The sequence below is a fragment of the Rhopalosiphum maidis genome, chromosome 1, assembly GCF_003676215.2.
Source record: "Rhopalosiphum maidis isolate BTI-1 chromosome 1, ASM367621v3, whole genome shotgun sequence".
NCBI classification, from domain to species: Eukaryota; Metazoa; Arthropoda; class Insecta; order Hemiptera; family Aphididae; genus Rhopalosiphum; species Rhopalosiphum maidis.
The window spans coordinates 86,100,096-86,244,274 of NC_040877.1; the positions used below are offsets into that span (position 1 = coordinate 86,100,096).

At 28.9% G+C, this 144,179-nt stretch overlaps 4 protein-coding genes and 1 long non-coding RNA gene across 12 annotated transcripts; 2 read left to right on the plus strand and 3 right to left on the minus strand.

Moving 5' to 3' along the window:
* The first annotated feature begins 4,366 nt into the window (after window positions 1-4,366).
* On the plus strand, window positions 4,367-4,821 carry LOC113559245. Its single transcript, XR_003405904.1, has 3 exons — window positions 4,367-4,434; window positions 4,500-4,575; window positions 4,709-4,821. It is a non-coding gene; the product is annotated as an uncharacterized LOC113559245 (long non-coding RNA).
* Window positions 4,822-7,319: 2,498 nt separating this feature from the next.
* Window positions 7,320-14,199, minus strand: LOC113558676 (myotubularin-related protein 6-like). 3 transcript variants are annotated; one of them, XM_026964170.1, is made up of 11 exons: window positions 13,927-14,199; window positions 13,428-13,644; window positions 10,322-10,601; window positions 10,081-10,238; window positions 9,873-9,998; window positions 9,685-9,819; window positions 9,486-9,618; window positions 9,164-9,396; window positions 8,839-9,089; window positions 8,256-8,760; window positions 7,320-7,733 (listed from the first exon to the last, which is right to left on the minus strand). In XM_026964170.1, the coding sequence occupies exons 2-11, from the start codon at window positions 13,596-13,598 to the stop codon at window positions 7,587-7,589; spliced, it is 2,139 nt and encodes a 712-aa protein (XP_026819971.1). In that variant the 5' UTR covers window positions 13,599-13,644; window positions 13,927-14,199; the 3' UTR covers window positions 7,320-7,586. The 3 variants fall into 3 exon arrangements, with proteins under 3 accessions (XP_026819971.1, XP_028044385.1, XP_026819972.1); XM_028188584.1 differs by lacking the exon at window positions 13,927-14,199 and having other exon boundaries at window positions 13,428-13,906; XM_026964171.1 differs by lacking the exon at window positions 13,428-13,644 and having other exon boundaries at window positions 7,321-7,733; window positions 13,927-14,198.
* Window positions 14,200-17,036: 2,837 nt separating this feature from the next.
* Window positions 17,037-19,677, minus strand: LOC113556699 (protein phosphatase 1D-like). The gene is made up of 6 exons (XM_026961800.2): window positions 19,360-19,677; window positions 18,902-19,284; window positions 18,705-18,839; window positions 18,203-18,621; window positions 17,815-18,143; window positions 17,037-17,740 (listed from the first exon to the last, which is right to left on the minus strand). The coding sequence occupies exons 2-6, from the start codon at window positions 19,200-19,202 to the stop codon at window positions 17,185-17,187; spliced, it is 1,740 nt and encodes a 579-aa protein (XP_026817601.1). The 5' UTR covers window positions 19,203-19,284; window positions 19,360-19,677; the 3' UTR covers window positions 17,037-17,184.
* Window positions 19,678-20,128: 451 nt separating this feature from the next.
* LOC113559119 (unconventional myosin-XVIIIa-like) lies at window positions 20,129-67,480 on the plus strand. Of its 6 annotated transcripts, none has more exons than XR_003405877.2 (24): window positions 20,129-20,309; window positions 28,579-28,682; window positions 28,888-29,120; window positions 29,181-29,861; window positions 29,923-29,991; window positions 43,160-43,360; window positions 45,276-45,452; window positions 45,527-45,733; window positions 45,815-46,114; window positions 46,219-46,366; window positions 46,441-46,660; window positions 46,783-47,198; window positions 47,283-47,442; window positions 47,526-47,709; window positions 47,776-47,982; window positions 48,056-48,277; window positions 62,563-62,835; window positions 62,910-62,999; window positions 63,486-63,887; window positions 63,996-64,150; window positions 64,455-64,578; window positions 64,643-66,109; window positions 66,537-66,654; window positions 67,240-67,480. XR_003405877.2 is itself a non-coding variant. In XM_026964727.2 (23 exons), the coding sequence occupies exons 3-23, from the start codon at window positions 28,914-28,916 to the stop codon at window positions 66,555-66,557; spliced, it is 5,931 nt and encodes a 1,976-aa protein (XP_026820528.1). In that variant the 5' UTR covers window positions 20,129-20,309; window positions 28,579-28,682; window positions 28,888-28,913; the 3' UTR covers window positions 66,558-66,966. The 6 variants fall into 6 exon arrangements, 4 of the variants coding, with proteins under 4 accessions (XP_026820528.1, XP_026820529.1, XP_026820530.1 ...); XR_003405876.2 differs by having other exon boundaries at window positions 66,537-66,624; XM_026964727.2 differs by lacking the exon at window positions 67,240-67,480 and having other exon boundaries at window positions 66,537-66,966.
* A 2,384-nt stretch (window positions 67,481-69,864) lies between these two features.
* On the minus strand, window positions 69,865-111,990 carry LOC113556345 (Fanconi anemia group J protein homolog). Its single transcript, XM_026961220.1, has 15 exons — window positions 111,969-111,990; window positions 111,647-111,779; window positions 111,475-111,586; window positions 89,070-89,201; window positions 80,029-80,165; window positions 79,813-79,952; window positions 77,837-77,932; window positions 77,653-77,770; window positions 74,639-74,893; window positions 74,234-74,407; window positions 73,888-74,049; window positions 73,517-73,816; window positions 72,099-72,752; window positions 70,907-71,158; window positions 69,865-70,110 (listed from the first exon to the last, which is right to left on the minus strand). Exons 2-15 carry the CDS (start codon window positions 111,758-111,760, stop codon window positions 70,012-70,014), a joined length of 2,745 nt encoding a protein of 914 aa, XP_026817021.1. The 5' UTR covers window positions 111,761-111,779; window positions 111,969-111,990; the 3' UTR covers window positions 69,865-70,011.
* Window positions 111,991-144,179: the final 32,189 nt, after the last annotated feature.

The window sequence follows — 144,179 nt, forward strand, 5'->3', positions numbered from 1 at the left end:
CCGACGGGTCCGTGGCGCCGGGGCGGAGCTTATATATACGCAGACGTACATCACGTTGTGGTAAGTTGTAGTCGCGTTTAGTGTGTGTACTCTATGTAGTACGTTTTTAATGATGGATAATAATAAAATGTGTAGGTACAATATATGTTATCAGTGCCGCGCATTTATAATATAAACATACATTTTGCACCCAGGGGAAAAGTAATTTCCCTCCCCCCACCAAAATTTAAACTTTGCTGTCAATGTGAGAAAAATTAAAACTGAAAGTTCTTGATTTCATTTTTTTAATTTCACATTATTTTAAATATAATACATGTTATTAAGTGCCTACTCATAATTTTTGAAATACTACAACGTAACTATGTCACTCGGGATGGCAGTTCCCACAAGTCCCATTCCTCTAAATGCGATCCTCATCATGACTATTTATACTGTACCAGCGCACAGTACTCGTAATAGAAGGAATAATGAACATACACGACTTGTAGGAATAAGAGAGAAGGTAAGAGTTATAATTGTTAAAATGATGGTAACAGACAAAAAGTCACATTATATATATAATGTCATTGCAATTTATATGTAATCGTAAATCGTAGTTTAAAACACTTATCTTATAATTTATAAGTAAGGTGATCAGCGTAATTATAGGGGGGGATCCTTTTTGCTTAACAGTTTTTAAGACAGGAAAAACTAGTAAAAGTTACGGAAAAATATATTCCTTGCCTACAATTTTTTCGGGCCCTTTTCTTAATTTGGGCCCTCTCTTATAACAAGACATGTACATATTTTAATGAATTATATAATGCACGAATAAACATTACTTACATTTGATCACATATTAATCAGTGGTATTACTAGTACCAAGTTGTATTTTTTTAGTTGTATTTCATTAGATAGTTGGATCTAAAATCTATTTTTAAGATAATTGCAATATTTATTTATTATTTTTACTTTTGTAGTCAATAACACCTACTGTTATAAATTATAATCATAATAAGTTTTACCACGCAAATTTAAAATATTTTACGTTGTATTATTTTTTTTTATCCCGAAACATAATTTTTTTTTATCACATATCTACCATTTTTATTCTAGTAACATTAGTTAAAACTTAAAATACGGACCCATATTTAGGACTTAAATTTTAGGGCCACAACTACAAGTCGGGGGCGCCCAGGAACATCCGGAACTACCCGTGCGCACGCCTATGATTTAGTTATCTATACTGGGATCGACTATACAATAAGTATAAAGTAGGTAAGCATGGCGTATATTTATATTCACAATAATACAATAAAGAGTTAATTTTTGAAAAAATAATAGATATCTGTTTGGTGTAATACTAATTGTATGGACCATGGATTATTATTCCAATAATAAATATATACATAATAATTTAATTATGCCGTTTATATTTTATTATTTTATGATATTGATAGAAAAAAAGTAGATACGTGATTCACCCCTATTTTAAATTCTGAGCAGAGCAATGAATGTATTGATTTTACAATGTGTTTTTTTTTATACAAGTATACCTATACTGTATAGGAACAGGCTATACAATAAGTTGTCAATAAAATGCTTTGATTTTCAACTTTGAGGGTGGTTTTAGATATTAAATTAGATGAAATTAGAACAAAATTAAAAATGTTCAGTAATTTTTTTATGATTGGGAAAAATAAACAAAAATTAATGTAAAATGGAAATATTTACGCTGTAAACAAAATTTTAAATAAATTAGTTTACTTTTCCTTATTTATATTATAATTCGAAAACGAACAACTACAGAAACTTGAAACTTTTTCAAGTATCAATTTATCATTTTCTATTATACATCGTATAATTTTCAAAGTATTTTGAGTTATTTTTAGATAATTGAAATTTTTGATTTTTTTTTTTTTAATGTTATTTAAAATATTTAAAATAGGTAAAAATACTAGAAAATTTCATTCAAGGTTCCTAATATAATATATTCTAAAATATCGAAGATTTGTAATTATAATGTTTTCTATAAGAAATTTCAATTTAGAATTTTGACCAAATTCGTAAAAATCTTGATAAATGCATGTTTGAAATAGAAAATAAAAAATCGCCTCAAGTCAAAACATTCCTTAAATAGGATATAGAGTTACTTTTTTTAATGACAACATTAACCTATTTTTAATTTCATATTTCAAAGCAGATAATTTTTTTTAAGATTTTTCTATACCTAAAAATCGATTGGTTAATTAGTTATAATTTATAACTTATATATACTTGTATCTTTATTTTAAATTGAAGTTTATATATAATTAGATTCATAATCAGATTATTGAAGCTATATTTCACTGAGTATCTATCTATATCACTGTATTTGGCTTATAGAAATTTGGTTTTTATGTTTTTGTCGAAGTACTCCAAAAAATATTTTTCTTCGAAATTTAAAATTAAAAATGTAGGTATGTCATGTTTAAATAAATATAAAACAAAAAATGATATCAACGAAAAATCGTATAAATATATGTTGATTTTTGCAATCAGGTATTAAATTATATAGTATAATATAGGTAAACTGTATGTATTTCTTATGAAAAGAAGAATAATCGATAAATAAAATTATTGAATTATACAAAATTTTATAATTATATAGGTAAATTGTATAACAATTAATTTAAGCATACATGTTGCCTGCTAGTTATGTGTAAGCTATAAATTTATAATGAAAAAATATTAAAAATTATGTACTTTTTAATGCTTCTTATATGCGGAGATTATCGTCATCGGCAATTGACAGAACTTTGCTGGCAGACGTTTTTATAGAAATTAACGCCGTACCTGGTGGAGGATTCACCCCCCTCCCCCCGAAATTTTTTCGTGTACCTATAAAATATTATAATAAAATTAGAACCCAATTTTTTTAGCTTAACCCCCCTCCCCGAAAATAATTTCCAGTTACGGCCTTGATAGAAATTATCGATTTTAGAGAAATTGATAAAATTTTTTTAAGAAAAAAGGGGTTATAGATAAAATGTAAGAACATTTCATCTTCCCCTACAACATGACAAAATTATACCATTGAAAATCCGCCGTAGAGTAAGAAATAGAGACCTAACATTTTAAAAATAGGCTATGCACGTAAATCTGAGTATAAAAATATATAGATAACAGTATCGACAGTTAGTATTTATACTATTACTATATTAAAATACCTATTTAATATCTTGTTTTTTTTTTTTTAATAATAAATTTGGCTGACATTGAATTGAGTCCCGTAAATAATTTTGAGTTATCGGAGTTGAGTCTGACCAATATTGTATAGGTTGTTCGAGTTGAGTCCCTTCAGCCTATTATTGATATATATATATATATATATATTGATTGATTACATTGTTTTTAATAATAATAATAATTATTATGTGTAATATAATAATGTTAATAATTAAATAATGGTTGGTAAATATTGAAATGATACAGATTTAAAAAAGTTAAATATCCAAATTTGTTTATTTATATATTAGTTTGTCTGCTTCCGTAAAAAATTTTCTTTTTCTTGTGTTTCTTTACATGGTCTTTTTACTTTGCTTTTTAATTTTATATACCTATGTATTAGACTGTATCTCCAGAGGAGTGTCTACAAGAATAAAAATATTTGAATTTCCCGAATGAAAAAAAGCATTTAATTTTTAGTGAATTTTACTGAGTATAGGTATAGTTATGACCAGTGCCGGTGCTAGGGGAGGACAAATGGGACAAATGTCCAGGGCCCCGTTCTTGTTAAAGAGCCCCACGATTTTAAATTATCATCTTAATACCGTGAGACACATTGACATTTTACATAATTACAATTTAAATTACCAATTTATAAGTTTATAAATTTATTATTCTATACTACACATCATACATGTATAATATTAGAATGGGGTACTCTGGGGTACCTAATGGCTAATACCTTGTCCAGAAGCTCGCAATACCTAGCGCCGGCACTGGTTATGACATTTTATCTATAAGGACTCAATTCAAACACATAAAAGTAGCATGGACTCAATTCAATATCACCGATAAATTAATTTGTAGGTTTAAATAGAATGGGAGATAGGCCTCCGAATGTTTTTCGTGTTATACGTGATTATTTTTTTGTATGATGATTTCCATTTGATATATAGATATACTTTGTTATAAGTTATATGTAATTAGGTATATTAAATGTATAATACATAAACATAACTAATGACTAATGAGATGTATTGTAATGATAGCTATACTACTCTTTATAATTAATGACTAACAAGAGTGACTATCATCATAAATTCATAACCTTTATTATGTACTATTATAAACTGTATATTATGTCTTTATCTACATACAATATTATATTAACTCTAGTCAGAGGACATCCATCTGTGATCTGTCCAATTTTGACATCAGCACCCGGCAGTTTTCTTGCGTTTATCTGTGGTAAAACACTGTTAGTTATTCTATTGTGATATTTTTTTTAAATAATATAAATATGTTTTATTTAGTATGACTATTATATACAAGGGCTAATTGGAGACCTATTTCTTCTTCATTTGTCCAGGTCTGCAGTTGAATTACATGGTAAGATAAATAGTTACTTATACATTTTTAATATTAATATTCTTATATGTTTGTAATTATAACTTCTCCAAAATTTGAAATATGACAATTTTTAAATTCTACTTATTTAACATGAGTTTTTTTTGAATTTAAGACAATAAAATAAAAAATGTGGAAAAGTCAATGTCAAGTAGATTTCATGATAAATTTAAATCTGTTGTCAGATTTATCATCACTTCACTCGATCAATCAGTACATTTGGCAAAGAATTTAGAATACGACTAGTTTTCTATGTTTTGGGTGTATTAGATAGAGACAGAAAAAATTAGTATCGAATCCCCCCTTAAAGCTAATTATCCTGATCATATTAGTACCTACTCATAATAATAATTTAAGGATAAATAGTTAATAGGATTTATAGTTGATGTTATTGATTATAGAAATATAGAATTATATAATTATATTATAAGAATATAAGATAATATGTATATTATTATTGAAATCAAATACAATAAAATATCATTATTGAACTATTTAGACTACTACAACTATGAACTAGGGTTTAGGATTAAAAAATAAGAATGCAACATAATATAATATATTAATATCTATTATCTAGGTATCGGGTAGCAACAATTTGTCAAAATAAAATTTTTTTAAGAGAATTGCAGGTTTTGCAGGTAATATAGAATGGTTAGAATTCGTCAGATACAGATGAGTTTCTGGGCGGTAACGACAACGCTATCTGTCGCCATTGTTTTCAACTATTATTTGCGAAACACGAAGAACAAAGAATGCGAAAGTGAGTTCTCTACATAGATTTATATTAATCTATGGTTCTCCTTCTCTACTCACTACTACCGTGGTTAGGGGTGCAATTTTAATGAAAAAACTGAGGGTGCTGAAGCTCCTCTATCTTTTTTTATAATGATAACACGAAACAATTTGCTGGTGCTTATTTCAAAATTGGGGACGCTAAGCACACCTAAGCCCCTCTCAAATTGTTACTCTTACCGTGGTCAGGCCGGATTATAGACATATTTATGTGTTATATGTCTATGGACCGGATCCAGAATATATTTACGGGGGGGGGGGGGGAGCGAATATCATGACGTGTGTACCGTATTTTATCGGCTGTCGAAAACAGACATCGTAGAATTTAATTGTGTAGTCTACGGGGAGGTATAGCTCCTTAGGGGCCTTGGATCTGTGACTGTAGCCAATTCACTTATCTTTCATCCCTGCCGTGTATGAGTATGATTAATAAATTGTTAGATACTGATTTCTGACCGAAGTTGTGTTTTATTATAATTTATGTTAGGAACTACGCAGGTAATTCGACAAAGTCTTGTATTCTTGTGGTTTGGGAATTAAGGCGCTGATTAGAGCCTTTCTCGCCTAATACAAAGAAATCGTGAATTCCTGAAAATTCCCACGTTATATGTGTACAATTTTATAAGTCTATAGGAGCATAAAATGTATTGTAAACGAGTAATTTTTAAGTAGGTACCTACAGGCTACAGCAACACAATATATTTGAGAGTAGGTGAGTTTTTTAGGTAGACGGATTAGAATAGATGTCTTAAGTATTACACAAAAAATGTATCAAATGAATACTATTAAGTACAAATTATCTGCTACAAATACTATAAAAATGTGAACATGTAGTAGGTGGTGGGTGGTTAAATTAATTAGGTTTAATATTCTAGTTGGCAACATAAAGTTGTTGATACATGGCGTCACTGAGTATCTACATAAATTACTAATTAGTCATATTTATTAAATCAAGGAAATTTTGCATAGCTTTAGATAATATGTTCAATATAGTTTTCAATAATATATTTCATGATATTAAAGAAATGTTGCTATATTTTACATTTTAATACTGAAACAACATATTATGTAATGTTGCATTCCTTATGCGGTTGTGCCCAAAAATAAATGAAGTCATTGCTTAGCATAAACAAAAAAAAAACTTTTATAATTGTTTTGGAATCAATATCAAAGATTATTATAATATTATTATTTAATATAAATATAGTTATATGGTATAGGAATTGAGAATACATTATCAAAACTTAAATTAAAATTTAATCTAAGAACTAGAGCTTCATTATTAGTTGTTTCATACCTATATAATAATATATCACTTGTATGGATATGATCTAATTTTTAACACAAAAATGTTAAAAGGCACTTTCTTTTTATGTATCAATATTCATTTATGTATGTAAATTTGTAATTTCAGTATTTATTTTAACTACACCATGGTTAGCATAAATATAAAACAAAGTTAATTAAAAATATGTAATATCAATGAACCCGGGTATAAACAATTATATTTTCAAACAAATTTGAACAAGTAGTTTTAATAAATTGTATATAAATAAATTCTACTTATTTTAATTTTAAATTTAATATAGTTTATAGTTTTAATTTATGAAATATTTAAAATTAAAACTATGAGTTATAAATAAAATTAAAATATTATTATTATTCAATATTGTTTTATATTTATGTACGAATGTAGTAAATTAATAAACACTAAATACAATTTATTATTTTTAAATTAAAAAATAATCGATTTTGCTCTATATAAATGTAATTTTAATACATAATTCAACTATTTAAAGTTTGATAAATAGTATGATTAATATAAAATAACTATTAACACATAACATAAACTATTAATCATTTGTGCCATTATTTTTCTCAATTTACTCAGAATATAATAAAAAATTAACATAACATTTTAGCTTGTTTAAATTATATATTATTTGGTCATAATATAAAGTGTTGTGCGATCATTTTTATTTTTCATGAAGAAAACAAATTAGGTACTATTAAAAAAATGGAGATCTATGAGATAATTTAGGCTATTATGCTGGTAATATAATTAATTTAATTAATTTATAACTGGAATAAGTAATACCATTTAGTATTTATATTTACAGATTTAAGTATAAATATTGTAACTGGTTTTTAATTTAGTGAAATTAACTAATAATTAGTTTAATTATAACACGATGAACTTAAGAAGATTCCGTTGATGATCTTGAAACAATTTTACGACATCCGTGACACACTGGCACAGGATCTTGACTAAGGTGACCAGGTAATGGAACATTCATATCTATACAACGAGTGCAAAACACATTTCCACATTTCCAACAGTGATACTAAATATAAAATATAAACATAAATATTATAATTCTGTGATTTATAGTAAAATAAATATATCTATTGTGAAATTATGTAGATTAATAATTTCACATAAATAAAAAATGTCTTAATTATTGTAACTGGGAATAAAGTTTAATTTCATTGAGTACCACTATGCTATAACTAAAATATAATAATAATTATTAATTACCAGTAACGTTTTACCTGACTAATAAATAAAACAAAATATTAATGCTTATAAATATTATTGTAGTAGTAACATAACACAAAAGACAGCCTTTTCTTGGAACTTTATTATTTGTTAAGTATTGAGTTCCAAGAGAGGTGTCTTAAATGTTTATAACACATTCATGAATAGTATATCGATTTTACTATTATATAGATCCATTTATGTTTAAAATATTAATTCACTATTTACGTGCTAGTGGTTATGTTCACATTTTGATAATTATTTATTATTATAATAAAATAAATTTAAATATAATTAAATCATTGATATTACAACAATAATATATTACTTTTTTTGTAGAAGAATCAGTGGAACATTCACAAGAAACTGCTTCTCGTAAGCTCTTCCATTCAATAGCCACCTTATGGGCTTCATCTAGTTTTGGTTCCATAACAGTTAAGTTATCAAATGCATCATTCATTGATTGTTTAATGTTATCTTCTCTGTTATAGCTCATAGGTTCTATACATATTTCTTTTGAAAACAGACTGTTTTTGACCATGTCTGCACCATCAGATATTTTACGTTTAAAATATGATAATCTTTTTTGTAGGAATTTTACGTGATCATCAATAGATTTTGTTTGTTCACTAGTTGCTAGTAAAATGTCATATACATGCTCACGTGGATGAACTCCATTTTCAAAACGACAATACATTCCCCGCCAAAATCTTATATTTTGTGGAGATAAATCAGGGCTCATAGTTTCTGTTTGAGCACTATACAGAGGGTTTAAAAATTCTTTTTTGTGTTCTTCAACATAACCCCAAAAAGAAAACGTACGATCTTTGAGTCTAAACAATTATTTATAATATAAATGTTATAAGAATAAATTATTTAATTAATTGTATGAAATACAGTAAAATAATTACTTGAGATCAACGCGTTCTTTTTCACAATTTCCAATAAAAGTTCCATACTGACAAGATGTTACATGATCATGTAAAATTAATAAAAATCTTTCATTGAATTCAAATGAAGTAGGTTGAATCATTGTGAGTTGCCATGTTGCTTCTATAAATTGAGTAAATACTGGGGAAACTTCTTTTGAGTCACCAGCTATATGGCCACATCGATCACTAAATTTATGTCCAAATGCTAACCAATCTTTTTCAATAAGCGCCTATTATTTAAAACAAATTAAAAATTAGAACATAATTATTAATTTCAATTTTTCAGTAAAATATTAAATTTTACTTGAAATCCTTGGAGTGTCCGATAATATGGATCTAACATTAGTGAAGCCAGTGAACAGACTTGAGCTGTTCGATCCCACCCATCTGAACAATGGACCACAACTGACTTTCCATTATTAACTGCTTGGCATATAAAAGCAGATGTATCAAGAATAGTTTTGATATGCCGTAACCAACCACTACTGTCTAATCCTCCAATAAATTGTGACATAGATAGATTTCGCTGTTCACATACTAAAAATGATATTAATATCAAAATAAATAAATATATTAACAAGTATTACTCATCAATTTTAAGTTATAATTTTTATAATGGTACTCACAATCTACAACTTTGGACAAACTATTTCTCATTACATGAATATTTTCTATACCTAAGAAATTAAATTTAATATTATCGTAGAAGTTTTCATTTTCATAACCTTTCCCTGTTGCTCGATTTGCCATAGCATTAATCTAAAAATTGACATAACATAATAATGAATAATAAGTTTTGTTTAATTATTTTTCTAATAAAATTACCTTTGGTCTAGTATCAACAACATACATGTACTCACTACCAGGGTTTGTGTATAGTATACATGTAAGAAGTTGTTCATCTTCCATACATCTGGCATTAAATCCAGATAATGGTTGTGCACAACGGCAAATAGATGCCTATAAATAAAAAAACGTAAAATCCAATAAACAACATACTTTTTGTAAAATACCTTGTTTTTGTGTAAGTATGTAAGTACTGGTAATCGTTCTTTGCTACGAAACTTTGAACTGCCCACTAAAATGGATATACTCACAGACGATGGTACAAAGAGGAACTTTGGGTAAGTATCACACAACTGTCAATAATTAATTAATTGTATAGGCTGATCATTATCATACATTAGGATTATAAAAATAAAATTAATTAAAAATATCAACCTGATAGTCTTGATTTAATGTAGTTAGACTCCAAGATTCATTTGGTACATTCATTCTTTTATATTCTTTTTCCAAATTAAAACTATCCCAACCAGCACTTTTCGAAATCTTATCAGAATTTGATTTGTATAAAAAACAGTAAACATCTTCGATTTTTGCTAGAAATTGATATTAATAATTCATTATCTTTAAATTAATATTAATGCATATTTTTGATTTAAGGAACAATTCAAATACAAACCAGGTTGGCAGAGAACAAGCAGTGACGTAAATATATTGTGAGAATCTCTTTCTTTTGGTATAACAAATGTGACTGATAAGAATGTTTTACATCGTATTAGTATTGGACAACCAGTTGTTGTAATAGGTAATTTTTCGACACTGCCTATATGCATTAATAGCACCCAAGATTCTTTATTGTTTTCAGTATCGAAAAATATTAAATGAGTAGCTGTTAAGTATAATGTACCAGCTGATGTTTTTTTGGAATTATATCGATCTAACATTCGTACATTTTCTATCTGAAATTAAAAAAAATTACAGTTTAACGCAAATTAACTCAAATTGTATAGATAATAATATAAGCAAGTAAGTTAATAGCATTTTAACTTGTGAGCTACTTAAGCTTTTTTTATGAAGGATTAAGGGCAGCTATGACCTATGTGTAACATGGTTAAAAGTTAAGTTTAATTTATATATACAATAGTATCAAGAAAATATCAATACCTAAAGCTAAAAATAATTACACTATTAGTGACAAAGCAAAATACAATCTTGAAAATTTCAAAGTAAACCACATTACATTTTTATAATTACACAAAGTTTTGAAAACACTTGATTTTTTTTTTAATCTCAAATTTTACACCATGCATTTCATATTCTTAAATAGTAGGTAATATTACAGTTATTATTGAAAGCAATTTTGTTAAGAGTTACAAAATTAATTTTTAGCATGTGAATTTCTAATTTGAAATAAGCATATTAATTGGAACATAATAATTATAATATTTGTAGTAGATTGTATTAGAATTAAACAAACAATACAAAAATGTTGTGAGTTAAGCTTTAAGAGATAATATGAAATAATGGTGTACAAGTCATGAGCGAATCGAGGGGGTATAATATATTAATTTCTAGTTGAAAAATCATATAATGGATTCTTGATTCTTAAGTACAATGAAACTTAACTTAACAAACACCACTCTCAACAGACAAATTGATATAATCCCAGCAAAAAATGTGATTATGATAATTATGTCAAGGATCGAATTACGATTGTTAATATACTCCTATATTGCCTAGGACGACAATGTTAATTGCCTATATAATATAATAACTACTGATATGTACATGAATAACTATATTTAATATGTATTAATATTTACTATCAGCTTTTATTTTTTATAAAAGTACAATATTTTTATTAAAAATGAGTAAATAATACGTACATGAGTTCATATTTTATTGGAGCAATGGTACCCGTATATTATAGGATTAAAATATTTTACAAACCATCCAGTTAATAATAATCTTTAAACATTTTAGTAATTATTAAATGTTATTAGTGTCATTAAACATTTTAATAAATATATTCTATCAATTATTATCATATAATAAGAATATAAGAATATTATACTTTAAAAAAGCAGGACAAAATATAAGGACACTAGATTCAGTTAACTCACCTCAAAATAAAACTTATAATGGTTTTTTCTAGTAACATTTGAATTAAAATTTTGATATAAAATATTTTTTGGATTACTCATATTATCCAAAAACACATTCAGGAAAATAAACAAATCATTCTAAAATCTATATATTTCTCACTTCACTTGGTATTTAAGATTATATTAAATCATTTTAGTTATTACAGAATTATTTCTGATATATATTCAAAATATTGTTGTAATAAAATAACTAATTATTAAATAATATATAAAACTTCTATTTTACTGAAATAAATTTTGTATATTTAGTTAGGTATGTATATTTTTTCTGATAATTGTATTGATTAATAATATTTCTTAAGAATTAGGTTTATCAACATAAATAATTAAAATATGGCACCTAAATTTCGTATTGTTAAAAATATAACTTGATACATTTGACAGATAGTTTTTAAAATATATATGTGAAATATGAATATACAATAAATGGATAAGGGATTATAACTTCATGCATATATAACATATGCAAAACCATGCAGTTATAGGGTAAACTTCTAAATAATGGGTTTTAAAATTATTTACTAAAAAACAATATTTATTTATATTATATTGCTAATTTTTGATAATTCACAAACTAATCTAATGGATGTTGTTTTTTTTTTTTTAGAAATTTAGTATAAAAGTTATCACAATGTATATGAAGTACAATGGTAAAATTCAGTGGTGCTGAAGTTCATTCCAAGATCATACATTTAATTTACAGACACCTACCACTAAATATAATTTTACAGGCCTACATGGATCCCTCTACTCTTTAATTAATATATTCAAATATTTATTAATTATTCTAATTAATTTGAGTTCCTACATGAATAAACTAAAAATATAGCTTTGCATGAGTAAAATGTATTAATATATTATAACTAAACCTAAATGGATCTATCAATACTTTTTTGTAACTATAAAAATCAGTAAATAATGTAATAATAAAAACATAAGTATTAATAAATAATTATTTTTTAATCAAAATGAAAGTATTATTTTAAAACTTTAGATAATAATGCACTTTTCATACTTATAATATAATTCTTTTTGTATTAGCTTTGCAAGTAATTCTCATTAAACTATTTGTTTTAATATTATAATTGGTTCTTGTTTTAACTAATAGGTATCCATAATTATTATTATAAGAAAAACTAGAAAATAAGGCATTATTACTAGCTGATATATACCACCACCACCACCATCATCCACATAATATATATGTTTAGGTCGCATACTAGAAGATAAGTTCAGTGCCACTGGTGAAATCATAGTAACTTAAAACTCAAAAGTTTATTTACAAGTTTAAAATAAAAAATCTTTGAAAAATTCTATAGGATAATAATTTATAAATATATTTCCCTATAGTTTAAATTTAATATTATTTTTGTAATACTAATAGAATTATACCTACTAATTTAGTTGACTCCAATTAAGAGCATTTTAATAGAATATTATTAGTTAATAACTAAGAAATTATGAGAAATATCTTTTGATAGATATTAAAAGTCAATAGCTGAATAAATTATTGTAAATTGTATTTAATGTAAATTTTTTTTTAAATGTTTTTATAATTATTATAATGATTTTAACTATTAGGTAATCAGCATTCTTTTTTACTGAATAACCACGTTGTACCTTTTTAATGACCGAACCGTCCTGTTGCTGTTGCCTGGCCACTTTGGCCATGGCAGCTTCACGCTGTAGCCACGACCTCAAGCGGCAGAACAAAGAATACGATCCGGGTGCCGATGACAAACGATACAGACGGAAGCCGGCCGGTGACACGAACCTGTCTTTTTCAGCCATACAACTGCATGTGATACAGATTTATACACACAACTCACTGCGTGTCCTACAAAAGCATGCACAACAACCTGGGTTAGATCTACTTTAATAACTACAGAATACAAACCACCATAACCTCTCCGGGTAGAATAATTAAACACTACAGGTAGGTAGGTTAGGGATTGTGTAGATTAGGATAATTTAAGAAGGAATCTAGTTTTCTAGCACACATGCATAATATGTGTTAACCTTAGCCACAAGCACCCAACAAAATATCCAACACTTATTTATCAAGTATATTTTCAATATTTATAATTAAAAGGACGCGACTAGGAATCATGTAAATTACTTTTGGAGTTTTTATATGTTCCATCTTGGCAATTCAAGGCACATTAATAAAAAAATAAGTGACTAGAGTATTAAAAATAGGTTAACATAAATATGAATAAATAACTGAAGAAATTAAGAATATAAAGTTGTCAATCATAAAGTTAATTAGGCATTCGGCCTATAGTAAATTTTTAAACCAATAAATATTAAGTAATAACTATTAAAGCATAGCAATTAAAAAACATAAGTAAGTACATAACACTGAGACTGATATTCACTGTATAAGTGTTAGGTGGTAGTACTCATAGACCATAGTAGCATTGATTATCAGTATTTTGTGGTAGTAACATTGATTATAAATAGTACATAAGTCAATCATGTATGATAGTGGCAAATTTTTATCAAAATACGATAAGGTATCACGGCAATAGATAATAGTATAATACTATTTTTAACGTAGATATTAATATGTAATAGTCTTTTGAATCACAATTTAGTAATTCACAGATTAGTGATTTACTAAACTACTCCAGCAGGAAAAAAAATCAATGACAATAGCCCACAACCTCCCCAAGGTTTTTAAAAATTAAATATAATCAATACTACACATTACACATAGCCACTATAGGTACTATAATAATATAATCACCTCTTGTATAATATTTGTTGGTGATTGGTATCTCTATGACCTATAATGCTTTATAGTCTAAATTATACATACATTTTTGAATTGAATTATTAACTATAATTATGAAATATTTCTCTGCTTTAAATGAAGTAGTGTACAAATTATAAAAAATAAATATTTTATTACTTTTACTTGAAATATATTTAAATACCCAAGTAAATAAAATACTGAACAAATGTATTATAAGAATTAGGTCATAAGTCATAATTTCTTGATAGAACTTAATTATTTAAGTATAAATTCCACTTTTGTGATAAATCTGTGTTAAATTTATTTAAAGCCTCATCAATGTGAATATCATAGTTTTGGTAATTTTATATATTAGGTAGAGGTAATTCAGTATTGTCTCACATAGTCACATTGTTCTTATTCGATGCTATATTATGCCTATATGTCTATATGTATAAAAAAATATTATAAATATTTATGATACTATGATACCTACCAGATTGTTGTAATGTTGTAATTATAAGTGTGATCGGGTATATAATGCCGCACCGGACGTCATTATCTTGAATATGTTCAATGTTCACTTGTGTCTTGTTCAGTTTGTAGTTCGTAATATGCACATAGTTCCTGTTAAATTAGAGTTAGGTAGGTTTGTTATAAAATCGTTAAAAATGAAACAAAATTTAAACATCAAAAGCCAAAATATCGTTCAAATATTATATTAAACTTATGGCCAAAGAAGTCGATGTTTTATGCTAAGATTAATAAAAAAAAAAATTTAAATTGTAATATTCCCACTAGTAGCCGTACCTATTTTCATATTTATATTTTGAGCATCAGCATTAAAGTCAAGAATGATCGTTTAGTTATGACAGTTATATAATAATTAATAAGTTTAAGTATAACAGTCAAAAGGTATTTATAACATAATAATAAATAATATATGTATACAATTTACAACTTTCGGAGGTTGAACATTGACGGGCTTGTCGTATCTACAACTAAACATATATTTAGTATTTTTTCTATTGTTTACTTTCCTTAAATATACCAATAAAAAGTAAAATATGCTCATAAAATCGACGAATTTTATGTAGTTATTATAAGAAAGAATCATCCATTTTTATGACAAATGTGAGTAGGTTCCTATACTGGAGTGTAATCGTTATGATATTGTTGGCTATTGACCTGTTGTTATACAAGTGAATTTCATAAGTTATAATCTTTGTAAAAAAAATTTTTAACCGATTATCTGTTATGTAGATAGATGGATAGATTATTTAACCGAATCTATAGGCTAAAGAGTTAATAAAAACCATTCGAGAGAGTACATTAGCTAAACTGAATAAAATTCTAAATACGAGTTGAGCGTTTTCCGTTTTCTCATTTCCATATAAGAACCCACTCGAGTTAATATTGGCACAAGTAAAAGAAAAAGTTTCGTTAAAAAATTCTATTTAAAATTTTGAATGTCAAAATTTGTGAACGTAGATAATTGAAATAAATGTGTTGTTCATTACGAAAAATTGCAAGTTTATGATTTCATAAAAGATTTACCGTTTACGTGATGACATTTTAAAACAAATTATTATGATCATTAATCTAGAGTCTAGACGAAGATGATGGCGTATATGTATTTTCAAAAACAATTTTATTTGTTCAATATTTTATTTTCATTATTATTTTATAATTTAAGATTTTGTTAATACAAATTTAAGTTTTAAAGATTTTTTTAAGAGGTAGTAAATAATCATAATAATTGTTGATAATGCGTGATGGAAAATATTGCAATTAAAATATGGTTTTCATAAATTTAAATTTACCGCGCTTCGATTCAATTGTTTTACTACGTAAAAACGTCCAATGAGCGCGCTATCGTCGTGCCACAATCAGTATTCGGTACAGTCGTAAACAGAATATACACTTATATTTATTTTTAATCGTGGTCGTAGTTAAGTGGTTTTTGGTTGTATCGGACGAATAAAGCCTTAGCTGTTATCAATTAAATAAATCCTATTATCAATATTATTTGTATGAGAAACAAGACCACATTTTAATATTACTTAGATCTCCAAAAAAACATAAACTTTATATAAATAGGTATGATTTAATCTTAATAGTTTCAACAAACATTTACATTTCATATCATGTAAACAATTATAAAGTTAATATATTTATAATACAATGTTCACAATTAAAAAAATATAATTGTTTTATAAATAACTATTAATTAAATTTTATAATATTATCAATTAACAATTTTTCTAAAAGAAAAAGAAATAATATAATAAAATTGGATTTTATAAAATGTACAATTAATCAATAGTATAACTAATCAATTAAACAAATAATTATCAATTTTGTAATTAGTTAAAAAGCTTTAAATTAGTAGAAAACAAAATACTTAATTGATTATATTTATTTTAATTTTAAAAAATTAAAATATTTTTTGTTTTAACAAACAAAAAATAACAAAAACACAATAATAATCTAATAACATTTTGTGTAATAAGCAAAAATATGTCATACAACATAAAATAAAAACAATCCTACAAAATATAAACATATCGAATGGTTTTGGTAGTTGACAAAATGTGGTAAAATTAATTAAAACAGGGAAATCAATTATACATTATATAATTAACATTTAACACTTCTCCTATGGCTACGAGTTACCATGCCCGCTGACCAGGATGCTCTAGATGCAACTTTTTTGAATCTTCTACTATCTTTCTTTTTGTGTGACCTTAATATTCTAGTCATTGGTTCTGTTAAAGGTGTTTTAATTTTTGATATTGTTGTAATTTTAGTTGGAGTAGAATCTTCTTTGGTATCATTACATTTCCATACCTTTTGAATTTTTCCAGAACTTCTTAATACTACACCTACTTTAGTTTCTTCAGGTTTGATTGATTTAGTTGGAGGCAACAGCCAACTTTCACGTGGCAATTGCTCATTTTCAGAATCACTATTTCCAAATTTTGAAGTCTCATCATTAGTTGTTGACTTTTCGTTTAATTTTTGTTTTTTGACAATTCTTCCACTGCTTGTCCGTGTACATCTTTTTTCTGCTGGTTGACCATCTTTTTTACTAGAGCTATTATTGTTGTTATTATTGTTATTATTAATTTTTGCCGATGTTCTGAGTACTTTATTTGTTTTTATTGGTGGTGTTTCTATAGGAGTATTAGGATATCTATATATATATAAAAAAAAAAGTAGAAACATTAAATTAGAACAAATATTATAGTTAAATACTAAGTAACTTACGGTTTTGAAGTGCTAGCATGAGCACTTGATGCTGCTCTTAAATGATGATCTGTAGGATATCTAGTGAATATGGCATAACCTCCACTTGTACCTCTACCAAATCTTTGAACTTGTGGATCTCCGTCAACACATTTGCAACTATTTTTATCTTCACATTTCATATTACCAGTCTGCATTTTATGTTTTAGTAGCACTTGTGGAGCAGGTGGTCCAGGTGGATCTAACATTAGTGTTATGACTGTGGTATTGTCAGCCCTCAATCTTACTTTATTCCATTGTAATATTGCCTTATCAACAAGATTTTTTGATGGATTTAACCAATCTACTTTCTAAAGAAAAAAAAAATGAATTAAAAAAATGAAATCTATTATCAAAGGTGATCTCTTACTTCTAACGATTTCATTTCAATATTGTGCTTCTCTGTTGCATATACATTTGAAATTGCAACATCTGCTGAAAGAACATTCCATAAGCCATCGGTACCAAATATCAAACAACGATGTTTAGAAGGATCAACATTGAATACTTCAACGTCCGGTTCAGGAGATACAACAAATTTATTATGTTCAGAATTGAAACTCCAAAAATCACCAAGAGCACGAGCTACCGCTAAGAATGGTATTTCATCAATTGTAGTTGAACGGCGTACAGGACCTTTGTGACCAATGCGAGGCCTATTCCATACTACTCGAGGAACACCAGATTTATTAATTACTTTGCCTCCACACTCTTCTATTCTTATTTTTTCTTCAAATGACTCTGGCTTATGATCTCGTGTTAATGGCTTGGCTTTCCACTCTCCGTTTTCTAAAATAGAAAAGCAATAAAAAAAAAAAAAAAAAATTGAAAACACTAGAAAAACAATTAGTAAAATAAATAAAAATTATTACCTTCATCTTGATAACCAAGTACTATACAACTATCACCGACGTGACCAGTATAAATTTTTCCTCTCATTATAAAGGCTATGCTTGCAGTGGTTCCCGATGTGTTAGGTAAACCAGATGGAGTTCTCGGCCAATTTTCTAAAAAAAAAAAGGTATTATTCATGGGTTAACTTATAAGCAAATGTATACTATATAAATACCTAAGTTTTTCCACATTTCAATATGAGTATTTACATAACCATTACGAATAGCTCTTAAAACGTCATCATCGTTTTTTGACCAGAATGCATCGTCTTTGATGATGGTGTCAAGTAAATGATCTTTGGCATATGCGGCTGCTTCTGAACCACCGTGTCCATCAAATATTCCAAAGAAGGCGTACTCCAGATCTTTCATGTCCGGTGTCTGCTGGTAGGCCACCGAAAACATATCTTCCATATACTTCCTACCGCCCTGGTTGCAGTAACCAGTCACACGAAGGTTGACACCGATGCTCGGCATTGTGACGGTCAAGTGTAGGCCAACAATACAGAGCTGAACAAAAGTTTGCGTACAACCGTTTTATGTCGACATCACCATGTACCTACGGCAAAGTCAATCCAGATTATTCAATTTGACACCGGAATTCACGCTAAATGTAATTTTTCGATGAAATTACCTGTATAACACAAGTATCGCGGGGATTTGAAGGAAACTACTTTCTACGACGTCCACATACAGCGCGAGACAAATGGCGCGCAGTATGCCGTAATGACAACGACGGATCGGGTGGTACGGGCCGGACGTTCACTTCGATACACTGGACGAATACGCGGGCGACACAATGGCGACGGGAAATAGAAAAAAAGTATAATCTATAATTATTTGTCGTTAAAATACAGCCGAAGCAGTAAAACGTAGTCGCGACGACCGTAACACATTAACATTAAACTGCGTTTACAAGTGTTGGAGCGCTAGAATCTAGATCGCGTTTAATAACGAATTTGTGTTTTGAAGTGCATTAATGCATTACCATTTACCATTCGTCCGTCCGTACGTCTGGCAAACGGCGCGACCGTGAATGTCCCTCCGCTCGGCGGGTTGGCTGCACCGGTGCCCCGTGTGGCGCGAACGAGTGGTGGCTTGGGAGAATGGATTTTCGTCGTCGTCCGGCGGTGCCGAGTACCCCCGCCGGGTGGCGGCCTCCTTCCAAGGCGGTCGAGTGTCGACCCGCGTACGTACGTGTGCAAACGCGCGCGTACACACACCACCGTCCGCCGCAATCACGGCACGAATTTTATTCGGATCATAATTACAAATACGTGATAACACTTCACGGTCCGGGGCGGTCCGAGTGTCCGACTGTTTTGTTTTTGTTTTCGTACTAGTGCAATTTTTGTTTTTTTTTTGTTTTTTTTTGTTTTTTTTTTTAAATTATTTGTCTGTTTACGTTACGCTAATCAATTTAAATATCTACACCTACTCTCGTTTTGTTTATATTAATATTATACATCGCACGTACACTGTTTACGCTGTATAATAATACATTTTTACAATAATGTGCATAAGGGCTCGTTTAGTATACGGTCCCCGAAAGGATTTCACCACAACGCCTGCAGTAATATCCAAGTAAGTGTGTATTCGCTGGTATATTATTATCGTACATGAATGCTGTGATACACACTATACCGGGTACATTTGACTATAATGTATATGACGTGTATTAGTTATAAATGTATAGGTAGCACATATTATAAATATATATTGTTATGTGATCTCGTCTTTTTCTAAGAACTGTTACGTATAACTGTGGAGTAGGTACTCGACTTTTTTTTTTTTTTTTTTTTTGTGTCGTTTTGCACTTATATTACGAGTAATGACTCAAGTATCAACAATTTTATTTTTTATTACTGACAATGTATATATTTTTGTCATACACCAATCTAAGTTTGTTTACATCCCTACTAAAATATATTGGATGTTATTTTACCATTAGTATTTTCATATAATATTTTGTTCTTCTTTATAAAACTATATTGGTAAACATTGATTACCCCTACATTGTTTTAAAGTGTTTAATTTTCTGTGACTACTTAGTCAGTTACATTTGTTCAAAAATTGTCACAGCTTTTAAACAGATTAAGAAAATTAAAATACCTACCTATTGTTTATAATAAGTAATTAATAAATATAATAAAAGTTAATAATATGGCAATTGTCTATTTCTGAATAATTTTATAATTAAATTAAACAATAAACATGCCATTATAAATAATGAACATGGGTAATGGTAATCAATTTGTTTAATTTAATTATTGTTAATGATATGTGTTATCAATACCTCTAAAATGAATAATTAATATAGGTATAATAATATATATTTATTTTTTGTGATTAATTAAATATAAATTATTAGCTATCAGGTTTACATATTATCTAAATGTATATTTTAAACAAACATTCATACTATTACTTTTACATTTATTAAATAATTTAAAGATAGTATTATATTTGATACATAAATTTTAATTAGTATTATATTATTCAGACTAATTTCAAAAAAAATTCAGTTAACCAATCTTATGTGGTTCTGATTAATACAAATTGATATTTTCACACTGTTTTAATTCTGCAAAATCTAAAGTATAATTTTTTATTTCCAACTTTCTCTATCTATATAGTTTTTAATAGTCTTCTTCCAGAGGATGTTTTAAAATCTCAAAGTTTTAAGTATTGCATTAGTTTCAATTTCTTATGACAATACACTCACATTATTATTTTGGTATTAAGTTGACTGTTTTTGCATTGAATACATTTTTGCTTATTTTAATGTATGTCCTTGATTTTTCCATTATACATTACTGTGCTTCATAAATACATAAAACATTTAACATTGAACTGTTTACAATTCTTGTTTTTGACTATTATGTCAAGAGTTCAGAAGCTTTTTGCTATTTATAATATAGTAAATTTTAATTATTTTGTTTTTATTCTTGTTAATATTATTATAATCTTTACAATTATCTTCATTTTTTTAACGTTCCTTAATTCTTTTTTGCCTTTGTAATTTATTTTAAAATTGTTACTTTTATTATTTATAATCTACCAACTTACTTTTAAAAGTAAAATATTATTTTTTTTGTATTTTGTAATAAACAATAAATTGTAATAATATGTAATTGAGAGATATATTTAAATTATATATAATTCAATATAAGCAACTGCTAAAAAAACTTATCATATATTTTATGTAATAATGTTTATTGTTAGGTATAACAAAATATGTATACATAACAAGTCATAAGTACGTAGATATTAATAATAGGTTTAATGAAAAAACATGTACATAAATAATTTAAGACATTTGTGCAAATTAAAAATAATTTAACAGAATTGTTTTCTAATGTTATGGCTTACTGTCATTATAAATCTATTATATTAATTCAATTATTTGTAATTTGTAGTTTGTACACATATATTTGTATTTTAAGCAGCTTTAAATTTAATGTCTCTGATCAAATTTGAACTTTTATAGTCTCCTATGGCTATATTAATCATTATCAATTTTGATTAGTCTGCGGAACTTAAATTAAAAGTTTTTAAATTCTAAGTTTTAAGACATCTATGGCTACAAAGCTTTGAAAAGTGGCTATTTCAACACTCAGTTATAATGTTGGTTTGATTTCCATCTCTCAGTGTTAGTTTGTAGACATTCCACGAGGAAGGTTGAAATATAGGAGATATTCTTTGCAAATGCAAAAACCAGACGGTTTCTACTCGCCTGTTTTTTCTATTTACATAATAAAATAAATAAATAAAAAAAAAAACGAGAAAAAAAAGGTGTTATAGATGAAGCGGGGTATTTTTTTACGTAATTTCATCTAACGCTTTATTCAGGAGCAGACAAGCTAAGCTATCGATCATGCAACAATATACTTTCGAAACTCGTTATTTTGTTTATAAGCAGATGGCACATTTTTGAATTTTTCACCAGTGGTCAGAGACCCTATTATTTTATAATTTACGTTATTTTGCTCAATATAAATTAATTTGAACAAAAGATTATCGATATTCAAATCGATTTAATGCAGGTACATTTTATTGAATTCTATTTTAAACATTTCCGATGAACCATATTTTTTATGCAAATTTCCACAGTATTATTGTAAGAAATTTAAGGTTTTCATTATTATTTTGAATCTCTTCCATTATTTACTCGCACTTTTAATACAAAATAATCAAAACGTTATACAAGATATACCCATAAACGAAAAAATCGTTGAGAAAAGAATATAATATCTACTATAGGTACACACTTTTAAATTTTAATTCAAAATAATCAACATAATGAACTAGTGAATTACGTAAACAAAAATAATCCACATGGCATGTAACAATTACAATCATGTAGGTATACGATTTTCGAAAAATCAACGATAAAATATAGCATCTAAATTATTTGCAAATGATAATGTCAAATGTTGATATTTTTTTGGTAATTTTTTATTAATATGTATTACTATACACACAGTCACACGACTGTGTATTCAAAAACTATGGAAAATTGGTAAATCCTAATCATTTTAAATTTATGTTTATATAGCTCGTTAAATAATTTATATAATATAGGTATATACATAGCGATTTTAATATAAATTTAATTAAAGTTCGTTCGAGGCTTTTTATATCTTTTTTTTTTTAATTTCCAAAAATAAATACTAATATATTTTTTATAATGCGATTATATTTATATATTTAAAAAATAGTTACATTAAAATACTTAAATAAATTATCAACAAATCTTAAAAGATCGCCATATAATTGTTATTAATTTTCTAAATAAAAAATAATGTATAAGGGAATGTGTGATCCTAGGCCTTTTCACTGTTATGATTAGTATAAGATATTTGTTAAGTTTTAAATTATAGGTAGATTCAGTTTTAATTATCATATTATGCCTACATATTACATAGTGAACTGACTGATGAACTAAGGTATTTTTTATTTTTTCTTAGGTTAGAATCTATTTATTTAAAACTATGAAATAGGTAGTTGTAATAAAATTATATTTTATTTGAAAACGATATTTTGTGTCGCGTGTACCCTATTATACAACGCTTCTGTTTTTTTTTTCGTATTGTGTGTCCTACAAATTATGACAGTGTCTTCGTTGTTAATTCTACGAACATATTTCAGTTGAGCGTTGGTTAGTTCTTTCCGGTGGTCTTTTGTAATTAGTACCGTTACCTACCTGTTTGGTACTAATATTTGTTCCTAGTTAAAAAAAATTCTGTAGATCATAATATTGAATGGTTGTGAAACTCTAATGGACAAACATTTTCCTTTGTTTGAGCTTCTTAGCTTTGTCTTCTTTATCATTTTATATTGAAATATAATAACTGTAACTATTGGTCGTTAACCATTATCAAAGATCAAAACATTTTTATTCATATCAGAGAAGTTGTGTAAAATTGAATTCAACACATTGTCTTTAACAATTCATAAGAGTAGGAGATCATAATAATAATTATTTTAAGTTAAATAAATATAGTATATTATTAATTATACTTGATTTTATTTTAAAACTTTTAGAATTACAATTTAAAAAGCCGATGCCGACTATAATAAAAACTATATACGTTATTTTGATTACTTATAATAAATTATTTGTTTTCTCTTTGACCCCGGGTATCACTAATAAATGTAACATAGCAAATATACGTTCTGTGGAAATAATCGTGTGTAATTAGTTTTAATATTATAGCGTATTGACCTATTTAAAACTTAAAAGTTAAAAATATCTGTGTTTGTATGGTACAAGTTAAGTCAGTTAAGGTTGTATCTATCTTAATTCGTATTTTGCATGTTAGTTTTTCTACGATATTTCAATTTTTATGCAAATTAAAAGTATATACTATATGAAAATTTAAAAATACTCATGTATAACATTAAAATGTAAATATCGTAAATTTTTATACGTAAGATATTGACATTAAGTACGAGATAATATGATATTATCTGTATACAGATAATGCTCTTAACTTAAAACTTGATAGTAGATCAATCTATTTTTTTATTAAAGTTAATAACAACATAAGAGGGGGTTTGCTGAACACAATTTTGGTATGGGGTCTCTGTATACAAAGAAAACTAATAGTTTGCAGACATTCTCTTAAGAAAGTAGAGTTGAGGTAATTTTTTTGGTTGTAAGTAACATGAGATCGAACCTAAAAATATTCATCTATATAAAAGTAAGATCGTCCTGAACAGATTATGTAAATCTTTTTATCCTCAGAATAAGTAGGGGTCATTTATAGATTTATCGGATTGATGTTAGTTAGAAGACCTGAATTGATTGCTGGCTTGTTAGAGTTATTTTTTTGAACATTCATATCTGCCTAGACTCTTGAATAATGCTTGGATTACAAACTATGAACTAAGATGATATACTTTGAATAATATCTTTGCTCATATTTTTAAGAAACAGATAAAGGTGCTAGTTTAAAAAAAGTCAAAGATTGAAATATCAACACGTTAAATTTACTTCATTATTATATTTTAGTTTTATAGTTACTTATTAAATAAATTATGTTTATGATTTTTATTATTATTGAAAATTAAAATATTTTAAGATAAAATCTTTGATTATGTATTATGGTATCGATAAAAGTAAAAAAAAAAAAAATATAATCTTGATGATACGTGTTTGAAATAATAACAATGTGCACTGAAAATTATACTCTAGAAAACTAAAATTTGATTGAAAATTGAAATTGTAAAAGCATTTTATAGCATATTTTGTAAAGTTTATTTCTTCCGGTCTGATAATCTTGATGTCTCAAATTGTTTTGTATCTGTGCTATAGACGATCGTTACGTTCACCATGAATATAATGTCGACTTCTTTAGTTCTTTAAACTCAAATCTAATGGTGCTAAAAATGTTATCTTGTACGTAAATATGAAATATTGTATAATATTAATGATGTAATAATTAAAATGTGTAATATTTACGCCTATGGTGACGAATTTTGAATTCTTATGTATAACATATTTTGTTTTAACTATAGCATATAATCAAATAAATCAGAAAAAATATGCAAATATATGAAAGACCTTGCTTAAATTATCAAAACTCATTGGAATTATTTTTTATTTAGTATGATATCATTTCAATATTAATGTGATTATTAATGTGAGTTAAGACAATGTATAATTATTAAAATCAATTCTTCATAAATATTCACCAAAATATCATCATGCTATTATTATTAGTTTGCTTATGTTTTTAATTGATGATACTTCTTGGGATATAAATAATTATATTAAAAATTAACATTGATACTAATGTAGTTATAAACTCATGTGCAGGCACGTATACAGGGGGTTTGGGGTTCAACCCCCCATCCCCCGGAATAATTTCGAGTAACGAGAAAAAAATTGTTTTATTATGTTATGGCACAATTTGTATTGCTAAATTTTGTACCCCTTCCCCCGATTTTTTTTTATATACGTGCCTACTCATATGGTTATTGTTCTTTAAATCTAATCTATTGAATACCTACTATAATTTTTTTAAATAGCTTAGTGATGTATTGAAATGCGATCACTAGGAAAGAGGTTAAACAAATTTATTTTGTGAAGATCAGGGAATAGTTTTCTTCGTTCTCTAAAAATGATTGAAACACAATTTTATGTATACTAAACGATTCTCTTATCAAACAACATTCATTATTTCAAAATCTATTTATATTTTTGAAAATATTTTTTTAACATAATTTCCAGTAAAATTAAAACAACATTTAAAATAAAAAATATATATTTTTTATCGTTATAGATAATTGTTAAGGTTTTTTAGATTTTTGGATGACAAGATACATTTTTAAAATCATATTATAAAGTATAATATTTTTCGGGGTATTTCGATGTATAAAAATCTAAATTCGGATGATTAGTTTATGTGTTATAACTTATAGCTATTTAAAGTTTCGGTGAGTGGAGTGGAGAGGTACAAGAGGATACTTTGCAAAAAGTTGTTCTACTACTCCGCTTACCTATACTTTAAATACTTATAATTTATAAACTACTCGTCCTAATTTCGATTTTTATGTATCAAAATATTCCAAAACATATTCTGCTTCTGAGTATAAAATTGAAAATGTATGTTGTTCAATTTTTTATTAAAAATGTTTATAAATTTTGAACTGATGAGTGTTGTTTGAAAGATTCATCCAGTAAATATATTTATAAGTTTATGTAAATTAAAATTTAAGTACTTGATAATTGTACACTTATACGTCTCAAAGCTCTGTAAAATGTCAATTGTGTACAACTAATTTATTAATGAGTAAACAATAAATAGATTTACGGTAATTTATCGACGATAAGATATTACTTCAGCATATTAGTGCTATAGATTAAATAAAAATCGTATAGTTAAGGTAAAATTAATATTCTACTGCGACGATGTCAATAAATACCTACCTAAAATAATATTGAGTAATTATTCAATATTTAAAATAAATAGGTAGACTAAGAAAAAAAAACCAATTTTTTTAGAATATTTTAAATATGTTAAAAATGATTATGTGAATCAATGAAATATGCACTTTTCTCGACAAAAATATAAAAATACGCATTTTAAATTTTCGATTTTTAAACTTACCATCGTATAATTTAATTTCTAGCTCGATCTATAGTGCTTTGATTTTAGTATGACATGTGTTTTTTCTCTTTTTGTGTAAACTTTTTATAATGTTTAGGTCTACCTTTGAGTGAGATTTCTAATAAAAAATATTGAGTGTTAGTATTTTTGTGATGTTAAAATTGATAACTCACAGTACTTTTCAAAATTATCGAAGGGAGGGAGAATATATGAAGAAAAAACTGCAATTTTTGCGAAAAACTAGTTTTTGACAAAGTTGATTTACTCTAAAAAAGTTAATTGAAAATTGTTTATATAGTTATTATTACTGGAATTACAAAAAAACGTAATTCTACAAATATTTTTTATAACGTTTGAAGTTTAAATTTTGACGAAATTGAATATTCATGCATAAAATAACCTCATTAAAAAAATTTATATAATATTTTTTTAAAAGTTTTTTTTGTTATAATATAAAATTTATAAATCATAAAAATGGGAAATATACTATTATTCTAAGTACCTAGATTAATTCAATTTACTGACGGAAAACAATAAATTACCTATGTTAATATAAATAAACTATAAAATATCCTAAGAAATGCTGAAAGATAGTTTTATGATAAAATAATTTTTATATGCATTGATTTATCATTGAATTCAAATTTAACACATCTATTATTGTAATCTATTCAATGGTTTATTATTCAAAACCTAGAATAAAGCAGTGACATTTAAAAAAATTGATTTAATTCTTTTATAATGAAATATAATGTTTAATTTCATTTTTATGTAGGTACTAGAATAATTTATTTTTTCCTTATTTAAATATTATACAATATTTGCATTACGGTTTTGATGACATATTTATGAGCTTTATGTTTACTAATGAAGTATAAAATTGTATGAAATTTATTACTAATGTTGGTAAATTTCAATTCCCATAAACATAAATTGAAATAATGTATAGTCCATATTGTATGTTAATTAAAAAACAATAACTAAAAAAAATAAAATACTAATATTATGAAAATAAATAATAATATACTTATTACATATTTGTTCTAAATCCATGACTATTTATCGAATTTTATAATCACATTAAGTATTTAATAATTAACTAGTTAATTTTAAGTTATTATAAATTAATTAATTGACTTTAGTGTTGATGCAAAATATATATAACATGATATGTACATAATACACAAAATAATAATAAATTTACTAGTTATAAATAAAACTATTTTTTTTTTCAGAACAAAAATTCATGATTATTAAGCATAGTTGTATTACAAATGCACTTCATCTTACCAGAATTTCAGTTCAACAATGACTTTCTTGAATAACAGAGTAGCTTAAGGTAAAAATCGTACTGTATAAAAAATAATAATGATATGCATGTTTTATAATATTTTATAAGAACCTATAATTGTTCTTTGTTTTTTCAACCTCAAAAGATGTATTTGTTATGTGGTGCTCAATGTTTAATAGTTTTATATATGATAAATGATTTATATTATAATGTCAGAAACTAAATTTTAGTGTTTTTATTATAACATTTTTAGTTTATGATAAACCAGTATCAATCACGATGTTTAATTTTATGAAAAAAAGTTCTGGTTCCCACAATGTGGTGAATAATGGGAGCAGTTCTGGATATGGGTCACAGGGTTCAGCCAATAATCAAACTGAAGAAAAAGAGCAAAGAAAAAAAATGAAGAAAATGCGTAAAGAAAAGGAAAAAAAAGAAAAAGGCAGTTTTAGTATGTCTTCTGATGATTTATTAAGATTGGATGAGGTGAGAAAAACATAATATTGTTTTAAAATAAGTATATATTATACGATATCATTTTTTTAGGTGAGAAAATCATTAAAACTACGAACAAGGCGTAAAGAGAAACAAAAGTTGCCTAGTGGAATTACTGCAGATTACAGTGCAAACTTTTTTGCTCCATTGAATCGTGATGAGACTGATGAAGCAGTTCAAACCCCTCCTCTTCCACCTCGCAGAGGTATTCTTAAACCTCCACCAATCTTAGAACATGGACCATTACAGGATCTTGATTCAGATTCTCTTCTACAAACTAATACATTAAAAAATGAATTAATTGTGTATGAAAATGTTCCAAGAGTATCAAGTATTGATAGCCTCACAGACTCAACAACAAATAGCAGTTTTGCTACACCATTTAACCTTAGTCCTTCTGGAAATGATTATTTAACTGATGAGTTTGACGAAAACTTAAAACTTCCATATGTTCCAATTGTGAAGGTAGAGCCTCGTATATTGACCATTAATAGAAGAGCAGGACCTGGCAGTGATTTTGGGTTTTCATTAAGACGTGGTCTTGTATCAGAAAATACAGCAAAAAGTTTGAAACCAGTGATTTTTGCTGAGCCGGGACAAGATAAAACACATTATACGGGACTTCTTCCTGGGGATAAATTAATAGAAGTAAATGGTAGTCCTGTTTCTGATAAAAATAGAGATGAAATTATTGATATGATTAAGTCATCAGAAACAAGCGTAACTGTTAAGGTAAATTAAATAAGAATTAACATTTGTTATTGTTATTATAAACTGTTTATATTACTTGTAGGTAGAGCCAGCTTTGGAGCTTTATGAATTAAGTCAAACATATTTAAACAGTCAAAATGGAAATACTTTAGTAAGTAAACAGTTATTATTTATTATTATTTGTAATCATTTAAAATAAACAATATACAATAGCTTCTTGGTAATCTGGAAATTTTTTCTTTGACATAATACTTTTAAGATTTTTTATTGTAGTTGTTAAAGCAAAAATTTTGAAAATAAAATATAGCCAGATTACTTTATGTACTGAAATTCCGTACAGCCAGATTATCGAAAGTCTACTGTATTATATTGTATCACTAGAGTATAAGAAGTAATCTACTATATTAGTTTGAATTTTGCGTTATGAGTTTTGAAACTAAAATAAATCAAATAATACAAACTATAAATGTTTTTTGTACATTGGTTTTGAGCCATATCTAATATAATAAGGTAATGGACACTAAAGGTAGTATTATGTCATATTTTTAATGTTATATACGGATAGACATTAATACATTATACAGTATATACATTATAATTGAGAATATATTTTATCATAAATTATTTGGTAACCAGGAAAAAAAAATCTGGGCACCACAATCCCTCTTTACAGCAATACTTTCCAAGTAAAAATTATATTTAAACAAATTTGTTATAATCTATATTTCAGTTTGTTATAATTTTCTTAATTCTTTTGTTTTGTTTCTTGATTAAGTGAACAAAAATTTGTTTGTTAAAAATTGTTTATGTGAAAAAGAACTTATTAGGCTAAATGAAAAACGATATTGCACAGACAAAATTATTTTTTTTTAACAATGAAAATTTGATTTCTTAAGTGCACCTGTAGCTTTTTTCAGGTTCTTGCCCCTAATATGAATATTTTTTCCATAAGATTTTGTAATTAAAATACAACCATTAATGCTACTAAGATAGTATGTTACTCATAGTACTACTTGTCAGTTACTTCAAATTAGTATTTAATATGACATTGTACATTTATGATTAAAACTTGCCTATATCAAACCCCTTAAAAATATTTAAGTACGGCGCTCGGTGCTAATGTAATTTTGTCCCAAAAATACACTATGTGAATAATGATCCTGTCCTATGGAAACAACCAATTTCTTTTTTAAAACTAATTTAGGTAAATATTCTACAGTCCACATTGAACCGTGTTTTTCAATATTTAAATCTCAAATTTCATGTTATATTTAAGACAGTCAAAGCTTTATTTTACAAATTATTTTTTGTTAGTGTTTGAAAAAAAAATATTAGTTCATTCATATCTGTAAAAAGTCTTCCTCATTCAGATAAAAAAGGCACAGTAATATATTCCAAAAATTCTACAAAGTCTGCAAGTTTTTCTCGTAAAGTCATTTTTGTTAATATAATTTAAAGTATCCCCTTCCCTCCTAAATATGTATCGTGCATTAAGGCTGTTGAAAGCTGGTTGTTTTTTCCTTCGTTTTTCGTACAATTAGACCAATAAGCGGAAGAAAAATTTACCCAGTAATAAAAGTCCGATATTAATTTTGAAAACATATTTGAATTCCTTATTCTCTTTTCTAGGTTATGTAGGAAATGGATTTAAATTTTTTTTTTTTTAGGAACACTAAAGTTGAAAATTGAAAAAAAAATTATATAAAAATATAATTAATTTGTTACAATACTAATTAAACTATAAAAAAAATTTTAAATCTATTTCCTACATAACCTAAAAAAGAGAATAAAGAATTTAAATATGTTTTTAAAATGTATATCGAACTTTTGGTACTGGGTGAATTTTTTTTTCTCTTTTTGGGATTTTCATGTAAAAACATTTTTTATCGCAAAATTTAGTGACGTGTGACTGCGCGTGTGTACGTTACTGATTTCCAAGAATCTTAGCCGTAGTTTATCATTAATTACATAAAACGTTCGGGGAACTCACGCACACTAATGATCAGTTACAACTCACGATGGCTATCGAATATTGCCTAAATACAACTCCTTAAAAATGGTTTACTTTCAACAGCCTTAAATAAATGAAAAAGTATTATAATTAAGATGGAAAATATACCATAAAATATAATTTCTACATTTTGTAGAATTAAGGACAATATGGAAAACTGGTATTTATAAAATAGATATAAAATTGAATCTATTTAATTCACAATTTAGTTAATGTTGAATGATTAATATTATTTACTTAAGTCTATAATTACTAGTATTTCAACATTATTTAAGAATCTGATAGGTATTTAGGATACATTTTTATAGTATTCTTTACAAAATTAAAATAATTTTTAAATAATACGTTTGTGTAAAAAACCGTTGATTTTTCTCTTAGTATTGTAGAATGCTCCTTAAATAGTATAGAAATCTTAGCATTTTAAAATATGGTCTTTAGAATTGATTAAAATATCTCTGTAAAAATAGCCTACGGGTGTTCAAAAATTTAAATTTAAATTTTTATTATATTATTAGTTTTAGACCAAAAAATTTATGAAATTCAAAAATATATTTGTAACTAACTAAAATTAATGATGATATAAGGCAATTTTAAAATGTTTTTATATGAACAGAAGAAATTTGTATTTCATGTTATCAAAATTGCCTATACTAACTCCTTTTAAAACTGTTACTACAAATTTCTCACCTTGTTTATTTATTATATTTTGAAGTTGTAAATTGACTCACACACACCCATTGCTTGTATGTGAAAACAGTCGAAATATTTTGTTGGAACCCCTTTAATATTGATTAAAATACATTGGGCATAGTCCTCCAATTATAAGTTATCTACATATTAATACAATTCATTAATTGCAAAATATATAATTCAATAGAGCCATTGACATATAAATAAATAATTATAAATTAGTCAATTGATTTAATCTTAACATTTTAAAATTATAATTGTGTATAGGAAATAATAATGTAAATAATTGTAAAAAGTTTCAAGTCAAGAATTTTAACTTCAAATGCTTATAAAATAATGTTACCAGTGTATTTTTAATCTGTTGTATGAACAATTTAAGATTTAAATAAAAACATTTTTATCAACATTTAAAAAAAAAAAACAAAAAAGGCTTGAAAATTGTAAATGTTTAAAACTAGTTTTAACAACTTAAAGATTACATTACATTTAGAAAACAATAATGTAAAAACTATGTGCTTTCAAGTAGGTACTAACTAGATTAAATTGTTTAGTAGGACAACATTAGAGTTATAATTTAAAAAAAATTACTGTTTGAATAGTATTGACAACAAATAAAATATTATAAAAAACTTATCATTGAATAATCAACACACATTCATTGCTTACTCAGAAACTAGAAATTAGAAAAAACCAAGGAAGAAACTAAAAATTTTATTTAAAAAAAGATTCCTATTAAAACGGTTTTGTTTTATTATTGTAATTAAACTATAATTAGTCTCAAGAGACCTGTTTCTTTTACCAACAATTTATATAAGCGATTTTTAGACCTGATATAAATTCAGAATAGTTTTGTGCTACTTATAGTCAATAGATATTTTAAATTTTAATCTATTGCTAATAAATTTACTCTATTAAATTTAGTTTGAATTTTTCTGATAAAAAATTTAAAATTTAAATAATAGTGTGTATAATAGTAAATGAAAAAATGTTCAATTTAAATTTTAAACCATTTATCAAATGCTAATATTATAATAATACCTTATGAATTATAATACACACAATATATACTATAAATATAACTATAATAATATTTATCCACACAAAGAAATAAATATTTAACAATGTTTGTTTTGGTGGACACGTGACATTATGGTAGGCATTGAAAAATATTTCAAGGCTGTAGAATTTGCTATAGTATGCATTCTTTGAATAGTTTTTAGTTTTCTATTGATCATTATGTTATAAATAATATGTATTAAGATGAATAATATAGATTATTAACGGTTACTAAAATTTAAATGTAAATTATTTTGATTCAATAAAGATTGAAAATGTCAATATAATATAATAGTTCTTTATTCAAGTTAATACAATAATAACTTCTCTTTACTTCATTTTTGATGAAACAATTTTAGATAATAATATATTTTGAACCGAGATTAGAGAACTTCTTGTTGATTTTTATTCTATAGTAAAAAATATAAAACGCATTATATTTTTTAAATAATATTTTAAGCAAAGATGGCATTTAAAAAATGTTGCAAAGCTAATTAACTATTTTATTATTTTTTGCACTAATTACGGAAAGTATGACTTTAAACACTATGTATTGAGACTTAAATTTTTCACCAAATATTTAAATTAACGTCGTACGATACATCGTATAGTTTCAGATTTTTTTGTACTATTCACACTTTGAATTTTTAGATTTATGCTAAGCGATGAATATATTGATTTTACGATGATGTGTATTTTTTAATTTTTAATTTTTAATTTTTGTGTTTGTCGTCATTGTTCGAGGCAGTAAAAATATTTTAATAATCATCTTTGTAGTTGATTTATGATAGTAAATTGGACCGGGTTGATACTTTGGAGTTAAAATTCCCAATATGGTTTTCAAAATAATCAGTAAAAATTAATTAAAGAATAACAGGAACTTTTACGTTTTTCTATATATATAATAATATAGATTTTTGATTTCGTAGTTTTTTTGAATATTATAATTTATAACGTCTAATGTCTATAGAGGCAATTTATTTATAGTTAGATAAAGTTGAGTATATAAGCTATTAATTTTTTTTAAATTTTTCAATAAATAATTCGAGATAAATTATAATTAATAAAAACATGAATAAGAAATAAGATAAAAAAGGTGTAATGTAATGTATGTATTTAAAAGCGTCATCTATATATATATCTTTACTATTTAAGATAATCAGTTTAACACTTCAATTGTTTATTTAACTATCTAGTATTTACAAATATATAATAATATAATATACCGATAAGTGTTAAAGATATCGATAAGTAATCTGAATAATTAATATAATATCCTCAAATTATTATCTATTGGATTGCGTTAGTCATCATAATAAATTATATTATACAATAGTGGTGTATTTGTTGACTGTTAACTCTAAAGTAAATCGTAATGTGTTACTATGGTAAAAATTTATATTAAAATCTTATAAAATATGTAATAAAGTTTTTAAATGTTTTGTCTGAAAAGATCATGTTCATAACATAATCAGACTATAAGAGCTAATATTCCCCCCCTATTTTTTCAAATAAAATTTTATAAACATAAATATTCGATAATAAAAATAATTAAAAATAAATTGTATGTGTCTTGTTATAATTAAATAGAAAAAATAAATTCAATAAATAACTTAACCTCGGTCTTTAGGACTTTTAACTACGTATTGCTATATGTTTGGTGCACAATAATATGATTAATTAAAAAAAGTTTTCCTATAAGAAACTATAATATTTGTTACAAACTATTTATTGTGATCACACCACTATTATTAAATTTTTGATAAAGATTTTATTTGTACATTATAAACTCAAATAAGTAAAAAAAATTAACATTATTTAGAATTATAATTAATTCTAAATAATGGTCAGACGTTAGAGGTGTCTTTTGTTTGGGTAACCTGTGATTAATGGAGGTAACATAGGTGATTGATTTCTTACCTTGACAAGCCGCCCTCGAATCATATAATTTTTGGAAAATAGACAATACATTTTTTCAAACTACGTGTAATGAATAAGATAACAAATAAACAGTATACAAGATTCGTTTTATTTTATAATACTCGTTTCATCGCAGAAAATTACAAACTTGCGAAAGAGATTTGGTCGAAACTCATCTAAAATTGTTGAGAATGGTTTGAATGGTTTAACACTGTTTTCCATTAAAACGATCAGTATACTTCAGTCTATAGTGACCAACTGAAATTATCGTGTTTACCCATTTGCCAGTCATGTTAAGTCGGAATTCAACTACACCATATCGTGTACAGTTTTGTATATGTAATGATATTATGTATAGGTTTGAAATGTCGTTATTTATACAAATTGAATGCATTCATATTATAGTATATTTAATTCTACTTCCACGGTATAGTGGAAATCCGGCTTAAACCATTTATGTAGGTATGACAATTGTCTCAACAATGGATTTATATACCATGGTTTTATGTCAGCCGCTTTGACCGTGGTCTACATTACATACGGTGTTCACAAGCTAGCAGATACCCACGGAGTATTTTCCATCGGCTTGTCTCACTTACCACACTTTTTCTCCGCGCCCTATTGTCGTTTAACTCTCAGACAAACTGTTTTCGTAATCGTCATTCGTTCATTAAGATTATTGTGAAGTAGGACGAAATTTTAATTTATTATTTTCAAAAAATCGTATAAAAATAATGAATAATAAATAAATTAATTGTTCAATAGGTATAGTAAGTTATACTCGTACTATAGTAGGCCTATGGCTAATAAAAAATAATTTATAATTTGAAGAAAAGCTAGGAAAGTAGGACATCATTAAATATTATTTATAATAATTATAAATGTAAATATATAAAAACCTGTATAAAAAGGTGTCATCTACCCCCTCCCTCCGGCCATCTAAACGGCCTTAAATACGTTCCAGGACACAATAAAATGATAATAGTTATTAAATAATTCTAGTAAATGTTTGTTTTGTTTTAGGAATTTTTATAATATAAATTATAATAGATGATACGGATGATAGGTTATGTATAAAAATATAAGAAAATGATGATTTTTTTTATTAATCCGTTATTTTAATCAATTTGTATATATATACATATTGGTATATAATCAGCTTTAATCATGTAATATAACTAATAACTATACATTTTGTTCGGGTCATGTGCATAGGCGTAATATGTATATAGTATAATAGTAAATAGTTCTATATTCTTTAAAACTAACTATTACAGATTCCCCATCAATAATATAGTAATCGGAAAACCTTGGTATTTGCAATTAGCATAATATTATATAAAGTGTTGAGCGCAATCATTATTAAAATAGTCGCCAGTGTAGTAGTGTAATGATATCTAATCGCTATACCGAGTATTCGGATCGGTATAAACGTATTTAAGAGTGGTTACAGAGTGCGTGTAGAATGCCATTGTATCTACATATCACCGGGCCAGAACGTAAAACGAAAACAAAGGCAATTGGCAATAATTATTGGCGTGTGTACGCGTCTTCTGAACTCTGAAGCGCACGCAACGTAAAGTCGTATTATAGAAAACGTGTTGACGGTCGCCGGACGGAATGAATAACGATTTGGTCGGAGCGTATAACAATAATAATAATATTATTATTATTATGCCGTTCATTAGATACCTGTGTAGGTATATATATACGAGTGCAACAATACGCGACGACCACTCTGTGAAATATGTTTAAAGAGACCACGGCGGTGGTCGGCGGCCGGTGACGCGCTTTCGGATGTGGTTCTCAACAGAGACGGGTGCAGTTAACATTTTATCAATTAGGCTGCCGTTTATCGTTTCATTAGGATTCTAGTGCTGTCGTCGTCACCGGGAGTGGAATATCACGCCCTCCCCCCAACCGCCGTCCCGCTGCCAACGTGCGTTTCATTGACGGCGGCGGCGTATATACACATCGTTGCGCGGCGCACACTGCCGGCCGCGCCAATCTAAAAAAATCAAACGGCAGCAACACACACATACACTTATGTGTATATATATATATATATATATAATATATACGACGACGACGACGCCGACAGTACGTACTCGCGGCGTGCCGTCGTCGTTCCGTCCGCGCGCCAGTCGCTCTGGTGACCGTTGTCGAGCCGGCAGCGTGCGCGTGGTGTCGTGGTCGAGCGTGTATATAGTGTGTCTCGCGCGTGATTATCGAAATATAAGAATATATTAATACTATATGGTCGTTCGCGTCTGTTGACCTGACTACGGCAGTATAATAAAGTCGCGGGTTAAATAAGATGTCTAAAACGATCTGTTTACATAGACCTGCGGGCCGATCGATTTAATATTATAATACACATTACACGCGTCGTAGTGTTTTTGCGCGTTGTCGTCGATTTGCGGATGGTCCGTCCGCGTTTCCGTCGTCCTTCCGCGGCCGTACGCGAAACATGTTAACCATGCCGCCGGGCGCATTGCAAGGTCAGCGGTCGGTGGGCCCGCCCAAAGTGGTCGGCGAGATATTAAAACGCGGGGCCGGCACGGGGGCGCCGTCGCCGGCCGTCGTCGAAGGGACTGCGGCGGGCCCCGGTCGGAGGCGCCAACAGCCGTCCGGGGCGCCGGCCGCCGCGGCCATGGTGTTGGCCAAGGACATGGCCACCGGTCGTGGCAAGTCGTCCGCCACCGCTGCCGCCGCCGGCTCGCATAGCCCCAGAGCCGCCCGGCCGTCGGCTGCTACTTCGATGCGGCCGAAACCGGTCCCGCCCTCGGTGTCCAGGAAAACGGCGGCGGCTGTCGTCGGCGGCTCCAGCAGGAAGCCGCAGCCGGCCAACAAGTGTCGTCGGCCCACGTCCGCCGAACGCGTCAAGGTATATACATCACTATATGTACAAGCGCTTACATATATACGGTATCTACAGGGTGATATAGACATCATCTGAATATTGTTATCACTCTTCTTTTACCAGAACTTAAAAACACCGATCTATTCATGTATAGATATGTATGTATCTGCATGTACTCGGAAACTATAATGTATTTGTTCATTGTTCGGTACTATTAGCTATATATTTTTTTTTTTTTAAAAAAGCTTCAACAAATTGAAAAAAAAAATTGTGCTTAATATTTTTCGAATTCAATTAGATCACGTTTTATGTGACGTGCGACATAAATTGTCACAAAACGGGAAAAACGTTAGAAAATGCACCCTATATATTATATTATACTTTATATAATTTACACCTTTGTCGTGCCGTAAACGAGGGTGACGTACACGGCGTAGTATTATAATATATTATATGTGTATAAGTGTGTACGACTGGTTTTCGAAAACTACAAACCGTATATTCGACACGTCTCCGCAGCGGCGTACACAGGGTATTTATATACTAGAATACCTATGCGGACTGATAATATATTATTATAATATTTATAATATATTATGCCTATATTGCCTACACATATGGTTGGGCGTTATTTCGATCCGTTTCTGTCGTGTTCGCGACAATTGCGTCGTAGGTACATATTATATATTGTTTTATTATGCAGGTTCCCTGGTTCTGGACCGATTTCCGGCCGTTCCAGGATTAAATAAAAACGACTCTTTACGATATGAATACACGTTTTCAGACGTTTCGACCATCGTACGCACCATAAATGCATAATTATAGATGTATATTTTACTTAAATACATTTATATTATAATATAGTATTATTTATTACGATATAAAATTATGCTCGCACGTTTTTATTGTTCGTTTTGTTTTTTCTTTATACGCGTTTAACGATTCAAAATTCGAAAACGGCTTTCCGGAAGTTATCGCTTCATTAGTTTATATTATGTAGTTGTTTAATTTTGTTCGGTCAAACCGCGTCGACTTTTAAAAACTATACACCTACTTACATTTGTACGATTTAATATAACGGGAGTTATCGATACTAATGAAAAGCCTCATGCATTGTTTTGGACGGGACTGCATTATTATTGTACTGCCGTCATAAGAATTTATTGACCTCATTGACCATTTGGCAAGATTATATTATATAATATAATAATATATTCTCGTTTCTCATACACGTTTGAATATATATGTATATGTCGGGTGTGTTCCTATATACTGTGTATAATTTTGTAATACGCGAATTTACCAGTTTTTTCTTCGGTTATTTACTGTATTATGTTGTGTTCGGTTTTCTGTTTTATCGCGATATAAGGATCAAACCTAATAAACATTCAAATATTTCAAATACCTTATCGTTAATATTTACTTGTATAAGATTGACAACTTTTACCAACACAACTATATCGCCCGTATATATATCTAATTTTATTTCATTAAATTATTACCCAATTAATAGTAGTTATTCGTACTCCACAGGTCTTTGGACACGTGGAATATGTTCCTCATCTCGTTATTTGATATAATATAAACACTATTAACCGCTATTATTCTTACATTTTTAAATATTATTTTAAAATTCTTAAATACAATTCTTGTACATATTTTTTTAAAACCCGTTTTTAATTTAAAAATATATTGTAGATATTTTATAATTTCATAGTATTTAAAATGTGGTGAACGTATTGATATTTTTTTAATTTGTCTTCGATTGTGTGAAAACATTTGCAGTTTAAATGATTATATTTTTAAATGTTGATTTTTATGTGCGTGTTTATCCTTTATTATATTTTCCATATTATAAATGTATAGTTATAAATACCTACGTAGATATTGTTTTCCTTTACAGTAAGTTCAGTCTAAACATTAAATTGTACGTCGTGCTCCATAGAAGTTTGTCGTTCGTCAAGTATGTTCATCATATTTGGGTTTTCCGTGAAAAATCTCACAATACATGCTGTTTATTTTTTTAGCTATAAAAAAAGTTATGGATTTAAATATTTGATATATTGATGAAATCTGTAAGATATTGGATACGGTTCAATTGAACCGTTAAAAAACTAAACTATATATGACTACGCGTCAATGCTCTTATTGAATGCGATCGTTGGCCGATGTATCATTATACATTTAAAATTGATTATTTTATAACATACTGTAATAACCAATAACCAACATCCTAGTCAATTAGTTGGGTTGGTACATTTTTATTTATTATTATTGAAACAGTGTTAAATATCCTTATAGTTTTTTTAATCGCCACTAAAACAAATTCATTTGTTAATTTTCAACTCGTATAACATCAATAGTCAATACATCATATTATATTATAATTAAAATAAACGAGTAAAAACAAGTTATTATTAATGTGGTATATAACTCTTTTTTTTTAATTTCCTTTACTATAGGTGTGTATATACTTTAAGATATTGTCTTTTTAACGAGTTATTTGTTTAGTGAATGCTCCATTGATTTAAATATACAACTACTTTTTGGAAGATGTATATTTATCGGAATAAAATATAAAATCACTGAACCGATAAAAAAAACAACAAACAACGTATTTACACTGTACTCTCTTAAACCATGTATATAATATATTAATACGGTATATACTTGTAAAATAAATCTAAGGCGTTTTTATATTTTCATTAATACAATTATAACTAACCTATATATATATGTATAATTGATATATTATAAAATAATTAAAAATAAATTTAATGGAGATTTTCTGATGGATGGTTATTTTTTACATATCTAATTAATTAAAATAATGTATACATAATTAATATTTAAAAATATTATACAGCACATTTTCTGTTTTTAATTAATTGTTATCAAAACATTTAAGGATAGATAAAATATTTTAATTGTATAACATTAAAATTAAAACAAAGTTCATAATAAATTGCTTAATCTTTTGTGTAATATATATAAATATAATATATATTATGTATACAAAATTGATTAATTTATTATTCATGTCTTATTCTGTGATAATGTATTTCTAATAAAATTATTATTTGATATTTATGAAAGGGGATTACAAGAAAATACGGAAAAATTTATTTAAATTTATAAATCTCAAAAAAAATTAATGTACTTTCAATCTTGTAATGATAATAATTTAATAAATGTTTTTCCGCTTAATTTTTGTTTATGTTTTATTGTTTTGGCATATAGTCTTTTGTAATATGTGTATGTATGTTAGTTTAAACGATAACATAAACAAGCTTGTAAATACATTCTAACATGGTAATCTAATCTGTAGTTTCTTGTTTATTCACGATTTTATTATACTTTACCCAGGGTCAAAAATGTCTGAATATATAGTTGCATCTGCATTAGAGAACTGACGTTAGTTTTAACAACCATTAAAAAATAACAATTTCGAAATAATTTTTTTCTTTGCCTTTTAATGGTTAGGCGCTATTGTTTATCTATCTTATTATAGTTTCTTTACATATGATATTATATTTATATTCATTGATGTATGATATATTGCTGACAAAAATATTATAACAACAAAATATGTGGATTTAATTCAATACAATTTTTAATTTTTCACTAGAAATGATATATAAGTATCTCGTCTAATTAAAAAAAGTTTTAAGGATGTCGTATCATTAAAGTTTTTTTCACCTACTTACACACGTATAATATCGTAAAAATTTCTCTTCGTAATTCACTAATTGTGATTAAATTATTCAAATTAAGTAACATTATTCATATATTTTAACAATTACAATTAAACAATAATTTCTTTGTTTTTCCCGAAGATTTTTTTTATACTACTTTGATTTCTAAGGAAGTTATTAGGTAATTATTGATTTTTTTTTTTTAAATGTTTAGTTATTTATAATAATCGATTATTTTTTTAAAATTCAAAGTATTATAAAAGCTAAAAAAAACATTGATAATGTTATTCATTTTAATTGTTATAAAAAGTTATAATACTTTAATTTCAAAAATGAGTGAAGTTCAGAGTGTGGTTTAACTATATTATACGTGTGTAAGGAGTAGACAAAAATTATACTAGTGTGCTTTCTTAACAATACTACCTTTCCCAGAATATTTTTATTCGCTTTGTTATTTTTGTGTTAAGAAATTTTATAGGAAAAATGTTTTTCTTATCTCTCTAACAGATGCAGTTGCGGTCATTGACCATTAAGGCCAGACATACTGACACTGTTTTTTCTATTCATTATTATCTCACGTGTTTCTTTCATTATTAAAGTAATATAATTTTTGTTCATTAATAATTGTTTGAATGAAATCACAATTATTATTCTACAGACATTTCTCGTTGCATTTTGGTTTAAATACATTTTGGATGATAATAATAGTATAATTTATGTGTATTATTTATTTCTAATTGAATTGTTCATTGGTTGTTTAAGTAAACTAAGACTATTGACAATAAAAATTTAATTACATAATGTTATACCTTGATATATATGCAACTTTTGCATACATGTGAAATGTGTGTTTAGTTTTTAACTGCAAATATAGTTAAGTACCCTATTATAATCCCAAATGGCTCAAAATACTTTCAATACTTTCCTTCACTTTCTCTTAATTATCGGAGAATGTTACCACCCGAAGTAGTTGTTTATGTTTTATTTTACTCCAAATATTTTATTATAATTCATCGACATAATTTTTAAACATTTGCATGGTAATGATTAATAACATGTATTTATTCATATATTTAAATTATAGGTTTCAAAGTCGGAACCAGAATCAAACGATTCGCCAACCGAATTAAATTCACCCGATACTGATGCATATTGGTTAGTTCATAATGAAGGATTTTCGCCTGTAGAATATACAAGGAAAAAAAGTTCGGATGGTTCATCAAAAGTATTGGTCAAGGTTTTCGGTGGTAAAGAATATAGTGTGGACGAAGAAAGTCTGGAAAAGGTAAGTTAAAGTATTACGTTGGTTGATATATTGATATTATTGTATTATTATTGAGAATTTGTTAGAGAATGGACATTAAAGCTTTATAAAGAATGTAGTTAAAAACATTTAAAAATATCTAAAAATTACTTAAATAATTGCTAAAAAAACGATTTATTTCTTTAAAAAGTTTTTATTTTTAAAGGGATTTGAGGCCTACTGTTTTTGTCTTTGTCTACACACACGGAACATAGACAATTAGACATGTTCTTTGCCAAACGTACTGCTAGAGTTAGTGAAATGATAAAAAATAATAAAACAGATTTGAATAGGTATATTATGTAGTATTTAAATCTACTTGAAATTAACTTTTCTACATTTTTTTTTTGTTATAACTTCTTCAAAAATTGAAATACATTTTTTTAATTTTTACTTTTTTAATATAACATTTTTTGGATTATGGTGATAAAATCAAATATTTTGCGAAAGTCAATAAAGTGGACTTAACAAAAAATTCAAATGTCTTTTAGATTTCTTATCGCTTCACTAGATCAATTAGCACTTTTGGCAAAAAATACGTTTAAATTTCTGTACCGCGTGTGTTAGACAAAAACAGAAACGGCGTGTATCGAATTCCTAAAAAGTGTTGTAGAAAATTGTTTCTAAGTTAATTTTATTATTTTGGTGAATAAAAGATGTAATATAATAAAATTATTTGTGTTGAGTTTAAAATGTACATATTTCTTAAGAGAATGTCGCATCCGCATGTGTTGTCTCCGTCTTACACACGCACGACATAAGCAAAACGCGTTTACACAGTCTTAGTAGAACTCGTTCAATTTTGGTTTTAATACAGTAAATACCTATACCTATTATAAAATTTAAAGACGACAATATTTCGGAGGGAAAGACGCTGCGGTTTTTCCATTATTCGCAATATAATGTTAGTTCTATAAATAATAGCTTAGAATTAGCAAAAATTTAAAAAAAAAAATTTATAATCTTTAACTTTTCAAAATTTTAATTTTTTTTTAAAAAAACTTAGTTTCTTGCCCTCCAAAATATTGTCATCTTTTAATCTTATAATAGGTATATTTATTCTAGAACTAAAATTAAGCGAGTTCTACTAAGACTACGTAAACGCGTTTTTTCCATGTTGTACGTGTGTACGACGAAGATAACATATGCGGGTACGACGTCCTCTTAAAGCGATTTGGGGATTTATAGGGCTACGACAATTTTTTTTTCATGCTTAATATGGAAGGGAATATAAAAACTTATATGAGTTTTTAAAAGTCATAAAAAATGACAAAAAGGTATTAACTTAAGAGAATTAAAAATAACATTTTGTTTATTTATCATAATAGTTTGTATCTTATGAATCATGCAGACTTTATCTTAAATTAATGTAAATAAAAGGTTCCAAATATTTTTTTTTTAACTATAACTTATAAGAACTTTATTTTTTTTAAATAGACATTTAGTGTATTTTATCATGTTTGTTGTTATCAATAACTTTTATTATATAAATTATATATTTTACCTGTTACCTCCCGAATTAAAAAAAAGCATTAATATTTTTAGTTAATTTTAAAAATGTGAGATAACATTTTATGCTTTTTCTACTATAATATATATAATTTAAGTACAATTAATAGAGTTAAATGTTTAGTTTCAATTAAGCATTAAAAATAGGTATGTAGTCTATAAAAAATAGAAATGTGGCAGGTAGAAGACTATATACCTAATATTTATAGTAAGTGAGCTACTATATATGAAGACAAATATTTAACAATTTTGTGTAAATAATTTTTTTTTTAACTAAGATAACTATTTGTAGTTAGTATATATTATACACTATTTATTAGTTAATAATTATTCCAAACTTATTGATTTGTTATAGCGCATTTATTAATTTTTTTTTTTTAAATTGTAGATGAATTCAGTAAAAATGCAGCTAACTGAAGATTTATCACAGTTAAATTATTTAAACGAATCTAGTATTTTAAACGTAGTACGTAGCAGATATACTTCAAATCTTATTCACTCATATGCTGGACCTACAATGTTAATAGTTAATCCTGGATCTCCATTAAATTTATACACTGATAAGGTAAACACATTACTCGAGACTTTAAATATAATGTAATTAACTACTATACTTAAAATATTTTTTGTCATGTTAAGGTTATGCATATGGTTAAAAATCTTTATAAGATCAATAAACAACCACCACCTCATGTTTATGCTATGGCACAGTCTGTATACATGGCAGCAGTAACTACACGCCGTGATCAATCTTTAATTCCTATGGGATGTCAAGCAAGTGGAAAATCAACTTCATGTAAACACCTATTACAATACCTTGTTCAAACTGCAGTATCTCCAAATAAGGTAAATTAAAACAATTTATATATTTTAAAATATTTAAAGTTAGTTGATTTTATATAACTAATTTTCTAATTATATTTTTAGGTAGTTACTCTTGAAAAAATTGAAGCCATGTGGACAGTTTTAGAAGCTTTTGGAAATGCGGCGACTACTAATAACCCAAATGCTACTAGATCTGTACATTTATATAGCATTGACTTAGATCAAGGGGGACAAATTGCATCAATGTCCATTCAAATGCATTTTTATGACAAATGGAGGCTTATTGATCACCCTCCTAATGAATTTTCTTTTCATGTATTTTATTACTTATTAGCTGGTATAGAAAATATTCCTGTTCTTCGAAAAGAATTATATTTAGATCAAATTAATGATGACTTAAAGGTGTGTAATAATTAATAAATTTATAAATATCAAAAAAATAAAAAATACTTTTAAATATGAGTTGCTATATTATAAATTGCTGTAAAACAAACATTTTTGTTTAGGGAGTTGATAAAAGTCAAGCAGCTGTGGAGTTTACTAACCTTCAATCTGCCTTGATGATTCTTGGATTCTCAAACACTGAACTCAAGGCAATTTATGCAGTATTAGCTGCTATTATACACCTTAGTCACACAAAAATAGTTAAAAAAGGTGAACAATTTAGTAAATCTAAAATGTTTAATTTGTATTTATTACATTTGCATTCTATGTTTTTTTTTATTTAGATAGTATATTCAAAGATAAAGTACAATGGACTTGGAGTAATTCTGATGCAGCAAAACGGGCTGCCAAATGTCTTGGAGCTGGAAATACTGATGATTTGTTTAGCTTAGTATTTCCAGATACTGAGATATTTAAGGAATGTGATATTGGTGACCAACTAAATGCTTTGATTGTTGGACTGTATACAGAGACATTCAATCTTGTAGCTTCAATTATTAATCGGTATAATTGCTTTATAATTTTTTATATACATTTTATATGTGACATGTGTATTTTGTATTTTAATATATATCCCCTTTTGTTTACTATATCCACTGAACGTTAATTATTATTTTTTTTTTCAGTAAACTAGCTCCATCCATCCATTCTCTTTGTTCTATTATAATTCCAGATTATCCAGGATATGTTGTTAAGTCAAAGTCTGCATTAAGCATGTTTGATTTTTGGACAAATTATCTTCACGAGCGACTGTTATCAAGTTATCATAATTATGCTGTGGTTGCTCCATTAGAAAAGTATAAGATAGAAAAAGTAGAAACAGCTGCAAGTTATGAAGCTGAGTTTTGTGCTGAAGACCACATGTTAAAATTATTTGTTGGAACTAAAGCAGCTGTTGGTTTTGGTCGCAGTCCATCAATGGTAGATTTAAAACCTGAACCATGTCCTGGTTTATTAAGAATTCTTGATGATACAGCTGGTGATACTAATTTAAATGATCAAGATCTCATTGCAAAAATCCAAAATTTATCCAATGATAAATGTTAGTTATGATTTATAATAGATCACCTTTACAGTTTTGTCCAAAAAATATCAATTAATATATATTTTTTTTTCACAATTGCAGCATTTTCAAATATTTTAAAAAACGCTAACAAACCAAATGAATTTACTTTGGTTCATTTTCGTGAAACCATTCCAATTACATATAATATAAATGGATGGATAAATATGTGTCGTGATGGTATGGCAAAGACGGCATTAGCACTACTCCACGATTCATCTAAGTTAGCAAAATAATAGTTTAAATAGTTTAAATCACAGTTTTTTTTTGATTTTATGATGTAAATTTACTTTTTAATTTTTGCAGTATTGATATTTCAACTGTATTCTCCAAAAATCGAGGTGCTGGTCTTACAAGTACACTAGCCATTGTAGATGGAACTCAGTCATTGAGACGCATGTCTAGTATTCGACGAGCTACATTTGGTAGTCTCAGCACAGCAGCCACAATAAAAAGAAAATTAACGTGTGTTCAAATACGATTTGCGGTGGTTAGTATTATAATTGAATGAGTATAAATCTTGTTTTGTGTTACACATTGTATTTTAATTTGCTAGGATGGTCTTGTTGAAACCTTGCGGAGGACTGGGCAGCATTTTATTCATTGTTTTATTGCACAACATGAAGCTGGTTTTACTAACCGTACTGATGTTGCAGCTACTAGAGTTTTTAATTCTGTATATAAACTGCAATCAATCACATTGAGCCCTAACTCCAATAAGACAAATCCAGAACCTGTTGACATACCACTTTTAAGACAACAAGTACATTTTACTAATTATTTTTAGAAAATTGTTTAAAAATATGTAAATATTACAATATATTGTTTTTTTTTAGATGCGTGGTGCTGATATTTTACCCACTATCCGATTTTATAAACAAGGATTTCCAATTTCTATGTTTATTGCTGAATTTATTCGCAAGTTTGCTGCATTTCTACCTACTAATTTAAAAACTGATGATTCAAATAACACAATTAAAGATCACCGACAATGTGTTTCTGAAATTATGAGTAAAGCAGATTTAGACGAATCATTGTACAAAATTGGAATTAATCAAGTAAGTTAAACATTAGTAATCAATATATTGAATAATTTTAGATATTTAAGTAAAATCTATTAGTGAATAGACTAATACAAATACAATAATTGAAGTTATATTTTTGTTTACAAGTTGTTAGATAGATGTAAAATATTTTGAAAATAACATGTTTAAAATTATTATAAATAATAAATTAATAACTTATAATTATGTTTTGTACAAACATGAAATATTATTGTATAAATGTATAAATAATATAATTTGATAAATCAACCAAATTCATGATCAAACTGATATACAATTTTATTTATATTGATTTTGGTTTTTTTTTTTTTTTTAGTCATAACGTAAATAATATGAGTCTTTTTAGTGTTCTCAGTAAACAACTTTATACATACGCAATGTATATTTTTACTAATTATCATTCTACAAAATGTTTCTAAAAGCATGAAATTTAAATTTGTATATTGATATGTATTATATTTTTTTCAAAGTCAATTTTTACACCATAAAAAATAATAATTACTTGACAGGTGTAGAATATTAATAGGGTCTAATTATGTTGTTTTACCAGCTTTTATATACGAGACTGAGTTTTGTGTATAAATTATATATTTAGAAAAGAATAATTAAGATAATAGATAATGACATATTTTATTGTATCTATATAATATATTATTCATACCTTTTTTCTTCTAATAAATATGGTATATTATTAACAAAACACAGTTTAGAAGTTTAATAAAATATACAAAAATAATAAAAACTATGAATAGGCCAAAATACCTTATAAATTGCATTCCAGGTTTGGTTCTAAAAAGCATAACAATATATTATTTATTTTTCTTTAGTAGGTATTTTTTTTTAATGAATTAATTTTTTTGATAAAGATTGACTCAAAACATTTTAGACTAGTAATATATTAAATTTTTGACAAGTTTAGTAAATAATATTAATAAGTATAAAATATGTTTTTTTTTATAAATAAATGGCATTGGATAACTCACTTTTTATTGCTTCACTCTAAAAATCATTCTAAAATTATAACATAGGTACATTAAATAATATTTTTATAAAAATCAACGATGGTATATTGCAGGGACGTACGCAAAAAAAAGTTTTGGGGGGTGCTTTTGAAAATCAATCATTGAAAAGTAGAACTTTTTTAAATAAATATACAAAAAGAATTTATGAAGGGTAAATTTATAATAGGTATACTTAAAAAACACTTATTTAAAATACAAACATTGATATAACAAAATTAACCTTACAATTGAATAAGTAAATAACCATGCAAAAATCTAACTATTTCGGATGGTGTTTGAATACCCAAAACACTCCCCTGTGTACGTCCCTTGTATATTGACATACTATACAAATTACTTATGACATTTTAAGTATACAAAATTACAAACTTGAATTTGAAATGGTTAGTAAAGTTACAAGTTAGGTTAGGTTAGGTATTATTTGAATGAATTTTAAAGTGATATAATTATAGAAAACTACTAAAGTAGTCTTATATGTATATGTTAATTATTATTAAAAATACTAAATTATAATTACTTAAGTAACAAAATCCCGAGATACTTGGTGATTTATGGTTTTATTAGGTTTTATGATAATTTGTATAATATGTATGCCAAATGCATAATAATAAAACGAATGTATTTGTCATTTGTATACAAATAAATATAATTTAATACATTAATCTGCTTAGAAAAATGTGCACGTCTTTGTATTTGGCACTTTATTATTGTTAATACTGTAGGATAACTGTTAAAAGTTTATGGCAAATATTTTAGAATAAATTCACAATGTACAGTTATAATAACAGTGTATATATATTATATATATTATACAATAGTAATGAAAATAATGCACACATTAGTTGAACTAAACATTCTATTACACAAGTCTATTTTATCATGTTGCTTTGTGTGTAATTTATTTTATTGTATCTGTTAATCATTGTATTTTTTAATAATATTCATGAAATCTAAATGGATTGTCGTTTATATTTAATGTATCTATAGTTTAATTATATTCATACATACAAGCAAAAACTGAATAATTAGATATGAATTATTTAGAACTCCAACAATTTTTTAATGAACATATATATATATATATATATAAATATTTTAGTCAACCTCTAGATGAAGAAATTACATTATGGGTAATTTTTATAATAGAAAGTTGCATTACCTGTAATCTGTTGATGATTTTGTTATAAGTCAATGATCAAAAAATGAAACTATCCCATAAATGAAAATAATCAAATTGAACTTAAATTTTAACCATTTAACTATCTAATACTTCACATTTTTATTTAAAAATGTATGTAATACATACCCTGTTAGTTATTATCTAGTAATATGAGTACAAAATATGTATTGTCGGTTTGGACTTGCTATACTGAAATAATATTTGTTTAGTTGATTTCTAGATAAATCATTAATAATTATAATGCAGATTGACAATGATTTATGTAGTATTTGTGTTGATAAAATTAAATATGCAGTTAACCGATATGTTTGTATTCACTGTTGTGAATTCAATACATATTATGTTATGTATACGAGTATTTAAACTGTACTCGCTACACAAAATGCATACATTAAAGTGACCATTATGTACGAAGTACGATATTACATAAGATATACAAATATATAGGATTTCCGTTATTTAGCGATTGTAGGTGACTCTCTTATAATATATCCAAGCCGGATAGTTTTTCATGCTGAGCTTAAAAAAAATGTATAATATTAGAAACTTTATTCAAGAATATGAGAAAAAAATTATTCTAGTTCAATCTAACCTATTAAACTTTTAAGTTTAGAAAATTGACAGTACTAACACATAGGTAATTTCGAGTTGTCCGTCCTTGTTTTAGACGACCCTGTTATCAGTAACAACTCCAGTTGATTTGCGACGCATTTGGCTCTTGGCCCATTTAATTCTATGTGTATCGTGTATGCATTCTATTTTACTAATACAATTATAATTTCATAAATTCCGTAATAACTATCTGTGTCGCATTGAAAATCTATTTAATATTATAATGTTGCATTTTTTTTTACTCTAGTACTCTATTCGACAACCGTTTTAAATGTCTAATATAAATTGATAAAACCATTATATGCCGCATTGATTCTGCCAGAGAATGATGTTCTATTAACACATAATAATTTGTACACATTGTTAGATGTACAATAATAATATTAGTGTTCCCACGTTTTATTACGCGTGAGGCTGTGTTAAAATATAATAAAAGAAAATAGAGAACATTACACTTTTAAATTTAATATGAATACACATGTTTGTACTAGTATAGATTAGTGTTTAAACACCTAAAGCAATCTTTGTAAGTACTCAAACTTTTTTTTTTTTTTATTAAGATACTGTGAACTATCGTCTTTGGAAATTAAACATTTTAGAATATAACAAGTGGGTACCTAAATGTTTTCAAGCTCAAGTAAAAAAATTTAAATTCGAAGAATTATTAGAGTTCAGTTTTAGGTTGTGTATTAGACGTTTTAATTCAATTTATTACAAGTGTATGAGTGTAACAAAATAAAGAATACATGTATAATTTTTAATCGTAAAAAGCAATGGAAATACTTTGAGTGAAAATTGATAACATTTTATGTATCTATAAAAAAAAGAAGAAGAGACGATGACCTTGTCTCTATTATATGAATAAGTGACATAACCACAGAGTCATGCACGTCTGAGCAATGTGATGAAAAAAGTAAAAATAATTGTACAGATAGAGACAGTAAAGAATTGTATATATAAATTATATTTTTTATAAAAGATTCTTACTTTTTTTTTTAGAGCGAGAGAGAATACGTTGAAAATTGGATAATATATTTTACTTTAGTAGTTAGGTGTTCTAATTTATATTTATTTATTTTATCGTTTACAAATCGTTAACTATTAAAAATGTTTAGACGTGTACTAGTATGTGCAATTATAATATCTTAATAAAATTTATCCATTTAATATTTTATTTATAATACGAAATAATAAATGTGAATAGATATAAAAATAATATGGTTTTTATTAAAAAATAAAATTTCCTGTACAATCGACTAATAATAAATAATAATATAATCATACATTTGTTTTAGACAAGCTTATTTTATTGTCTAAAATTTTTTGAAAAGCTCATAATATGAAACAATTTAAATTTGACTATACTAATTTCGTTATTAATAGGTACATAGTTTTTATAAAATTGTTTTCATCTGTTCCATCACTTAATTAGCTTCACTGTATTGGTAATTTGTTATGTTGTAGTAATTTGTTATCATATTGTTTTATATCCGTTCTAAAAACATTGCTATTTGCTATGCTACACACCTTTAAGTTTATATAAAAGGTTATAAAATCCAAACAGCCAAGGTAACAAATTTAACAAGCTATAATTTCCGTGTATAGTTTAGCATCAATGATTTTATTATTCATGATTAAATTCAGAAAGTATCAAAAGATATATATATATAAATTGATTTTTTGTCGTATTTAGTTGGCTAAATTATTTGACTTTTTTCTTTAAATTTCTGTTATGGTTGCAGCATTAATTTAATAGTTTTAAGGTAGAATAAATAAAATGATTGAATCCCGCTCTAACTTTAATTATTATCTAATATTTGTTAATTTTCTCGATAATTATTTATACACACTCGTAATTGACGTAATATACTTTATTGGTACAGTTTGACAATTTTGAATGTTTGTTAATTATTATAATTTGTTTTTCAAATGTTTGTGTAAACAGCTGGCATATTTTTTTTCTCAGATAGAAATTTACATCATAAAAATGGTTTTCTAAAATAGTTACTTATTTCAATACAATTTTGAAGTTTTTTTTTTAAGATTATTTCGTGTTTCGTGAATTATACTACTCTAAATATAGTACTAATTTTGACAATTTAAAAATATTCTTATAATATATAAATTAAAAAAATCTATTTAATATAAACACAGTCGATTAATATATATACAGCCACTGTCTTTTTATAATATATTGTACGCCTGTATGTTCCAAATAACTGTGATAATGAATCATATTCAATTTTTTTTTTACTAAAGTATCTATACTTTACTTAACATAAGCGTGCGCAGGCTCTCTTAACAAGAGAGGCAATACTATAGTAGTTTGATGTTCGAGGTTTACGGGTCTCCTTCTGAATTCTTTTTCTAACTTATGGTCTTGGGATAAGACTACGATTTTTGAAATTAATCCTCACACGAAATCATTGATATAGTTTTATTAAACCATATTAGGTATAGTGCCGGTCTGAAATAATATGACATCCTGGGTAAATTTTTAAAAGGTGTCCTTAAAAATATAACTTATATAACATTTTTATTGTTTAAATCTCAGAGTTAGTAAATTTTGCAGTTATGGCCGGCCATAATATATACTTCTACAAATATTGCGCTTATGAAAAAACGCGTTCTAATAAATTGTTTTTCCGCCTCTTCTTCATTAAAATGTACTTAATAGGAAAATACAAATTGTATCTTCGAACCAGTAGCTATACTATATTGTTTATATCTTACTATTTGTCATCTTAGGCATGTTTGTTCAATGTTCATATTATTTTCCCATTTATTATACTCGAAATATAATACTATTATAATAGTTTACAATGTTTACATCTACTAATCACATGCAGGTTCAGATAAGTGAGATATAGTTAGTTAGGTATTATTAGAGTGTAATTTATAATATATATTATCAAGAACTGGTTGGTTTTAGCCTTTTAAGTTTCTAAACAAAAGTTTAGAACATTTTATGTACCCGATATGCTCGTCCGTTAGTTAGTTATAAGTATACCTAGTTACCATTGATAAATATAATTTTTCAAATTTTATATATAGTTATACTAGTTATAGTTTTTTATACTTTATTAAACAGTATACGTTTAGAAACTGGGAATTTAGTACACACGCACAGTGAGTAGACGAGTAGTGTGAGCTTTCCTAATTTGTTTGAGTAACATGATATCGCTTCTATAGCGTATTTCGTTTATAAAAAGGAGCTATTGTTAAAAAAAAAATATATATATATATATAAAAATATCATTAAAATTAACGTTTAGGTTAAACGTTATACGGCAATAAGGTTCTGCATGCAGTTTACAGGCCATCACGAAATATAATGCCTATATACTGCCAACTACGTACCTATACTCTCGGGTCGCGTACTAGATTTACGAAAAACAAAACGTGCATTCCTCAACAATATTCGACTTTCCAACTGTATTTACACACCTCTATATAATGTGTTTGCGTGCACGTGTATACTTTAGGTCGTCGAAATAACTTGTTTCGCGGCTTAAGGCGTGTATATTTCCCCTTCCCTATTCTTAAGTTTGTATATAACATCGTGGGGATGTTCCGCCGACAAATAAACGTGTAATAGCACTTTTTAGCTTACACACACTCACATATATATATATTATCATGTTTCTATATAGCTGCTTCAGGAATGTCACGATTTATAAACCAAGTGTTATTATTTTTATTTGGCACGACGATTGTTGTGTATAATACGATCGTCTCGGTACCTGCAATTATACTACACACACACACACACACACAGGGTGATTCACCAAACCATTATTTTTTTAAATTAATTTATTTAAATTCTGATTCTAGGATCTTTTGAATATACTTTAAGTCCGTATTTTTAAATTATTGCGTTATTTAAGAAGTGTTATATATTTTGAAACGAGAACAACTTCTTTTTTTTAATTTACCTTTTTAGTGGATAATTGTTTTGAAAATTTTGATTTACTTTTTCAAAATTTAAACGAAAAGTTTTCGCAGTTATTAAAAGTTAGGTTAGATCTTATTTGAAAAATAAGAGTCTGCATTTCTACAGGACACCCATTATGTTGAGAATATGGATCCAAAACTTAGATTTTGAATAATTGAATTATTGAAGAAAAAAGGGGATGAGCATAATCGGCGAATCACCCTGTATAAAAACGTATACATGAATTATATGTCTTCAGTTATTATTATTATTATTATTATTATACGCACTCGTTGGTCATTATCTCGCACGACGCGTATGAAGGCCGTCGTTCGGGCGCGAAACCAGTTTTCGACGTGTGTACGTACGACGAGCGCCCGTGAATGGACCGAAACGACATCGGCGGCGGCGGGCGGCGGACGTCCAGCTAGAGACATTGGCCGCGGCCGCCGGACACACGGACAGTTATGTCGATTGGTCCGGACGCGCCGGATGTGTGATTGTCGACGCTCGTGTCGAATTCGCGCGATATGTCACGCATATGACAGTATAATACCTCTGTTGTTGTTGTTATCATTTTTGTCGTTGCATGTTGTGATGTGTCGCGGTCGTCGGCCAGTGTTCTTCACATGCCGGTAGTGTCGACACAGCGTCAGTTTCAGCGGTGGTGGTGGTTGTTGTGTTGCTGTTCGTCGGTGTTCGTGGTGCCGGTACTGTTGACGCAGTGGCCGTCGTTGCTTGTTCGCGTCGTCCCGTTGCTGCTAGCGTACGCGCTCATGCCGCCCGACCGCGTGGCCGTCGGCGGCCGGGGCGGTTCGCGGGTGCGCGAGACGAAAAAAGCGTTGCTCGGCCGTTCGCGGTCGACGTCCGCGCCGTCGCGTTCGCCGTTCGCCGCAGCCTCCGCAGGCCCTTCCAATTGCGCGGCCGTCCCGATCGTCACTAAAGGGACGGTGTCGAAGATCACCGAAAAGTTTCAGGCGCAACCGCCGCCCGCGCCGCCGCCGCGCACCACGCGCATACCCAAACCGCTGCAGCGCGCGCCCGACCGCGGTCCGGCGGTCAAGCTGCAACCGCCGCCGTTGCCTCCGATGCCGCCGCCCGTCGTCAAGTACGAGATCAAGAGGCGACAGGAGAAGCTGTTGAGCGAGTTGCACCGCCGCCGCGACGGCCATCATCACCTGCCGGCAGATCGGACGGTCGTCGCGTCGTCGTTCTCGGACCGACTACTTCCGGTCGGTGCCGGAGACAGCGCCGCGTCTTCCGATTGCGGTAGCAGTTCCGACTCGGAGAAGTCGGTCTGTTCCGGCGGACGGTCGATGATCGACAAACCGGACGACAAACCCGGCTCGCCGCACAGTTCGGGATACGAGTCGGTCGAGGAGACGATATCGGTCGCCGCCGCGGCAGTGCCCTACTCGTGGGTGTTCGGCGCCCCCGAACAGCCGCCGAACGATCGCGGTTTCGACGGGACAGTGCAACCGTTGTCCACGTCGTCGTCGGCTTCGTCGGACGGCTGTTGCGAAGGCGATGACGACGACGACGACGACGAAGACGACGTCCGGTCGGCACCGGAAGACCGTCTCGAACGGTTGGTGACGTTCGCTTCGGCGACGACTTGTCCCGCTTTGACGCGCGCAAAGCTGGACCAAGACGACGACGAAGACGTGCCCGAGGCCGCGGTCATTCGCCGTCATTTCGGAGGAGGAAATGACGGACAGAAGACGGTCGCCGCCATGGCGGGATACCTGTCACCGATACCCGAGTGTTCGTCCACTGAACCGAACAGCGTGGAGACCGTCGAGGACTGTTTCGGTTACGCCGACGACGGCGAAAAGGTTGGAGCTCTGCGCCCATTTTGTGACGCTGTATATTATAATATATGTAAATAAGAATAGTGTCTTTTACACGGCATTTCCACGTGACCGGTGACATGAACGCGGGACGAAAAGACCTGCACGTTTGTTTAATAAATGCTTAATTGTATGCCGCAAATCCTCCCTATGTGTACTATATAAATTGCTTTTGCGACGTAAACCGCGTTTCGCCCGGAAAATCGATGAGTGATATACACACAGTGACTGTTGATAAACCAAATTTTTACATTATGATACATAAGACGATAATGTTTTCCGTGTCGTAATTTTGAAGAACGTATATAATTAGTGAAAAAAAATATGAATTTTTTGCAACATACCGTAACATATTTTGTATTGTCTTCCTTGTCATGTATAAAAATATGACAGTATAACTTAAATGGATCTTTATTGCGCAAAACTATTTTTCTATATGGAATCGCGTTATTCCGCTACAACCAACAATCATATTGATATACGAGACCACTATTAAAATATTTTGAATTAGTATTTATAGTAGTTATTTAAACATAATTATGGTACCAAGTACATTTTCTACATAAAACTCAGAACAAAAGTGAACGAATTCGAATATTTTTTAAAATTAAAATTTGACTTCTGGATGTGTTTTTTTTTCATTTATAAGTTGAAATGCATAAAACAGCTACCGACTATGAAATTTAGAATTTTAATGGCACTTATAATTGCATTAAAATTGCCTATATTAAACTCCTTGAATAGAGGGTGTGTGGCATCGTCTTAATGTCTATTCTATTCACGCGTGTACAGTACAAAAATGTTTACAAAAAAAGATTTCGTTAGTTGGCGTGTTGCCTACAATCAATACATTTATAATGTGGATAGAATTTTTTACTTGAACTGTATAGTGTCTGAATTCGGTGAACATTCGCTTTCTGCTAATAATATATACACACCATTATAATTACACGTAAAATACTGTAGACTTTTAAAAAGCAATTTTATGCGCGATGCGTATGAAGTACCTCTACGTACTTACGTCTGGACGTATAATGTAATATTATACTGTGTCTTGAGTCTAGAAAACGTATCACTATACATTTTTGACAGCGGCTTTTCAACATTATCGACACGTCATATAGGTATTTATTCCGAAAACTAGTTTCGAGTGCGTTTTTTTGTTGTTGTAAAATACGAGTACATAACTCTATTTTTATAACAAACATTTGATTAAATTGCGGCGCTTGTAACGTAATATGCCTAGACAAAAGAATATTACAATAGTATATGACGCCAGATGCACATTGCACTTTGCAACACCACGTCACCACCCCCGCGGCGTCAATGCACAAATACCTAAACGCGATTTTTAAACGACGCTTTATTTTTTTGGGTCATTGAAATGATAATATTTGCTCTCTTTATATCATGCTGCCTCGTTACAATAAAATACGCACAAAATGTTGACGGAAACGTAAACATATATTATTCTGTACGCGCGCGTGTAGTTTGTTATTGGTGTCCGTTGTTTTTTTATCGATTCGCGTGCCAGAACAAATATGCAATTTCCCGTTATGCCGCATCGACGGGATTAATCTGGACAAAATAAAAAATACAAACTGGTTTATTACCGGTCTGGTTAAAAGACGTTCCCCATAATATAGAAGAGACGGCCGACGTTAATAATTTATTCACAGCTCGTACCGTAAAAAACACATATTTTACAATATATAGGATAAATTCAATAATCGTATATCGTATATATATATGGTGCACATAACGGGGCTCACGTGTATGTTATAAGGCAGAATGTAAATAATTGTGCTAGACGGTTCGCGGTTGTCTGACTGCAACGCAAATTTCGTATGAACGTTTAGGTTGAGAGCATTCGGTAATGCGGGAAAAAAAGGCATCGCTACAATAAAAACTCTCATGGTCGATCGATTCTTGATTGGATAGATTTACCCAGGGCATCTTTCATAACAATTCGAATTGCCGATATAATGTTATGTAATTTACGATCGTCGAATAAACGTGTATTAAAACTAATAGCGGTTTTCAACGATTTCTTATAAAAATAAATAATAATAATATTTTCATATTTCTCTTATATACTGTGTTGGATACGTGCCCCATTAGATTATATATTTATTTATTAATTAGTTCAAAATTGCAATGTTAACTTAGATTTTCACTATTATGTAAAATACGTATTTGCATATTCAAACGAACGAATTAAAAAAATATAAAATATCTGTTTGTGAGTGTTTTGTTTTAAGTCTCACTTACTCCTTTGATAGGTATTTATTTATTCATGACACAATTAAAGTCAAGTCAAGTTTACATATTATTATTATTATCGCTTATTCCGTATCGTAGTCGGTCTAATCGTTTTGTATTACCGCATTAAAAATTTATGTTTTATCATAAATAACATTGAAACACTTATTATTACATTCTACAAAATAGTCCTTTATAACCGTCGAAGTCGTATAATTAATGTAGGTTGGTACACTCGGTGTACACAATACGCATCCGTCACACATTCATTACATCGATTACCTTTCGAGCAAACTAAATGATTATCGATGTAAATGTATTAGTGCAGTATGGTTATTAAAATAACAATATATATAATATGTTTAAAATTGTGTCTATAGAAATATTTAGTAGGAAATATTATCAATATACCTATACCTAAGTATTTGTAATCAATATTTTAACTCGAGTATTACAATTTCCGTTGAAAAGAGCTCTTGAAGAATAAAATAATTATGTTATTTACTTAGTAACAAAGATATTGTGTACCTAATACCTACGCAATATACTTAATTCAACTATTATTAATTATTTAGCAATGATTAAATATAAATAAATATTAATATTATTACTACAAATATTATACTTATGTTTATATATATTATGCTACATGCATGTATTATTTATTAGTTATTTAATAATTTGAATTACAATATGAACATAATATATAAATTATTAATTTTATATTTTTATTTTAAAATCTATACATGTTTCGATGTTTACGGCGCCAAGTCAAAAAAAAAATAAGATGATGCTCTTGTTATTAAAATTGATTGTATTGTGTAATATATTATCCGGTTTAAGTACACGGCTATGAGCCAATGATAATCTATGGGTAAAAAAAATATAACCATACGTGTTAGGTCATAAATTAAGTTAAAAATTTAAGATCTCTCATCAGTTTTACCAAATATCACATAGATCTATAGAAGCTAAAATATCTAATGCTATTATAAACATGTAATGTGTAAATGCATGATGGTGTTTAATGGATGCACTTAATTACTTACCATTGATCAATGAAGTATGATAGGTTTACTGTTTAAAATGCATGGCAAGGCAAATATAACATATGCCGAATTATGCCGTCGACACTGTATATACAGAATACAGTAAATTTGTTATGAGTTTATGACCAACGATAGGTTCAGACATTTTAGTAACTAATAAGACACATTCAAAGATATAATAAAAATGTATTCCTGGCTTATTGTTTTAGAAGTTCTTTTACATTAATTAATGATTATTTTTTTCGTGTATAATTAATATTAAAAATCCCATTATGGCGTTAACAATTTTTTCACTGTTTCATAAGATTACTGCATCAGTTTTTCTTGTACGCACTACGTATAGTTATACTTGTATACATTTATGTTTTTATACTTTGTTATTGCCTTATTGGTATGATTAATTAATATTATTAACATATTATTTATTACATCTTAGCTATGTGCCTAATGATAATAATGATATACATACTAAAAAAGTCGGACAGGATATTCAGAGACCTGATTTTGAATAGGTACACGGCCCACTTCGGGTCAAGATTGTGGTGTGTTAATGTGTTATTAAATATTAATTATTACATTTGAATGCAATGAAAAATCATCGTAGTAGAATAACTGAGCTCAGTTTATTATTGCATTTATAAGTTTATATGAGTATACCTATGGGACTACCTATTTAAAGTGTTTAAGTTACTCATAAAAATTGTTAATAAATCATAATAGCGATAAAACATCTTTAAGTATTTGTTGATTATTGTATGGTATAATGTAATCTATATTATAATGTCAAGTTATAATACCTAAAGCTATTATGAAAATACAACTAGAAGAAATTTCAAAATATAGGACAACTAAAAATGTCTTAGCCAATCAAATGTGAATGTAAATAATGTTTAATTACCATTATATAATATACAATTATAAAGTCTATAAATTATAATATAAATTACTTTAAATTATTAATTTTGAATTTTTATGGTTAAAATAACTATTTTTAAAAATATTAAATTTAACCAAAATGTACATAAATAAAATAATAATTTATTTATATTAACCTATCAAAACGTAAATTTTAGTTTGAATAACGTATTAAACCTTCAATTTAAATTTTAGGTTTTTGAAATAATACTTTGATTGATTGATATATTGATATAAAGCAAAAAAAATTAGAAAATTTCTAAGTGTTTAAAAGTTTAGTTAAAAAATGATTTTTATAGGCTATCTTAAATAAATAATTGGTGAAAATTTCAAGTCTAGAAACAATTTTTAAAATTGATCACCTCAAAATTATATTTACTTTTTAATAAATTAGTAATTATTTATTACACTTAACGAACCTTTATAATTTTAAGTGATAACAAGATCTTATTTTTGTACATAACAAATGTATGAAGATCAAGTATCGGAAAATAAAAAAAATACATATTTAAAAAACAATACATTTTCCACTTTTTTTTCTAGAGTCATTACACAAAAATATTAAGTATCTATTTAATTTGTGTCGGATCTAGATAAAACTATATACATGTACAAATCATTTGTTTTATTTCTCTGAATTTTTTTGATTGATTGATAGGTTTATTTATTCAAAACTAACATTTTAATAATTATAAATTATAATAACAAAATAAATAAAACGATATAGTACCTTATTACCTATAAGTATTAAGTTCTATGCATTGATTATTTATGAAAATTGAATTTTAGTTTTTTATTTTTTATTTTATAGTAGCGGTACGATTTGATTATATTGTTATATACATAACGATAACATAATCATTTTTTTAAAACTTATTTGTTTAAATATACATTTTTTACTGGTTAAATATTAAAAATGAAATGAACAATTTTATCTTGCATCACCTTAAGTGTACTGCAATGTATAATCGTATAAAAAAGTAGTTTTATAGATTAAAAATAGTTTTTTTTTATCTTACATCAATATATAAATATAAATTCACGATACATTAATTATAACTTATTATACTAAGAATTTTGTAACCTGATTAATTTTTTTTTGTTATTCTCGTGTTTTTAATGATTTACATTTTGTAGAGTTATTTATTTGTATAAATGTGCTGAATGTACAATGTGTCATATCATTATTTATTACTGGTCTAACGTCGTCGGTTTAGAAGATTAAAGAACTATTGTTTTACAAAAATATCACGAATACTTCTTAATATAGGTTTAAAATAATGAATACAAAACAAATTATCACGTAGTTGACTACAAAATAGCTAATATAAATTTTTACATAGGCATACATAGGCATACATTATATATATATATATATTTATTATTATTATATATATGTGTGTGTTTGAACAATATGTGTAACAATCGTTAACTTTGTTTATTTATTTTTATCAGATATTTTTCCGTGCCAATGTCTTACAAACTCTTGAATCACAACGAGACGAAAAGTTATCGGGTATCTTTACTCAATTACAAGCTCGCTGTCGTGGATATCTTGCTCGAAAAGACTACGCTAAACGAAAAGTAAACGATATCGCTGTACGTTGCATACAGCGAAATGTTAAAAAGTTCATGGTCGTAAGAGATTGGCCATGGTGGCGGCTGTTGGTTAGAATCACGCCTTTGCTCAACGTCCACCGAACTGAATATGAACTCAAACAGAAATCTGTGAGTATTCTACACGGGAAATTTTTTGTCGTTAAGTAATTATATTTTATTCAGAATCGTCGTATATATTCTAGGACGAACTGGAGCAACTAAGGAATAAAGTGGACAAGTTGGAACAAGAACGGTCGCAGTTGAAAATGGATAACGATAGACTCGAACAGAGAGTAAGTAGTAAATTCTTCAAACTTTTCGGTCGTGTATTTTTTGCATTAGAGTTTTGCCGTTTGTTAATTTTATTGGTCTCTGGCCAAACGCATTTAATTTCCTCTCCCGGGGCCGGTCTATTTTTATGCGACCGATATTTTAAGACGAGACCGTGTATAACAACAATAGACAAACTCTTGTTTCATTCAACTGACCGACACTTCCCCAAACATTGCTCATTTAACGTTCCCATACATTCCCGTAACAACAATGTTCACACCGGCTTTAATGAGAAGACGATACGGCGTAACGCCGTCGCGATCGGTTTCGCGTTCTGTATCACCGTTATCATACCGGTCTTGTCACTCTACTACTGAACATAGGTCAGAATTTAACGCTAAACTTCTCGAACTCCTCCACGAAAATAAGGTTTACTCGTATGGCTATCATTTCAATTTTCAGTAAGTAACTTACAATTATAATTTATTTTTGTGTTTTGTTTCTAGTTAGCGGAAACAACTGCTGATTTAGCCGAGGAGCATTCCACAGTAACTATGGTGTCTGAGCGGTTACAGTTTGAATCGGCCGAAAGACAACGCTTAGAAAAAGAGTTATTGGAGACACAGACCGTTAAGACTCGATTGGCTGAAACTAATGAACAATTAGAAATGCAGCTGCTATGCATGAGGTCCACTGATCCTTCGTTGATGTCATCGTCGTCATCCGTAGCCGGAACCATGAGTGATGACGATAGTGCTGTAGCGAATAGCGATAAGGGTGACCAATATTATAGACGACGATATGAACGCGTTTGTCGAGAATTGGAATACGCTAAGAAGCGATTACAACAGCAGCATAATGACGACATGGAGCAACTATTGGCCATGAAAAAACAACTTGAAAAAAAAGTGAGTATTATTATATCATTTGATTTATTTTTCGTCAAAGTTAATATATAAATATATTTATATGTGTACATTGTACTAACATTAATAATAATAATGATAATTTTTAAGTTGGCTGGTGTTTATGAAGACGTAGAAGAACAACGTCAAATTGTTGCCCAATGGAAACGAAAAGTTAATAAGCTAAATTCCGAATCAAACGACCTTAAACTCATGTTAGAAGAAAGTAACTCAAGAAATAATTTACTCGAAAAGAAACAAAAGAAGTAAGCTAAAAAATATTTCCTTATAAATTAATATTTAAAGCAATACAATTTTACATTTTATGTCATGTATGGTGTAATGATATATTATATAATAATGTAATTCTGTCGCGTTCAATTAACAATACTAATTTATGATTAACTTGTATGGTATAAGAATTATTTATTCATAAAAAAAGTATGTAGATTAATATTAATTCGTTTAATTCTTATCGGATTAACGGTACAAACAACTTCGCGTGATTCAATTTAGTTGGATAACATTTATTTAGTAATATTGCAAAATTAACATGAATAACTGTTTTAGATTCGATACAGAGTTGCATTCATTACAAGAGGAGTTAAAGAAAGAAAAAGCTCAAAGAGAAAAAATAACCAGAGAAAAAGACATGGCTATGTCGGATAAATTTTCAATGGAGCAAACTTTGAGTGTAAGTTTTTCCTGGGATTCATTTGAAAAATCAAATCAATAAAATATTTTTTTTTCGGTTTTAGAGTGTCAAATTAGAGTTGGAGCTCAAAGAACAGAAAGTCGTCGGTTTGAATCGCGAGCTGCAAGAGTTGACGTTTAGCGGTAACACCGAGGAAGAAGTCGCAGCACTCAAGCGATCCAAACACCAGCTGGAGAGTAAGCTCAAAGACCAAGAAGAAGAACTGGACGATCTAGCTGGCCAGGTACAGTTGCTGGAACAGGTGAAAACTCGCCTGGAGATGGGACTCGAACAGGAACGGAAGGAACATCGACGAGAGTTGGCTCAACGCGAACAAGAGAACGAGGAGACTCGGTGTTCGGCGGCGAAGAAGATCAAGGCGCTGGAATGCGAGATCGAAAACGAGCACGAAGAGAGGACGGCGCTGATCCGAGAACGTCATGACCTAGAGAGGCGCCTAGTCGACTCCGAGGACAGGGAACGATGTCGGAGCATGAACGACCAGGAAGCGATTGCTCGACTGCGGCGGGATATGAAGAAGCTCAAGGCGTTGCTCAGGGACGCACAGACGGTGCAAGAACAACGAAGTGACAGTCAGGCGAACCGCATAGCCATGCGCCAGCTGAGGAACCAACTGGAGGACGCGGAGAGCGCTAGGGACTCGGCACTCAAGGCCCGGACCCTAGCCGAAACCGATTTGGCAGAGGTGACAGCTTCGTTGGACGAAGCGCTGTCGGCCAAACGCACGGCCGAGGAGCGCGCGGCCGGCCTGGCGCGAGACAAGAATCACCTGCAGGGCCAGTTGGACGAGAACGAGGAGGAGCTGGCCGAGGTGCTGAAGAAGTACCGGGGCACGGTGCAACAGCTGAGCGCCGAGCAGACGGTGCAACAAGAGCAGGCGAGTCGCATCGCCGAGCTGGACACGGACCGGGCCAACTTGCAGGAGAGACTGGCCGAGCTGACGTTCCGATTGGACAACATGGAGACGCACGGCGACCCGGCCGGCTCGCTGAACCTGAAGCGGCTGCAGCTCCGGGTCACCGAACTCGAGTCCAAGCTGCAGCTGGAGCTGACCACCCGGACCCGGCTAGAGGTGCAGATAGCCCGACTGAAGGAGACCGTGGACCGGCTGGAGTCCGAACGCGAGACGGCCCAGTGCAAGGAGAACGCTGCGCAGGAGGCGGTGCGCAAAATGCAGCGGTCGTTGCGGGAGGCCCGAGAGTCGATGGCCGAACGGGATTCACGGGAATCGGCGGACGTGAACCGCAAACGGGCGTTGGAAAAGCGAGCCGAACAGGCAGAGTCTGAAGTGAGCACCGTCAAGTCCGATCTGGCTCTGGCGCTGCAGCGCATCGACGACCTGCAGGCCGCCATGACCGGCGATCTGGACGACGACGACGACGACGAGTTCCGGTCGAGTAGCGACGACGACGACGACGACGATGGCGGGGACGGCGACAGCGACGATTCGGTAACCACGTTCTTGGCCAACCAGGGCACGAGAAACACCACGATCCTACAGCAACAGAAAGTGAGTTGCTGCGATTTTATTTCGACCGAATTCGGGGCACTCGGAAAACATACTTGCCCACGTGTTCAATACGATGTCCCCGATTTATAGTGACAATAATAACTATTTTTTTTCACAAAAATTGAATTGTTACTATCGTTTTCATAATTTTAACACTGTTTTAATTTTTATGGGGATTTTCTCGCATATGTGCGCGAGATAACTCATGTCAAACAGTAAAACAGTAAGCTTATTCCATTGCGCTTTTAAAAATTGTTGAATTTTTAAATATAAGTTGATAGTATTAGCGAGACAGTGCCCTCGATGTCTTTCCAAATCATTATTGTCGAATATAACTTATGTACTACAGAGTGTCGATTTACAAAATTAAATTTCAAACATATGTATTTATATTTTATTTACATGCCGAAATCATTTTTTGTTGCAGAATGTGGATCCAAGTAATTGATGACCAGTAAATTTCCTGAAGAGTTTGCACCAAAGTATTATTTAAATACAATTTTATTATAAATCATGTATGTAAAACAGTTACTTAATAGTTAATTGTGAGTTATATTATTATTATTATTTATATTTATATATTATCTAAGTGCCCTATACAAAAAATATTATTGTGATTTACTGACTTTTATTACCCTCTGTAGCTCTCTATTACTTAATTATTCCCTTTCCCAGTGTCTTCCATCAATCATATGGGTGAACGCACTCACGGACAGAAACTTATTCGTTAATAACCGTCCACTGACGCAATAAAAGATTTTTTTATGTTCACTGACCTATTTGTAATCTTTTGTACTGATTTTACAAAATTTTTATTGTATTATGTAATAAAATGTTATCATTTTTTTTTCTTATTATCTTGTATAGTACTGTATTTATTAGACCTCTCCAAATCTTACACTAGTAGTTAAAATTGTCCCAAATAGTGGATACCCGCTCAAAGAAAAATTGATACACACTAGTGTAGTGCACTTATGATTTGATAATGGTTTAGTGTTGATGACAATGTGATTTATGTATCTCGAACTAGTCGACTAGATCAAATACAAATCACATTCCTATTTACAGATAATTACAAATTCTTAGTGACTTTGGCATTTTATTGTACTATATGTTTCTTTTCAATGTAGGGCACCGGCATCCAGACTCCGGGTAACCTCATTTAAGAAAACAACACAAGTTGTGAAGTATTAAAAATGAAGAATTTAAATAAGTTGTAAGCCATCAAAATGTTGCAATGATTTATTAAGTACTTACAGATGTTTACCAAATTAAATAGAGAATTGTGTACATATTCTAATTACATATTACATTTCATTTTTAAAATTTAAAGTTTACGTTAAAATATATACATGTTATATTTTTGTTCAATTTTATTTTCATGTGTTCTTACGATTAACCTAACCTTTGGTTTTTAGAAAAAATGTATTATTAAAATAAAACTATCAATACAATTAAAGAAAATATATATTATTAGGCAATAATTAATTTTATTGATTTTAAATTTGATTTTGCAGTGATTCTGTAATTTTTTAGACCTTATAACCAAGACAAAAATGAAAATAAAAACGAAATAGAAATCTTTTCAAGTTACTAAGTTAATTCAGTCAAATTTAAATTATCATTTATAGTAAAAGTATACTTATGCTTCTAACGATTAGGTATCAAATATTATTTTTAATTACTGTCATAGTAATTAGTAGGTATAGAGTAGAAATTGTATCAGTCAGAGTTGTCAGACTTTTAGTAACCAAAATCAATTGAATACATTTTGATGAATCTTATGTAATTCAACAATATTATTATTGTAACAACCCCCATTGTAGTTTGATCGCTTAGGAGTATTTATAAATTCTTACATGGACCATATCAGGTAAGGTATAAATCACAGTCGTTGCATAAAATATTAGGTTTACTTTACAAAAAAAAAAAAATTAAATACTTACCTTCATTATAGCTTTATTAGAATATAACTAGAATATCATTTCTTTCATAAAGTTGGTCAAATTTTCATCCCACTTTATATTTTAGATATTTAGGGCTGGCAGTGGCAACTTAAGGTATAGTTGTCATTATTCATAAAAAATGTCAGTTATTTTTCTATGGTTTTCTATTTCATTTTCGTAAGTCTATTACTATTATTTTGGCATATAATTAAATTATTTTTGAGCATTTATATTTTCATAAAAATATTTAAAAACATTCGTTTTGATTAGATATGCTTAGAATTTTTTTAAACGATATAACTAGTCATACAAAACCAACATATTTACCACACCAACTACATACCATAAGTAGTCAGGTATTGAATCCGAATAAAGCGGGAAGAATGTTTCTAATTTTGTGTAGAAATTTTGAATTTTAATGCTACCTAAGCGGTAACTAATATAGTACAGACACTACAGTGTATTTAACTACAGACAGTCCATAGTCTATAGTTACCTGGACAGGTTTTTAATTTTTACTCCTATAGGAACTTAAACATAGGTGGATAATTATATTTTTTCTCGTTATGACCTGTGAAAGAACTTGCGATTCGAGTAATCTACAACTGCGTTATACATAATATAAATTATGATATTACAGAGAAGAGAACTAAAGAAAGTAGATACAGAGATTATGCATTATGCTCTGTTGATCAGATGTGATCTTAAATGCGATCGATCTTACACTGGTCACCGAGTGGCGAGTTTAATCACAAAACCTAAATACTATGAAAAATACGTTTAAAAATAACGCAGTCAATGACGTAAATTTTAAATTAAACGTTTGCGTGGATTACTCACAAATGAAATTCGTTTTGTCGCTAGATGGCGCTCGTATATACGATTTAAATATTTTTTATTCAGTTTTTACAACAGTTATTCGACAATTTTCTCACTTCATTTGTACGCACCTACCACCAACTAACTTAACATTTAACAAATGAGTGAACGGCCAAGCTTGAATTCATAACACGTTGAGTCAAGACCAACGGTAAATATATGATTATGCTTAGGCAACCATTGTTTAGTAGTTCATTAGTTTATAATCAAAGATCAATAGAAACTAGAATATTGTGGTTTTGTTTCATGATCTACTTTAATATATCTACCGCAATACCGCGCGTGTATAGTGAATACTGATGTATTATGATCGAGGCAGATATTTATTCGGATGTATCCTTCGTATTATAATTTGATATTCTAAGATTGTTGTAAGAAAAATGTATGAGCGCAGGACACTAACTAATCACAGTTTTTTTTTTTACCGAGACGTTTTTTATATCAACATATTACAATAGAAAAAAAATAATTAAAAATTGTAATTAGTTTTTACTTATTGCCCTATAAATATATCAAAATTAGTCTATTTATATATATATATATTATATGTTTCTAAATTTGTATTATTTATAAGTTGAAAGAAGTATAATATATTATTAACAACTATACCTATCGAAGACGATTAATATAATTATTTTGGCTAATACAATAAAAGTACTGTTAGTGTCCCATAGTTTATTCATTTATCACGTATACACTGTTTTTAAATACAATTATTTATTCAATTTCAAAAAATCGTAATTTATAAAATACCAACGCTTAGGTAAATATACAACGATGACTTTAAGGATTATTCAAGTTTTGTTTTGCAATTTAAACAAAATAAATGACTTGTAGAATACGCAAAATAAATTTACTGGGCACTGACAAAATAAATAAATAAAAAACCCATATAACACATGTGATAATTAAAGAACTAAAACAATTAAATAATAGTAGGTAATAGAAAAATAAATTGTATTTATGTATTTTACTTACTGATGATAACCAACAATAAGAAAACTATTATTAAGTATAGGAATAATATAAGTTGGGTGTGGCGTTGTAGTCCAATAAGAATATGTACAAAAATAACAATCATGTTAGAGCTGCTGCAGTAGAATCGTGTAGCTGTCTCGTCTCTACAAAGTTCTTGAGTTTGGCTACGATCGTTGACCACGAACTGTTATTTTCGACCTGAAAAACATTAATAGTTAATGTGATTGATAGGTACAATTATGGACTGGCGTAACAATTGGGCAAATGACAACGAGCTCGCGAGTAAAAACTCTGTATCACATTGAAAATTTAGGAATCAATTTTAATAATTCTATTGAAAAATAATCAAAATTTTTTACTTGTTGTAATTTAATAGAACTACAGTGAAAATGTTACTGTTTTACGACCGTGTTTCTTAATAACTTGAACGGATTCAGAACTCAAAAGAATCTAAAAAGTTCATATTCAAATATTAAAAAAAGTGAAAAAGTAGGCAAGCACCGAAAATGCCATACTATACGGTAATCGGTATTCTCGGTAAACGTATAAATGTATTATTGTTTATTAGAAATATATCTTAACTCTTAATTGAAAAATAGGGAATTTCCACCTACCGCCGGTTTTAAAAATATAATTTTAAAAATTTTAACCTTTATTATTGATTAAATAAACATTGCAATGATACTTTGAGTATATACTTTTTGTATCTTTTGGTGTTTAATTTTAATATGTCCCTTCCTGATAAATTATCCACGACGCCCAGGCTTAATATATAGTATAGATTGAATTAAAATACTAATTAATAATAAGTTTTTTTTTTTACATAAATATTTGGTGACAATTTCAAATATCTATGATGATTATTTGTTTTTTAATTATAACAAAATAAAAAATCGATTTTGTCAAAAACTAGTTTTGTGTAAAAATTTCAATTTTAAAAAAAAATTTAAATATTAATTGAGTATAAATTGAGTAAATAAACAAGCATTGTTACCCTTCCTCTTATCCACTTGGACAGTCCGGACTGGTTCTTGGGCTGTTCATACCTGCTGTCCACCAACAGGATAGCACCCCAATCGTTCTTGTGTCTAATGCAACGTCCTAATGCCTGGTTCAACGCTCTGTAGGCCTGTATCTGATACCATTCCCAGCCAGGCAACAGCCCTTTGTTTTTGTGATGTTTGTTATTGTAATCTTTTTTATGCTTCACAGACTCTTCTTTATAATTAGGAAACGGAATACCGACCTAAAATGAAAATAAAAATATCGTATGAAACTGATAAAACAAAGACTACATGTCTAATGAACTCGATATGTCAACAGCATACGAATACCGGTAAAGAAAAATACTTCAGTAGAATGAGTTAGAGAGAGAGTAGAGTTGTTAAACGCCTTCTAAACCTACCAAAAATAAAATTTAAGCACCGATATGTGTTTTAAATATGATATTAAACTAATATTTTAAATGCATGAAATATTTTATACTTTAATAATAAATTCAATTCAGATTATACTTTACATTTTCAAATATAATTTAAACACTTGGTTAAGGCCAAATATAATAGAAAGACAGTGAGTTGGCTTATATGAATTGCTATTCATAGGCACAGAAGCATTCAAGTTGATGAAATAATTGATGTTTGATAGAAGAAAAAAAATTATGGACTTTGTATTATGATTAATTATTATTCAATATATTCAACATGTAAATTCAATAATATTATAATTGTGTAAAAAAAATGATTTTAATATACAATAGTCAACAAGTATATTAGTACTTTATATTTTTTCCTAGTTAGATATTATTATGTTTTTTAGCTTTTTAGGACTACAATTGTTTATTTTTTTATAACTTAATAGCAGGTAAGACATTAAATATCTAATCTCTTCAATAATTTCTCGAGGTACGCCACTGGCCTACAGGTAATTAACTATTAAGTATCAAAAAGTTTATGGTAATTGATCCACTCAAAATCAAATATGCGCAAAAAACGGGAATACAAAATTTTAGCATATAAATAATGTCTTTAATTTCCCTAAAACGATATTAGCTTTTGAAATATGAACGAGCCTGTTTGTTGTGAAAAGAAACCATTACTATCCATCACAGATGTATATATAAAACCACGCATAAAAAACAATCCCCAACTGCGCGAGATCGTGTTAATTTTACGTTGAAAACTTACGGCCACCACCGCTCGGGCGTTGTTGTCTGAGAAATCGAGCCCCTCGCTGATTTTTCCGCGGTACACGGCCAGGAAAAGCGCGCCGCGCGGGCCGCCCTCGTCCCCCCGGACGGCAGCGTAATATTTGGCCATCAACTCCTCGAGCTGGTCGCCCCGGCGGGGCTCGCACATGACCACCTTGATCTGGTTGAGGCGGTTCAGGAGTCCGGTGAGCTGCCACCGGTTGTACAGCTTGTCCATGAGCGTGTACGACGGCATGAAGCACAGCACACCGTGCGGCACGACGGTGCACACGTCCAACAGCACTTTGCCCATCTCGTCCTGGTAATTGTACGTGTTGATGTTCTGGAACTGACCGTTTAGGTCCGTCCCGCTCGGCCCGACGCCCACCGACGTCACCCAACACTGGTCTTGTTTGATGACGTGTGCGGCTTCCAGGGCGATCGGGAACTGCGTGCCGAGCTCGGACTGGAACGATTGCATCGGCGACAGGGTGCCCGACGTCAGAATGATGTTGCGTACCGTCGATTTAAGTTCGTCGAATACGGCCGCCGGATTCAGGCACAGGAAGCTGACCACGTTGTTCCACACCGGTCGCGTGTCTTTGGGCTCCTCCGGGCCACTGTTGAGCCATCCGCCTATGCCCGTCATGATCTGCGCAGTGATGATGACACGAGAATAATCATAGACCATATTTCTTTAATATTCATTATTATGCGTACATTTGCACACACTTTATATTATATTATTAAGCTCTATTTTTTTTGTATAAAATGTAGCCCCCCCCCTCAAATAAATATAGTTTATCATGTAAACATATTATATCGAAAATATAACTTAAAAATGTGTAACGATAAAAAAATATATATTTTTTTAAATGATATTATGAAATAATAAGTGTTGTTCCATAAAAGAATCATTCTGTATATTAATTACCTATACATTATCAAATTGAAGAAATTAAATATGTGATATGTGATGCTGCTATTATTGTACGACATGTTCTACTTGATTCTGTAATAATCAGTAGTTATTAATTCTGCCTGTCTTTTGCAAAAATAATACCACAGTGAATCTTTTAAGCTAAAAATTATACTCTTACTACCTAGTTATTTTCATTTTCACTATTATTATACACATTTTTTTTTAATGTTCTAACGTAATGATTAATTATAGATCCTTTTTCAAGAGATTGACAAATTATAATTTATTATAGTATCTACCCAAGGAATTTATATATTATACTTTTGTAGGATTATTCAACAAAAATAATTTATAAACAGACATTTTTATGTGGGTGGACATTGAACACCTTCCTTTACACTTGTCAATAAGCTACCAGCAAAACTTATAATTGTATAATAATTATACTAAAGTTGTTTTCAATATATTTCAATAAAAAGCTATGTGTAACTTACTCCTCGTTCTTTGTGTTCAAATTTTTTTAATTGCATGACCTTTACCAAGGAAACGTGGTAATCATATTTGTATTTCTCGTCATAAAACAAACTAAACACTGAACAGATCGACGACAGTAAAGTTTTAGTTGCATTCGTAATAGCCGAATCGGGGTCTTGATCTTTGGACGAATTGTTTTCTATCGTTTCATTTTCATCTTTATTCCCCAATTCATTTTCTACATTTTCCTTTTTACTATTTTTCGTTTCTTCGGATTCATTTTCTTCGGCTAAATCAGCCAACGCGGTATCACAATCTTTCTAGAAAAAAAAAATAATAATTTGAGGTAAATTTGAAGGATATTTTAGTTTTAGATTATATAGGTACACACTTTAAAAATTTCGAAGGCCTTCAACCCGACACCAAAATCATCGAAACTGGCTATGGTGTAGGTGCCAGACCACGATAAAACACCACGATTATATTCGTCGTAAGTTTTAATATCATTAGACTTTTCATCAATCCACTTCGACAAATCGGACAAATATCGAGCCTATAACAACCAGTATTAATTAATTTTTTTTAGAAGTATTATGCATTATATTGTATTCACTTTTATGCTAACTTCTATTGCAATTGCACACGCGTTTACTGCATAACGATTTTAAAAATTGTATATTATAATTATTGATAATATACAATAAATTATATACTTGATAGAAAATTTATACACTTACCAGTCTTCCGTAAGTCACCGAGTTGCCAGAAGATTTATATATTTTTTCGCAGTCCGCTTTGGCCAAATTCATATTAGTCTGATCTAATTGCAAACTTGCAGCATCACGGCATTGGTCTTCGATATTATGTGCTTCATCTACAATTATCACGTGGCCTTTAAGTTTCAAGTTCATCTTAAAACAAATATTAGTCAATAATTTAATTATACACACAACAACGTTTAACGAAAATAATTTAGAGCGATGTAAAGTATATAATTGATATATAAAGACAAAATTGATATGTATAAATATAAATATACATAATATATATGATATAAATCATACACAGAATAACGATTTACATCACATAATACGAACACATTGAATTATTGAAGTATAATATATTATACACATTACACTTACGGTCCTTCTGATCACCGGATCGATGATATAATTGTAAGGGCAAAAAACTATTTCGGCAGTTTTAAGCAACAATCGTGTACCGTAGTATGGACAAGAATGTTTAGTAATGCCCAAACGCACTATGTCTTCGATATCCCAAACAGATGATACTCCAAACTTGGCTAGTTGGCCATAAGTGCTTATTTTCACACCACCGTTATCGTAATAATTACATCTATCAATTGGCTTCCTTAATTTTATCGAATTTCTCCGTCTCTATAATTGAATAAAATCAATTGAATAAATGTATCCTGTTATCATAATAAAATGAAATTTCATATTATCATACTAAAGATGGGATTCAAAAATATACTTGGTAGGTACACGCAATAATTGAAAATAATAGTAATTATAAAGTTTATTAATATAACTACTTAATTATTAATTGTAATTTATAGGTTTTATAGGTATTATAGGTATTGCTGGCCTATTTATTTACATATAGAATTTATGTTTAACAGGTCTTAAATTGAGCGTTTTTAAATACTATTATTATAACTAAACTTAAAATAAAAATATTGAAAAAACCTCTCGAATATCACGAATATTGTTACTATTAAATTTAATAATTAAATATTTATTCTAATATTAAAACCTACAATATTAAATGTAAATAACTAAACATGATTTCGCTATGAAATGTCATTAACTTTTCGATTTGTAAAGAATGTAAAGAATATTAAGAAAATTTACGGATTTAATTTTAAAGAGATTATTAATTTGCTTTAGTTAGAACCATCGAAAAAATCTTAAAAATTGGTATAAAATTCACTATAAAACTCGAAAAATAAACTAAAAAATCTTATAAATACATTAAAATTGAGTCAGTTAGTACTATGAACTGCAAGTATACATAAAATGTATGAAAACATTTTTAACAGATGTAAATTATAAAAAATATCAAAAAAGTATTAAAAAACGAATCATATCCAATAAATCAAAATTGAATTTATTAGTAATTAGTTCAAACTTTGTGTTAAGTAAACTAAATAATGTTACAGTAACCTATAAATAATTCATTTTTTTTTAACAAACTCGCATCCATTTAGTTAAAGTATTTGTAATTCTACTGTCAAACCCTTAATTTAAATGGTCTATTTAATTAGTTTTATGACAATTACATTCAAAATGTAATGATAAAAATTTAATTTTTATAAATAACCTACATCCGGTTATATAATAGGTTTCGAGTGTACTTATCGTCAATGAAAGCACAGTATGTCACTGTAAAGTATAATATATTAAATTATTAAATTCGTTCATAAATCATTGCAAACAAAAAACGACTCTGAGCGAAGTTTTGTTAATCTTTATGACTAAAGATATTTTATGATAGGTATATATTAATATATTTATAATATTAATTTATTTTATTAGCTGTAGTAGTAAATAAGCTATGTATTTTATAATATTAGTTTAACTTTACTAAATATAGTAACAAGGTTAGGGGAACCTAATTACTATATAATAATTATCCAGGGACGAATTTATTTTAATTTCTTATGAATACGTTTTCCGTAGCTGAGGATTTTTGCTATAGTACAAAAGATTTTTTGTTAATAAAAAGACACTTTGGATTATAAATCTAGAATAATTATTAATATATTTTAAATAGTACTTTATTGTATTGTATTTTGCTATATTAAAAGATGGCTGTTAATAATTGTATATTTGAGTTCGTTTGTGTTAATGGTGACTATTGGAATGACTGCCGTTAGTAATTTTAATAATAAATAATAATTTTGACGGAGTTAAAGTTTTAATTGTGTGATTTCATATAATTTTAAAATGTGTATTAGTGTATATTAATAAAAGACAAATCTATCACACATCGAGTAAAAAAAAAAAAAATAGTTCACAGTTAACCCAAGAGATGTGTACCTTGAATCCAATTTTTCAATTTTTTTAATTTTAAGAGACTTACATAGGCATTTTTGGTATCACGAAGAATAAATATTTTCTTGTTTGTATGTGGTTGCAATTGAATTACTGAATTTTTTTAATTTGTTACGGGTGATACAGTGTAGTATTTGATAGAATTAATAAATATATTTACCATATATAATCAAATGACTAAACGGACGCCTTATGCAAATCAATAGTTTTCGATCATTTTTGTCAATAGATTAGCAAGAACCATAGTCTCATTGACTACTTTTTACTTTTTAACACATAATAATGTTGAACATACGAGTAGTTGACTCACGAAAATTATTATTTTCGTAAAAATGTCTGCAGTTTACCAGTTTACGTTTAACGGATTTTAAGAAGCGATAAATCCGTGGACATTTAATTTGTTACGGCGAAGCCGTGCGAAATTAGCTAGTAATTTATAAATAAAATGTAACAAATGTTACAAAATCATAAATAATGTTTCTAATACTTTTTCAATAAAATCAATCATACCTATACTTATTATTTGATAAGTAGCAATTTTTAACTTATATCACCATCAAACCCGTTTGAAAATTATATCTAGTTTAAAAATATAGGTACCATGCTGTACAAAACTATTTAATTTTGATATAATATATAATATATATATAACTACTTAACTGTGATACAATTCGATCACTTTATATAAATTATATATTATATAAGACTTGAAATTAATACCAAAACTCAAAATATCCCATGTTCCCCATTGCATAATAACTCTGACAAAATCTGTCAATAGCACCTAATATTTGCACCATTTATGTACCTACCGATGAAATGTGATACAAGGTACAGTTTATTGTGCATTCAATTGTCAATGTGTGCCCACCGGCATTTATTAACAATGGCCAATAAGGATTCAAAGTGTATGGGTACACAAATGTTTTGCTAAACCAGTTACAATTATATTGGTTGGGGTCTTATTTCAATGTTAAGAATAATGCATTTGTTTTGTATTTTACAATACACATTAAATCGTATGTATAAACATTCGATGGGATAAAATAAATTCTGAAACATCTGAATCGTACACTCACCGCTCTTGGATCTAATAAATCCCTACATAGTTCAGTTTTTGATTTGTATGATATCTGGGGGTAGAATATATTAGAATCTTGAATACACGTGTGTTCACGACTCGCTAACACGCAACTCCTAAATTAAGGGTAAACAAATAAATTAAATAATATCATAAATAATCACGTTTTCATCTCGGCTTACCTGGCGTTATTAAAACTAGTTCTTTGTAATTCTTTGATAACTTGTTCAATTTGTTTATGGGTTCTCGTACAGAAGTATATCACAGGGATAATTGGTCTAAAGGAAATAAAAATTATTTAATCCACAGTTAAAACCGGGTACTTGGATTTGAATTGATTTTATATAGTAGTAATTATTACTTTTATAAATACAATTTTTACTTTTTATTTAAATATTGCAATACAACTTATTAATACAGTGAAACAAAAATGTGTGTGATTTAGTTTGGAATTAATTAAAAATTCTGATGATTTAATTGTATAATTATCTGATTATCGAAATGTTAGAAAAGTTTGAGTAAAAAATAAATTTAAATTCATGAATGTAGAAGCTTAACTCATCCCTGATATTTACCGTGTTCATTAATTATCTAAATAGCAATTAAATAATAAAAATGATAATATAAGTAGTCAATGGCAGAAGATATAAAGTAATTATTATTAGGTTATATGTTCTTTGAATTACAACAAATTAACTAAAGCCAATAATACACAAATAACTATAATAAAATGTAATGTACATATATCATGTAATTTACAAATAGGCATACAGCATATATATATTATATTTCTGCAGAAGAAACGTAAATGAGAAGCATTCTATTAATTGTATAGGTATTAAATTAAAATTTTTCATGATTTTCGTTTTTCATACGTAAAACTTTGAAAAAACGAAACATATAATAGGTAAAAAAAATGTGTATCTATGTAAGTACCTATATAGCAATATATTTTTTTTATTATTAAAAATAATTCAACTAAATTATTTATACGTATGTATAGTGACGTAATTGATCTAAAGAGATGGGTTGATTAAAAAAGTTCTTCAATGTCAACTGCAGTAAGAGAATTTTCCACCAGAGAGTTAAGTTAAAATAGCAAATATATTTTTCACATATTTCGTTATTAGAACTTTTTTTAAAGAAATCGTTATTAAATTCGTTTTATGTCAATGGATTTGTATATCGATTTTAATCAACAGATATTGAAATGTCCGCTATTCGTTCCTTAGCTAATAGTCCGATTATTGCACCATTTAAAAAAAGTATTTATTGATTTTACAGATATACCAGAATAATATATAAGATATATACATACTAATTAGTCAATATTTACTTATTATACAGTTTTTTTAATAAAAATATTAATTAAATTACCAAGATGTTTCAATAATAATTAAACCAGTATTGATGTACCATACATTTGTACATGGCCATTATATTATGGATAGGTAGATTTTAGAAGTTTCTGATAGTTGTCCAGAAAGATTGAACGAGTAATTAATTAATTATAAATATTTGAAGTTTGATGGACGAAATGCGAAGTGAAGTGGTACGAATATACCACTCAAAATATTGGTCCACTACTCTGCTCACCTATACTTTATAGATGTTTAAAAAGTTTATTATTATAAACTAATTACTCGTTAAAATAACTACGTCAATGTCTATGTCAATATCGTTTTACACAATGTTATATTAAATCGCTAGGTTGGTCATATTATATTATATTTATATTATATTTAAACGAAGAATAATGAATATACTTAATATAATACTAAATACTATAATATGTTAAGTAGTATTTAGTAAATAATTTGTAGAAATATGTTTTGTAATTTTTCATAGCCTATTTAAAATCAGTTATTGGCTTACTTCGACATTTAGATGTGAGTGTTAGTTATTTATAAAAACCGATATAAAAATGTCCACGCGGTAAAATGTATTTTTTTATAGGTATACTTATATTATAATAGAGTAAATTAAAAATATAATGTAAATAATTTCCTACATAACTGTAAATGAGTACATAAGCGAAAAAAGTTATTATATACATTCTCCGATGCAAAGTATTTAACATTTCTTTTAAAACAAAAACTATGATGAATTGATAATATTGGCGGATGGTAAAATTATAATATTGTTTAAATTATCTTACTTAGTCTTTTTCGGTAAGTTATTTTCTATTTTTGGTTCATTATTTTCGTTTTCGTCTTCTGTCATCAAACTGTTGTTAGCACTGGAATCATCGGTCATTATTGAATCATCATTTGACTTACTTTTGTCATTGGATACGTCCTGTAAGCAGAACAAAAATAATAAATAAAATGTTTTCTCCGTTCATTATTATACCAGGTCACGAAAATCCACTCACCAAATCTCTGCTGTTATTTATTTTTCTCTTTTTAACGGGCTGTTTAAATATGGCCATTTCCTCTTCCGAATCATCGCTGATAGTGACGTCCGTTGACAAACATAATCCTTTATTTTTAGCGGGTGAAATGTTCGTTTCTGTAAAAAAAAGAAATAAAATATTCATAAGGCGAAGACGTCCGGTATTATAATTGAATGCGGTACAGCATTAGTGATGGGCGAGGATGAAGAGGAGGGAAAAAATCATCCGACGATAGCCAACTTTTCGTTTGTATGTAAACGGATTCAAGCTTATCCGGAACGGATATTATACGCCATATACTGCTTGCGCCCTGTGGGGATATTATTAATCGCGTTTTCCTTCCCCATTTATTTTTAATAATGACAAAACGGAGGGTTTCACAAAAATCCTTTTGTAAAAAGCCCCCCAGGGAGGATATTTGCTTGATATAGGAGTTATTATAAGAATTTTCTCTCGGTTTATTTTTTTAATTTTTTTTTTATTCGCCTCGGTGAAAGTATGGAAGAACAAAGAGAGATGACGTCGAGTATAACAAGCAAAAACAGTGCACGTACTCTTCCTTCGTCACAGCGACACAGCAGCCAATAAATATACGAGCATGTATATATATTTTAATTAACTTAAAACTGACTCTATATGTATATAGATACACTTTTGAAAATATAAAATATAAACCAAGTATTTAATGTATAGGGTGCGACGCATTGCTGCATGCATTAAACTATATAATGAAGTTAAATCGGAAGTCACGTGTTCGGATCAACATCGACCGTTCAGAATAGAACCTTTCAAAGACAATACATACATGTTAACATATACCTATGCATAATTAAATAATATAAATAAAATTATTTTCTACTTTGTGTATTAATATTAAATTATATGTCGATAATAATAAAATATAATAAATATGTGTATACAAGGTACATCGAAATAGTATACTCGTATTTTCATAATGATATACCTATATCATAGAATATTAAATGCATATAAATAATATGTATACACCTTAAACGACCACTATATGTACTAGCTAGATAGTAGGTACAATCGTTTCTCATACATAAGTTACATACTTTCGTTGTGCAACTATTTTAACAGTCTCTCATTATTTCATATGTTTGTAGATGTAATATAACCAATATGTACATGTTAAATGTATTTATCGTTGGAAATATTACAACCAGTTTCATGGTTGGAAAAAAACAGTTTTTTTGTAGTGTTAAATATTGTTTTCGTAATGTTTTATACTATTTATAAATTATTTTTTAAATTTTAAACAATGTTTTGTTTTAAATGTAATATATAGGTGCCTTATAAAGTAACTTAATTTTTATATTATCTAAATCATGGTTGTATATACCATGATCTACAAACAAAATGTATTTCATAGAAAAAAATAAAAATTACTCGATAAAATTTTATGATTTTTTTTAAGGTTTTATTAAATGTTAACGTATAAAATGATTTAAACAAAACCACATATGTAAAGCACATTCCAACTCTGGACTCAGCTGGTTAACGCAACTTATTATGTAGTCACGTATATATATAATATATATATCACGTATATTACATACATGTATAGAAATACATTAATATAATATAAGGGTTATTCAATTGAGTAAAATTATTAAATACTTACATAATAGACTAGTAGACTACATATAACGATAGTATACAATGACGTATTGATTAAAAAGAATATTGTCAATTTATAATAATATAATTGAGTTTTTTTATAGGACAACAAATTAAAAATAAAATAATGTCCTACAGGATTATATAAACACTAGCTTATTAAATTAACTATAGAGAATACTCTATACAATTTATACTTAAATGTAAAATAATTTAACCAGAAGATACTATAATTAACAAGCAACACAAGTGTTTTAGAAGTTAATTTCCTTCTCTAAAAGAGAAACTAATGTTTAGTTTTTAATGACTTTTTGATATTTATCTTCAGGTTACACACTTATACGTCTTTGAATTAAAATTTGTTTGCAGACTCTTAAGCATTAATAGAGGGACAAGGGTTAAATTATATACCTAACATAAGTACTTGTTTTACTTTAACAAAATATATTTCATTCTTTTGTGTTATGTCACACATTTACATAATAAATGAATTAAAGTCTCAATCTTTTAAACAACGTTTCGTATAAATATTTATTTATTATTTTTATACAGGGTGTTTTTGAAATGGATGAGATCACTGGTATAGGTACTCAATAATAGGTACCTACTGAGAAGGCCTAATGCATATTGTTTTGACATTTCTTAAAATGTTTATTTATTTTATCTTCAAAATCTGGGCTCATTCAAATTATTTTTAGAATATTATCTTAAATGTAAAATAAACATTAGTTGTATTTTTTGCAAAATCCTAATACGAATCGTATAGTGTCACATAAATTTGTATAAGAACAGCATACGCAAGATAAACAATGTTAATTATTTGTTGCAATTTAACATACATATTTAATTAACACATTGTTTTACATTTTAAAATAATCATAATATTAAATACACTTTATTTTAAAAATCAATTTTTATATACAAAAGTTGTTTAATATGACCTTCTCCTTAACTTCGATGCTCTTTTCTATACGACGATGTAATTCGTTTTTGACGAATGATATCAACTGTGTTGTTATTATTATTCTAAAAACTAGTATAAGTATAAGTATATACATACATTATTACAATATTTCAATATTATAGTCTGTGCAGCACAATCACGCGATATGTCCAATCAAAAATAATGAGAAAAAAGTATGACTAATTTTTCGTTCCGGAAAAATATTTAATTTATAAAATAATAATAGGTTAATAATTGTTTTTTAGGTGCTGATAAATATAATATATTTTACAGAAATATTCATTTAATTTGAGTTTGTGAAATGTATTGTAAGATATTCGTAACTATTAGTTGTTTAACTCTAAAAAGACTATAATACAAGCATATACAAATAGAGATTTTAAAACGCACAAATAATAAATTAACAAGTATCATCAAAACTATGAACAATTTAAAGTTTACGTACAGTGTATATAGGTAGGTTATAGTTTAGATAATATACAGTTAAGATGCCGCAAAAATCCAACGAGATTCATTTTTTTTATGTTAATAAATATATTTTTTTACCTAAATACAAAACGACTTTCATCATTTTTATTGGAGTATGATGACCTATAATTTTATTGATTGAAATAAATAGGCACAGATCCAGAATGTTAACTGTCGTTTTAAAGTCTATTTAATGAACACGATTTTTTTCTTTCAAAACCTCCGCGTATAAAAACACCCTGTTAATACTGCACAGTATTAACTTTATTATACAAATAATTTGTTGTACCCCTATGTCTGCATTATTAAGTCAGACCAGCGTCGATTGTTTAGCGGCTAGGTTACCGCAGGATTGGGATGAGTAAGACGAATATTTGTTTGTCTTAATAGGTTGCCACTAGTTAAAAAAAATTAAATAGTTTTTACGATCGGATATAATTGTAATAGGCCTGTAGTATAAAACGTCTCAAATTTATATTTAAAATATACATAATTATATATATATATATAATTCAAGTTTATATTTAACTCGGAATTTATAATTAATACGGAGTAAATACACATAATCGTTCACGAGCAATACTGAGGCTAGCCGGATCAACTAGTTATACATAAATTGATACGTAGTATACGCCGCTGCCACACGGTATGGTATATCATGACTCCCCCGGCGGTCCACCGGAATATATTAGGCTATGACGTGTCGCGCACGGTCCGCATCAACCGCCGGCCGGAAGCGGTCGCAGGGGCGCGCTGTGGGGTGGTCGCGGAGCGGTGGCAAGAGCTACACGGGGCGGCTGCCGTACCGCGTGTATATACCTATATCGATCGACGCGCGCGGCCATTTTATCGTCGCCACGGCGGCACCGGACTTCCACGGCGCGCGTCCGGCCCGGCGCGTTTTTATTGGACGCCACGCGGTCCACGGACGACGACACGTCCGCCGCCGCTACGCACGGAATAATGTTTTATACACATATATATATATATACACATATACATAATACGGACGCGTTGCACGTCGGTCGGTCCGTCGCGGCTTCTCGTTGCCAAGGGATACGCCGCGTTATTCACACTTGAAATATAAATCGCTCTCCCGCGCGCCTCCCCGTCACTCTTGCGATACGCCACCGCGCCACGCGCGCGCACGTTTAGCTTTTCCGCTTGTTCTCGTCACGTGCGCACCTGCGCGAATTATATCCACTCGTCGTATACTTACCGTATATAATATTATATATATATATATTATATCGGTATACGTATATATATAAATAATATACCTACCACCGATGCTGCTCGCCGCGCGTGTGTTTGTCCATCACAGTCGGGTGTGCCCACTTTTATACACGACTTACTACAAAACTGTTCAAGTATACCCACAATTTTATCTCAATTCTGCAATAGAAATACATATCACGAAAATAAAAATCCTACATACTCCATTTTTATGTTAGATAAACTATAAAATATAATTTTAGATTCTGAGCGGAGCGAAAAATGTATTGATTTTACAATGATATGTGTGTGTGTTATTTTTTTTGCGTCCGTATACACGACAAGTAGTCAATATATAATGCTTCACTTTGAGCGTAGTTTGGGATAAAAAATTGGATTTAGTTTGTACTTAAGAGAGGTCAAAATAAAAAATTATTAATACTTTTTTTTATAATCGAGAAAAACAAACAGAAAATTATAAGGGAAAACCGAATTTTTTACGCAAATCCAAAATAATTAAAATACTTGCTTTATGTAACCTATTGGTTACCAAATTATAGACAGTCATCAGTTTTTTCATCGTTTACAACGGGTTATCAATGTTATCATTGAATTAAAATTTAATAAAATCTATTAGATGGTGATTAATACTCAATAACGCGTATCCACTCGATACCTAATGTACAGCAGAGCGATATCCACTTGTCTGCATTTTTTATTTAAATAAGTAAAATCAATTATTTTATAATATAAAATAATGTAGGTACTTATTAGGTATAGTACAGTATTAAGAATATAAAAACACACTGAAACAAAAATAAATTACCATTTATTAGTTCGAACATAAAAATATAAATCATTGACGAAGCGCAACTGAATGAGCATCATCGTGACCTGGGTGGTTAGTACCGCAGCTGCTAGTGGAGTGGGTTTTTGAATTTGAATAAGCATATAGTCAAACTACTCAAACTCATAAGTAAATTGCGTCGAGTTAAATCATGTAGTGATATATAGGCTTTATAATTACTAATTTATGAATAGTTACATTCATCGGATTAAGTATTGAACTCATTAATATATATATATATATAACATATAGATTATATATACGAAATAAAATATACTAAAGTATCAGTTAATGTTGTATTTCATTACATTTAAAAATAAATTACAAGTGCACATTTTGGTTTTGAAATCATTCATATATATATGATACTATGATTCCATTTTCTGTATCAAATTTAGTGAATTGGAAATTATTATGAATGTGTGTTTTATCAAGTTGAAATAAACAAATGTTAATTGAACCTTTCATCCGGCTTAAAACACTAATCTGATCAAAAAATGAACAACATGAATGGGTAATATTAACAAGGGTTTACACATACGTATATATACAGTTTTAGAAAACCCTTCGCGAAATAATCTCAGAAATCCTGGTGTATTTTATTGTTACATTCATTTGTGTTTGGAAGCATTTGACCGTCTCCTGCTCGGTAATATCATTGTTAAAGATCAGCCAACGCTTAAACAAGGAAAGGATATAAGAAAAACGATAAGACGCATGTGAACACAATAATGTATATAATATATATAGAGGTAATCGTATCTCGTTCATATATTGCGTCAAAAGGAAGCCGCAGCTGACACGCCGCCGTCAGGAACACTACTGCATTAGCCGGTACAAGGTGTTTTGTAAAAAATTGCCTAGTCTCTTTTGTTTTTAATATCAAAGAAATAAAAGGGGTTTTGCGAATTCTAAAGAAGCCGATTAACTTGGTTTTGTTTTGCGTGTTTTTATTATGCAAAGTCACGAGTGCCGAAACAAAAAAAAAATAAACAAAAGGAATTACGCACGCTATTAAAACACAATAGAAATAATTAATCACAAAAAAAAATATAGCTGGCAAAAAATCAATGGATCTTATTTACCGTGAATTAAATATTTAGCGATTTTAATTAGAAAATGTTACAATTAATATTTGTATATCTATTTATAACGCAGGTAATCAACTGAACTTTTATATGTTTATTATTTTTCATATAATATATTTTATTAAGTAAATGTTTAAATATAAATAACAAAACTGTTTGAATTCACAATATGTATAATTTAAAGCTAGGTATAATAAAGTCCTTTTCATACAGTAATATTGATAACAGTTATGGTATACTTACTATTAATGTTAGTGATAATAACTAGTATTATACTAGCAACTATAGTTAGTTTTAAATATTGTGTTTAGATTGGCTTACTATAGTTTCTAATTTAAATTCTATTCACATCATAATACATTTGGTAAACACTAAAAAAATGAAATAATAAATACCTATAATTTCGCAGAAAAAATAGGTAGTTTATAATGATGAATGCAGATTTTATTTTTTATGGTTGAATTATTAAAGCCAAAAACAATTATTATTCAAACCAAATTAATAAATATTGATAAAATTTCTATATTCTGATTGGCTGCAAATATTTCTATATTGGTGTTTCTTTTAACTAGTGTACATTTGGTAATTCTCATGGATCTATAGAAACTAATACACAAGCTATCACCCTATAGAACTATATCACACTTTATACTATTATCGTTTGAAATGGGCTTAATTATCTACAAATGTAAGTGGAAATCAAATATCTATACTACCGCAACATAGTTTTAAAAAACTGTATTGTCATAATTAAAAATATTCATTAATATAATAGTTAATTGATATATTTTTACTATAACCTAACCTAACTTAATAAATATAATAACTGCTGAGTTGTATTCAAATAATTAAAAGTTTAACGTGCATAATGATACAAGGACACTTATTAATAATTGTTATTTGTTTCAATCAAATGATAAACATTTTGATGAACAAAAACAGAATTAATGTGCATCCAATATTTGAAAAGTATATAAATAAAATGTATATACTCGTATTTATATATTTATACATATATATTACAGTGAAGTACTGAAGCGCACGAATGCATGCATATATATAGAAGGTTATAATTGATAATTTATAACAAAATATTATACTTATATTACTAACACGAACATGACTATATAGTATATATTATGTCATATGAATATATGACATATTATAAAGATAACAGCTTCTATTAGTACAAAAGGTAATATCGCACATATCTTTACCCCAACTCGTGTTAATTTGCTTATAACAGCTATATATACCAACATTATACACATACATTTTTCCTCTTTGAGAATACCAAATGTCATTTGCATTGTGCTGTAGAATATATATATATATATTTATACGTTATACCCTCCTGTCTCATTCTATCACCAGTCCCATTAAGCTCAGAAATATATATATATATATTGTACACAACGAGGCGCTTTTTGGAGACGAGTTACGAGCGCGGTGAAAGGACAAAAGGGATCAGGATGCGGCCGACTAATTTAGCAAGTTTCCAACTCCGATGTTATCCCTGGGCGCTTTTCAATACGCGCGCACACACACACAACCGTAGCTATATAATATATATTCACGCATATACCGTTATATATAAGCACAAGTAAAATTGTGTGTGCAGCAGAGTCGTAGGGTCTGCTGACACCATTGTCTGAAGGTGTCCTAAGTCCAGTCGCCATGGCAACGACGCGCGGCGGGACGGCAGCCAGCGTGATAATAGCAACGCCTTTCCACATCCGTTGCCGTGGATACGCCCTTTCCCCCTTTTTTAACGGTCATCGCTGTGTTCGTTATTTTTATATTCATCATTTTCCGAAAAAGCCAACAGCAATTTTTCCGGCTAAATCGTATATACTTGTGTTACAATATATATATTATTTACAAAATAATTCAATAACATAATATTAATATAGAGTAAATTATAGTAATGACAACTGGTACGTATGCCAATAGAGCTAAATTTGTACCTGATATATGATATATTATCCTAAAGATATCATTATAAGAAAATAAAGTGCATATAATATTATGTATTTATACATATCCGATTATTTTATCCCATTAATAAAACAGTAAGAAATATGCATCATTCGTTCGTTCCGTTACATATCCTATACAAAAGAGCATTAGGCATTTTTTATATTTATACAACTAACTTTTGATTTTAGATTGTTCAACCTTTAAAAATCTTCGAAGTCATTTAATAATGTAAGCTAGTGAAGAAATAATACTTAAATAATCAAAAATATTACTCCACAAAAAAATGTTAACCAGTAGTATCTATATTCTATACTGTGAGTAACAGTAGCATACAACACGATGGCTAATACAAATACACATATAATTATAACTATTTGTTTTGTTATCTATGCATTAATTTTTTATTTATGAACATCACAAATACCTCAATAAAATATTATATTGATACATGTTTAAGTTAATGATGTAGGTATACCACAATAGAGGAAACCTAAACCTCTAAATATTTTAGTTACTAGGTATAGGTATAGGTACTTATTATTTATAGTTTAAAAATAATTTAAATGAATAATTAGATTATTTAAAATTTACTAGATCGAAATAAATTTGTTTTTGCTTAATATTAAATTGAGAATTATTATATTTTACTTTTTATATATAAAATAAATATATTTTTGTGTATACCCAATAACAAACTTTTAGTATACATACAAAATATATAATGTACATACTATTAAAAAAACATTACAAATATAATAACTAGAAACACCACAGCCAACAACACATAATTAAATACACATTTTTTAATTACACATACCTGCGAGTTTCTTCTCTGGAGTATTAGGTTTTTTCTGTTTCTTTTCCTTTTGTTGTTTTTTTTGTTGTTCCTTTTGTTGCCATTCTATTAATTTCTGTTGAAATTCTTCTTCTGATAGTTTTTCTAAACGTTCTGAAAATTAAGTATAATAATATTAACAATTACATAATACTTGTTATATTTAAATTATATATTAACAAAATGTAAAAACTTCCAAAAAAAGAATAATTATAGTTCTAATAGAATATTTTTTTTTTTTAGAAAATTTACAATCTGTAATTAATTATATACAATAAGTATAAACGATAGCTGTACTTATACATAGCATAAAATGATAAATAAAAACACAGAATATTTAAATAATATGCCTATGAATATTATTGCATATCTTTTTATACGGATAATATATGTCCATAATACATACTAAAACAATTTTATACAACGATATTGCATAATATACATGATATTTAAACCATTATTAGTAGTTGTTAAACTAAACGAGTTAAATAAATAGTTTAGATATTATATTTTAATTGTTATTGAATAATAAAATACTTAAGAGACATAAGCTTATCGTTTTTAAAAAAATACTAAATAATTATTACTACATAAAATAATATAATATAATAATAATAAAAATAATAATAGTAATATTTATTACGTAAATTAATCTTTAATTCTTAGTATTGAAATAAAACTTTTTATCGTTTTTATTTTAAATTATACTTCCAAATTATTTAAACAATGTACCTATAAGAGTTAATTATATTATTTTTAGAACGTTTTAGTATACATATTAGTACCTACATATATAGTATATACAGTTCATGTGTAGGTACATATAATTATTCATTATATGAAAAATATATAATAGGTAAGTATGTTTTTTATAAAAAATAAGCCAATAATCATGTTATTGGAGTATAATTTATATAAAATAACCCAAATTAATGTATTTATTTATAAATAAATAATTCATTTCAAATAACAACTTTTTATTATTTTTTGAGGTAAAAGGTAAAATATTATATACAGAAATAAATGAATAATTGTTGTCACAAAGGATCTCTAAACAACTGGTTTTGATTTTTTTTTTTTATGTACTTCCTCCAGCAGGCTTTAGCTTATTATTGCGTTTTAAATCTGTCCTCGGGGTTTGTATTCGATCACAAAAAAGGGATACGACGCTATACGCAATAAGAGCCAATTAAAACCACCATTCTAGACTAGGACATTTTTTATATTGACATTCCAAGTTATAAGTGGTTTTTTTTTTAATATACGATGGGTTTTTTTTAATACAATACGAAAGGGAGCGCCCATGAAATACTACATACGCACGCGCACACACACATACATGCGCACACGCGTATATATAAACCCTAATATATACTCCGACAACTATTAGACGGCCAATAGAATGAGAGACGTATTAATTAACCCTATGGGGAGCCTTGATGGCGAGGGCAAATTTGACAGGGGTGAACCCTCAGTACACAAAGAAACCACTTCACAGACTGTATTCGACATTATATCAGAGGATGTATTAAAAAATAAATAAATAAAATTACCCAATTAAATAAAAGAGAAAAATTTAATTTAAGTTTAAATTAGAGTGAATATTCTGTCACTGGTTTTGAGTGAAAAATATGGTGTAGTCACCATTATATAATATTATACGATGTCTGTAGAATAGTTTTTTTTATTATTTTAATTCGCGAAACTTACGACATAGTACCTATATATACCGTACATTCAAAGTTAAAGTCGAAATTGAATTCAAGAACAAATATCTAAACGTAAAAATGGCTCAATGCTTCTTCTGTCTGGCGAAGGGTATTTGATTCGACAAAGCAAAACGAAAAACAAAATTGATTCTTTTGTGCTCCAAATCACGAGCACAAACAACAAGTAAACCTAATAATAAAGCTCATGACCTTTAGGCTTTTATTGCCCTTTGTTAAAAGGAATTTAGAACTTATAGTATTTAAATTTTTTTTTAATGAGTCTCCAATATATAATATTATAGAAGCTATAGTTTATGGGCAACATGTTTTACTTTTCTACAAATATAGCATAGTATACATCGACGCCCCAGCTCAAAATTACTACTCAAAAAAAAATTTAGAAATTATTTTTTTTAAAAAATAAAATTTTTTCTATTATTATTTCTTTTCCATATAAAGGAAACCAAAATTTGGAATACACTTGTAACTATATAACCAAAGATTAACATATAAATCGGGGATCGACAACTATTCGATCTTTCTAGGAATATGGGTAGATTCTAATAAAAATGTATTTTACTACTATAATCAGTCAATTGTGATAATCGGAATAGTGTTAATTATTGTCAAATATAACTGGACTATCAATTAGTCACGTGCAACTTGTATTATATGTTCAGGTATTTTTGTTTTTACCAAATTTATTTAGAATTTAAAATTTTTACAACAATAAAATGAAAGCAAATAAAAAGTACAAAACTTATTATTTTAATCAGGAATAGAGTTGACAATTTTTTTAAAACTAACATTAAAGGCAAATGGGTATGTTTATTATGCCGAGATACGCTTTCAATTTTCAAATGTGGAAACTTAAAAAGACATTATCGAACTAAACATGAATTTTTTTACTTTTTCTCGTGTAATATTAGAATATTAGAATATTATTATTATTATTATTTTGAAGAAACAATTAATAGTTATTCTTTAGAGTTTAGAGTGTTTAGATCCTTTTTGATTAGCTCATCAAACAAATCTCCCCCTAAAGACCTAAATGTCTTAGATGTCGATCATAAGAAATTTCGAATCTAGCTCACTTGAAAATAAGGTTGGGGCGACCCTTGATTTAAATCTTCATTTTTAAATAAATATTTATTGTATAAATATTTGCTGTTTTGAATTGAGGCCTTGATCTTACGTATATAGTACATAACTATTCGTAATTTAAATCAATATAAATTTATATTATTAAATAACACAATACAATTTGGAATGAAACTATAATACATAGGATTAACAGTTTTACAATATTCAAATTATACTATATTATATTACAACAATATATTGTTCTAACTCAAAATATGAAATATCGTCTTCAGTGTTTAATTTATATACATATAGTATTATGCTATTTGAGTGTTCACCTCTATATATATTTTATCATTCTTTGATACAAAAATATTAATGTAATTATTTTCTAAATTCTATGTTAAACGCCGTAATTTGCAGACATTTTTAATTTGTAGTATGCATTATGTAAGTTTAAGAAAAATCAATTGGTACTTCTTTTAAGCATATAACTTTGTAAGTAAAAATAGTAAACATTAATTTTGATACTTTGATAGACACAATAAATAATTATTAAGTCTAATAAATTACATATATTTTTTTGTTTCGTAAAAATTATTGTAACATTTTAAATACAATAAATGATATAACTATATACCTATATAGTTTGATAAGACTCATTTTCTCAAAACGTTTTAAAATCGAGGGAAATATTTTCTTTAATATATAAGTTCAAGACATTAAAAACAAAATTTATGAAAAAAAAGTTATATCTTAGATTCTGAGTGGAGGAATGGAAGTATTGATTTTACAATAATATGAGCTTTTTTTATCGCCTGGAGACACTTTTAACAGTAGATGTTTCGATTATTAACTTTAAGAGCAGTTTCTGACAAAAAATTTAATTTATAGTGGGTATTTTATAGGATTTTAAGTAAAAAATACTTAATAATTGGTAAAACCATAAAAATAGTATAGAAAAAAACGGGAAATTTGTTCAAAACCAGTTTTTGACAAAATCAATTTTATTTTGTTACCTTGTAGTTTGTTGTACCTAATTCAAAAACGAATAACCAAACACAACACACATACATATATAATCATTATACTAGTACTGTGTACTTGAAATTTTCACACATACAAAAAAAAATCTTACATCATTGTAAAATCAATACATTCGTCATTCATCACTCTGGTTAGAACCTAAAATGATTTTAATAATCGAGTTTGATTTACAATAAATGTACATGTATTCAATTAAAGATTTTATAATAATATAAACAAATTTTCAAATTAATTTACCTTCAAAAATAGTAAAAATGGTTCTGAATAATTTAAAAAATAATAAATGTCAATAATTTTTGGAGTTTGTTAATAACTAATAACTATAGTATAGTCAGGGGTGGCGAACCTACGGCACGCGTGCCAAAGGTGGCACGTTGATCAAATTTCAATGGCACATATGAAAAAATTGAAATTATTAAAAATTATGCTATTCATAAAATTTTGATTATAACTGTTATAAGAAATTCAAAGAAGCAAATTATATACATTTTAAAAATTATAATAAAAAAAAAAAAAAGTGCGCTAACTTAATAAAATAATATATAATAAATCAGTAACTTTATTTTTATTCTTAGAAAATTGAATTTCTTCTGGGCACGTGAAAAATCTTCAAAACCTTGATTGGAAAATTTGGCACTTGACACCAAAAAGGTTAGCCATCCCTGAACTATACTAACTTTAATTATATGGAATTATTAAAACATACCATTTAAAAATAAGATTTACAATAAGTACATGTAACTTTGTGAGTATATTATATATTTCTCCTACCCGAAAATATGGTTGTATTATACCTATACAACGAACAGATACTATAAATATACTAAAATCTAAACCAATATACATTTTTTGCTTAAATTAGAATCTTACACAATTATTTTCTTGAACTATTTATAGTATAAACATTAAAACTAGAATTCGATTAAACAGTATTTGATAAAATATTTTTATATATTTTACCAGTAAATTATAACTATACTTAATGACTGAAATACGTTTAGAATAAGTTTGTATGCGTTCTATATGTTATATAATGTTAATACGTTGGTTGAATAACCTCGAAATATATTAACTATTAAGGGATTGAAATTCATAGACGATCTCACACGTAGTAACGGTCACGACCCATATAGGTATAGTATACAACTATCAGTATCAAACTCATACATTTGACTTATACATAATACAAGGGACGTATATGTTTAATAGCGAACTAGACTATACGTATTACGTATATATATATTATATGACGTCAACATAACGGGACGGAAATCCCTTTCGTATAGTGCGTGCGATAACGCAACAATATACATTATACACATAATACTTCAGCTAAGCCATATACCCGAGTACATAATTATATATATATACATAGAATATAAAGGCTACGATTTCAATATTCGGACGCTCTCGAAATTAATACGCCGTCTACCTACTTAAAAGCTTCTGCGGCGCAGTGTTCGCGTACTCCAGCAGTAATAATAATGACGTATTCCGGCGTCGGAGCTGTATCAGACTAGGACAAGAATCCTTATCGAATTAGCGTTCACCGCGTGCGTATATCCCTCCCAGGAGCCGGATGATATTATATTATAATATACACTATACGTATAATATGTACAGTCTCGTAATGCGACCCTCTCCCGGTTACAAACGCCAAACGATGTCGCTTGTATATATGTGTATATATATGTGTATATGTGTATTATGTACACTATACATGTATAGAACTTTCCCGAGGGACCCTTGACGTATATATGCATTATATTTTATACTCTCAATATATATAAACATAATGGTAATCGAGTAGGAAAAGTCAGTGAGCATTATATAGAAAAAAAAAAAATATATATCCATCGATGACGACGGAGCAGAGAATTTGCATTGGATTGGTGTATACAACGGAGTCTTATGCTGGGTGCACAAGGGGAGGTAGAATGATGGTACTGGAGGAAGAGAAAAGAGAGACCTAGTCCGAGAGAGGACAATATATTATTATAATATATACATACATTATATATATATATATATATATATATATACTCAAACAGCAGAGAGGGACGTGTGCGACGGTGCGTGTGGCCGACGACGACAACGAACCCTCCGGCTTCTTCTTCACCACCGCAATGGCTGCAGCAAAAGCAGAAACCCGAGGGACAGAGTCCTTTGATCGCGCGCCCCGCCGTATTCAGCCCTCCTCTCTCGTCATCGAATATCCCTCGTCACGTAACGTGCATATATGTGTATAATATATATTACACATACATTTCCCTCTGCAACTCTACCACCCCACAAACCCTTCACCACGAACCCACCGCCTACGAAAGACCGATGTCGACGCTGCCACTTGAAAAGCCATCCCGCTGTGGGCACTCGGGTTCCGCGCGCGCGCCCCAGACTTGTTTATATATATTATATATACTTTGGTGAAGTAATAGCAGAAAGCTTACGAAATATATATGTATATATCATACAAACAGTGTCTAGACTTCTACATTCATACGCATATGATAATCCACGTACTAGAATATACATACAGGGTTATACGTGCTCGTTTAGACTAGGCGGAGTGAACGCACTGAAGTAACGCGAAAATAATTGCAAATTTTCCACGTACACGGGACACTATACCGTGATTTCTGTTACACGTTAAGTATAAATTGTATACGGTTGACTTCCAAGCGTACGAGAAATTTTGTGTTTACAACCCTTAAGTATACAGCAGATTTAGTATGCCTATATAATATTATATGCACATTTTAAATGCATATATAGGTAATACACTAGAAACCTCACTTACAAAATCATTCTCTTACACAGTCTATCCAAGTTACTATACCGCCTTCCCCCACACCTAATGGTTTGCATATTATAATATATTATACTTAATCATCAGCACGCAACGGTTTTTTTAATTTTTTTTATAGTCACTCCAATAAGTATAATATGGGCAATATGGCATATTATTATATTATAATATATACGATCGGAATTATTGTGAATTACAAGAGCCTTGTACGAACATTGCTCAAGTGTAACGTAGTCCTTACACATATACATAATTTTTTTTATATAACATCGGATTTTTACTCTATACGAATTCAAGTCAAACATACCACCACAATTAACTTAATTCCTGTAGTTAAATATTATATAATACGTTTAAAAAAACTTTTAACTTATATCCTATAACGAATAGGTGGATAACACTTAGTTTTATCCCTAATCGATAATTACGCATATTATTTTTATGTGTACTTTAAATTTGAACCATGATTCGTGATGAATTTAGAAAACATAAATTAATTATAAATTATAATAATATATTTGTATTATTTTATTTTGTAATTTAAAATACAGCTACCTAGCTTTATTATTATAGTCTACATGACAATTTATTATTATAAGAATAATGTTTAAAATAAACATAGGTTTGGTCGATATATATATAATTATTGAATTTTAAAGAAAATTAAGTGAAAATTTAACTTAGTTCAACAATTTTTACTTTACTAAGTTTTTTTAATGGAAAAAGTAAATTGGTTTTAAGAAAATTATTGTCGATTTACAAGAAACTAAAGTAAATGTTTAGTCATTAGAATTAATGAAATAAGAGATAAAACCACAAAATTACCCTGCAGTTATTAAAAAAAAAAAAAAAAAAAAATGATAATAATATTTCAAATATGAAAAACATAAAATAGGTATAAAAATTATAAAAATAATACGTTTTGTTTTTATTACCTAATAAAAGACACGATTAATTCATACCGCATAATCAGTAATATTGATAATAATGTCGACCAGAATTTTTCTTTTAACACTATAATAGTTATAGGTAATCGACAAACTATTCTTCAGAATACATATTAAAATACAAGATTTTGTTTATATTTTTTTGTAAATAGTAATGTAACATTGACAGTTACATTTAACATTATCTAATATGTATGTAGGGTGTTGGTAGTACTATCATACAATGAAGTATTACCAAGCTAAATAAGGAATAAAAGAAAAACAGGTAGTGATGAAAATTCAAAATTCTCCGTAATAAATTTTCTGTAGAACAAATGTGTAACAAGTAAGAACATGTGAATATTTGAACAAAGTAGACATATTGTACCATTTTTAAATTATTTCTTAAAGGTAATAATAAAAATCAAAAAATTGATGTATATTTTACATAGATAACTGCGTTTGATTTAATATTGAAAACAATGCACAAGCTATTTAAGCTAATTGTTGCTGTGGTATAAATCCATATTTACGGTAAATAAAACGAAATGATTACATTTAATTAACTTAAACATAAAAAATTGTAGTACATACAAAGTAGGAGAAGTTATAGTGGTGTAGGTAACTAAAGGATTTACAAAGCTTGCGGCAAATAAAACTATTAGGTATAGGCTATACATTTAAATGAAACTGTATGAACCCCGTCATAATAATTTTAAATAATTGCTTCTTTCTATTTTTTTCTCACAAATATACACAAGTTATTTCTTCAACATTTACCTTTCAAGCTATTTCTTGACTTCCGATGTCTAATTTATCCCAAACTCAACAATTTATGAATTAACGTGTACAGATGTACCACTTACCAATATAGTCTTATGATAAATTGATAATATATTTTCGGCACTTAAAATATATCACAATAATACATAATTCGATAAACATTAGTATTTGATCATACCGAACAGTCCTCAGCATGCACAAATAATATAGAAAAAATACGTGTTAACGTTATATAATAAAAAATAAAATTATACAGGCACTCAACGTAACAACAACATGTGCGCAGGAAAATGTACGTACCTCTTACGACATGCCCTCTTGTAAATCGTTATTAGCTATAGTTAATAAACCTAAAATTCAAGGCATTTATTATAATACAACGAAGACCACCAATTTTATAACCAACATAAACCGGATATAAATATAGTAATACATCTGATTATACCCAGGTAAACGCGTATACCTAGTCGTGTGCACCCTCGTTACAGGATTTTTAACTATTGGGGGTGAGCACTTGCCCCATTTATTAGAATAATAAATCAATTTTATTTTTATTTTTATAACAGTAATACACGAATTTTCAAGATATATAATTTGAAATTAAGTGATCAACATTTGAACGAAAAAAAGTTTTTTTTTGTTTATTATTACTTTAAAGTTGTTATTTTATCATGTAAATTATAAATACTTGAATAATATCTTAATCATCTTCATGACATAATAAAACAACACGGATTACAATCAACTACGATATGTAGGTACATGCTTTAGACATTCATGTATGGTTAATAAAATATAAGTTTGTGTAATGCTATATTAATCTATATAACACCAAACTGGTATCTACGACAAGTTTAATATTATTAAACTTTATTTATGACTTGTGTATATGTGTAATTTTTTTATGAAATTATAATTTTGAAGTTTAATTTATTGTTAATAAACCACGATGATGGACAATTTTATCTATAAATTCGGTTAATTATTTATAAATTATAATATTCATTTATGATAAACGATTATCTTTATTAGGAATAAAATAAAACGAACCAATTTTTAGAAACGGGTAACCTAATATTGAATACATTTTATGGAGGAGATCATCAAAATTTAAAATTTCTATTTACAAAATAAATTAATGTAGATGAAAATTGTTTAGAATTTTAGATTCTTTGTTGCAGGTCTTACCATGGTGCGTTTTGTAGATTCAGAGTGGAGCGAAAAACGTATTATAGTTTTACTAAAAGATAACTAAAATTGTTTCTGAAAAAAATCATCATTTTTCGATCCAATTTTGTCAAAATTTGAACTTCAATAATATTCAAAAAAAAAAATCATCGATTGTGTGCATCAATTCAAAAATATGTTTTACAAATTTATTAGGAAGCTTGTATAACATTCTTGAGGTATTTTACTAAGAAAAAATGTATCAACATATATAAGAAAAAATTTAAGACAAAAATGTTATTAAATCAAAAAAAATTAAATAAATACAATCTTATTTACACCATTGTTACCATTAAAACGTTTAAAAATAGTTTTAGTCTTTTAGGTACTTCGGTATTGACTTATAAGTTAATATAATAATTATTAGTACCTGCGACATATGATATAATATATGCAACATTTTGGGTACAAATTAATTCAATTTCATGTTATTATTATACTTAGTAATTAGTATTACTATGCTAACAAAAAAATAAATTAGGTACTATAATAGTATTATATTAATAAAATATACATAATAAAATAAACATAGCTGAATAGATGTTGATACACAAATAGATCGTTTTATTGGCATATCTAAATAGAAAATATTTTTAATTTTATATAGATAAATCCAATGTTTAAAACTGTAAGGACACACGTTTTAAAATTATTCAATGTGAAACTTATCTAAAATTACGTTTTAAAAAAGGCATACCTGCGACTAAAAATTAATTTAGTAAGTTAAATTTTTTCATAGTGAATATAAATAATTATAATTAAAATGAAATTACTATAGGTTCGATTCGGTCAAAAAACTATGTTAAAAATTTTAGCTATAATCATAAAATAAAACGTTAAAAATGCGGTTTGTTTTAATCAGTAGTTTTTAACTACATCAAGAATTTTTTTTATTTAATTGACATAGTTACTTTTACGATGTTAACGTGAAGCCCCAGTAAAATCACGTTCAAAACAATGTAAGAAAATAAAAATAATGTTTACTATAAAAAAAAATCAATTAAATAGAATATTTATAAAAATAAATAAGTTTTAACTATTTAGGTATACCGGTAGTATATATATTATATATAATACAATTTGTATATTTAACCATTAAAAACGTTCTCCGATTACTACATCAATTATTATGCTACTGTTAAAACTCTAATTTTTTAAAAATATTACACAGAAAGTCCTCAGTCTTTAAAATAAGAAATGAAATAGTTTTTTTTTGTTTTCTAAATGTTTGAACTTAATAAGATTATTTTTAAGCCAAATTAGGTGTAAATTTGGGTCCACAGAATCAATATAATACGTCCATGTATACTGTTTCTCATCACAATTGTTTTTTATATGTAATATGATTATTTATTTATCATTGAAATTAAATTAAATATTGTAACCTGCCACAATGACGTGGTACATCCGAAACTTTTTATATTACCTACAGCAAAGCGACCTTCTCAGCTTTTTTGTAACGTTATATACTAAATGCACATCTGTTTCTATTTCTTTTTATTATTATTATTATTATTATTATTAATTAATTCACTAAATTCATATGCCATAATATAATATAATACAACGATTTTATCCCGATGGTAAAAAAACAAAACGATTTTAATTTGCTTATATAATACAATAACGACCGTGTACTTGAACAGTATAATATATACTATATTTTCTGCGGAAAAACGTATACGAGGAGCATTATATATAGGTTAGGACGACCTACTCGTCGTCAAGAATTTACATTTTCTTCTCATTATACATTATGATGTATAACGGTATACCTATAGGTAAACCTATTGACAATAACGTAAAGAAATAAATGTATGCGCCATCGTGCTGAATACACACACACACACATATACATAGTATATATATTATATCATTATACACGTATAATGCGCGGCGCGTCTCGCCGGTACCCGGAGCGGCGGGGTGCGACGCTCCGCAGCGGCGGCGCTGGTTGAGAAAATTCGTCACCCCGCGTGGCGTTGACATCAGCGGATCGATCACGGCCCGGCGGCGCGGCTGCTTTTGTCGTCCGCCATGATTGCGCGCCTACCGCCTCCCCCCGCCCCCTTCGCCGTCACCAATACTCGCACACAACACTCCACGGTGTCCCGCCGGCGAGTCCATTTTGTCACCCCGTGCCACAGCCGCCGCGGCTGTCACCACCACCGCCCGAGCAGACCCGCACGCCACCCGGGGAGGTACGAGTACTATTATTATTACTATTACTATTACTATTACTATTACTATTACTATTACTGTTAATATTATACGCGCGCGGAGCGGGAGGCCTGCCGCCGCCAGTGCGGGCGAATTCGTTTTTAGCCGCCCCGGGAGACCTCGTCGACCGATCTCGGACGTCGTCGTCGTCGCCGTCATCATCATCGTCATCATCATCATCGTGTTATTTACCTCACCGCCCTCATCATCCCTCACGACTCCTTCTCCGCCCCATCCCCACCCCTCCGTGAGCGGCGGCGTCGACGTCGTCCCGCTGCGCCGCACGCTGGGATTTCGATTTGGTCGCTTTTCACGTCCCCCCTTTATACATTATTATTATAGCATACATATCCGCTTCGCTGTGTACTCGCCACCGCCCGTTTTCCCGCATATATCATATTATTATACACCATCAGAGGCGACCGGCGGCATATACAATCAACCAGATAAAATGTCTCGCACCGGGTTCGGTTGAGTACAAAGCGCATACTGTAGAGTATGTGTTTGGCGGCGTTTACAACGCTAATTATGTATGTTAAATGCACATAAAACACCGCCCTATACCATAGAAAACAACGTATTAAGAAATAGTACGCAAATTAATTATACCAACTAAACTATAAACTCTATACGGATAAAAATATTATGTACAATATAACATGTTATTATGACCTGCCGAAGGCATTACTCATACGGGCCTCTCTCGTCTTTTTTATTTTCCGCTATACATATTACTTAAGTTCCAAAAGGATGGCACCCTGCGGTGTGTATAACCTGGCTACGGGTGAGTTACAGCCCGAACAATTATCATTGATATAGATATTACGTTCAAGTGAATAATCACCATTCATATATGGGCGACTGACTCCAAATTTACCAAGTAAAGCATATAATGTTAACATTTATATATTTAAGCAAAACATTGGCCGATTGTTTGTGCAAATTTATAAATTAATAAATAATATAGTTTATAAAAAAAAAATGCTATTGTGTGTGTAAGTTGTGAAGTTGGCCAACTTAGGAATACATAACTATTAACTATATTATGTAACGTTACGAAAGAAGTAACATATACCTTTACAATAACTTTTATAATATTTACCATCACGTATTACTATTTCGTTTAAGCTGATTGCTGATAATCATATAGTGATAACTAAGGAACAGATCTTAATGTAATAAAAAAAATCAAAATATGTAATAACACTATAATAACGCTTATCATCAACATCCGTATCAGTCGACTCGTCAAAAGAAACCCAAATTGGACAATCTTGCATATTTTATCTAATTGATGTTAAAGTCTCCTCATAAATTACATTAATATATTTTTTCTTACATACTACTTTTTTGGAATAGTCTTGCAGGAAATTGTTCTAAAATATACTTCAATGTTTAATTTTTTAGATTAAAAATTGGAATGTCAGCACGAATAAATGCGTGACACGAATCTGTATAAAATGTTGAAGAACTTTCATGAGAAAATGTAGAAAGTTTAAATTTATTTTGTTTATGTTTGGTAGTAAATATATGTTGACTTATTTGAAAGGGTATAAAAATCGTAAAAAAATCTATGTACTTAGTGCTTATTAACCGATAATATGTAAAAATAAGTAATTATACCAAAATATGTAAAAATAAGTAATTATACCAAAATATGTAAAAAAAAAAATAGGTAAAATAAATTTGGGCTTATTTAAATTAAAGTGATCAAAACTATACAAATTTTTTATCTGATTAAAAATATCTTTTTCCAATACAAATATGTGTTTACAATAAAATCTATTCCTTAATAACTATTTTTAAATTTTATTTTACAAATACTCAAAATTAATACACCATAACAGTAATAGAATAATTAATAACCCTAAGTATCTAAAAATGGGAAGGAAAACATAATAGTCCACATACATTTCACCTAAACAATAGATATATGTACTCGTATATATAAGTTTGCTCAAATAATGTATTAAACATATAAGGGGGCTAATACATTTTTCCCAAATGAGCCACACGAAAACGCCAGTTTTGTATGAAAACCTTATGAGAAAAAAGTGTTTATTAGACAACAAAGTTCCATCGCAAAGAAATAGGGTAGTTTGATTTTCTCAAATTGTCAAGTTTTAAGCTATTAAAACCATTAATAAAAATTAAAAATTAAATATGATATCAACTCATAATATAATTTTATAAACTACAACTCGACAAAACATACATTTTTAATAAATGACTCAGCCAACCTTTCAATAGTGTTTCCTGAGTCCTGGGTAATGTTAATATGCTGATATGAAGTGGTAATTATGTGTTGATTTTAAATAAATTATAAATATGTATATAACATATGAGTAAAATATATATTATTAATAAGTTCAACAGAGTCGATAATGTCGCCACAACAATAAGGATCACAAGTAAAATGGTAAGCACAACTCGTATTGTCGTACTTCATTTAGGAATTGGATCACAATTTTCCATTTTAAAATGACACTATCGTCTATCACATCTTATCAAAGGATTTTGATTACTATAAGACTTCTCCGGACCACAAGGACATATTGTAATAAATCGCGTAAAAATTGGATTAGTTTTTGATTTTTTGAGTCTATTAGTTTCAGATATACCAATATTCAGTTATATAAATATAATATGATATAGAATTATAGACTATAAGTATATATACAATGCATATATATATTGTTTGTTATACATATAATAGATAATAATTACGACAGTAATTTTTCATTTTTCCACAAAAATAATATTACAGAAATAATATTATTATGCTCAAACAAAATATCTCACCACAAAAAAACTGAAATTGTAATTAATTTATTACTTTGGTAAATGATACTTCCCTGTTATAAAATACTATTAGGTTGTTAAAAAAATCATGAAAATTACTTAGTTATACATATTTAGATTTATGTTTATATAATTTATATAACTTATGATGTTAACAGAAAAATACATTACAGCAATATATTATGACAATGTATTGAACACAAAAGCATATTTTTATAGAACTTTGATAAATCTAACACTAGAGGTGGTTTCTGGTAACAAATTTTATCTAAAATAGGAAATTTCCTATACTTGAACAAACAATTTGGAATAATAACTAAAAATAAATAATGGAAAATTAGAATATTTACACGTATTTTAATTTTTTAAATGATCATATAAAGTATAAAATTTGTTCTATATATTTGAATGAATAATTATAATAAATAGAATAAAATAAAATAACGAACGTAAGTACTAACTAGTATACATAACAGGTATGCGTTTTGATTCTTATAAATGCGTCAAATAAAACAAATTTATACTCAGAAGTTTACGTTTAGCTTTATAATATTTATATTAGTAGAAAATTGTTTATTAAATTTAAGAAAAAAAGAACATTAACTGCTTTATTATGTACAATTTTAAGATATTTTATTTTTTTATCGGCTAATGGGCTTTTTCTATTTACTCACTCATAATTCGTTAAAAAATGTAAATTTTGTAAAAAATTAATGTATAAACAAATACAATATAATGTTACTACTTATTTAAGTTTAATAATTTATCAATCCACTATATTAAAATCAATGAAACTAAATGTAAACTGTGTAAATTTGAGGGTATAGCATACTGGTATATCCTCTTAACATGAACTATTTTTAGATACAAATAATGCTGTCATGATTTCCAATGGTTTTCCAGATGTATTGAAGATAAAACCTTACCCTTAATAGTTTTTCTAAAATATTTTACACATTTAATGTTAGTGCATATTAAATATTTTACGGCAATATGGTCCTGCCCAAGCAATATGAATCGCGAATACAAACAAATACATGTTTATGCAGTATTTCTTATTACATTTACTATTCATAATAATTATATAATATTAATGGAAATAATATTAAAATACATAATATTGATGGAAAATCAAAATAAATAAAAAACCGTTTACTATAATTATTTAGAACTTTATAATTAAGTATGGAATTTTTAAGACACGCTATAAAAACTTATTTTTATTTTTATACTATCTAAGAATTATAACTTTTTCCCGTGGCCATAAGTAATGTTTATATTTGAATTATTTCCATTAATATTATATAATTATTAATAATAATAAATTTAATAAGATAAATTGAACAAAAAATTACTTGTTTGTATTTGCGTTTCACATTATCCGGTATTCTACTTTACCCGTAACATAATATAAAATATGTACACTAGTTAGTAATTAATATTATATAAAAATATGTATTCTATAAAAATAAATAAATGCACTTATGCATGCATATGTAAGTGCACTTACCGAATGAATTGATAATATTTGTATGTATACAAAATACGTAGTACAAAATTAGTTATGTATATTAAAACAAATACGATACATTAATAATAAATACCAATTAAAAAATATTAAGACTAAGAACACATCACGGTTATAATATACAACTTACTACAGACATATCGAACATATTTAAAACGCACATATGATCGCTACCAACTAACTAAACCAAATAAAATTACATATAAAAATATGAAGTAGCATCTATACGAAATATAAAACCATATGCTTCGGATATCCTGATCTAACCGGAATTGGCCAATTGGAAATAAGACATTACAAAACGACCCTCACGTCTTGAGGGGTGTTTTAATAAATGGGAATTTTTATGATATACTTCAAAAGATGATGCGTGCAATATGAAAAATGCCCCTCTATCATATTCTATTGTATAGAGTTAACCCCATTTTCTTGTTCTTTTTTTCAAGCATTGAATCCCCAGAAATTACCGTCTGCTTATGTGCGGTATGCTATAAACGTCGGTGTAGAAATTAGAGATATACGCGATTGAATATTTCAGTTGTTTTTTTTTTTGTATTTTATACGGTCTAATGATTATGATTTTTTATCTTATATGTCGAATAAAACGAAATGTATTATATTTTTCTGATTCAGACCTACAGATGTAGAACATCTCAAACTCACCTCCCTTCTAAAAGAAATAAACTAAACTAATACAAAGCATATCAAAATAGTGGCTTAAATCAAAATATTGAAGCATTGAATGCCTATATTATAAGATAGAATAAATTAATTTATGAAAAATTAGCGTAAGTAAATTATACGGTGTTAAAATAAATACTGGGATTTCAATTATTATACCTATAATAAAAATAAAGACATCAATAAAATCCACACAATCAAGTATTTCAAATGTATGTATAAAGTTAAACAAGCCTAAGCAACGTTTGCAGTATGTTTTGAGTTAAACTAGGAAAATTAGCGACAGAAACTTTTGAAATTATTAAAAAAGCATTTTAAATGAACACGAATTGTTTCAACTTAATGGCCTTGCACTTTATTAGTCGTTTTTCCATTGGATAATACTTGTACTTTGAAATACACAGAATTTAAAAAATAGACTAATGAAATTCTTAACCCTTATAGCTGTACTTGCTCAGTAAAATAATAATTTAAAACAATATAAATCCCAATTTTTTATTTTGGATTTGAATTATGCTAATTCCTATTAAATAGAAATTAATTATAAATTGTATACATTAATCGAATACATTTCCATAAAGATATGAAAACATCAAAGCATGAATATATTATACATACTACTTGATTTTTATTGTAGTATCTATCAAATATCGCCGTACACCTAACCCATATCTATTATTAAAAATATTACCATATCAAGCAAATGTATAATAGAATACTATTATGTCATTTTGTGTTATACAAAACGTATTTTGAATTAAGCTTTTCTTGGAATATATATGTCAGTTGTAGCATCACACCATTAATAGGACAGCAATTTGTTCATATTTCCTAAGATTTAAAGATTGTAGAAATACGAGACCCTTATTTGTATGTATAAAAAAACTACCAACAATTGCAAAGAGTTTCTGAAAACAAAATTACTTCGAAACAAATCTCCAGACAAGTTTTTAAACTGAAATATAAAATGAAAATTCGAACATAAAAAATGCCGACTGCATTCGTGTGTCTGTGGCATAGTATATATGCCAAGGGCTATTGAATAAAAAAAGTACCTAACAAATCTCATCCCATTCAACCTGTCAAGTGTTCTAGATGTAGTAATCTTGTTTGCTGTGCATTGTGTACAATACACACACTGACAGTGGCAGAGAACCACACACGAGTGGAGATCATTCTCTATATTTTTTTTCGCCAAGATCTTTATCAAATAAGATCGGAAACCGGAATAACAATAATACATTTCTCTAAGTGCCACTTAGACAGGCTGCTGGTCCTTTTTTTAGTATTGATGTGTTTTTCTAGTAAATTAAAAACGTTTTCTGTCCTCACAATATCATATTATCTCTTTTATTTGTATTCTTATTCTTCTTCTTTTTTTTTTCATTTAGTTATTTATTTTTGGTTTTAGATTCTAACAGATGCCGAATGATTACGAAATAGATATAAACCATGTTTTTTCAATTGTAGATATCACATACAATGCTCTGTTATGAATGGAATAAAAGATGTTATGTTTTGGATAAAAACGAAACATCGGTACATTTTAGAACATATTTTCGTATATTATAGTCTTGTATATTATACACAAGGAACGAACAATATAAATGCAAGACCAATTACATCATATGTTTTATATGTCTATTTTATAGGTATGGCTATTCCAAAAATAAATAAACTGACAATTATCTATAAAGGAAAATATTTAAAAGAAAATTACACAACCTAAATTACGTAAAACGTATATAAAAAAAATCACTTTGAAAATTTAAGTGACTATCCTAACCTAACCATATGGTTTATTTAATTTATCATACAAAATTCATCTCAAGTTGCATTGTTTATTAACATACTTAATATTACTTCACAATAACTATATAAGTACATAAAATTCAGTAGGATACATTAAATTTAATCTATGTGTATATTAATCTATATACAAGTAGAACAAAACCTTTTAAGAACTTAATAAATTAGAGTGAAATTATACTCTTACACCTTTTAATTATATTAGTTTAACTTGTTTTTACTCGTATTTTATTTACAAATAACTTAGAAAATTATCTTATAAGTAAAAACAAGGTCGTAATTTCCAATTATCATACAAATATACCTTTCAATTTAACAACATTTACAAGTATATGCTCAACAATTAGTTTAACACGATATTTTTTCAATTACGAACTAGCAAACATCATTAATTATACCTATACTAAAATATTCATTCATAATAATTATGATCAATTTAATTTATTTATACCATGTATTTAAATGTAATTTTACATCCAAATCAAAAACTTAAAAACCCATTACAATTCATAATAATATTATTTTTTTATATTATTATTCGTATTGCTGCCGAAATCTTTATACCGAAAACACATTATGGTGATGCCTATTAACCATTTTTGAAATATCACATATAATATTTAAATTAATAATATAATATAAATAATTTTAATATGATCCAAATTTAATTTGCATAAAGAAAATAAACAATAACCACAAATAAAATTCTATTTTAAGATTAAAAGCAATCGATTTTTTTTTTCAAAAATGTTAAATCTATTTATTTTTACTACGATAAATATAATAGATTAATAGAAATTATCAAAAATTGACAATATTTTAAATTTAATTGAGCCATACAAACTTCACGAAGTCAGAAAAATTTTCACAGACGTAAATACATAAACATTTCTTAAAATCAAAAAATGTAGTATATTTGAAAATGAAGAACAAACTTTTATGTAAGTACTATTAAAATAATATAATAAAATTCCTCGAATTTTAAGATGCCTTTATAATTTGTTAATGTTTTATTTAAATTACCTTTACATATTAGATAATAGTTTTCGAAAATTTGTATTTTAATGAGACTGCATTTTATTTTACTATTATTATTATTTTTTTTTTTTTTTAAGGGGTGTTATAATAAATTTCAAGAACTTAATAGAATAACAGCATAATCAATTATTAAAACAATGGTCATAAGTCATAACACAAAAATTATTATTAACTTCTATACAACATAATATAAATTATATTAAATGTACTCCTGGTAAATTTAGTAGCCTATTTAAAACCAAACATGTATATTGAGTTGCCTATTTAAAACTATAATAACAAAGATTTTATTTAAATATAAATTTAAGGCAGTCAGTTGAATTTGTTATTATATTTATATATTATATCATTATTCAAAGTACTAATGAGCAAGCACCGGAAAAAATAAAATATCACTTGGTTATCTCAGTTTTTAAAATGTCTATCTGCTAAGCCAAAATATCTAGTTAAATTATAATTATATATCATATTATATATTAATAAATAGCTATAAATGTAAAAAACATTTTTAACTTAAATAATTGTGCTAAATTACTATACAAAATATACATAGAAAATTCAATTTATCTAAACTATATCAGTTACAAAAAATTAAAACTGTTAAGGTATACCAGTTATTATGACTAAGATGTTATTTATTTAAAATATTATTTGAGATTATTCTTAAGGTAGTGATTGAGAGGTAACAAAATGTGAATAAAACATTTAGGTGCAGCTCAAGCGTTGTATTTCATATTCATATTTTATTTTTTAATTTTTATTTTTAATATAAGATATACCAATGAAAAATTTAACTTTGTGGAAGAATTTATTTTTAATAAGGCAAGTGAAAATTGTTTTCTTTTGCGGAAAAAAAACTCTTAATTAAAACCCATTATATTATTTACTATATATTATATTAACTATATAAAAATATGATAAACAATAAACTATCTATTAAAATTATTATTTATTGATTAAAATATTAAATAATAATAATATATTATGATAATTTAGTATAGAAAAAGAAGCAAATAAAAATAAAAATTACTTAGTACCTTCTTTTAATTTAATACATTTTAGACACTATTATAGGTAAATAATTTATAAAGTATTTATAAATAGTGTGATTTTACATTTAGTAGGTAAATTATGAATTTTTTAACATATATCTCTCACCTCCAACATAAGCTTCTGCTTATAGGAAGTGAGCAAACTTATTATGTTATATTTATGAAAACTATGTTGTTGTTTGCAAATATATTATTATTATTATAAAGAAATTTGCAATTTAAAAAAATCATTTAAATATGTTTTATAGAAGCTAAAAATAGGAATCTAAGTCACAATAAATATCAGTAAAAATAATAAATATTCGATGTACACAAAACTAAGCTATTGCCTATTATAGTCATAAGTGTATAAAAACATTATCTCAGCAATATAGTCATAAATAATATAAGTATTCACATTTAAACTTAAGCTCTGTTCCAATGATTTCATATTTTGATACAGGTTTAATTTTTTTTGATGGTTAATCATTTTTACCGTTACATACATATTAATTACAGTAACATAAAAAACAAAATACTCATTATTTATAGTCTTTTTTTCATTTCTATTTATTTTTCTACATACATATAATATATTACAATACTATGAGTAAATAAAAGCAAAAATATAAAATATATAATAAAGGTAATTTATAAATGGAATATTTTTTTTGAAAATTAGAAATTAAAATTGGACTAAACATTATTATTTCATTTAGTAACGCCCAATATCTATAATCTATAGAATTATGTATATGATGCAAAAAATTCACCAAATATTTAACGACCTACAATTACACGATAGAAATACAAATTTTCAATTACACATTTTCCCCCATTATAAAATGATACTATTATCAATAACTATGTATTATAAAAACTGAAGAACTTAAATCAGAAATAGAAATATATACCTATCATTGAAAACAAACAAATATAATCTATATCAACAGTAATTATTATCAGGAACTTAAGAAATGTAATCAGTATGAATATTATCATTATAATAAAGAATAATGGTACTAAATACATAAGCATTAGATGGGGTAATCAATGGCGCTGAACTCAGACTTATTTTGTAAAGTGAAATTTAAAATTTTTATCCTAATTTATATGATAAACTCATTTAAAAAGTGAAGCGATCGCTTTACATGACATGAGTTTAACACCACTGAGTGGGTTTACTACTTTGTGAACTACTAAAAGTGTAATAGGTATGTTTCACAATAATATAAAATGTATATACTATATACTAAATATCATTGACATTTAATTTAAAGAAATAGGTATATCATCATAAATGATAATTTATTTTATTATTATTTATCTTTTGTATGAGAATATGACAATAATCACTAGCATGGTTACTTGTAGTAGTACCATAATTTATAATTTTATATTTGTACAAATAATATTATATATTTATTTTTAAGTTATGTATCGTAGTAATCATGTAATTATGGATTTTTAATGGTTAAAAAATATTATCTCCCGGACTCTTCCTAGATGAAATAAATATATAAGTTTTCAATATGAATACTCAATTTCCATATTACTTATCAATACCCTGTTGATAATGTGTTTGAACATACTTAGGAATGAACCATACAACACAGTCGTCATATGACTAAAGGACACGTGTTTGTAATCACAAAATGATTTATGAATATTCCAGAACTATAATTTTCACCAACCTTTTTCTGCTCTCTGCCATGCTAATGCTGAACACAATAAAGCCAATGTTTTTCCAGACCCCGTAGGACTTTCCAATAGACAATTTTGCTGCTTTTGACAGCCACGAATAACCTAAATGGCAATAAAATGGATAAAGTTTATGTTTTCCGCTAACGTTATCAAAGAATGTACCTTATCCATCATGGAAACTTGAGAAGGATATGGTCTGACCGGCATTTCAATTTTGACACCACCAATTGTATATGTGAACAATGGTCGAACATCAGATTTAGCGTCCGACATCATAATTGTCTAAGATGTCCAACTAAACGCAAAGGCAGTAAAAGTCGATTTCAATTATGCTGATAGAAGATGTAGTTTAAATTGCAAATTTACAATACAAGATATGTGTTGGTCAAATTTTGATTGAAAACGACTTAAATTTAAACTATTGAAAAAAAAGCTAGAAAAACGGGAGTTACGTCAAATTAAAAATGAACATTAAAACCAATACCTAAATTTCAGTTTTGGCGTTATGTGTATACGTAAACCATAATAATTGATAAGTTATTGAGCTTTGAAATTTGAAATTTATGAAAGAACAATAGGAATAGTCACATTATTTCCATTTGGACGTTATCAACTGATAACACGAATAAAGCGGGAAAAAAGTTTATCGCTCCCTATCACAGATGGCGTTGCATACCCCTTTTCAGAATAAAATCGAATTTAATTGAATAAATATTTTAACGACTACTAAGAGTTCCCTCGAGTACCAATTTCCATACAACGAAAAGAATAAGAAAAAATAACTAATATAGTAGTATTATGCTTCAAGCTCGTTCCTTGAATATATACGAATTTTAGTATGCACCCATAGTAACTTCTGTATTGTATAGAATATAAATATAGCTGATGCAAATTTTATTTTTTTGTCAATAAATAATAAAATGAAGTATGTTGAGTAATTACGCAAGAAAAACCTAAAACTCGATTTTACAATAACTGTTGAGAAATGTTCAATAATATTTTAGACATTATTATTTAATATTACATGTATAAAAATAAATAATAATCAATAGGAAATTATGACTAAAACCAAATACTGCAGTACCCACAGTGCTCGGTTTGGGTAGAACGCAGGGGGGCGGAGTACCCCAACTAGTTTTTCAGAAATTTTAGCGTACCCCTACTTTTATTTTTAAGGGGAACGCAGGGGACACTGAATCGTCTGCATCATTCTTAATTTTTAACAAAATGCACGTGATAACATCATAATAATTTTTCTTACCATAGATTTAATAATTACTAAGATATTTATTATTATTATTTAACTAATTATCTTAAATCATCACTACAAATTGTGCCACAAAATATTTGTTCTAACTACTATTGCATCCTAGAATATAAGTCTTATGATAAATTATGAAATTATTTAAATAAATAGTTAAAATGAATTGTTTTTTATTTAGTTAGTTTTGAGTTTGTTATAATATTAGTTATAACTAAAATATACAATAAAATATTTACAGTAATTTTTTCTTAGTTTGATTATTTACAAATATTTTTCATATGATTTAAAGAGTGGTATGGAGGTGTGGGGGCATAGCCCCCACGGCTTAGTAACGTTTAACAAGTGATGGGGACGCTTTTTTTTTAAAAGTTAACAGAGTCCCCAAACTTTAATTTTGCCAAGTCGAGCACTGAGTACCCACGAGACAGCCCGGAGTCCCTATTTTTTTTAGTACATAAAGTGTATAAATCCGAAATTAAAAGTTTGCTCTAAAGATTTAAGAAATGTTTACTAATACATAAGACTATTTTTTTATAAGAGATAAATAGGTAAATAAAAAAAAATTGAAATTAATATCATAATACCATAATATTTTGCAGTAATCTAACGGAAGGTCACCATTATTAACAAGAAACTATAAAAAATGCACTTTATGTTAAATTAAATACAAATAAACTTTCTAATTTAGTTATTTTGATCCTTATCCAGTTATTATAAAATGGCTTTCTGACAAGAAAATTATAATAATAAATTTATTGTCCACTTGCCTTAAAACAACTTTATTAATATAAAGGAGTTTTCCAGAAAGCTAGTATGTATAAAAAAAATAACTATCATGAGGCATAAAATATATCATTTAAATTTTAAATGATCAATATTCAATCCTATACATATAGTTATATTTCATAAATATATTTTCTTAGTTTTTAAAATAAAAATAGATTGATAACTACTCAACAATAATAAGCAATTTCATTTAAAATTTGAAAAAATATTGATATTTTATTAAAAATTATAATTATATGCAAGTGGTTTAATTGGGACAAGGGAAATTTTTCCACGTCACTGTATTACATCAATAATGTATTTGAAAAAATTTAAATTTAAAATTTAAATTTTCCTATATCCAAGATCCAAATCTTTTGAGTGAATCTAGAAAATTGATATTGCATCATCTTACAACATAATGGTATATAAGTATTAACTATTAAGTCTTCAAACCATTAATATTTTTAAATTAAATTAAATTTTTACATTAATAAATCCTAACATTTTGAAATGTTATGAATAATTGTATACACTAGCGTCACTAATCAATAGCCCAGCTGATAAAATTTAATAAAAACAAAAATAAACCACTGAAAACTCACTGCTGTACGACTTGTACGAGTATCTAGGTATGGTCTACCATCATAGAGTAGGACATCGTAGTAATTTATGTGTTAATTTTGATTTAATATAATATATTTTATCGTATACAAAATTGATACCGTTAATACAACATATATTTTTAATAACAATTTTTAAATTATTACACATACGTTAGATTGCACAATGTATTTAATGAAATAATGAACGATAATAATAATAATAATAAACGAAATGGCAACAAATATCAAGTCTTTATAAATAATGGTTTTTAATAATAATTAAATAATTAAAACCGTCATTTTTTTTATTAAATGTCCTATTTTGAATTATTCTTAATGAAGTTAATGAAAATAATAGTGTTTATGATATGAAACAAACTTATGAGTAATATTGTTCTAATCTACAAATTGAAATTCACTTAAACCAATATTTTGGTATTTTTTATTAGCTATAAGGAGGTCTTTGTATTACATTTTTAAGATTTTTGAACAATAGATACCAAACATGAAACCGTGCAGTGTAGATATCTATCAATAAAATAAATTATTATGTAACAATAGTATTACGATTTCACGTGTATTGCAATAATTTAATTTGTAAGTACTCTGTAAGAACATTATCATTTTATAAGTCATACTTTTGTCAAACTTAATTAAAAAAATGTTGATTTATACTTTTTATCTGAAATATAATATATTAGTTATAGTATGTATTTAACCTTAGAATAGGTATATCAATAATTGATTGAAATATGATACATTCTATGATTTGGGTTCAGTGCAAATTTTATAGTTGTTGTATTGTGTAAATAATATCAACATCAATGATTTAATTTAAATAATTTATAAGCTACTGCAGTTATAATATACATTAAAAAACGTATGAAATATGCACACATTTTATGCCACTATTAAATTGAAATATATACTAAAATATAAAAAAAATAAATGATATCATTATATAAATAATTAATAAATAGTTTTAATAATTTAATTGTGTATTGTATGGTACATTTTTCATCGATGAGTTTAGTCATCTAAAAAAAAATTATGAAGAAATCAATTCATTAAATATTATATAGTAAATATTAGATGTTTTATCAATTACCTGAAGACAAGTAATTTACTTGTTTTTAAAAGACTTGTATATATTTTTCAATTATTAGAAGGTATTAGGTCATACTTAGATTATACCAAGTCACTAATTAGTATCTCTTTTGGCATATTGTATTCATCGAAGTCTCTTTTCCAGTCATAATGTTAGATATATTTGAAATTTGCCAAAACCCATGTTTTTTTAAAAATTGTTTGTCTTTTTTTAACATCTTGAAATTTATTTTCAATAATGTTCAATTAAAAAATAATTTTTTTTCGTATATATTGTTGGTTAGATAATAACTAAAGTTAGGTATTAACTTAATAGTTAATACCAATTTTTTTTTTAATTTATAAATTATAAATTATATTTTGAAAAACTCCAAAATATGTAAATTAAAAATATTGCAAATATTGCACCAAATATGCAAAACCAAATTGCACCCACTAACTCAGAAAGCTCAAAATTGAATTTGTGTCTTATCAAGCTTATTTTTTAACTAATAAATAGAAATATACTAATGCATTTATACATACAATTCCGGACTCTATAGTTACAATAATATATTATATTAAATTATGATCACACGGCGTTATGGATAGGCTATTTACGTATACCTCTGTCGTGAGTTAATGTTTCCGGTATCTCATATGCTATAATATTTTATATAGATTATAGGTAGTATAGTAGTTTATCAGTTATTAAAATAAAATTATATTTTAATAATCAAATATACTATATATGTGTATAAATATGAAAAAAGTAAAATATGTTTTTTATTAAAACATAATATAAATAATTTATCAAAATAATACTTTATTAAATTATATAATATGTTTTTAGTGACCATCGATTAAATGCAATTTTAGGTAACCGAGCAATACGTAATGAGCAATTACTTTTATTTATTTTGCAAAGTTGTAAATAATTTAATTAATTTATAACTGTTTTGGAAGTGACATGGATTTGCAAATAGGTCGACTAACGATATAAACAACTTATAACTACACGCCACGACTAGATGCATGTACAGCCGACTCTCGAATACAAACTTATTCAAACATGAATGCCATAGGCAAACATTGGGAAGAAATTATGAAGGGGAGAGCTGAGCCCCCTCAAGGCATGTTCCCACCACTCTACACTACACACGCTACCATTTTCCAATCCTACCAAAAACTACCACAACAAGGTTACGATTTCATTGGCCATCTCCCTGGCCCTTTTTCTTCCTCTTTGAGTGTAAGGATCTTCTCGGCAAACTTGTAGGAGTTTTAGTATACCTCTTTCTTATCTCATACAAAACTATATTTCTCATACCTGGGTCGGTCGGGAGTCATCAAATGAAAGTAATTAAATAAGTGAAAAAAATCAAGGGGCTCAATGTGGCACAAAATTGAGAATGAAAAAACAACAGAAAATGTGTTCAAAAAAAAATTTGCTTATGGCTTTAAAAAAACAAAAACAAAAAAAAAGTTGGAAATGAATTATATGTTGCAGGCCAAACCAATAATTGTACAAAAACATAAATGAATGAGAAAAAATTGCTAAAATAGCCAAAAATGTAGGAAAAAAACAATCACAAAAAAAAACATCGGACAGGACGACATAATAAACGAGGACGAGGGAGGGCGAACTTTTTTGCGCCACAGGTAATCGGGAAAAATGTGCGTAGGTGACTTGTAACTTACCGCCGGACACCGTCAGCGCACTTTCTTGTACCCACCCACCCCCCCCCCTCGTCAATCGTCCTTCCGATGTCACCGGCCGAAGGAATCTATACCGCCCGGATGCAACACAACGCGCTTGATGTTTCGCCACGCTGCGGAATCTTCACATCGACGAAATCGGGAAGCGCGTTGCGGGAGTGTTACACCCTGCTCGAGCCAACCGACGAGCAGGCCGTGGCTGTTTCTGACCTCAGCGCCTTTGATCAACCTGACGCTGTCCCACTCCAGTCTAGGGTTACATGGCGGCTTGTCCTCCTCGACCGCAGCCGTTCGGTTCCGGAGGTGTACGGTCTGGGGCGGTGAGAACTTGTCAACCGACAACATCAGCTCAAACACTACGTCACGGATTACGTTTTTGATCCTGTCGTCTTTTTCGCACGTGATGACGGATATACGACATGTATCTTCGGTGTCGTCGATTTTAGCGATGTTATTATTATTTACGCCGTTCGTGGCCATTTTGTTTTGTGAAAATTTGATGCTCGGAGTTTAGATAAATAAATAAATAATATCAGAAATCAACGTAATTAAAATATCGTTGGACACCGTGACAGAAATCACCCAGACGATGAGCACAGAATCGTTTATTGCAAGCCAGCGACTATACTTAAGTTCTAATCAGCCGACATTAGGATTTCACGGGCCCGTTTAATTATCCAAACATTATTATTATTATTTATTGATGTATATTATATTATATTACCTTTATTATTAGTATATTATAACAGTTAAACGAGGATTTCTAATACTTCGATTCATATTGTACACTTTTTTAACTTTTAGATAGTATTTTTTATTTTATTGTTTAATGTTACATTATACTTATTCAATTTAACTCTATGAGCAAATTTTTCCAATAAAAAATTTGACGATGTCGAGCAAATGTACATATTATTATCATTATAATTCTATATGATTGTGTTATAATTTAATTAATACAGCTAGTGTATAATATCATATATATTATATATTACCATGACCCAGACCATTTTTTTTTTACTCAAATTATTAAAATAAGTTATTCGTAAAATTGAACAAATGACTTATAATAACATTTATGTTACCCCAATGATATTTGAATAAATGATTTTGATTGCTTTTGTGTATTATTATAGTGATTTTAATATTTTGATAAGTATCTTGTTTTCAATTGTTTTTTGAAATAGATTATCATATTTATCTATACATGAACTGAAATTTGTAATTATCCATTAATTTTCAATGATATTTATTACAAATCATGTTAAAATATTATATTTGATAATAATAGACATCGTTATTCATCATTAAAATACGTAAAATCGTATAAATTTAAATACAAATAATATATGTCGTACGATAAATACTCGTATTTGTATACTCACCTTATCTATACAAGTTGAAAATTATTTTTTACTTTAGTAATTAAAAATTTTTCGTGATTTTGTCAAATTTTGTAAAAAATTGAACTTTAAATGAAGATAAAAATAATTGTTAGCTTCTATGTTTATAATTTTTATACAAGTATAAGAAAAATAATGTGGGATTTCATAGATTCTATTTTCAAGAATTTTTACCAAGCAGATAATTTATTATCAATATTTATAGAAAAAGAACTAAAAATATCAAAAAATGATCATGCCTTTAAATAGCTCAAAACAAATCAAAATATTTTGCGAATCACATAACGTAAAATAATATAAACATTTAGTCAACATTTCAAGTATCTATGGTTATCTAACATAAACCTAGACAAAAATGTTTATAGGATTTTATTTTACATTTGTAATAATTATTTATAACAAATATTTGAATTGTGTTGGAAAATTTTTTTATTTAGCATACCTATAATAGTTATAAATATTTTGACGCACAACAAACAAAAACCACTGTGTCGTGATAAAATAATAAAATTTTTTTGTTAGATATATTTTTTCTTTTTAGTCATATAACATGTATAAATTAATTTTAATTTTTAATTCTCAACAGTTATGGACATTTTTAAGTGCGGGAGACAGCAAAAAAAAAAATAAAAATAACTCTGGGTATAAAAACTCTGAAAATGCCTCTATAACTAAATTTAATACAATCAGCATACATACATTTTAAGAATTTCACAACTTTATCAAATATTGTATATTTAATATTTATGTTTATAGATTATTATTGTTGATTAAACTGCCGTGAACCAAATTGACATAAATATTTGCAGTACGAAAAAAAAATAACAAGTATCTACCATTGGTGTGAAAACTTTAAGACAGCATTACAGTATTTTTTAGACTGCGAGTGTTGACGTTCCTGATCACTATTCCTACAAATTACGAATTGTATGCTGTCCTGCATTTTTGTTTCATATTTTATTAACTGTCATTGATAACAATATCAACATATCGTGTGAATTGTTCTGTTTTTTTTTATATAAAACTCCGCGAGTCAGAACTCACATGTGGCAATAGGGTGACAATGGTCCTAATCAGGAGTTATCTAAAACTTGTTCTGAATAAAAAATAAAAACTTTATCAAACAAGACTCGACAGTCCTCATTGATAGCAAATGTTAACTTTTTCGAAAAATTTTTTTATGAATATTATATACGACATAGCGGTGAATATAAATGTTTAGTTTTAAAATTCGCACGATAATCCTTCAATTAAAATTAAAAATACAATTAAATTACCAGCAACAGGTCCACCAGGCCTTATAAATAGTAAAAATTATTTTTTTTCGAAATTTGTGTTTCTGCGAATATAAAGCATACTATTTCTGTGAACACGCGAGCTTATAATATTGAGATTCGCTCGACAACCCTTCCTCCGTTAAATAACGTAAAATTAAAAATACATAATTGAAACAGTCAGTCCTTTTAAATATTTACACTTTTTTTTATTCATTTTTATTTTTTTATTAGTTATTATTTTTTTAAATTTGGAGACCAACTCCGTATCCTCCGCCTAATTTAAATTCATACATTAGGCTCATCGCTCTTGCACGACCGAAGAAAAAAGTTTGGACACGCGTATTTTTATGTATTATAATATTTATGAACATTTCACAGATGACGGATCTGACAATATATCGTATTGCTCGCGAGTCGTGACACATAATATCTCACTATAATATATTACGACACTTATAAATGTCGTTGGATGTGAAAAAACCACTGCTATAGGATGGAGTGGGAGGAGAAAATATCGATACCTCGCCGACGACTATACCCTCCCCATCCACATCCGCACTCAAACAGTACTTTCTGATAACCCCGCGTAAAGAAACACGCCACTGCGGACCAAGCTACATGTAAAACACCAACGCGGCAATCTTCTTAAGTTTTTGAGTAAATATATTTATTAAATATACTATAACTGCATAGTATATAGTACGCACCAATATTTATGTGCGTGCGTGTGCAGTTTGTACGAAATCTTTCTCGCCTTGCAAAGAAACGCTGCAACACCTAGCGCGTCACGACTGCTCCTCACCACGACAAAGACCGACGGCAGGAATGTCACAGACGCGCGAAATACGGGATGCTGCTGCGGCGGCGGCGGCAACGGTTGTAAGAGGCGCGAGAAAACGGTTTCGCTCGCGCGCGTGTGAAAATCCGTCTGATAAATTATTGCTTCCTGCAAGTGGGAAACGCGCGCCGCCGCCGACCGATTTGCATATGATTATATTATAAAACGTATACATTATATGTGTATATAAGTCCTTCCACGCGGTCAGCGTAATAATAATAATTACTCAGGTGTCCGGAGCGCGCGCGCCTGGCGGTCGACCGCGATCCACAAGACAAGACAATCGGTCGCCGCCCGGATTCCACGGGGGCCGCGCGCTAGTGCAAAAATTTAAAACCGAACGGCGCGGCGGCGGCGGCGGCGGCCGGTGATATAATTGACGCGTTTGTTTTGTCTCCGGTTGACGCACCTGCAGCAGCACAATGGTCTCCGTCGTCAACGCGTATCTATACCAAAACGGCGACAGTTATAACTGCGTTGACGGACGAGTAAGGTATAAGACGACTATAGAGACGTGACCGGGTAAAAATCTATAGGAAGGGGGACGAGTAAAACGATTTATTCGCCAAAATCGAAACCATAACCTAATTATTGTTTGCTTTTATACACGAGTCTTAAAATTCGTGTTACGGCTTAGACACAAATCGTAGGTACCCACCCGTCATATCGTTAAATAATATATCAAGTGCCTACATAAAAACTTATAATAAAAAAAGTGCTATATAACTCATTTGAAAAACACAACGTTTTATCCTATATATATATAACGATTCATGAAATTATATTAATATTAGGTTGTTTTTATAACCCAGATAGTGCGTTAACGTTGGCAATACGTCAACATAATATTATACAACTGCGAGAGAAACGTGAAATAAAATATTACGTTCTTATATGCATAATAATTTGATGAAAAAAAAAACAATTTTATCTTTAAAATATCATGTTGTGATCTTAAAATATTTAAAGATATCTACTGTTGGCACATCTACGGGATCCCGAAAGAGAGTGGGGCATAATGATTACTCTGCCCCTCTCCACAATCATACACCACTGGCTGAGAATAAGTTAACTTTTATCGTATAATACAAAGTAGCGAACGGTCTGCACCGTCATGTATTATTATATATACATATCATATATCACGGCCGTTCTCTGATTATGTTAAAAAGAACATCAAGTCGCTTTTACTCGAGTTTACTACTACACGAATATGTATATGCATACATGTAATATATGGATCGAGTTCGCGTGTGCTGATTTGTGTTGTTTGACGCGCCGTCGTTCTTTTTGGCTTTCTTGTAGCTTTAACAACCTTCAAATCTCTCCCTATCGTTAGTATATTTTGAGTATAACTCGGAAGTTGAAAATTATCATATGTAGACACTCTGTGCCCCCCCCCCCATTCAATTGAACGCCCGTGATGTTATATTATTCTAATCATCATTCCTCGGGCTTCTCAGTAGAACCACGTAACACGAATAATATGATATTAATATTATAATCACGTGACGGCAGCGGCGGCTGGCAAAAGAACTATAGGAGAAAAACACCGTGTGCGTTTATTTTTCATGTCCCCCCCTCCTCCGCCGTTTATGCATATAATTATTATTTTGGACCGTATACCTACGACGCGCTATATATATATATATATTATATACTCACGACGTTACGGGTACCTATATAATATCGTTTCGATCGCACGCGAACCGGAATTAGTTTTTTTTTTCTGTCGTCCCTATACTTCCCCCTACGGGCGCGACGCCGAATTGCTTTTGTCATTGTGTATTGTGTGTATACATGCGGCGGCGGCGACAACGACGACGTCGACAATGACGAGTAAACTGTGACGGAACACGAATGTGTAAAAACTTTTCGGGTTTGCTCGTATATATACGCGCAACGTACATATAATAATAAACGGAAACGTTATATTTTATATTATTATATGCGTCTCGTCTCACCCGCCCGGGAGTCGACATTAAAACAAAACGCGACGTGTACACATCGCCGTCGCCTCGTTTAGCATAATATATATATATATATATAAAATACACCGTACTTGCCTGTTTAATACAATATAATATATACTTTGTAGGTACAACGACACCGACGTGTATCGGTAACGGCCGCGACGACGACGGTAGGTACCGCCGCTTTTACATTACATAAATATACACGTGTAGGGAACGACCGCCAATATTGCGCCGCGATGTGTATGGAATACGGTAATAAAATAATAATTATTATCGTCGTTGTCGGGTACCTGTACGCATTAATGTACGGTGAAATGCGCGCGTGGTGCTATAGACCGAAAAAGACGATTATAATTCGATACGTATTATAAACGTATAATGTACTGCAATAAGTGAACATCGTCGTCGCGTTTACCGATCGTATCGGATACAGAGTAATAATAACGATATAATATATAGGTACCTACCGCGCGTTTCATTAAGAAAAGCAGTAGGTAGGTATAATATAATTTCAAACACGCTATGCGCTACTCATATTCATTTTACTCGTTTACATGTCGTATATGCCCAATGTAAAATGTTATAATATTATAATGTATGTATAGGAGGGTCGATTTTTTTTTTCCCGTAATTTATTTCAGTAAGTAATAATGCCTATGTAGTATTAAAGACCCTCGAAATCCCGACTCTTCGTCGTCACATGTTCTGCATTATACACATACATGTGTAATATTATTATTATAAACGTATATTGCATGTACTCGGAAATTAAACGATTCACGGTCGCGCGATTAATGAATTCGTTGCAATACCCCGAAATGTAATTATTGTTATTATTTTTTTTTTTTACCGATCATAAGAGTTCACTTTTCGATTGCGTTACTATGTACTGTCTACGAATCTCGAAATAAGTATAGGGATTATATAATATGAACATTATAGATAAGTGTTTTGGAAACCTTGGTAAAAAGATTATTCCGAATGAAAAATACTTACAACCGAAAAATACGAAACCGCTATAACATATTTATTTATAGCTACAATAAATATGTATACATTATTACATTGTGTTTATAATGTACAATAGTAAAATCACTTTTGCTATTATCTTTTTGTCCGCACTTAAAAAAACCGTATATTTATGAACAATTTATTGTCTAACGGTTGTTTGTGTTTACGCAGTGTTCTGACGTTAATATGTATTAAAAACAAAGTAGCCAGATATATTCATAACACATTAATACTTATTTCCAACACGAATAATAAATATTAATTACCGCATAAAATGACATGGTTTTAACACCTACATTGAAGAAATGAAATGTTCGTGGAACATCATAATGTAAACACAATTTATTAATTTTCATTATCAACATTCTTCCCGGTAGTCCCATCAATGTATATTATTTTTTGATTGTTTAACTCTAATATTTTACATAAACATTATTCACCATCCAATAGTATTCGAATTAATTTTTCATCAATTCATTCCAAACAGCTTATAGCACAAATAAATTCAAATGTCTTTTTGTTCATATTATTATGCTATGTCAAGTCGTATAAATTAATTTTTATTTCAACCTTGTACGGAGTTATATTCATATTACATAATAAACGTAGATAGATAAAGTGATTCATTCATTTTTTTAAACTTCAATAGGTGTTAGGTATTAATTATTTTGTTTTAAGTTGTTAATTTGTTATAATTGTTTTTAAATGTATTGATAAGATTTATTATTGGCATTTGACAGTTGACAATAAATATGGTTTGTATAACAAATAATAATGTAGTATGAACTTGAAATATTTAAAAAAAAATTAATACAATTTAAAGTAACTATACTACTTTAAAATCAATTATTTATGACGTATAGCACGATTCGCGTGTAATCCGATAATTCATTATTATGTATACTTTTTCAAGTGAACAAAATAAAATACACTTTAACGTATTGAAATAAGCATATTGCATTACTTTGTGTTATAATTTAAAAACATATTTTAAACGGAGATAATATTTACTTGACTTACATTAAATATAATATGTTTTATTAATTTTTTTTTAGTCGTCTTGCAATTTCATCCTTTCTGCTTCGACTTCTAAGGCCGTTAGCATTATATTTATGTACAAAAATTATTTGAATAATTAACTAGAAATAGCATTATTCATATCAAATATGCATTTTTTATTCGATTTCTGTATACCTACTTATAATTGGAATGATAAAACATTTTTTTAATTTTATTCGTAGTTATACAATTCGCGAGATCGTTTGAATAAACAATTTAAATGAGGATATTATCACTGCCTAATAGGAATAGTTCTAAAGAATTTCACAAAACCTTGGAATAATTCAAAAAATACATATGAAATCTACCGAAATATTCCATTGTAATCAGAGAATAATATCGGAGTAAATTCTCAAATTTAACTTCAAATATGTTGCATTCCACAATCCGTCAGTTCAATTCAGTTATTTCCCACGATAATAAAGCATTCAAGCCATTGATTTATACTTTCTCTTTGACATTATAATGAATTTGTTCTTGTGTAGGTCAAGATTTGTATTTATTTATTTATTTATTTATTATAGATAATAATATGATAATTGTATACCAAGCATTCGACGTTATTATATTTACAAGAAAATCACTCATACTTTTATGTCGCAACGACACGCGCTTAGAAGTCTATAAATTTGAGAAGACACGTTTAGAATATTAAAATCTCTGGAAGTCTCGAGGTGACCCAGAGTAAAATACGTTTATTAGATACGAATATAGAATGCGCGGTGTTTTCGTATTATACAGAGTTGTACCGCCGGTCGCTTTTATTTCAATTTTTTTTTTCCGAAAATCGCGCGTAGGCAGTTCTAGGTACATGTTATTACGCGTATACTTACGCCCATAAACGGGTATATCGTCATCATATTATTACGACATCGGTTTAATCGATTTTATGAGCGTGACTTACTGACGTCCAGCGATGAGGATAATGATGGAAATAAATAATGACCAAATGTATAGTATATTATCACCGCGGCGGCCGCGGAACTCCGCGACGGCGTAGCTCAATCGGCGGCCCTCTTCAAATCGTCAATTTATTGTAATCGTATATAATATACAATAATACCCGATGCGTACTGGTGTGGATATTTCACAGGCGTAATGACGATATCGTAGTATTATTACGATACTCGGGGAGGACACTCGTGTAAAACACATATTACACGAAAAATAAACGGCAGATGTTTTAATATATATATAGAGATGTATTATATTTTTAGTCGTAATCGTCGCGAGCTCGCCCGCGTGTGCGTGGCCGCGCGTTGCACGTTAGACAAAACGTCGTACTTACATTTATATATTATATATATATATATATACGCGTATACATGTAAAAGGTATATAGTGTTTGGTCTCGTATATATATATTATTACGTCATTTGCGCTGGCACAATGGGAGCGGCGGCGTGTAAAATACGCGTATAATAAAAAATATATATAAAACATGTACCGCGTATAGGCTTGCGGGGAGCCTTTTTACTCTTTTTATCCGTTTTGCGTAACGCCGAGATATCATGTACGCGATTCATACGTTTCATATACCTATCTAATCTCGACTCTTCGATCTAATTGAATTGAATTATTAATATGTACACATATTATTATAATAATTTATAACATGTACACCGACACCGGCGCGGCGTGTGATATATATATATGTATGTGTGTGTGTGTGTGTGTGTGTGTAATACCGTACACCGAGTCCTTGAGCACTTTGGCAAGGACCACGTGCTGTCAGTCGTGCCACACCGATGACATAAATATTGTGTACGCGTCGTCGCTCGGACACGACACGGACATTCGTTTTGTATATTATATATTTATATATTTGTATAAGTACCTTCAATCTATATACACGATATTCAGTGTGTACGTCATCATCAGTTTTTGGTTTACTGGAAAAAAAAAAACAATCAATTTAAATATTTTGTTTTTGCGTTTCTTAAAAATGCTCCATATATAGTATTATAGTCAATTTTGAAAAACCTGTATGTCTGTTGTAAATAGTGTATAATATATCTTAATTTTAATGGTTTAAAACAACGGTTCTTACTGCGTGGTACGAGAAAGATGACATAGTGGTACGTGGAGGACCGTTTTTGTATAAAAAACCCATTCAATTGCAGTTTAATTCATATGTTATTTTATAAAACTAGTAAATAAAAATAATTATATACTGTAGTTGTACTAGTTGTAGTATTTTACTGCCTTATTATTTAAAAAAAATGTACATATTTAACTGTACAATTTGGAATTTGGATCGTTCTATTTGTAACCATTAGTGGTATGCCACTGATTGATAATATATACCTAAGTGGTACATAAAAAAAAAGTTTGAGAACCGCTGGTTTAAATGGTTTAATGATATTACTTACCCATGAATTTCCGTTCAAAACTCAAATAATTAGGAAAGTTCTATGATACAGGAAAACAGTGTGGAGAAGTCAAAAACGAGAGAACAAACGCTTCGAGAAACCCATTGTGGGTATTATTGTTATCATTGTGGTCGACTGTCGACTAATAGTGACTCATAGTTCATAGGCGTCGAGTGCTTAGCGAAAAATCACATTTGTACGATCGTCACACGCATAATAATACATTACATACATTTATCTACACATACGTTTTTATATTTTATTCACGTGAAAAAAAAACGATTGTGCTTGTTCAATTATTTCAATGATCGTTTTGATGTAATACCGAACTTTAAAGTGACAACCGCCGTACTTTACGGCCGGTTATGCGCCGATAAGATTAGGTGTATACTGTATACGCTTCGCGTCGATATATACAACTGGGACCGGGTAATAAATTATCGACGGTAATTTACGCGCGACGTTCCAGTTAGCATCGCGCGGTCCTTCGGTGTTATTCAAATCGGCGGTGGTGTTTGCACACTCTCGACACCGGTCCAAACTAATTTGCGTTTTCCCACATACATTATACTTTTATATAGGTATACTATACATATGTATATACCCACAACGCGCGTACGGTAATATATTATTATTATTATTATTTATACATACAACGTGGTAGTATATAATATGAAATGATTACAGAAATCATACTATTATTATAATATATTATCGTGTCGCAGGTTGATAAAACACTCGAATTGTTTATGACGTAGGAAATTTGCGGATCCTCGACGGTCTTATTATTTTCAGACATCATAACATTCGCTATGCAACATTATAACACGCGGAGGACGACGACGCATATATTGTGATGGCGATGTATCGCATATACGTCTACTTTCGTCGTGTCAGAATATAATAACATCATTCTATACGGCGTAGTAACCGTATGCACAATAATATATTATATTCGTAATAAAAATATGATGTGTATATATAAGGCTGTATTATGACAACACGCACTGTGCACGCTCGCGGTTACCTATATAAAAGTGTCCATCGCCGTTATGATTCCGCGTTAATATATACTTACCTACTTACTACTTAGATACACATTCACACGTACCTATATGTATTATTATTAATATTAATATCTATATTTTATAGATCGCACGGAATAAATCAAACATTTTATATTATTATATTGCTGAAACGTTTTGAAATTAATATGCGAACGCATCGCATACTATATTTATCAATTACACTATATATTATGTTTCGCGTCAAGTGAAAACGTTGTAATGGTTTTTGCACTCGTGAGTTTCGAACCACACGAACCGCCATAAATAATTCTGTTAGCAGCATTTAATATTACAATTTTGTTTCGCTTCCTATTTCCCGCGCGTACACACACACACATAAATACCTATATACGTCAATAATTGCAGTTTACATCCACCGAATCGATTACACGTCAAAGTTTACAACAGCGTTTGGCCTCAAATCAAACTTGAATGTAAGCGTGTACGATCTCGCTGATGCATTCAGAATATCCATTGTACCCATACATGTCGACGAAAAAACAATATCGCGCGAAAGCCAATAATTCGTTCACGTGCAGGTATATCGGCCTGACCTGCATGCACATCAGTCGTATCAAAATCGCGCGGGTGGTCTCCGATATACATACATTATATAACGCTTTCAAGACTGCGCGGAATAACAATATTTAAAATCAGTTCGTTTCGTTTCGTTCCCGTCAAACTCTCGATCTCCGCCGCGTTTTCGATACGACGCCGCAGGCACGCGGGAAATCTTTTACCCTAAAACAAGACGTACCTACCTATGTAGACGATCGAGTTTGACGTCTTTCGGGCCGCAGCAGCATCACTCTCTGTTTTTTCACGTTTGCTGGCTGCTGCAGCGGGTGGAGCTGTTATAGACGGATAGCAAGCAATATCATAATTTATTTATCGGTATACCCGGACGGCCGTCGCGTGCACATCCGTGTACAGCCGAGGAGCAGATGTCCACGCGTTTCGCGACGCAACTCGATTAAATCGCCTCCGCCGTCGGACGTCGCGTATACACGGTAATAATATTATAATATATATATATATACAGACACACGCAGAAAGTGAGTAAGAGGGACGACCGGACGGAATAAAAACCGGTAATCAAATTAGGTTGGTACTAAGAGTTTTTAATTAATTAATCCAACGGGGTTCTATTTTTTTTCCTCGCATTGTTTCTTTTTATGTACGAGGCGGTATGGTATTATTATACACTCACACACACGTGTATATATATATATATATATATGTATTATTATCGTCGCGCTTATACACAGAGACGACGACAGCGGCGGCGGCGGCGGCGGCAAAATAGTCCCTCTAAACCGGATAAAACGCTCTTTAATTTACGTCGCCTCCATAACAGCGGCGCATTATTCACGGCTCGTAAAGTCCGTAGACAATATACTCACGCACGCACACAACACGGTCGCGTGTACACACGTAATACGCACATGTGTTTTGTGTGTGTGTGTGTGTTGCGAGAGCGTGTGCGTGCGGCGCGTACAGGACAAAAACGCCCCGGGAATAATGAAATTAGTGCAAATGTCCGCGGAACGGGAAAATTGAGACGTTATATATGTAGTGGGCGGCGGTGGCGGCGGCGGCGGCGGCGGCATTTGTTCAATGACTCGCGATCACGTCGTTTTCCACCCACCTTATGCTGGTGTTATGCGTTTCATTACATAATATATATACTTATATGTATATGTATGGACATTAAACGAAATGTCCTACGCGGTATGGTCCACGACAACTATATATGCTGCTGCAGTGCTGCACTCGACTGTATAATAATAATAATATATTATGTGTACATAGCTAGTGTTTATCGCCATAATGTTATTAAAGAACAGTGACGATTGCGGTGACTTCGACGATACTGCGACAATGACAAGGAAGCAGAATATAGATTTTCGTTTTACGAGGACGCTATACATCCGAACGCGTTGTCTCTGTCTTACAAACATGCAACATATAGACAATTTGCCAGCACAGATAATACGGTCTAACCGATAACTTTGATAATAGGTCAATTCACTTGAATATTAAAGTTAACAAAACACAATTAGCACAACTGAATACAAATAAGCTATGCAATATGCGTTCAACACTGCTGTAGAGTATATCCCCAAAAGTCCAGATTTTTTTTTTCTAGACACCATCACGGACGAACGATATATTTAATTAGGATCATCATAAAATTACCTATTTCTCGATTACCTATAAATTAGTCGTTATACCGTAATACATTATATAAAAATTATAAATTTATATTTTATTAAATATTAATATCGGTTTAAAGCGTTTTGAAAACAGTGTTATCTATACTCCGTTATGATGAATCCTATTTTAGATTGTCTTCCAATGATACATTTTTATCGTAATAAAAATTAATTATGTTTATACGAAATTACTATCGAAAGACTGCAATCTGACGTCAACGTATTTCTTGTTATTTTCTTGAATTCAAATAAAATATGATTATACCAACAGTGTATACGTGTATACCTACTTAATTAAAAATTACATTGATAAAATAATAAAAAGACTTGTTTGAATATTATGTGACCTTAACAGAATATTGTCTGGTCGACGTTCGTGTAAAAAGTGTTGACACAACAATTTTCAATGTATTTAGCATTGATGTGATTTATCAATATTGAAATAATTGCAGAAAATAATTAAAAGAATACTGAATATGAGTAATATGATTTGAATAACCTATATAAATGATCTTATTATTCCCAATATATGATTTTAGATGAATTTACTATGAGTTATAATATTTTAAATCACTCAATAAAGCAATTCCATCATGCATAGACAACTACAATAATGAGACGGAAAAATATTGCAAAGAAAGGAATACAACATGGAATGTTATAGCAATAGGTATTATTCTCATAACCAGATTTATAAAATATGGTGATAGGCAACTTTTTAAACATATGACGATGATATTCGTACATGCATACTCGTATACAAACTGTTTGTATGTATATTTAGGTATATAGTATATTTGAATTTACTAAATTAATTAACTTTGTACGATAAGTATATATGAATTATGTTAATAGTCGGGTAATTATTTTTCTTTTGACATTAACCTAACATGTTTTATTACCTTAGTAAAAGCTTAAGAGGATGCTAGCGTAGTATTTGTTGTCTCTCTCTCTAACCCACACGCAACATAGCAAATTTTACGTTCACAAAAATGACTATAACCATATTAATTTCTCAAATTAGAGTGAAGTGACATATTATGGAATTTAAAGTTAAGAACATTATCTAGGGAATCTGATAGGTGTTTTATTTTGTTTTTATTTTAAAGCGAGTTATGAATATTTTAAAATTGTAAATTTTGTATACATCTTAAAAAACTCATAACTCGCTTTAAAATAAAAATATAATTAAACGCCTATCAGATGCCCTAGATAATGTTCTTAACTTTAAATTTTATAATAGGTCATTTCACTCTAATTTGAGAAATTAATATGGTTATAATCATTTTGGTGAACGTAAAATTTGCTATGTTGCGCGTGGGTTAGAGAGAGATAACAAATACTACGCTGGCATCCTCTTAAGAGTAAAATAATTTTTGGCATTGTTATTATTTTTAATGGGTATGATCGAATTGCACTTATTTTAGTCGAACTGGACTCGGATAAAAAACAGATAATGTTCAAACTGTTCTAAAACTCAAAAAATTGCATTTGAACGAGTATACCCGAGTATAAAACATTTAGAAAACACTAATTTTCCTTCCCACTTGCAGGTTTAAGACTGACAGTAATTTTAATTATTGGCGTGGTTAAAAATATTTTTTTTTATATTTCTCATATATTTATGTACGATTATAATAAATATATATTTTTAAAGCGTTTTTAAACTTGTCAACTATTTTTTGTAGTAATTATAACAAACTGAATTCAAGAACTGTAACCTGGCAATTAATTTTTGAGCATATAAGTTAGTCTGTTTTTCAATTTCGTTTATTTTTTTCCGGCACCGTATATAGTTGAAGATCATATTTTGTCTGTATTTAAATAAAACTATTTATGTGTAATTGTGTTAAAACATCAATAATATTGGATAATAGTGTCGAGATTTTCATGATGTATACATTTAGGTATATGGCATAATATGCATTCATATTCACTTTTTGTTATTATTTATTAATTGTGTTTATTATACAGGAGCGTTGATAATTTCTTCCCTAATTAATTTTAGTTTTTTATAAAAAAAATACAATAATCAGCTGCTTTTCCCTTGTTTCTATTTTCTTTTAAAACCATTTTTGTGATAAATTAAGTAATTCTTTGTGGTTATGTATTAACTGTCATAGCACAATTATTCGCGTTATCTAAATAGCATTCACGAACTAATATTATAATACTAATAAATACACCATAACGTTCATAAGCAAGATTCGTAACATTTTTAACGTTTATACGTTTATTTTTCAAATACTTTTGTTTAAGCCCTTTTTTGTACGAGTGCAGTTCAGCCATTACTTTATTTTTTTAAGCCCAAGTGCAATTCGATAATTGATTTTAGGCAAAACGTGCAATTCGGCTATCCTATTTTGAATTAGTAAAACAATAAAATCCATCTTCCCTTTTCTCAGAACTCGTATTTCCAATAATTTTGATACACAAACATTTAAAAACTAAGAGTATTTCTTTTTTTTATGTTTCATCAAATTCACTGACGCCAGAAGTTTTATTGATTATTATGTTAAGTATTTTACTACTGTTTTAAACGGACCTTTATTCATTTTATAGGTGCGTGGAACAGAAGGTTAAAGTAGATGATTAAAAAAAAAAGCCACTGAACAGGTTTAGACATTATAGCTATTGATATTGACGTAAATATATATTGTATATATATTTGGAATTTGGATAATATAGGCAATTGGTTTTATTACTTTTTGGTATAATAAACTAATAAAAGAAATAATAATTGAGAAGCCAGTAAAAAAGAAATAACTAATCAAATTAAGAAATTACCATTTTTATCTAAAAACACCTACCATAATTATTTGAATTTGGTTTTTATTTTATTAGATAACAAGGTTAAGCTTATTGAAGTTTCCTATCGCCAAATAAATCAATATTGTTATTATATATTTACCTAAACTACATCATTAGTATTGTAATCTATTCTTAGAAATTAGCTTGGAAAATAAACGAAGACTTATCGTTCCGTTGGTGTAGCATCAATTCTGCTAGTATCGACTCCACCAGTACAGGTAGTCTAAAAACAACTTATCGATTCAGCCACCTACCAATTTTTATCTCAACCTGGCACCAGCTGAAGTCAGCAATCAGCAGTTACTGATCATTTAAATATAACAATATAAATAATACAATTAATATAATCAATATAATAAAACACAATACAATATATCTAAAAAAATAATACAAATATGTGTATTGGAATATAGGTATTATGAAGATGTAAATAATAACCTCTCTAATGTATATCGCATACAAATAAATAATAATATTGTTCAACTTTTGATATTTTACGATATCGTATATGTATATAAATATATAATTTGATATATCATGTAATACATGATGATAATTAAAAATGTTAATAAAATTTAGTTTGTATTATTTAGTAGATATATTTTATAATTGTATTTATTACATACATTATAATATATACATATACGATATCGTTAAATGTCATAAGTTGTACAATATTATTATTTATTTGTATGCAGCACACATTAGGCTTGTTCTTATTTAGACCTTAATAATTCCTATTTCAATTATACAGTATACATATTTGAAAGTTGCACAGTACTATTTTTTTTTTTATAATGTGAAGATGTTAAATTAATGAAATGTAAACGATTAATTTTAATTTTTTTTTAGCTTTATAATATTTTAATAAATCTTTGATTTTTCATATCATAGTAATAATATTGCTGTGTAAACAAAATCAAACTATAATTTTTATTTGGGGAAGATTATTTATTCCTTGGCGAAATTAATATACCTTATTCCCCTGGTGTAAAAAGGTCTGGTTAAATCGACAAAACCCCAAAACAAACGAGAAAATAACGAATAGTTTTAAAAATATAAATCTGTTATTGAACCAATAATTAATATCAGCGATATCATTCTATTCGATATTAAATCTTATAAAATATAACATATTTATGATTTTTTTGCACTTAAATTGTATTCATGTTCTTTACATAATATATTTATTTCATTTTATTTTAGTAAAGATTGTTAGTGGAATCGATGAAATAAAAATATTTTAACAAGTGTATATATATACACACTATAAACATTAAAAAAATATTAATCTGCCTGTTATTGTAATATTTTTTTTTTAAATATTGGTGCTGACTATTGAGCACCATTTGACTATCTATCTTGAGTCGGTATACATAGGCGTGAAATGTCGCTATAATTCTTTGAAATCCACTAGAAAAACAAAACATGACACTAAAATATACATATAAATGTAAACCAGTATAAGACTGTATAATATGAAATTATGAAAAGCGCCCAAAAGCCATTTAAAATAACGACCATAATAAATATGAAAAACAATTATTTACTTTATTCAGTGTGCGTTATTCTGAAACAGGAAATTTTTGTCGACACCTTTCCGAACGTTCGCGGCGGGTGGTAGCTGCAACGTATATATAAACCACGACAAAACTCGACGATTTTTAATAATTAAAACTCATTTTTTTTCTGATAATATACTTACGTGTCTTTGTGCTGTTTGTTTTTTTTATTTTATACTTCACCATAGCTTCAGAAACTCGGATTGGGTCACTGGTCGGTGTTAAAGAAACCCCACTAGCGTAGCTCACCGTCGTCGTAGTTTATTGACGAGTCAGACTGAGAAACGGACGTACTAAAATTATACAACACATAATGTCGTCCCAGGGCGTCCGCGCTTCAGTCAGCATCACACGAATAATAATAATAATATTATAATGACATGCGGTCTGTAAGCTTATTATTACAATTTTGTTTATGATATTATACATAACCACTGCTGTGATAAATACGAAACTAACACGACTTAATTTTGCCAAATTCATAATATATTACACTCGACTGGCCATCTCGAATTAAATAATTTAATTGATGTAGACAGAGGTGCTTGTACACCATACTTGTCAGTTTGATATTCTTATTTTTTGGTAGCAATCCAAAATACACAAAGAAACATTCAACTATATGGGTACTGCAAAAATAAAATACAACATACCTATTCCATTATAATATATATTATGGTACGATTGATTGCGTATATTTAGTATTTATAATTTTACATAATATATTACGATTTATTTTAAATTAATGTATTAAGAGAAAAAAATCCATGATTGATTGTAAATTTATTTAGTTTTGATTTTACTTACGATATTTTTTGTTTTCACTTCAACTAAAACTTGCTAGACCTCTAAATATAGTAAATATACGTTATAAACGTGAAATTCGAGAAAATATGGATTTTAAGTTTTGTATCAGCAAATTATTTGCAAATATATTAATATCTACGTAATAATAAAATCATTATGAAGTACTCAACAAAGACACCAAAATTATCACATTTATTTAAATTTTAAAATGAATAGTAGGTATATTTTTTTGATATAAATAATAGTATTAATTTAAATTTAAAATAATTTAAATAAACTGTTTATGTACATTATAGTGTAAGCTAATAACTTCAAATGTTAAAGCTTTAAACAAATTAATATTGCTTGGAATTTTATAGTATCACAAATTGATGAACAATGAATTTACATTGCAGTTAAATCAGATCTGTAAATAATTAAAATCAAAGTTATGAATTTGAGATACATCGATGTAAACATTAAAAAGTCGAAGTTTAAACTTACAATGATAAAACTGTAAAGCTTTTGGTATTTTTTTTAATTAAAATCAAAAATCATAGTATCGATTAAATATCTAAATCTATTGCATTTGATTACAATGATATAATTTATTGTGAATTCAACAAAATATTTTATATTAATTAAAAGAAAATCTAATCGTTAAAAATAAGAAACCCGTTATTCTGATTACGATCCAATTACTATTTTCAACGATTAAAGTGTCTATTACTTCATATCATTTGGACAGTGTTTTTATTACTAAAGGCGGAATAACGTGTAATTAAAAATTAAATTCTCGTCAGGGCTGATAGAGACGTACTAAAATATAATAATGATGATAATAATATGACCACAGACCTTTTCCGCTAAAAAACCGGTTTCCACAATTTGGTACCCATAGCTCGTTCCGCCAAACATAAAAAATTCCGTTTCCGTTTTCGTCATTATGAATTTTTTTTTAAAGGCGTCTCCGCTAAATATTGTTTGCGGGAAATATGATATAGGTAGCTAAAAAATGTACCAATATGTTATGTATACATAATAATAAAAAATAATTGTTTGTCATAAACTCATAACATTCATAACTATTAGAAATATATTTTATTCATATAAATAACCATTGAATTTATTAAAAAAATATTTATCACGCCATTATTAGGATAGATATTAGTTGTCACTCATCAATACAAATATTAATTGTTAAAGAAGGCATATGGCTGCATTTCATTAAAATAAAAGATATTTTACGTAAGTAAATTATTGTTTTTAAAAATCACATTTTAAAGATATTGAAATATTTTTGAATGCATTAATAAAAATAAACATAAATCAGATATATTTTGATTCCAAAAAAAAAAAATTTTAACTAAAATAAACCGTTTTAACAATAAAAGATAACTTACCAATTGCATTACTCATAAATCATAATATTTTTTAATTAATTGTTTTTTTTTTCAATTTTTTTACTTGGCATTACTTAAGAATTTAAATTGTTGGTTTCCAAACTGTTCTAACATGAATTGGAATCGAACCTTTTTAATTTTCGGTGGAACGGACTGCGATATAAACAGTCAATATTATTTTGGCGGAAACGGGAATCATGATATGTGTTTGTGGAGGATAATAATATTAGACCGCAGCAGGTAAACTTGATCGCAACGACTGTACCATAATAATTCAGAGACGGAACACGTATAGTGACGAAAAAATAACCTAAACAAAACTCATCGTCGCGTGGAATGATGTCATACGCTTCATAAAGTCTCTAATATATATAACCAAGTAAATGCATATATTATATCGTTTTTACGCACCACGCGTATACCGTAGGTGCCTACTATATATATCGCAGTAGCCGCCGCGTATCTGCAGTGTGTCTAAAACACGAGTAATAGGCACACACCCATCTCGTAAACACGGCTAATTGAAATAACCGTGGTACTGCTGCAGACCCATGCACATAATATGTCTGTATATAGTGTATACCTAAACATAATGACGTATAGCATGCACGCATCGGCCGACGACATACCTAAAATGTATTTGGTCGTCTGGCGCGGCGGTGTACACGGAATACGCTACTGCAGCAGTGCAACTATACGGGCACTACCGTGCAAGAAAATCGAGTTCGTTATAATAATAATATAAATGCGTGCACAATAATATATATTTAGAGACCGGTGGGCAGCGGCTACTTCTCTCGGGTACGTGACATGAAAAAAAAAACCGAGCGTTACGAACTCTCTTTCTCTCTACATGTATATATGTATGTATATAAGTATGTATGTATGTATGTGTAAACACACACGTACACGTCATATACGCACGCACACTAGCGCGCGCGGCTTACCCACAGCACGGTATATGCGGCTAAACTACCCGAAAAGAATGATGGAAAAAAAAAAAAAACAAACGGCCGGGCTACAAATTATTGTCGTCGAGTCCCGTGTGCAGTAAACCCGGTGGCGGCGTCGGGGTCTCGGCGGAGACGGAAAGGAGATGAAAAAAAAAAATAATAAAATGACTACATACATGTTCAACACGATTATTTAAGCGCAGCCCGGCGTACCATCGCTATTCGTGAGAGAGGAGCAGTTTAATTCAGAGCCCGTTATCTGCTTTTATCTCCCGAGCAGCATCGCGGACCGCCGCCGCCACCGCCGGTCACACACACACACACACACATATGTGTATGTGTAGACTATGATACGACCGTAATAATAATATAGACGACCGTAATACGACGACGACGATATTCCTTGGGTACCGGCCAATAACACATCGAAGACACACACAAACGTATAAGGCACCTACATAATAATACGTCAGTATACACGCGCAAAGACATATTATATATATATAACCGAAGTAATAATAATAATATGCGACGTCTCATGTGTGTGTGTGTGTGTGTGTGTGTGTGTGTGTAACGCGCGCGGTCTCCTGTATAAACAATAATAATATTACATGTATGATGTATACCGTAAATGCGTTTACGAGCGCCGCGCCGCGCGAGGAATCCGTAAAAAAAAAAAAATAAAAAAAACAAACGAAATACTTATACTTAAAGTTATAAAATGCGATTTTATTTGAGTGGAAACCAGTTTTGTTTTCGTTTCCCTCTGTCCTCGCCGTACACACACACACACACACACTACTATATATGTGTTATATAGCGCTGCTTACACCGCATATATATACGCAACGAAAACGACCGTGGTTAATCTTATTGTGTATATGATATCGTGTATTTGTGGGTGCTCGTCGTGGTCCGGCGATCAAGAGATCGGGAGATGACGAAAAGCGTGTACCTACCCATTTATTTATATACGTACATACATACATATATATATATGCTTTGAGGTCCGGGCATGATATTCGACGATTAATAGTTTCAATAACGCGAGAATGTTTACCGACGTCGATTTTATTTATTTATTTATTTTTTTTTTAATCCTTTCTCTAACGACGATAACACGAAATGTCACGAGTGCCTTATACCATAAATCATAGTATATTATATAGGTGTCTATATATATATAAATTATTTTAACGATAAAATCGCAAACGTCGATCGATACGTCTTATTGTTCAACTGCTACCAAGACGTCTGCAGCGCGTCGCTCAGACTCGATACAACAATAAAATAATTATATATATATATATATTTCAATATCCGATGATACTCGTACATAGTTCTTATATTCTTATATAATAGGCATGCTCTATACATACATACCTAAACATTGTATGATGTAATAATAAACATTTTACTGTTTCGTTTTTTATGGACCGAAATTCCACTACCAATACACGGGTGCTTCTGTAATATTAATTATACTATAGGTATAATAGGTTTTTGTCATAATAATATATATATTTATACCTTTTTACAACTCGAATTTTTAATAAAACTATCATTGTTAATATTATAATTTATAATTAACATTTTAGCATTCGGGTTGTATTCGTAGTACATTAGTATTACACACTTGACTGCAAGTGTTTACAATAATATACCATTATATGATAATTAATACACATAATAATATGCGCAAACTATATTTAATTTTGTTTTAACCCAGACAATACAAGCAAGCAATAGTCGATACACAATGGCAATCAAATTGTACAAAATCGATATAATAAATAATTTACAAAATTAACACATTATTGACATCACATTAACTTATATTATATTGTACAATTAATAAATACTACACTTAGGTGTGTATGGGTACTATATTGTGTCATTGAAGAATACTATTACCGAATTATAATCATTTTCATAATACTAGTGTATATGTATAATATAAAGATACGAAATATTTTTTAAGTATAATGTATACCGGCTACCGTTTAAAAACCAACGGATGATAAACAACTACTGATCAGTTGTTAGTTATTGTTTTTTGTTTGATTGTTCTACACAAATCATTATTTATATTCATAATAGTTTATTATATATATTTCGCCTAAAGTAAATAATATGCATTTAATTTCAGCCCGTCTGAATTATTAAAATAAAAAAAAAAAAACGCTTTTGGTATTTTTTAAGCTTTACATACACCGTATTATGAATTTAACATAATACGGGTAAAATAGAAAAATACGGGTTATCTGCGGTAACTTAAAAATATATGTTTTATGCATAACGCAATTGGACTAGGAACACTTGAGGCGTTCTTTCTGGATCCCTCCCTCACGGTCACGTCACTGTTCCAGGGAAGGTACGTATACACGATACCGTATATCGGGAGTAACCATCAGTAATCCAGTAGGTTGTAACGACGGGCGCCGAAAAAGCGAATATCGTGTGCGTCAATAATAATAATTGACGCCCCCGTGCGTCACCGCCGTCGAAAAGCGTAAGTTTTCCGGGACGCTGTAAGCTATATACGCCTATATAATATTATTAGGTATACGCACGGCTATATTTTATATTATGTATAATATCACCGTCGTGTAAGTCGTTTTCCTTACAGCACGGGATTGTAATAATAATATAATATATACCATATATACGATTATATACGAACAATGTGCTATGTGTATGCAAACGCATTTTCGTGAAGAAGCTCAGTTAACCGTTTTGCCGCTTTTCTTTCTTTTTTTTTTTTTTGTGCTTTCCTCGTATTAATTTTTTTTATGCCGACATCGTTCCACGCGCTTGTCGTGTTGTACGAATAATACTACTATATCATATATAATATTATATGTGCGCGCGTGTGTGTGTATAATATGATGTAATATACGCACAAACGACATATTATTATGCACGCGATCCCCGAAAACCGTTTATTAAATATTTCAATTTTATGGTGCCTGATTTTCGTATCCTTTTCGTGTGCACGTATAATATTATATAAGTGTCTGTGTGTGTGTGTGTGTGTGTGTGTGTGTGAATACCAACGTTTATTTTTGGTTATTTTCGCCTGAACCGTATATATATATACGTTTTTTTTCAGTCGTCCTTATAACTACGGTTATTAAAGTCGTAAAAACTTATATAATTAATACCGTATCGTTTCCGTTCCGAGCGTATAACGTAGTTATACGACCGCGTATTAGGTACTGTATCGTTTTCGTACGCCCTCTTTTAATTCCGGTTCGCACGCGATCCATCGAGCGAGCGCGTGGTGACATCTTCTGCGATCTCCTCGGAATATTGTCGCCTGTTCCCCTTGGGTGCACGGTCCGCGCACACGCGATCGTTAATGTAGACGTTGGCGTACGTATATTATGCAACGCAAAAAAAAAAATGACGGCAAAGTAGTAAAAACAGAAAAAAATTAAAACCATCGAGGTAAATGTAACAAAAAGAAAATGCGTTGCGCGTACAACGTCACTTTAAAAAATACATTATAATATTAGTCATTACGATAGTGCATAGCATACTGCATAGTATTATAGCGTGAGTGTACGATACTGCAGATTGTTATAACTATTATAACACAAATAATAATATTATTTATTTGTTGCAGGAAAACAAGTGATTCGCGCGGAGACACGGAAATTTTACGAATCGCCCTTTAGTGTTTTCGGGCAATTTGCTCCGACGGCGGCGACTTAAATATTTTATTGCTTCCGATCGATACGCGCATCCCTTCTATTTCCGCGCGCGCGTTAAAAATAACGACGAAAAAGAATAGTCGCTAATCGGATATACGCGTTTTGTGCGCGGGCCGGACCCCGAAAATAACAGAAATTCTCAATCTGCCACACTTCCGATGACAATTTATAGAAATTAAACGTCACCCCATCTCACATATTATACACATATACGGCGCGCACGCATAGCATACGCTGAGCACCGGATCTGATAAGTTTTTACAGCCAACAACCCCTGATAAGCAATAGCGAGTTACGAAACCATCCCATTGTTGTCGTTTATACCATGTACGAGCGTATGTGTGTGTGTTTTCTGCACATTCGCATATTATTCGATATATAATCATATATCGACGGTCATCTTGTGGTTTCGCTTCCTTATTTTTACGTTCTAATGTGTCTCTTTCTCTCTGCAGTCTGTCCATCTCTCCCTTTTTGACTTGCAAACCATCACTAAACCTACCCCCATTACTTGCTTTCCCTCAGGGCTTGACCCGATAATGTACACTTCATAATATTATGTACTATATATGTAGTTTTGACCTATGAAAACTCGTATAATATATACATAATATTACTATCGTCTGCTTATGCGAATATATATATATATACGTATAATATCGCAAAACGATTGCCGCCGTCGCTGTTGACCCTGGCCCGAGGGTAAATGTTTTTTAGGACCACGACTATGACAACTCTTACGATATAAAATGCGATGGTGATACGATCGGGGCGACCGCTGGTGACCTTTTGCCGGAATACGTTGCTAAAAAATGACAAATCGAAAATTCAAAAACGATCGTCCGTGTATACAGATGTAGATATACATAAACATAACATAAAGCACCATCCTCCGGCAAAAACAAATATGATTTGAAGTACACAAAATATTCATAGAATATTTTAAATATACACATACAATGTATATAGGAGGTATATATGTGTATGTATATATTATTAAAGTTATTTTTTATTTTCCTATATGGAATACATTTTTTTTTGGATTTTGTATTGAATACATGTAGCATTATATACATGTTTTCGATGTATATAATATATAGACGAATAAAGATATATACGTTAAACGCGGGGCTTTGGGATATTTCGAAGCAATATTGTACTGTTGTTATATAAATAAAATACAATATATTAATATTCTGCGATCGCAAACTAATGCATTTCAAGTTTAAAATAAAATCTACATATTTCGTTGAAATTAAAGTTAAAAAATTGTCTTCGTGAACGTAACTCAGTAAAAGTTTTTAATTTAAAATCAATAGCAAACTTTTTATTGTTTTTTTATTTACAAAATGTTTGTTTTAAATTACGAAGTATTTTCAAAAAACTTAAATAGATTGTTATAATATTATAATTGCGTATGATAATTGATAATAATGTAGTCGTATAGGTGACTTTGCTACTTATATATTTTAATAGTGATATTAAGGGGCAGTTTAAGACTCTTTGGAATGTAAATAAGTAAATAATAAACGGCACGGCTTACTATGGAAAAATAAAGGACTGCAAGCGAGCAAATTATTATTATACAGCAGCTCACTTAATCTATATACTGCATGGTCTAGTCGTAGTCTACAGAGGCAATTTGAAAATTATACAATAAATATAATAATACTTGAGTTAGTGGTTTAATAATACATATTTACATAGCGTGAATGTCGACTAGATCGTAACTCTACTCTGAACAGAGTTTTACGCGCTTCGCCAAATGGATGATTTTAACAACCTCACTCGACACAATTAGACGAGTGTGTACAGAGATTATTATAATTATTATTATGACGCGTGTGTACCTAAACTTCTCTTTGAAGTTTTGAGTGTTTGAAGAAGCTAACACAATACGTTGTAATACACGGGTACATGTAGTAAATACATTATATATAATATCGTTAGTCGTTACACATTACCGTATACCCAGAGTAATGGTATATGTCATATATTATGAAGTATACACAAAATATAATATATTCGTATACATTCGTCGGAGGGCCAATTCTCAAACATATAGGTATAGGAGTAAAACGAAAATCCAAATTTAATATACCATTATTAATTAACGCCGACAGGGATTTCGATTAGGATTTTGGGTGCGAAAATGAGCGGAATGATTCCTCACCGAAGGACTGAAGCACATCGTAGTTGTTCCTTAAATTTATTTGTCTACTAATTTATTTTTGTACAAAGTTATATGGTTGTGATATACAGGTATATCTATTACGAAAGTTGTATAGTGTATAATTTATTATACAAGAATAATTACAGACTTTTTAATCAATTAATATTTTTTACATTTATTTTTGCCTTTTTTATTTTTTTTTATTATTTAACAAAACTGGGAACTTGATCTGCCGTATAGTATATTTTCAATGATAAATTATTCATACCGGTAAGAACCAATGATTTTGAGAAAAGAGACAGGTGGACCAACATTTATTTGCACGGATATAGCTTATATTATATATTATCATATTCATATTACCGTTAGTATTTCTTAATTTGGTAAGTTAGACTTATTTTTTTACCAAAATTGTCGCATATAATTTATAAGACACTACCAACGTACCGGAAAATAGTGTAAATAAGTTGGAACCCAATACCTTTTAGATAATTCACTAAGACCTAAGCCTGAAAACAACCTAAACGTATTATAATTCTTAAGGCAAACCAAATTAAACAAGGTAATCAATAAAAAAAAAGTTATAAGTACAATACATTTATGCTTTGTTCTATACGTAAAGTATAACTTAAT

Excerpts from the sequence above, each read along its gene's own strand:
- LOC113558676 (XM_026964170.1), bottom strand. The coding sequence starts at position 13,598 with ATGGCTGAAAAAGACAGGTTCGTGTCACCGGCCGGCTTCCGTCTGTAT. Across the intron at positions 9,619-9,684 it reads TTGTTGATACTAGACCAAAG|ATTAATGCTATGGCAAATCG; the intron begins GTAATTTTATTA and ends GTCAATTTTTAG. Across the intron at positions 9,397-9,485 it reads TTTGTCCAAAGTTGTAGATT|TATGTGAACAGCGAAATCTA; the intron begins GTGAGTACCATT and ends TATCATTTTTAG.
- LOC113556699 (XM_026961800.2), bottom strand. The coding sequence starts at position 19,202 with ATGCCGAGCATCGGTGTCAACCTTCGTGTGACTGGTTACTGCAACCAG. Across the intron at positions 18,840-18,901 it reads TGAAATGTGGAAAAACTTAG|AAAATTGGCCGAGAACTCCA; the intron begins GTATTTATATAG and ends TTTTTTTTTTAG. Across the intron at positions 18,144-18,202 it reads TTGAAATGAAATCGTTAGAA|AAAGTAGATTGGTTAAATCC; the intron begins GTAAGAGATCAC and ends TTTTTTCTTTAG.
- LOC113559119 (XM_026964727.2), top strand. The coding sequence starts at position 28,914 with ATGTTTAATTTTATGAAAAAAAGTTCTGGTTCCCACAATGTGGTGAAT. Across the intron at positions 48,278-62,562 it reads ACAAAATTGGAATTAATCAA|ATATTTTTCCGTGCCAATGT; the intron begins GTAAGTTAAACA and ends TATTTTTATCAG. Across the intron at positions 64,579-64,642 it reads CAATGGAGCAAACTTTGAGT|AGTGTCAAATTAGAGTTGGA; the intron begins GTAAGTTTTTCC and ends TTTCGGTTTTAG.
- LOC113556345 (XM_026961220.1), bottom strand. The coding sequence starts at position 111,760 with ATGATGTCGGACGCTAAATCTGATGTTCGACCATTGTTCACATATACA. Across the intron at positions 74,050-74,233 it reads CGGTGACTTACGGAAGACTG|GCTCGATATTTGTCCGATTT; the intron begins GTAAGTGTATAA and ends TGGTTGTTATAG. Across the intron at positions 72,753-73,516 it reads TTGAACACAAAGAACGAGGA|ATCATGACGGGCATAGGCGG; the intron begins GTAAGTTACACA and ends ATCACTGCGCAG.